Raw genomic sequence first — 107,657 nt, forward strand, 5'->3', positions numbered from 1 at the left:
GCCAGAGCGTGGAATTGTTTTCAGCCCAAGGTCATTCTGCAGCACAGAGTGATTACCCCGGCACAGCCAGAGCCTGGGGCCATGCCGGGCTCCCAGCTCAGCCCTGCCCTGGGCATCTCTGGAGTCCACTTCTTCCCCAGAAACAGGACAGGTGTAAGCTAAATCCTGTGCTGGAGCTTCCCTGCAGAGACAGAGAATGGTGGAGCAGCCCTCCCCTCCAGCCAGGCTTGGCATCAGTTTCAGGGGATATTTCCTCCAGCTAAAAACAGAAGGGGAAGAGAAAAAGCTGATTCTCCCTGGGTTTTTTTCTGCCTGTCTCAGCTCTCTGGCCTCACTCACGCCACCCCCATGCTACTGAGTGACCCCTTGGCTCTGATGCACCTCCAAGGGGGTCTTTCCCCCAAGGATGCTCCCTGGGGTTCAGTTACCTGTCCTGGCAAAAGCCTCCTGCAGGTGTTACATGGCACTGTGCCGAGCCATACGGTGCATTTTCAACTGCTTCTTAATTACTTTGAGAATTGATTTTTCTTGGTCTCTGATGACAAAGGCAGGGGAGCAGCTGGATGGAGTTTTCTGCTCGTACAGTACCTAGGAAATGAAACAGATCCTGGGCTACCCAAGCATGCCGGGAAATTCGCTTTGATCTTTGCCAGGCTAATGGCACTTTCCATCTAGGGGCTTTGAGCCTTTGACAGAGGTGACCTCTCCTACCTTGCAGAGTGGCAATAATGCTGCCTTTGTTTTCTGTCAGAGAAACAGAGGCAGGGAGAGCAGGGATGGCCATTGCCCTCAGCCAGGGTGACTCTCCTGCCCGTGCCAGGTGATGTAAAGCACTTGTGACTCTGCAGATAATTCTGGCTTGGGTTTGGGGCATGAACCCCCTTTTACTCCAGCAGCAAGTCATGGGGGTCTGGCCCTGTGCTGGTGCTGCTGTGGGTACTCCCAAATGTGGGGATCCCCCCATCCTCCAGTGACCCAGAGCTGCAGCAGCTCCCGTCCCTGCAGGCACAGGGATGCTCAGGCAATGAATGGGCGAGGCAGGGTTTGCCCATTCCTAGAAGGAGGGATGCAGAGGAACCCAGGAACTGCTCTGGGCCCTGTCCCAGCCCCATCCCTGCCCGGGCTGGCCCCCGGCTCTGCTTGCACAGCCGGTGCCGAGCCGTGACGCAAGCTGGAGGAGTGGGACCTGCTCTAGTCAATGCCCCATCCACTCCTCCGGGTTTAAATAAACCCTCAGGGGTGATTCAGCACTTACACAGCACTCAGCCCTTCCACAGAGCCACCAGAACCAAAGTTCAGTGACGTCCCTCTGCCCCCACCTTGGAGAGCAGGTGCATGGGAGGAGGGCCAGGTGGGTTTTGTCTGGTGCCAGGCTTGTTTGTGGCCCACAGTGGGGTGATGCCACTCACAAGGGCTGGCAGTGGGGAAGGAGGGAGCACAGGCTTTCTGCAGGGTGGTGCTCCTCCTAGCCAGCCCCTCTGGTCCAGCTCACACTGAAATCTGCAGCAAACCTGGGAACAAGCCAGCAAGTTTGCAAATATATCATCCCTCTGATATCATCCTGAATCCACTTGCACACAGACTGGGCGTGGGAGGAAAGCACCACCACAAAGCCCAGATGCAGAGGCACCAAGCCCCCCTGTATTTCATTTCCCTCCCAACCTATTGCCCCCAAAGTTTCCATTCCTCACTCGAGACACTATTTCCACATGTGCTTTGTTTGGCACATTTCACACATTCCTGCTGGCAGGTGATAAGATCTCAGGAGAAAGGCAAACCAGAGCCCTGGGTGCCAGGCACTGGCTGTCACTCCCCTGGCTCATTAAGGTACCCTGCTCTGATCTGGGAGCTCACATCCATCCTCATTCCACCACAGGTGAGATTTGGGGTGAAGGTCCAGAAAGAGAAATTGTGGTGGTACTCAGTTGGCTGAGTGAGTGTCAGGTTCCCTGCTGCTCCTGATGAGGCGTGCAGAGCTCTGCTCTCTCTGGTGCCTGTGCCACCCAGGGATGCCCACTCTGCTGTCCCATGTGGGTGATGTGTGCCTGGGTAGGCACTGAGCCCCTCTGGAGCGGCAGAGGTGTTATCAGCTCTGAGAATATTTGAAAAATGCACTTGAATGCCATTAGAACCTCGAGTACCTGCAGGTGGCACTTACTGGAGCAGTGGCACACCCCTGGGGACTGCCTGGCCCAGGTGTCCCCAAGGCACCGTTTGCTGGAATGAGCAGGGTGGGGTATGAACACACCTCTCCCTCCTCCAGCCTTCAACAATAAATGGGGTTAAATCCTCCCCATTCCTGCCCCCTTCCCTTCCCCATGCCAGAGCCAGAGCAGTGTGGGGCTGCAGAGGTGGCTTCCAGAGCTCCTCCTCTGCTGGAGCACAGGGTAGCAGAGGAAGCCAAGTGGCTACAGAGGCCACCAGGGCCTGGTGGATCTCAGATGGACACAAAGAATGGCCAATCTTTATGGTTTCTCAGCCCAAAGAAGAGGCAAGGCAGCATGCAGAAAAAGCAAGGAGTGATTTTCCTATGGGGCTTTGCAAGAACCCTTTTAGTTCCCAGATCACTGCCCAAGGCTGTGAGAGAGCTGCACAGCACATCTCATCCTCTGGGAACCCTTGCTCGTGTTTTGCAAGAGCTTGGAGCAGATGGGGACAAGCAAGAGGAAGAAAACAAGCAGCCAGCTGTGGTGACAGGAATGAGGAAGCCCAGAGTGTGGGGCAGCTCCAGCCCCAGCACAGCCTGGGCTCAGTCCTGGCAGGGCAAAGGGTGTCCCAGCTCCACCCTGGCACTGCTCAGCTCAGGCCCTCACTCAGGGCTGGGTCTGTGGGACCAGCACCTTCTGCTTGGGCCCTGTCACCTCAGGGACCAGGAGAGGTTTTGTCCTGCCCATCCAAGAGCGGGCACATCGCTCCACAGATGAACCCACGCACCTTCCCTTGGCTCTTGCCTCTGCCATGGAGACCAGGGAAAGGAGACATGGCACAAAGGGATGGGGAGATGGTGAGAGTTCTCCCTGCCCCCCAGAGGAGCCACATCTCCCTGGGCACACATTTACACATTTTAATGAGCAGAGAGTGGCCCAGGGACCATCCCAGGCAGCTCTCGGCACAGCCCAGCCTGGGGAAATCAGCCTTAAATGGCAAAACCTGGCCCTGTCTGTGGTAACCAGCTGGAGCAAGAGGCAGAGAAACCGGAAACCAGAGAGCAGCTGAGGCCCTCCCCCCCTCCACGGCTTTGTAAACCTAAATTCACCAGGAATATACCTTAGAAATTATCTCCCTCCTCTGCCCTGCCCAAGTGCTGGGGGTGCCCTCCTATGGGATGGGTGCCCCGGATCATCCTGCACCCTGCTCATCCTGCACCCTGCTCCTGAGGCAGCACAGGGAGAGAAAAGCTCTCTGTATTCCCTCTCCCTTGTGCATCAGCTCAAGGAACAATGAGGGACAGGAGCCCCCTCCCCAAGCTCCATTGTTACTTTTGTGGGTTAACTCCCAGCAGATTCCAGGGCACAAATTCCTTCCAAGAGAACTCTCTGTGCTCAGCATGTAAACATTGCTGAGCTCCCCCAGTCTCCATGTGCTGGGATAGAGTGAACTTGGATGCTCACTCCTCAGAGGGATTTTGAGGTCCCTCTAAGGCCCAGCTGCTGTGAAGGAGAGCCTCAGATCTGCCTGATGTTCTTTTCTGGGCTGTGGGCAAGGAGGGTCTCACAGTGCAGGATGAGCCCACCAGTAGCATAAATTTCTTCCCATAAATCACCAGTCCCACTTAATGAACCCTGCACTGGTGCCCGGTGCATTGGGAGCTCCCAATATTTGCTTTGGCTGGGTTGTTGGCCACCCCACTTTTTTGGGATGAATTTATTCCTTTCCCTTGGCCCAATCACACCCTGATAACGAGCAGGCAGTGGGCTGTCAGCAAGCTGCTCCTGGCTAATGCTGGGCTGGGGCACAAGGCCCTTCACCCAGCTGCTGCTGCCATGGATTCCCATCTCTGGGATGGGACAGAGCCTGGAAAGCTGAGACTTGCTGCGTTACCATTTCCCAGCACGTTTCTCCAGGAGGGCTCTGCCAGCAGCCTCATTAGCTGGGACATCTCATTACAGCAACCATCCTTGGGGGAATTGGCTCACACACAGGACTGGCATGGCCCTTTTCCTCCCCACCTTCAGTCAGGAGAGAGGATGGAGCACTGGGAGAAGCCACATCCATTGGGATACTCACAGCAGCTGCCCTGGCTGCCAGGGGAAACTGCAAAGGGAAAGTCAGAGGGAGAAGTCTGCACACATCAAAAAGGAACCAGCAAAGTCACAGTTATTTAAGAACCCCACAGACAGCCAGAGCTCCCATGGAGCCTGGGGAGGAGGAGGAGGAGGCTTTCTCCTGTGCCAGGACCGGTTTCCCAGCTCTCCAGCCCAGTGGGAATGAGGCTGTGCCTGCCAGCCCCGCTCTGTCACAAGGTCCCCACCCTGGCTGGCCAGGGGACAGGGAGTAGCAGCACCCACAGCCCCTGGACAGGGAGAAGCAGGAAAATGGCCTGGAAACACTCTGGGTGGATTTAATCCCATCTGATTTCCTCTTCTGTGAGCTTTTTCCAAGTCTTCTGACATTGTTTCCACTCCTAAATAAATATGTTTGCAGCCTGGGATATGCTCTTCATAAAACAGGGGAGGACCAACCTCTTCATCTCCCTCTGCTCCAAAAGTCCCAAGCTTAAGGCAAAAAGGGCACAACCATTCTTGGGTGGAGATGTAAATCCCACAATTCAAAGACCAATTTTAAACAACAAAATGGGGCTGTGGGACACCAACAGCGCTGTCACTCCCTGCAACCATCCAGGGTGGCTGATTGTCACCATTAAAGTGCTACCACCACCACCTGGCATCACTGCATCACTTCCAAGCTGCCTCCCACTGCTCAATCTTCCATAAAAATCACAAAAAATCAGGGTCCGGGGACTGAGACACCACAGTCTGCATGGAAAGAGTTTCCTCACCTCTATATCACTTTGCCACTGTCAGTGCAGCCCAGGATTTCTGCCATTGCCCACAAAGGACAAAGTGGTCCCTTCCTCCACACCTTGCCCAATTGTGTCTCCTGTAACTTCCTTTCTCCAGCCAGATAAAGGGAAGTAGAGATTTCCTACAGCCCAAGCAGTGCAGATGCTCAGCGTGTCCTGGGGCAGGGGAGGCTCTCCCCAGCCCATCCCAGCTGGCTCTGCAGCTCAGGCCTCCCAGCCCACCTTCACCCACCTTATTTGTAATACCTCACACCTGGAGGGGCTGAGCATGAGCAGCTCAGTGAGGAGAAGAAAAACAAAGATGAAAAGGGGTTTTAAACCACTCCAGCCTTTTTCAAGCCTCAAAGAAGCTCAGCCTCCCTCAGCATGAGCCCTTGGTCCTAGGGGGATGTCATTGTCCCTCCAATGCAGGCAGCAGAACCAAGCCACAAGGAAAAAAAGAAAAAAAAAAAAAGAAAAAAAAAAAGAAAATAAAGGACTCCAAGCCCCTTCTCCATGGTTTTATTTTTCTGCCGGCAGCTGCCAGGAGGAGTCACGCTGCTCTAGGAGGTCAGAGGGTATTTTTTCCCCATGGATTGCCTTGACCCAGGGTTGCATGAGCCCTGCCCTGCAGCCAAGCCCAGCTGCCAGCAGCCGCAGCCGAGTGCCCGGGGGCTGCGGGGACCGGCCCCATCCCCGTCCCGTCCATCCCTGCCGTTCCCACAGCCCTGCCTTCGAAGGAGGTTTCACCTTCTCCAGGCACAGCAGCGCTAATGACAAGTGAAGGATGCTGCCACACCTGCACAAAACCATTTTTGGAAGGACACCTGGGGAAGAAATGTTTCCCATGTCGCTGCTCTGTAATTAGCATTAATTACCAGGGCTTGTGAAACCTCTTCCCCATTTACTCCAGGCAGCATCTGACGGAAACTGTGGGAATCCCGCACGGCTGAGTCAGCCAGGAGCAGGGGAGGGGTCGATGAGCCCCCAAAGGGTGCAGGGATGAGGCCCCAGCGTCTCTCCCTCAGCCCATGGGGACAGAGTTTTGGCCAGGGGGCTGCAGGCCTGGTTAAAACACCAAAAACCAGCTGATCTTCATTCATCTCAGCCTTCCCCACAAGGTGCCACTGTCCCTCCCCAGCCAGGGGACAGCCTGGGACATGCCAGGCTCAGGGGGGCTTGCATGTTCTGCCCTGTGAGGCATGGCAGAGTGGGAGGATCCCCAGCAGCATTTCCTCGGGTGTTTGCCTCTCCCTCAGCTCACTGCTGTCAGCAACACCCCAAGGTGTTATTACAGACTGGGGGAAAATCCACCCCAAAAACCTAACCCCAAGCAGCCACTTTGTCACCACCCAATGGCAGAGTACTGATGTCTGAGCAATTCCTTCTTCTTTTTTTTTTTTTAATAATATTAATGATTAGAATGAGTCAGGATGTTTCATCATCTGGAGTGGCTTCGGAGTCATCTCACCCTGCCCCAGTGACTCCTCAGAGCCTGGGGCTAGGGACACATCCTCCAGCCACCCCAGGGTGGGGTGCAGCTGCTGCAGCCTCACCCCCAAACTGGCACTTTTTGGCTTCAAAATAAAATGATAGAACGAGAGGAAAAAAACACCAAAAACCCTCCTCAGCTGCAGGGCCTGTTTTCTGCTTGTAGCGGCTCAGGGTGCTCCAGCATCTTGGGGTGACCCCAACCACCATCCTGGCTGGGGGTCCCAGTGGCACTGGGCATCACCATGGGGATGCCAGGGCAGTGCCCAGGTGACCCTGGACGTTCCACACATCATTGTTCTGTGACCTCCAGGGGTGCTCCCAGCACCACATGGGACCCCGTCCCTCCCCAGGGACCCGCTGTCCCCTCACCCTCCCACTTGACCTACCCTCCTGTCCATAAATGGAGAGGTTTGAGAGCTGTCCCCGGGGTGGAAGAGGAGGAGAAAAAAGGAGAATAATGCCAAGAATGCAGGACACAGCTGAGGAGCCCAGTCCCAGCCCCTCGACACGGGCTGGGGGCTGTGGGACAGCCGGCCTGGCCACAGCCAGTCCTGTCCCTGCACACACCCCACTGCAGTCACTGCAAAGGTGCTATTTTTGTTTCTCTCTGCTTTTCTCACCAGCTGGGACTTTCCAAGGCTGGGCTGCCCCGTTTCCATCCCAGCACCATGGAGCAGCCCTGGGGGGCAGAGCTGTGCCCCCACACCCCAGGAGTGTCCCTTTGCAGCAGCAATGTCCCCAGCAGATGATGTCCCCACCCCTGCAGCAGTGTCCCCTTCCAGCGCGGTGTCCCCCTGCAGGGACACATCCCCTTTCACCTCTCTCCTCACCCCATCACCTGTGGGAAAGCCACACTGGGAAGGATGTGAGGCGCAGGGTGGCCCCAGAGCGGGTGGCACGGAGGGTGGCACGGAGGGTGGCAGCAGCCACGCGCCCCGGCTGGCACCGCTCGGAGCCAGAGCCCAGCGCCTTAAAATAGAAAGTGAAAACATTCGGGTGCCCCGTCCGGATGGGCGAGGGGGGCCCATCTCCGCCTCTACCAGCCGAGCGCCGCCCCAAACGCCCCACGACCCACCCTGCTCGCCAGCCGCCCTTGCCCAGCCCGGCAGTGCCCATCCCCAAGGTCAGGGTGGATCCCTTCGGCTCCTCTCGCAGAATTGCTCCAGCGGCTCGCTCGAATCCTCCATAAAAGGAAAAACAGCCAGCAGGTAGCACTGCCAAACTTAGTCATCCCCAGTCCGGCAGCCTCGCAGCTCCGTCAGCAGCAATTTCCTCTGTGCGCGGGGGGGACGGGGAGGAGCGGCCCTGCCTCGGCCCGGACCGTGCCCAGAGCTCCGCGGCTGCTCCGGACACGGCAGATGCTGCCTGATCCCGGCCAGGAGCCGGGGGGAAGATGCACGCTCTGGGAAAAAGAAAATTTGGCACCCGGTGCAAGTGGTGCCGCTGTTGACCAGGCAGCAAAATCTCATTTTCTGCAAAGAATTTGTTGCTGAGCACAGATGTGTGGATGTACCTGGGAGTGCCTTGAAGCACCTGGAATTGGCAAAGCCTGTTTGCTGTCCATGGGACAGGGATCACGGAGCTCATGGAATAGGGATCACAGACCCACGGGACAGGGACCACGGAGGGATCTCAGAGCCCATGGGACAGGGATCACAGACCCATGGGACAGGGATCACAGAGCTCATGGAATAGGGATCACAGACCCATGGGACAGGGATCACAGAGCTCATGGAATAGGGATCACAGACCCATGGGACAGGGATCACAGAGCTCATGGAATAGGGATCACAGACCCATGGGACAGGTACCACAGAGGGATCTCAGAGCCCATGGGACAGGGATCACAGAGGGATATCAGAGCCCATGGGACAGGGATCACAGACCCATGGGACAGGTACCACACCTCCCATCACTGATCTAAGGGACCTCCAGCCCCTCCAGAACACAGGCTCTGGGTGCTGGTCCCATCCTTGACGGCTCCAAAGGTGACCTGCGAGCAGGACAGGGGACATCCCTGAGTTCCTTCCATGCCACCTCCTCCAGCCCTGGCTCTGCCCCTGTTTCCCCACAGAGGAAGCAGGGCTGACTGCCTGCTCTGCCCCGGGGTGCTTCATTGAGCCTGAGAGGAGTGACCAGGGCTCCTCACCCCTGCAGGAGTGCCCACAGCATGGCACACTCACCCGGGATTGTGTCACAGGCAGAAACGCCCCGGGGCGTGAGGAAGTGACATCTTCTGCTATTGCCCAGGAGACAGCCCGGCTGTTGCTCCAGGTGGCTGTGTCACCCTGTCACCTCACCATGGGGACACAGCGGCACTGCGATGTTTGGAGCCTTCTCTGGAGCAAGGAGGGGAATCAGACTGGTGGCACCCCCAGTGTAAACTCCTCAAAACACTCTTGGGAGGCTGTGCTCAGCTGGCACCAGCTGGCACCGGGGCTTTGCAGACAGGCTGGCTGCCCCAGTAAATTATTCACCCCAGCAGTAGAAGACTGGAAATGTTCTGGTGACATCTCACAGCACCAAAGGTGTGTGCAGGGCCTGGGGAGTGCAGTGTCCCTGGGGCTGAAGGGAGTGACAGGTCTGTGTGGGGCCAGGTACCCTCCAAGTCACAAAGGAAGGCTGAGGGGGGTGATGCTGAGAGGGTCGTGTGGGGTCTCTTGTCCCTGTGGTGGGCACCACAGTGTGGGTCAGGCTGTGATGGAGGGACTGGTTACAGCAGCACTTTGCCCGCTCAGTGCAAGGTGAACCAGCCTGAGGGGACAAGCTGGAGTCTGCTGTGAGCAGCACCGAGCCCTTGGCTTCCCCAGCAGGGATCCGGTGGCACCGGGGCACCCCTTTCCCCGTGCTGTGATGCCCACTCCCACCCTAAGCTCAAACCCCGCAGCACCCACTGCCAGGCAGAGTTCCGGCTCGTGTTCCAAACAATGCCCAAAAAGAAGCGACAGACAGAACACCCAGGAGGGGCTCAGCCGCACTGGGGGGCTGCCGGAGCAGCTCAGGCCCTCACCCCGCTCCCTGAGCGCTTTGTTCCTCTCCATTCTGCCCGTCCCTGCTCGCATGGCCGGCGCCGCCCGTCCCGCCGCAGCTGGGTGGTGCTGTTGGGATGCGCACTGCCGGCCGGGAGCGCGCACCGGGAGCGCGCACAGGGAACGGAGCGCGCAAGGGATCGTGCACACCGAGATGCATGTAGCACGTGGAGTCATGCATACCAGGATGCATAGAATGAACGGGATCACAAATGCCAGGATGCACAGAGTGCATGCACACCAAGATGCATCCTGCGCTTGGGATTGTGCACACCAGCGCATATGATGCACACAGGTCATGCACACCAATATGCATGTTGAACATGGAGTCATGCGTGCCAGGATGCACAGGGTTCACGGGATCATGCACACCACACACAGGAGCGTGCACACCAAGATACACCCTGCATGTGGGATTGTGCACATGGAGATGCATCCTGCACTTGGGATTGTGCACACCAAAGCATGTGCTGAACGCAGGATCACGCACACCGAAATGCACCCTGCGCTTGGGATCTCACACACCAATGCATGTGAGAACATGCACATGGAGGTGCACGTTGATGCATGTGGGGTTACCGTGCCAAGATCCCCACGCTGCACACAGGATCGTGCTCGTAGCACACAAGGCCACACATGGTGAGGTGCACAGGCTGCACGTGGGGCCACGGATGAGCCACACACTGGGATCACACACGCTGCTGCATACAGGTTCATGCACACCAGGATCCTTGCTGGGTGTGGGATCATGCACACTGCAATCCCATGCAGAGTGTGTGTGTGTGTGATCACATGTGAAGCACATGTGATCACACACACACACACTGAGGGTGCAGACTGCACACAGGCACTCCAGGGTGATCGCAACACACCTGGAATCACAGCCCAACACACACACGCTGCTTGGGATTGCACACAGCAGCACGCCTGCTGCGCAAGGAATTGCATGAACAACACGTGGGGTTGCACATGCCAACACACACATGGCCTGTGGGATTGCACACACATGCACACCACACATGGGACTGGCCTGTGGGACTGCACACACGTGCACACCCTACATGGGATGGGGCACACCAGGGTGACGCTGCCCATGGCATTGAGTATGGCAAAATGCAGCTGTGCATGGCCTGGTACAGCAATGTGTGTCACACAGGGAATTGCAGACACGTGGGACTGCACACACCATGCACACGGATTGCTCCTGCCAACACACACAGCACAAGCAGTCACGGGCTGCAGTGGAGCGTCCACTGGCCAAAGCTCCCCACCAAGGGCCTTCCCTCACTCTGCAGAGCCACAGCCAGCCCTGTCCCTCCCAGGGACCCTCAGGTGGCTCTGCACAGTGCCTGCCCAGTGTCCAGCCCGTTTTGTGCGCACACCCAGGCCCAGGGGCTGCTCTGCTCCCGAGGACCCCAGCCTCACATCAGCGGGGTGTTCTCCTTCCCCTCCATTTCCAGCTGGGAATGGCTGTATGTAACTCCATCTGGGGGGTGTCAGGAGGGGCTGGGAGGGGGCTGCCAGCACCTTCACTGCAGGGAGGGCTGCAGAGCCCCCAGCCCAGCTGCCCACAGCCTGGGGCCCCTGCAGGATGCCCGGGGCAGGGCCCTGTGCTGAGGTTTTGGGTTTCAGGCCACCCCCCTGCCTGCATTCCTGCCTTCCTGGGGCCTCTCACAGCCAGCCTGGCCAGAGCCCCCAGCCTGAGCCCTCCTTGTGGCATTTGCCCAGGACAAAGCCAGCCTGTCAGCACTGGGGAGCCAAGGGAGCTGTGGGACAGTGGGGATGAGGGGGATAAAAGCCCCCTAAACTCTCACTGGTGCTGCTTTCACACCCACCAGGTTTCCTGAGCTGGGGTCAGATCCATCCCCTCCTTGCAGAGGACACAGGGAATAATGGAATTCATGCCCAATGGAATTACCCTCAACTCATCAAGGGGTTCCTGATTTCGGGACTTCCCCCCCCTCCTCGCAGATGCCACAGGAAGAACGTGTTCAGCTTTCAGCCCAGGTGTGGTTTCCCACAAACCAGATGGGAAGCACAGCTGGACTCCCACTGCCTCAGTTTCCCCATGTGCACAACTCCCTCCAGCCCCCTACAAGGATGCACAGGAAGCCAAACACTGAGGAGAGATGGGGTTCTGTTAACCCCTTCTATCCAAGGGGCTCTGCTCCTGGGAGAGTTTGCAATTCCACGAGAAAATGCAGTGGGGACCAGGATATCCCATCACCTGGGGACTGCTCAATTCCTTTCACCGATTTCCACATTTCTCAGCCCAGTGGTTCGGTCAGAGTCCCATCCCCTTCTGCAGCCAAAAAACCCAGAGGGACTCCAGTGCCACAGGAATCAAGGAGGGCCAGGTGGGAGGTGCAGGGCTAATCCCCAAAGGCCCCGTTCCTAATCCTGACTAATGGACTCTTTTCACCATTGACAAAGGAGTTATCCATCTGGAAGGGGATCCCTGGGCCCAGGAAGGCACAGCTGGTGGGGCCAGGGAGCTCTGAGCCCTCCCCCAGCCCCAAACCTCTGTTTCCAGCCCTTCCCTGGCCAAAATCCCTCCTTCCCCTGCAGGTAAGGGCACAGCTCTGCTGCTGCCCCCTGCATCCCACCCCATACAGCCCCAACACCATCCCCAAGGAGTCAAAGAGCCCCCTCACCTCCCCTCCAAGGCACAGGCTGTAAAAGGCCCCTGCCCCTCTCAGCCCTTTATAGGGCTCCCCTGGGGCATCCCAGCTGGCTCCCATTACTGCTCCTATTACCAATACCTCATCCTTGAAGAGATGCCCCCCCTGACCTGGGGGTGTTGGGGGGATTCCCTGGTCCCTCTCTTTCTCTCCAGGCTGAGCTTCAGCCCCCTGACCCCCCCAGGGGGGATTTGTGCACCTGTGGGTGCTGCACCAGCACCTGCCATGTCCCTGTCCCCCTGCATTGCTGAGGAGATGGCAAACACAAAACCAGGAGCTGTCACCTCCTCCTCACCCCCTCCCACAGTGGCTTGATCAGTCTGCTCATCCCCGTTCCTGACATCCCCTGCTGCTCTCTGACTCCTTTCCAAGCCCTCCCATCCCTCTTTGGGATGCACCCCGCTCCATCTCAGCGAGAGGATGGGACAGCTGTGTGCTCTTGGGTCCTGCGGAGGAGGGGATCTCCATCCCAGCCTTGCCCTGAGCAGCTTTTGGGATGCTGCAGGTCCAGAGAGCAGCTGTGCCCTGGGAATGCGGGCAGTGAATGCCTGAACCTGCCCCGATGTCCCTTCCTTGCCCTGATGTCCCTTCCTGTGCCCACCAAACCCTTCAGCATCCCTGGGCACAGAGCTCCTGAGCAGAGGCAGCATCGGACACAGAGCCTGGGCTGCAGTGGGAGACGGGGATGAGGCAGGGCCGGGTGAGGAGCTCCGGGAGAGAGGAGGAAAACAGAGCAGAGAGGAGCTGCTGTCGCCGCTGTCGCCGCTGTCGCCGCTGTCGCTGTGTCGCTGTGTCGCTGCTGTCGCTGCTGAGTCACCCGCTCCGCCCAGCGCTGCCAGAGCCCGGGCTGGGCTATTTTGGAGCTGCGTGGGAGCCTCTGTAACACACTTTGCTCTTCCCTGCAAACTCCTCTCTGCTGACTCTGCGCTGCAGCAGGGAATTAAAAGTGGGGACAGGCAACAGGGCTGGCACTGGGATCTTCCTCTGGGCCTCCTGCTTGGGGTCTCATGGCTACAAAACCCCCTTGCTCTGCTTGCAAACTGGGCAAATTTTCCTTTTTCCTATCCTTTCTTTCTTTCTTTTTTTTAAAGGCTGGAAAGCTTCCCCTGGCAATGGCTTATTTTGTCCCACAGAACGCCCTGTGTCTCTCGTGTCCTGCTCCTGGGCACTTGCACAGGATTACAAGAGCCCTGGTGTCCCTCAGAGCCCCAGGGACCAGGCAGGGCACTGGCTGCAGGACAAAGAGCATCGTCTTCACCACAGAGGTTAATCACTGCTGCACAAAAGGTCCTTTAAGCTTTCCTGGTAAAATTCCTTCTCCTGCTGGATGAACCAGCTCCAGCCTCCGCCCCACCTCCGCAGGGTCCTTGGGGGAGGTGGAGGAAGGAGCAGGTTTTCACTTTAGTTCCTGGTAATGGAAAAACCACACCAGAAAACACCAGAAAATGAGCTGGGGCGGGAAGAGAGGGACGAATTCCCAGCGCAGAGTGTCCATGTGCACTCATCCACTTCCTTCCTCCATTTGCCAGTTTCCAACATCCAAACTGCTTGAAACAAGGCACTTCAAGCACTTCCATCCCTTTTTGCTCTCTGGATGCAATTAAATTAAGCTAAAGGGATAAATCCAGCCAATAGAGCCGAGCAAGCCACATGACCAGTGCTGTGCCTGATCCTGATGTCCAGGAAACACAGGAGCATGGCTGAGCCCCCATTACACCCCACCACTGTCCCTTGCTGCCTGAGCAAACCCCCTTGGGGCAGCACCCCATGGGAAAACATCCCTGGAGCTCGATCTGCCTCCCTGAGCCCCTCTCTGAGGGCTGCTCTTTGTTCCCCCTGGTGCTGCTGCTTTTTTTTTTTTTTTTAAATACAGCCTAATACAATTTTAATGAGGCTGGGGCGCCTGCCAACTGTTGAGAGGGCCACCAGAGAACCTCTGCTGGGCTGGCTGGTGGCATATGGCACTGAGGCTGGGCACCCTGGGGTGGCCCTGTGGCCCCCAGCAGCAGCAGCAGCAGGGGACAATCGGGGACCTGGGGAAATGCAGCCTCCAGCCAGGATTTGTCTGCACCTGAGACTTGTTCTTTATCCCACTGGGGGACAGCTTGGTGGCTGCACAAGGTCACCTCATCCTGCCTGGGATGGATGGTGGAGAGTGGTGACCCCAGCACTGCATGCCCGATCTCTGCTGAGCCCCTCCAGGGGTGAGGGGGGATCTGCATTGTGGGGGGACTGCCCAGGACAGCCTTGGCCGTGTCACAGCCACTGCCACCCCCATTGGGACAGCAGCACCCCCAGATGGGTTTGTGTGTGCCACAGACCCTGAACAGTGCGTGGGTGTGCCAGGGAAAGCTCCTGGCTGGTGTCCCCTGTGCTGGGGTGAAAACCAACCAGCAGCGCCCTCAGAGTGAGAGTGAGCCCCCAGATTTGCTCCCTCAGAGAGGAGCAGGGAGGGCTCAGGCCAGGCTGGAATCCTTGAATCCAGAGGAGAGATGTGCTGCAAGGGAGGGACATGGTGACAGCAGCTTTGGACACTGTGACACAGCTGTGCCCGAGGCTCTGTGTGCTCTGCAGGGCAGGAGGGGGCTGGACACAGCTCAGACCATCCCTGGCTGCCCAAACCATCCCTGGGGCCGGAGCTGCTGCTTCCCCACTGTCTCTTTGCCTGAGGACATCCCTCTGTGCCTCTGTCCCCACTGCCCTCCTGGGGACACAGGGCTGGAACAACCCCTGCTCCTCATCAGCCACGGCTGAGCTCTGCATTTGCTGTCTCTGTCCCCTCTGTGCCCCTGGCTCCGTGCATCCCACCCTCCTGCAGAGCCCAGCTCTGCCCTCCCAAACTCCAATGGAAATCCCGGGATTGCTCCAAACCAAGCCGGGCTGCCACAAGAACCGTCCGGGCAAGCAAGAAATGGAAATCCGGGGGCGTTCCTGTGCCCGAGGCGGGCGGGACAGGGGTCGCTCCACGGCCGGGGCTCCTTTTCTCCTGGCTTTTCTCTTTTGGGATCTCTTTGAGGTCCCACAGCCCCTCGGGGGGACTCGCCCCGGAGAGCCCTTGCCAAAGTGTGCAGGGTTGGGGTCCTGCAGGGACAGGGAGCGCTGGGGGATGAGCTCAGGAGTGTTTGGTCACGGTGCCTTGAAAAGATGACGGGAAATGCAAAGCACAGAGGGAAACCCAGCGCCTTTCCTGCCGCTCCTGGATGCCCTCGGGACGGGGCTGTGGCTGCTGCACCCCAAGTCAGGGGCACTGGGCACCCTTTGGCACCACAGCCGCATGTGGGGGGGTTCCAGACGTTGTTTAGGGCTGTGCCAGCCCCAGGAGCAGAGGGTGCAGGCAGGGTGGGACAGGCAGGGTGGGACAGGCAGGGTGGGTGCCCACTCTGGAGGGACAGGATCTGCTGAGCCAGGCAGTGCCATCCATCCACGCAGTGCCACCACCCACCAGTGCCACCCATCCATGCCACAGTGCTGGGCGGTGGGGAGAAAACAGAGAAAACAGGGTGGGTTTTTCTTTCTCTGCATAATTGCCTTTTTTTTTTTTTTTTTTTTTTTTTTTTTTTTTTAAGAGAAAAGCTGTTTCTTCCCTGGCCCCATCACCATCTGCCCGTGGCGGCCGGGGAAGGCAGAGCCCAGCAGCTGTGGGTCTGGGCAGCTGCTCAGCCTCACGGCCAGCTCTTAATGCAGGGGGCTGGGAGCCAGAGCAGCAAAAGGGATTTGCTGGGCAAACATGGATCTGCAGCTTGGGGGGACCTGTTTCCAGCCCAGACAAGAGGCTCTGGGCTTGGCTCTGCCTGGCAATGGTCTGTCTGGGCTTGCAGGGCTGGGCAGCAGGGATGAGCACAGAGCAGGTCTGGCCAAGGCTTCCAGGAAAACAAAACAACCCCCATCCCATCCCAGCCCATCCCATCCCATCCCAGCCCAGCCCAGCCCAGCCCAGCCCAGCCTGGCAGGTTTGCCCTGGAGGGGTTGTGCCAGTGAGCCCCGGGCGAGGCTGGAGCAGTGGCTCTAACCAGTACAGCCAGTGCAGAACCAGTGCAGCCTGCAGGGCCCTGGCAGGTGGGGTGGGATGGATGCCATCCTGCCTGGGATGGATGAGCCTGGGGCAATTCTTTGTGCCAGCTATGAGCTGGCAATGTTGTGCCCTCTCACTCATGGCCACACTCAGCCCTTCACTTGTCCTTCTTCATCTGGGACAAGCAGTTCAGCTTCCTGATCCCGCTGAAATCCACCCCATCTGTCCTTCCCCTCTTCCCTCTTTCTCCAATTTTCTGGTTCTGCACATCCCTCCAGCCATCTCCCCCCTGTAAGGGCAGGGCTGTGCCTGAGCCAGCTTCAAATCAACCCCTGCAGCTCTGCTCCCACTTACTGTTTTGTGTGCCTGTTACAGACACAAGAAATGTCCCCCAGGTGCAGTGGACAGCACCCTTGGGCAGCACAGAAAACCCTCCCCAGGCTGGATTCTTCCCATCTCCAGGGCAGCCCTGCTGGAAGCGTCACCAGACCATGACATGCACAGCAACACTGCCCACCCACCCCCTGAGAAACGGCCTCCAAATGCTCCCCTGTGCAGGAGTGCCCCTGGTTTTATTCTGGATTTGCTGTGGCAGTTCAGCTCCCCAGGGCCAGGGTGCTCCAGCCTGGGTGGTGCCTGGCACAGGGTGCTGGGATGGCTCAGAGATGGCAGGAGGCCACAGCATCCGTCACCCTGCTCCCCATCCCAGCCTGGTGACACGGCCAGCAGCCCAGGAGGGACTGAGGGGAGCAGGGGAAGTCTCACAATGCCTTGGAGTGGGATGGGGATGTGCAATCAGAGGGATTCTTGCAGTGCAGGACAGAGACTTGCAGTTTGAGTAGGTGTTGTGCAGTGCAAGGACTGTGTTCTCATTATGGGAGGGTCCTGCAATGTTTAGGGGGCCCTGCAGTGTGTGGGACCCTGCAGTGTGTGGGACCCTGCAGTGTGTGGGACCCTGCAATGCTTAGGGGGTCTTGCAATGTGTGGGACCCTGCAGTTCAAGGAGGGGTCTCTTGTTTTACAGTGGGGGTCTTGCTATGTGTGTTTGGGGGTCCTTCAATTCAAGGGGCTCCTTCCTGGAGGGGCCTTTCCACGCTGAACTTGTGCTGGAGGAGGAGATCCTGCAATTCATGGATGCTCCTGAAATGCAGAGAAAGATCTTGGGGTTTTCCACTTTATGGGGAGGTTTTACACTTCAAGGGGGCTCCTGCCGTGCTTGGGGCAGTCCTGCCATGAGGTGCGGACTGGCATTGTGAGGGGCTCCGGGAATGCAGGGAGGGCTCCTGCCATGCCCTGGGGGCTGTCCCCCAGCTCGGGGAGGCTCCCGAACCGCATGGAGCAAACCCTGGGGGTCCTGCAGCGTGGGGGGACCCCGCGATCCGTGGCGGCTTTGTCACTCGGGGCAGGGGCTCTGCACGCCGGGGGAGCGGGGGCGGTGTCCGGGGCTCCGGGGGCTCCTGGCGGGCTCGGGCCGTGCCGGGGGCTCCGGGCGGTGCGGGGGCGGGCGGGGGTCGCGGCGGGGCGGCCCCGGCGGCGGGCGGGGGGTGCGGGAGGCGGCGCCGAGCCCGCGCTATAAAGGCGGCGGCGGCGGGGCGGGCGCGGCGGCGGCTCTCGGTGTCGTTCGCTCGGTGTCGGTCGCTCGGTGTCGGTCGGCGGCGGGAGCAGGATGACGGCGAACGGGACGGCGGAGCCGGTGCAGATCCAGTTCGGGCTGATCAACTGCAGCAACCGGTACCTGACGGCGGAGGCGTTCGGCTTCAAGGTGAACGCCTCGGCCGCCAGCATGAAGAAGAAGCAGATCTGGACGCTGGAGCAGGACGGGGAGGACTCCAGCGCCGTGCTGCTCAAGAGCCACCTGGGCCGGTACCTGGCGGCCGACAAGGACGGGCGGGTGAGCTGCGACAGCGAGGAGCCGGGCCCCGACTGCCGGTTCCTGGTGCTGGCCCACGGCGACGGGCGGTGGTCGCTGCAGTCCGAGCCCCACCGCCGCTTCTTCGGCGGCACCGAGGACCGCCTCTCCTGCTTCGCCCCCGCCGTGTCCGCCGCCGAGAAGTGGAGCGTCCACCTGGCCATGCACCCCCAGGCCAACCTGTACAGCCTGGCCCGCAAGCGCTACGCGCACCTGGGGCCCCGGCGCGACGAGCTGGCCGTGGACCGCGACGTGCCCTGGGGCGTGGACGCGCTCATCACCCTCCTGTTCGTGGATCAGCGCTACAGCCTGCAGAGCTGCGACCACCGCCTGCTCCGCAGCGACGGCCGCCTGGTGCCCGCCGCCGAGCCCGGCACCGCCTTCACGCTGGAGTTCCGCTGCGGAAAGGTGGCCTTCCGAGACGGGGAGGGCCGCTACCTGGCCCCCTCGGGGCCCAGCGGCACCCTCAAGGCGGGCAAGAGCGCCAAGGTGGGCAAGGACGAGCTCTTCGCCCTGGAGCAGAGCTGCCCGCAGGTCGTGCTGAGGGCCGGCAACGATAGGAATGTCTCCACCCGGCAAGGTACGAGGGGCTGGGGGCTGCGGGTGGGGGCAACGGGACACCTCGGCTGTGCCAGGGGAGCGCTCCTGCATCCCTCGGGAATTGCCTGGCCCGAGCAGGCCCTGGATCCCTCCGGCATCGGCATCCATCGGGCATCGCCCGCCCCGGGCAGCCCCTTGCATCCCTCCGGTATCGCTTCCCCTGCATCCCCTCAGAATCGGCACCTCGGAGCGCTCCCCCCGCAGCACGGCCCCCCCGACCCCCAACATCCGCTGCCTTCCTCGGCTCCCACCCCACAGGCCGCCCCCCGCATCCCCCTGACATCGCCTCCTCCCTGGTGGCGCCTTCCCCCTGCTCAAGCCCCTTCTCACTCCCCTCCCCTGCAGCCGCCATCTCCCCCTGCACCCCCTGCGCCCCTCAGCATGGCTGCCGCGGTCCCTCCCCCAAACCCCATCGCGATCCCCCCGCATCCCTCCCACATCCCTTCCCCTTCCCCCTCCCGCATCGCCTGCCCGGGGCCCCCATCCCTGCGGGAACCCCCATCCCTCCGCACCCCCATCCCCGCAGCATCGCCCCCGCAGGGCCCGGGGCGGGCAGGGGCCTGCATGGGGTGCAGGGATGGACGGGGAGGGGGCTGGCAGGGTGTGGATGGAGCCTTCCCTCGCCGTGAAGGAGGCAGGGCTGCATCCCTCGCCTTCCTTCCTTCGGAGCTCATTGTTCGCCCAACAAAGCCTCCGCCATCCCCCTCCCCGAGCACGGCTGAGCCCTGTGCTCAGCGGAGCAGGGAGGCTGCGGCTCCCCTCGGGGGGCTCTGGTTGTCCCAAGGGGGGCTGGAGATCCCATGGCTGGGGGGCTGGGAAGCAGCGTTACATAAAGGGCTTTGCCAAAACTCCCGCATCCCGCATCCCCCCGCACAAAGGCCGCCATCCCTCCGCACCCGCAAACCCCATCCCATCGGAGGGGCCACGGTGCCACCGGCCCGCCTCGGGTGCCCGGTCACAACCGGAGCTGCCCGGGCCGCCCGTGAGTGCCCACCGGGCATCACAGCCCCGAGCCTGGAAAATGGGGGATCCCTGCTCTGCTCTGCCTGGCTGCCCCGGTGTGTGCCCCGGGTGCCCCGCTGTGTGCCCCGGGGGTCCCGCTGTGTGCCCCGGGGGTCCCGCTGTGTGCCCCGGGGGTCCCGCTGTGTGCCCTGGGTGCCCCGGTGTGTGCCCCGGGGGTCCCGGTGTGTGCCCCGGGGGTCCCGGTGTGTGCCCTGGAGGTCTCGGTGTGTGCCGGGGGTGCCCCGGGGCTCATCGGGCCGCGCCAGGTCAGGCCGGCGCACGCCGGGCGTGGGATGGGTGCGAGCATGCAGCAAAGCCTGGAGGAACAGCGGGGAATTTTTTTTTTTTGTGTGTGTATATGTTGTATTTCAAGGCTGCTGCTTAACCCCGATCCGTGCCTGGGCGGCTCCGTGCGGGGAGCAAATCCCGCAAAGTAACCCATTAAAAATGAACAATAAATTCTGCCACGATGGGCAGCGGGGGTTGTTTGGCCGGGCACGGGGATTTGGGGAAGGGCAGGAGAGGATGGCGGCGGCGGGAGGATGAGGATGGCGGCGGGAGGATGAGGATGGCGGGAGCTGCCGCAGCGCGGGGGGGAAGGGCTGCTGCAGCCCTTTGTCACCAGAGATGGGGAAAGCAGATGTGGGGGGAGATGAGGGACGGAGCGGTGGCGGCGGAGACCCCATGGAGCGGCGGGAATGGTGGGAATGCTGCTGGCCGAGCCTCCGGCTTTGTCTGCCTCGGAAGGGATGGGGAGCGGGAAGGGGGGGAACAAATCTCCCCAGCAACAGAGGGCCCTGGGCTGTGCCCGGCCCCTTTCCAAGCAAAATACAGCGGGAAGGGCCGCGCTGGGGCTGCACATCCTCGCTCCAGTCCGCTTTGGCCGGAGCAGCCCTTCCCACCCCGTTGATCCTTCCCGGTGGCGGTGAAAGGCTGGGAGCCGCCGCTTTGTGGGGCTCACCCTCCTCCCATTGTGACCCAAGGGGTGCCGAGGAGGCGGCAGAAACAGCGGTCGGAGGAAGCCCTTTCCAGACAGGCTTTCCCTTTTCTGATAAGCGCCGTGCTGCTGGCACAGGCTCCCATGGCCACGGGGATGCGGGATGCGGGATGCGGGATGCGGGCCGGCAGTGACCGCAGCTCGGCACGGCCTGGCGGGAACAGGAGCTTATTCCTGTGTGGAGCCAAGGAGGGAACGGGGATGGCTGTGGCCGTCCCCCCCGTGCCCCACGGGAGGAGCAGGGATGGGTCCATGGGGTTCCTCTGCGGTTCCCTTGGCCGGGATCCAGCTTTGGAACGGCGCTGTCCCACCCGTGCCAAGTCAGCTCCTGGCCTGGCGTCTCCTCCCTGTCCCGGGATTGCCAGCATCCCCTGCACACCGGGACCACCCCACCGACACCCCGGGGCATCAGGGGATGGGTGCCAGCCCTGCCTCTGCCCCAGGGCAGCTCTGGGGGTGTCCCTGGTCCCCCTGTCCTGCCTCCAGCCCCAGCAGGATCCTGGGGCTCCCCGAGCGCTCCCATCTCCCGTTCGCACCCCAAAGCGAGCAGGGCGAGCGGCTCCTCCCGCTCAATGGCTCCTTTCTCGCCCGGCTGCGGCAACAAAGGCGCTTTGTGGGCGCGGGGTCCCGGGGGCAGAGCGGGCTCTGCTCCTCCCCGAGGTGCCCCTGCCCGGCCCTCGGGGAGGGGTGCCCCTGCCCCTGGCCCCCACACCCATGGGGGAGAGGGTGGGAGTGAGGAATTGCAGGAAATGGGATCTGGGGAGGAGGGCGAGCGAGCCTGGACGTGCAGAGCTCTGTCCTGGGGCCCGGAGCTCTCCCGGCATGGGCTGAGCCGGATTTTCCCCCTCCAGTTCATGTGGGTGCCACGGCAAGGCGGGAAGATGCGGCTCCAGGGCAGGGGGCACGCAGGCTTGGATGGGGATTTTCATCCGGAGATGATGCCAAGTGGCCTGTTGACACTTGGGGGATACCACAAAGCCACAGGAAATCCACGGGGAAGGAGGGGTGGGTTTTCAGGAAATTCATGTTTCACCCCTGCCCGTGACCCCTCAGCAGAGCTGCACCCTCAGCAGAGGAGCTGCAGGCTGCTGGATTTAGACAAAAACCTGTTGGATTTCTGTAGTGTGAGCCCGGCTGAAGGGCAGGGAGGGGCAGGAGCAGGCTCTGGGCACGGTGTGGGTGCAGCCCTGGGTGGAGGTGCCAGAGCCCACAGGGAGCCCAGCCCGACCTGTGCTGGGCACAGCATCCCAGCCCCATCCTGAAATCCTGAAATCCTGCCCTGGGGGCTCTGCAGGGCGCTGAGCCCTGGATTGTGGAGCAATCCAGGCAACCTGGGCTCGGTGTTTTTACATATAACCGGTGTTTGCAGCTTTAACTCTGGGGTTTTTGAAAGGAGAGTTGGAGATGGGAAAGGTGCTCCTCCCCATGGAGCTGATCCCGCTGGCTCTCAGCAGCATCCCAGCACTGCTCAGAGCAGACATTCTGTGTGAGTTGAGTGCACAGGGAAACTTTTCTCCATTCCCTGAATGCCCCACACTGGTTCTGCAGTTCCCCATGGTGTAGAGGTGGAGCTACAACAAACTCTGCTCCTTCAGAGAGAGAATCCTGTCTGTGCAGGAGGGACAGGGAGGTTTGTGCCTGCCCTGGGATGGCCACGGGGTTCCCGCCCCATCCACACTCCTGGCTCAGAGCAGCGAGGGCTCCACACCAGCCCTGCAAACCCCCCAGCCTGGAGGGCTTGGGGAGCCCTTTGCTGCTCCCTGAGCACCCCAAGCCCGGGGACTCAGTGTTAGGAAGCTCTGGGCTGAGAACATGCCTCATTCTCCCCAACATTCCCCCCAAGATCCCTGCTGCACAGAGAGCCCGAGGCCGTCCCACCCCGGGGATTTTGGGGTGTGCAGGCGTAGCTGCCCCCCCTCCCACAGAGCCCCCGTGTGCTCACCCCCCCTCCTGCCTCCAGCTGTAATTAGCAGCTTCCTCAAGGTCAGGGAGAGCAGCGCCGGCTCCAGACTGTGAATTTACCAGGAGCGTTAATTAATCCGTGATTGGAGAGGGAGCGGCCGCAGCAGGGGGGTGGATGGCTGTGGGGACAGCCTGTCCTCCCCACGGGGACACGGGGACATCACCCCATGGTCCTACAGCCTCACACACACACAGCCCGTGCTCCTGCAGCCCCCCCAGCTCAGCTCCAGCCCTCTGAGCCTCCTCCTGCCCCAGCCCAGCGCATTCCTTTGTGCTGAGTCGCTGTAACCCAACCCCAGCTGCTGCTTTTGGGGAGGGGGCTGTGCGAGACCCTCCTGCTCCTCCTGCTGCTTCCAGGCAGTGGGGAAAGCCAGAGCTCCCAAAGCTCCGTGCACAGAGTGTGGAAAATGGGCAGGCAGAGGGGTGGTTATGGGGGCTGGTGTGTGCCCTGTGCTCCATGCTGGGGGGCTCAGGGACAGGGAGCAGCGTTTGGGGGCTCCTGGCACTCCCTGTCCTGTCTGTGGCACTCGGCATCCCCTGGCCCTGCCCAGCCTGCTCCCTGCAGGTCAGTGAGTCCTTCCCAGAGAAGTCATGGAGGGGAAGCACCGCTGCCCCTGCTCCCCACAAACCACAGGCACCCACAGCTCTCACAGGCTGGGGGCCCAGGGGTGCTGCCAGCCTCGAGGGATGGGCTGTGTCCCCCAGGGTCACCTCCCCGCAGCCCAGGCTCTCTGTGAGCCCCTGCAGAGCCCCTCTCTCTCCGTTTTACAGCTCTGCGTTGGGGCTGGAGCCGGGGATGCAAAATCAAAACCAAATGTTCCTTCCCAGAGCCGCCGGCTCAGCCCCCGGCAGTGCTGGGAGGAGGCGGCTCTGGGACGGCTCTGGGAGCTGAGGACGTGGCCATGGGGCTGGGCTGGTGGCCCTCAGCAACCCCTACCTTGCCCGAACACCCTGGGGAGCCAAGCACACAAAGGGTGGTTGTGTGTCCATCAGGAGAGCCCTGGAATCACAGAATGGCTGGGTTGGCATCATGGGCAGGGACACCCCCACTAAACTGGGCTGTTCCACACCCTGACACTGAGCACCTCCTGGGATGGGAGCTGCAAAAGGGGCTGGAGGGTGCCTGGGGAGAGGGGAGTGCTGTGAGCAGGTGGGAGCTGTGGGCCAGTTGGGGTGTGGGAGATAAAATTATGGCCAACAAAGTGGAGCCTTCAAAGCCTGATCCCTTTGGGAACAAAGCCTGATCCCTCTGGGAACAAAGCCTGATCCATTTGAGAACAAAGCCTAATCCCTTTGGGAACAAAGCCTGATCCCTTTGGGAACAAAGCCTGATCCTTTTGGCAAAGGGGGTGATGGATATGCAAGGCAGAGGCGGCTCCTGGTGTTGGGATGGGAGATCGGAGACACAGACAGGGACAGGTGATGTGGAGCCGCAGGGAGCTGAGCCTGCAGCACAGCTGGGTGCAGCTGTGGGACCTCCTGGTGGCTTCCCAGAGCAGAGGGGCCACCAGGACTGCAGCCCTGGCGCCCTTGCAGTGACTGCACAGCACCAGAAATCCCAGCAGCCCAGAGGCTGGGGCGCATCGTGGAGGTGTGAGGGGCTGAACAGGAGCCCCCAGCTCCCTCAGCTGCTCCTCATCAGACTTGTGCTCCTTCCCCAGCTCCATTTCCCTTCTCTGGACCTGCTCCAGCACCTCCAAGTCTACTTTAGTGATAGGACCAGAACTAGACAGAATGTGCACGCCAGCCCTGCGCACCCCTTTGCTGCAGGGAGGGATGCAGGTGTGTTTGGCCCTGGAAAATTCATCCAGCTCCACTGAACTCCCATTTCACTGAGCTCAGTAGTGGGGCTGAGCTCTGCACCCCAGCACAGAGCTCGGCCATTGGCTTTGGCCACAGCTTGTGGCTCTCATCCCCAAAGTGTTTTTAGGCTGAAATCCACCAAGCTGGAGAGCTCTGGAGCAGTTTTGGCCCTGCTGGCCCTGACTAAGCAGGTTTGCTCGGGCTCAGAGGATGCACACGTGGCTGGCGGTGGCCCAGGGCTGTGGCTGGTGGCCCCAGGAGCAGCTGCATCCTCCTCTGTGTGGTAATGCTGCCTCTGGTCCCTTGGGCACAGGGAAGGGCCACCCTGGCTGCAGAGCTGGCTGGTGCTGATGATTCTGGGGAGTCAGGGAAAGGCTTGGCTGCCCTGGGGCTTTCCTGAGCCTCCTGTCCCTGCACACCTCAGTGCCCAGTGGGATGCGACAATTGAGGATGAAAAACGTTGTCATGGTCCTTAAACATGCCAGGAGCTGGGATTCATGGGTGCTGCAGCGGCCTCTGCTAATGGGCTGAGAAACCTGGCTGTCACCTTTGGGAAAAACTGCAGCCCTTTCCTTATAAAACATCCACATTGGTCTTCGCTTCGTGTTGATGGAGCTGCTGGGTCAGGAGGGGAAGCTCACAGTTACCCATCAAATAACCAAATGAAAACTTGGATTTGAACCCCAAATGCCAGAGGGGAGGTCATGGGAGGGATTTGGGAGCCACCAAAGCTCACCCAGGGAGCAGGAGCCCCTCTCATTTGGGTTTCCTGGGCTGCCCCACCCTGGACCTGCTGCAGGGGGGTTCTGGTGCCACCCCCCAACTCCGTCTGTCTCTGGTCTGTAGGGATGGACCTTTCAGCCAACCAGGACGAGGAGGGTGACCAGGAGACCTACCAGCTGGAGATCAACAAGGACACCAAGAAATGCGCCTTCCGCACCTACACCGGGAAGTACTGGACCCTCACCTCCAACGGGGGCATCCAGTCCACAGCCTCCACCAAGTGAGTCCTCAGGGCCCTGCCTGGCCTTCAGAGCACCCTCTGCACCTCCCAGGGGAATTCAAGGGATTTTCCAGCTTGGGTGCTCATCCCAAATGCTTCCCAGCAGAGGCAGAGCATTTTGGGAAAGCCAGGGATGGGTCGGGGCTTGCCGCCCACGATGCACTGGAGGTCCCTGGGGCCACATAATCCTTCCTGGCCGGCTGGGGCTGTCGAAATGTTTGCCCTGCAGTTCAACCCTGAGAGCCAGGCGGAAAGCCCAGAAGTGCCTTTGGCTGCCTGCCTGCCTCCTGCCCCCGGGGCGAGGGCTCCCAGCGGGATGGCCACCACAACACGGCTCATCCTGCACAAACAGATCGAAGCAGGCTCTCCTGATCCAGCCTGGCCCTTCCCGAGCCAGCAGGGGGGCGGTGGCAGGGTCCCCCTCCATGCCACCCCCCTGAGTGTCCTCTCTGCCCCACAGGAACGCGAGCTGCTACTTCGACATCGAGTGGTGCGACAAGCGCATCACCCTGAAAGCTGCCAATGGCAAATACGTGACAGCAAAGAAGAACGGGCAGCTGGCAGCCTCCATGGAGACAGCGGGTAAGGGACCCTCAGGGACCCCACACCGGGGCAGCAGGGGATGAAAAAAGCTCCCCCAGAGCCGGGCTCTTCTTCCAAGTGATGCTCAGGCAATAAGTTCTCTTAGTGATGTGCTGTGAGACAGGGGGACAGATGGTGTGGGTGAGAAATGGATGAGGGCACAGCAGGCTCCTCCCCGCTGCCTGCCAGCTTTGGGGTGTGTCTCTGTGCCCCCCTGGCTGCTCTCACAGCCCCTCGGTGTCCCCTCGGTGTCCCCTTGGTGCAGGAGAGACGGAGCATTTCGTGATGAAGCTGATCAACAGGCCCATCATCGTGCTGCGCGGCGAGCACGGCTTCATCGGCTGCCGCAAGGTCACCGGCACGCTGGACTCCAACCGCTCCTCCTACGACGTCTTCCAGCTGGAGTTCAACGATGGTGCCTACAACATCAAGGGTGAGTGCCCAGGGTGCCCCAGGGCTGGGCCTGGTGGCCCTTGGGGTCCCCGTGGTGGCTCCTCAAGGGTGAGTGCCCAGGGTAGTTGTGGCCTTTGGGGTGGCTCATGAGGCCACCGTGTCCCCTCTCCTGCAGATACCACTGGCAAGTACTGGATGGTGGGGAACGAGTCGTCCGTCACCAGCAGCAGCGACACCCCCGTGGACTTCTTTTTTGAGTTCTGCGACTATAACAAAGTGGCCATCAAAATCAATGGCAAATACCTGAAGGGCGACCACGCCGGGGTGCTCAAGGCATCGGCCGACACCATCGACGCCTCCACCCTCTGGGAGTATTAATGCACTTTAGGGTACCTCCCGTTGCCAACTTCTCTTTCCCTTCCTGTCCTCTTTTCCTTTGGGTTCTGTTTCTCCTCTCTGTAACAGGATTTTCAGACTGGCTTGCCCTTCCCTCCTGCCATAGAGTTGGTGCGTTATGTGGGAGGTGGGTCTCCCTAAATCCATGTAAGAACTGGAAAAGTGGTGGGGTTGCCTGCCTATAGCTTTGTAGAGGGGTCTGTCTCTATCCCCCCTTCCCTGCCTCCCTCCAGGTTTGCTGGGCTTGGAAATGGCCGTATCCCCCTCCTGGCCCTGAGCATCACCTTAGGTAGTTGATTTTCCTCTCCTCAATTAAAAAAAGGGAATAAGATCACCTCTGTGCTCGCTTCTGCCATATCAGCACTGGCACAGCCTCAGACTGAGCTGCCAGTGTCCCCTGGAGCATCCATCCTGTCCTGCCCTGCTCCAGTCGAGGTGGACAGATGGTGCTGGGCTCAGCTGGCTCAGCTGGCTGGTCCCAGCAGCTTCTCTCCCCTCCTGCACTGTGGGGCAGGTTCATCCCCAGCTGAGCTGTAAGAGGTGACCTTACATATCACAGAATCCCTGGGATGGGGCTGGCACGTGCCAGCACATCCCTGTGGAAGGGCCAGCAAGCTGCCCCTCCCCACACACCTGGAAATGATTCTTTAGGGCGATCCTGTCTGGAAAGCCTCAGCCTTTCATCTCATGGAGCCCCGTGCTCCTGTCCCTCCACCCCTCCTTGTGCTCCTGGAGCTGGAGGAGCATCCCAGACCCTGATGGTGGGTCCAGCCTGCCCCGAGGCTGGTCCTGCTGCTGTGCCTGGAGGGGAGGGCGTGGGGGACACAGAGCCAGCCCGTGCCAGGGCGGGGGCTTCATCCAGCCCATCCCCAGTGGGCTTTGGTCCTGGGAGAAACCGGGCTGGCCAACGTCATCTCCCCGGGGCAGTGGCTGGAAGCATAAACTGCAGATTTTGGTTTACAGAATAGAAAAGTTCCTTAGCAAACTTTGCACAGTGATATTTGCTCAGTACCTTCGATGTTGTTTTTTTCTCTCTCATAAAATACTGGAACAGTGAAGCGAATCACTGAACACCTAATGCTGAATTAGGAAGCGCCCGCTCCCGCGGGCACCCCGAGGGGGCAGCTCCTGGTCCCACCACCCCCAGGGCACCTGGGCTGGGCTCTCATGAATTGCAACCCTACTGGAAAAGGAAAAAAGAAAAAAAAAAGACCAAAACAGTATTTTTGTTAGTCTCTATTTATATATGCTCTCCATGGCACTGTGTGACCAGCTGTTGTCTGTACTAGGTCTGCATTAGAGTTTAACGCTGTCTGTAAGGGTGATGCTGCGTGTTCCTTAGGGTGGTGAAAGGCACTTTATCCTTTGGGGCCTTCCCAGGGCCGGTTTCTGCTCCCTGCAAACACACCAAGGAGCCTTTTCCCGCGTGGGCCCCCTCTGCAGAGGGGGAGTGCTGGTCCCACCCCACACCAAGGGTGCTCTCGGCATCGCTGCCGTGCCAAACCAGGGCCGGTCCCTACTCCCAGGCAGGGGCTCGTCAGTCAGCCTTAAAGCCACGAGGAGGGATCCCCTCCCCTGGGGCTTGGTGCTAAATTCAGCTGGGAGAGCGAGTGGCTGTGCCCAGGCAGGGCACAGCTCCGGGCTGGGGTCCCTGGTGGGCGCAGGGGATCCTGGCTGGGACTCTACCTCGGCTCTGCGCTCACACCGGGGGCTGCCCGCGCCCCCCGGCCCCAGGGACGCGCTGCCCCGCCAAGGACCGAGTGTCTTGAAGCCCTGTGTGACCCTGTGACGTGACACACACCCTCGCTGGCCTTCACCCCTCCCTGTGTCACCTCCTCCCCACCCCGTCACACTCCCACCCGTGTCATCCCTGCTCCGGCCTCCCCCGTGTGACGTTAGGTCAAACATCTCTCCTGTCTCCTCTTATCGGGTGTCGTGACTCTCTGAAAACATCTCACTCTGAAAATTTAAGTTTTGGGTTTTTTTTTTTTTTTTTTATTATTATTATTTTTTTTGTAAGTGCCATTTGTATAACTTAAAAAAAAATAGCTTCAAATGGAGAAAGATGAATTAAAAAATAAAACCTGCATTCGGATTCAACCTGGTGTGTGGTCTGTTGGGTCTAGCAAGAGCCTGAATGGGGAGATTTGGGGTGGTGGAGCCTTTATCTGATGGGCTGAGCTGGTTCTAGAGAGTTCTAGAGGAGATGGTGGGAAGGGAACGGTGACTAAGAGGCCCCAAAGAGGTGCAAAGCCAAAGCCAGAGGCTGAAGCCACTGAGCCCAGGGGCAGCCGGGGATGGGTGACCCATGGATGGGTCAGGACCAGGAGCAAAGCTGTGCCCCCTCTTGATTCAGGTGTTTCACCTCCTGGGATGGAGGATTTGGGTGTGTGGTTGGGTAGGGATCAGCAATCAGCCTCCTTTGCTCAGGGATGTGGAAAAGGACAAGCTAAAGGACTAAAGAGAGAAGGGGAGCCCAGCCCAACTCACATCCTGGAGCCAAGACGTGCCCCCAGCCCTCCCAACTGAAAGCAGCCCCGAAACTCAACCAACACCTCCAGACCTGCACTGAGAACAGCCAGAGCTTCCCTGCCCATCAACACAGCCTGGCTGGGCACCCACGGGCTCCTGTCTGCCTTGGGAAATGTAAAACTGATTGGAAAAAGCAAAGTTTGGGATGGGGGGGCTGTTCAGCACCCCCCAGGCACACACCCCAGGGGGACAAGGGGATGGCATTGCCCAGAGGGACCTTCACCATCAGACTGGGGGGGTGAGCCCTGCAAGGGCCAAAGGAAGGAAGGAAGGAAGGGCGGAAGGAAGGATGGATGGATGGATGGATGGATGTGCAGTGCTGGCCATAAACAGGGAGAAACCAGGGCAGTGCAGGAAATGCTGAGCAGCTCTGATGGCCTCACTGTGACATCTGTGGCACCAGGCTGTGACCCCCAGCCAGGGCAGCAGCTCTGCCAGGGGCTGCCCACCCAGGGCAGGGCTCTGGAGCTGCAGGAGGACTCTCCCCCTTCCCTCTCCCCAGCTGCCAGCACACATTTCCTTTTTTTCCCCTCCAGGCTGGATTCTGCATTTACCATCATTCACCAGACTCCAGCAAGAGGGGAAATCCCCTCAGCCTTCCCCCCATCCTGGCTTCCATTTAAAGGAGTGACTGGAAACCATTTTCTCTCCCATCCAGTTTTTCCTTGGGAGCACAGGGAACAGGTCCAGCTGTTCCAGGAGGATCAGTTGGGGTTTTGCCTTAGACCTGGGCAGTTTCCACAGCACAGGCAGGATGGGAGAACAAGGTCATGGCTGTAAGGAAAGCACACAGGTGAAAAGCCAGAGTGCACAAATTTATTTACAAAAATTCAAATTACAATATAATACAGGAACTTTTTACACACAGAATATTAGAACTGTTTACTACCAGAATGTAAAGAAAAATATTTTTTGGTTTTTTTCTCTTTTTTTTTTTTTTAATAAACCACCTATTTATTTTCAGCTATTGTTATACAAAGTTGCAGAACATGCACATCTTTACAGGTCTTTTTTTCTTTTAATACATCGTTTTGCTAAGTGCAAATACTAAGTTTCTCTCTCCACCTTTAAGGCAAGTAAATGGGACACTGCAATTAGCTGTAAGAAGTACCTGTTATGGGATCAGCCTGGGCACAGCAACCTCCTCATTGCCTTCAAAACCTTTAAACAATTCCAAAGACTGGGACAAGAGGGAAAGTAGGATGCAGGAGTTAGAAACCAGCTCAAGGCTGGATTGGGTGGCTCAGTAAGTTTTGGGCTTTTTATATATATATTTTTTTTAATAAATCAACACAGATTCAGAAACAACTTGAGATCTCCTGGCTTAGAGGGGAGAAGCAGCCACGTGTTTGGGCTGCAAGGTTTTGGGTGTTTCTCTGGGGAGAGGGGCAGTGCTGGGTGTGCTGGGCATGGTGTACCTGCACACCACAGCCCAGGCACTGATTGATCCCCCCTTGGACACAAATAACCCCTTGGCTCTGGCAGGGAACCCTCCCTTCCCTTCCCTCTGTATCCTCCAGGCTCCTCCAGGACCAGGGCAGCAGTGACCCTGATGGACCACAGCCACCAACCTCCCTGTGCCACCTCTGTGCCACCTCTGCAGCCCCTCTGCTCCACACCCACCCTTCCCTCTGCCAAGGCTCAGCTCTCCATGCCCACACATCCCTGCACCTCCATTTTTTGCTGGATGACCACCCTATGTCCTTCTTAGTTTGGGCCACTGCCTCCTGCACCCACCAGGAAGGGAAAAATGCCTTGGAGAGCCTGGAGGGCTCATCCAAACCAGCCCCTGAGCCCACAAACCTCAGCTAATGAGCAAACAGGATTCCCTTTGCACGAGGGAAGGCACCACTCTGCCCTGGGTGTGTTTTCTCAGCAGCTGCTGTGACAAAGCTCTCCCTCCCCAAGCCCTACAGGATTCCTGCCCCTGCCGGAATCAGGGGTGCAAGGCAGGATTTAAACCTGGTCAGAGCCCAGCTGGGCAGCAAGTGACAGAGCTCCTGCAGCCCCCACACCCCTGCCAGGAATAAACCAATTCAAAATAGAAAATTCCAGCAGCAAGGGAACAGCAGTTGATTGTTAATGCTGGAGAGGCCACGGCACAGAGGAGCCAGAGAGCTCCACAGGGAATGTCTGACCCACAGGCAATGGGAAAAGCACTCAGCTCCAAAAGGCAGGGAAATCCTCCAGCCTGGGAGAGCAGTCCCCAAATGCTGTGCCAGGCCCTGTCAGGAGCATCCCACTGACACCCTGTGCCCCCTGCACACCCCAGGGCTCCCTGTGCTGCACTGGGGCTTTGGCAGAAGCTGTGAGGTGGAGACAGGGAATTTCACCCGAAAAACACAAAGAAACCCACAAAACACCTGGATGCTGCAATACAGGGGGGAATGACAGGAGGGGAGATGCACCCAGAGAGTTCCCAGCAGGACAGAACAGGATGAAGGCCAGAACAAAACATTTGGAGAACAACAGCACAAATGGGCTGCTAGAAGCCAGCCCAACATTCCTGGGAAGAGGGGTTTTTTCCACTTCAACCGTTTTCTTTTCTATATGGGGCCTGTACCAGGCAGCACAGCCAAGGGATGTGGAGAAAGGGCTTCGTGCCACCCTCCTCCCACAGCCCAGCACTGCTCACAAGGAAGTTTTGCTTTTCCCTCACTTTCCAAGCCCAGCAATACTCAGGTTTAACTTTTAACACACTTTTCCAAAGCCAATTAAGCTGACACACACATTTTCAGGAGTTATTTGGGGCTGTGGAAGCAGCCAGCTTCCTGCAGCATGAGGCCCCAGCTGCCCATTGGGTGTGAGGGTTTGGGTACAGGGGCTCCCAGCTTGTGGCAGCTCCAGGGAACATTCCCAATTTTCCTTCCACAGGACACATCACTGCCTGCACGTCTGTCTGGGTGTCTCCCAGGCAGTCTTTGCAGTAAGGGCACAGCTTTGGCTCCAGGTGGTTGCACAGCTGCCTGAGCACTGCTGCCAGAAGCTGGGCTCCCCCAGCATCCCAGTTTGGGATGCCAGACGAGAACAGCAAAGCAAAGGCCACGTTTGAGGGGCACACACCTTTAGGGGGGAAAACTGAGCCCTTCAAAGGGGGCAAGTTTAGTCCAGCCAAAGATTTGGTGCCCAAATCTCCTGCCACTTCCTAACACCCCCAAACAGAACATGGCTGTGGGCTCCCTACCAAGCCCTGAGCAGTGGGACAGCTGCTGCAGCCCCTGGCTCTGCTTGGAGAGCGAGGCACACTAAAAATGCTACATTGACTTGCTTTTGAACAATTTATTTCTGCTGGGAGGTGCCAGCAGGATACAGGGATGCTGGAGAACACAGGAACCCCAGCCCTGAGCCTCAGCACAGGCAGCAGGCTGGGGCAGCTGCCTCCTGTTACCTCACTCCTGAAGGTTTTATGCTCACTCAGATGCCAAGCGTCTCCTCCCTTCCTCCAAGGCTCACTTTGCTGCTCTGGCCAGCAGAAAGGCAGGATTTCTGGAAATTCCCCAAGGAACAGCTGTATTCCTGTGTCCTACAAAGCCTCACTTTTCCTCCCAACAGCTGCCTGAACAGGCTTTGTCAAAACAAAACATCTGGGGGGGAACTCCACCCCTGGGAAATGTAGCACCAAACCCTGTCGCAGCACAGGTTGAAATGTTGGATTGCAAAGGTTTGGAGAAGCCCTAGAGAGGGGGCAGCACAGGGACACTGAGTCCCCTGGCTGCTGCTAGACCCCAGAGGGGCTGGAGTGGGGAGGGGGTGACATGAAGGGGTGGCTTTGCCCTGTGCTGTGGGGCAGGTCAGAAGCGGTGCCGGGGCTGAGGCCCAAAGTGCATAGGCAGGTTGTGCTCCAGCTGCACGTTGATCTGGGGGAAATCAAAGTTCACCCTCATGTTGGGCAGGGGGGGCACGTAGGGGGCGGGGATGGGGCCGATGTTGAGGGGGATGTTGTTGTACAGGGGCCGCACGGGGGGCAGGGGGAACGGGGGGTGCACGAAGGGGTACGGGGGCATCCGGGGCTGGTGGAAGTTCTGGGGCACCGGCCTGGGGATGGCCTCCATCCTCTGGATCTTCTCCACGGGCTTCTCCACCGGAGGGCCGATGCGCTTGAAGCTGTTCTCTGCACGTGGGGGGGAGAGCAAAGAGCAGTGACCCCACAGACACAGAGCGGCCCGGCGCCCCACCCATGAGCTCACTGCCCCACAGAGTGGCTCAGCACCCCACAGAGCGGCTCATTGTCCCACCCATGAGCTCACTGCCCCACAGAGTGGCTCAGCACCCCATCCATGAGCTCAGCACCCCACAGAGCGGCCCGGCGCCCCACCCACGAGCTCAACACCCCACAGAGCGGCTCATTGCCCCACAGAGCACTCAGCACCCCACAGAGCGGCCCATCCATGAGCTCATCGCCGCACAGAGCTGCTCAGCGCCCCACAGAGCTGCTCCTCACCCCACCACCATCAGCAGCCCCATTCCAAGCACAACATCACTGCTGCCCCTTGAGCTCTCCAGCCCAGCTCCTTTCACCACCAACACCCCACAAAAAGGAGCATTTCCTGCTGTGGGATGTGGGGCAGCCCCTGTGCCCCCCAACACCACAGCTCAAAGGTTCTGATGCCCCTCAGCTACTTTGCCAAGCAGAGACAGCCACAACGCTGGTGCCATGTGAGAGATGGGCACAAATCTTGTGTTTGCTCACAATCCCAGCAAAAATCTGTGCAACAGCACTTTAAAAACAGAGCAGCTCCCAGGAGAACAGAGCCCAGTGCAGGTCCAGAGACCCATCAGCAGCTGGGAGCCCTGTGCTGTCCCATCATCCATCCTCAGCCTGATCCCAACAGTGACTTACCCCCATTCTTCTTCCTTTGCTCCTCTTCGGCCTCCTTCTGAATCTCATGAATTATCTTCTCATCATCTTCCTGGAAATCAAGGAATACCAACAATCAGTGGGATAATTCCTGCAGCAGCAGCTCTCTGTTCTCTCAGTGCTGCTTTTCTTTTCAGCGCATTTTCACCAAAATAGATTAATTTGGCTGAATTGTCCTCATTGGCACTGGCCTAGATTTACCCAAAAGCAAAGCTGTGATGGGAACTGCAGCAGCACAAATAACCTGCACTCTATGGAGTATGACCAAGATGCTTGGGATCAGCTTTCCAGGGAGATCAGCACTAAAATTCATTGACTTGATGGAAACCAGAGAACAGCGACCCAGCTCCACCCCTCTGAAGAGCTGTTAATCTTTTTAATGGCAATAGTCTATTAAATATTTACATTATCCTAGCACTTGTAGAGTTTTTGGCCCAACAGCTGGAATTAACACAACTTAAATCCTGGCTCTAGTAGCTAAATGGTGCCATTTAGATCTTATCTGTAACTCTAAGAAGGGCATAAATCGAAATATGTTTCTTTAATGTCTGTCTAGAGGTTATAGCAAGAATATTCAGGGCTGCTGCTCACTGAGAAGGCAAGAACAAGCCAGAAATTCAATTTGTCCTGCTGCCTCTCATCACCTTAAGCTCTCTTAACTTAAAGGAGCACCAGTGAGATCCAATGATGCAATGAAGCCTCAGGTGAGTTTCTGCATGTCTGTGGGGATGAAACCAAACCTGGAGATTTCAGGGAGAGCAGCCAAACCTCCAGGACAGTGTTTGGAACCCTGATCCCAAGGACTCCACAAAGCACAAGACTCTGCTTGTTTTAGTCACGCTAATTTCAGTACTGCCAAAACACATAAATTTCTGCCTGAACACTCTTAACGTGAAAAATCTCTTATTTTGAAGAGTGCTCTGGAACTAAATCCAAAATGTGCTTCGTGCATGCAGCTACACTGAGATGATTTTAAGCTCCCCAGTCCCCAGCTGACAGTGCTGCACATGCACAGCCTGGGAAGCTTGTGGAGAAATCCCCTCCTCCACCAGCAGATAAGGTTTCCCTGGGAGACTGAAGTTATCTTAATGTGCAGAAAGCCAAAAACTCAATACTTCCCTCCCTTTTATTATTCTCTGAGCTGATGGTTAAAAATTAAGACTTTCCAGGACATGCTTTTTCTGTTTTTTTCTTTCCCTAGCAGGCTGCTTGCATGGGCTGTTAATTACAGCCCATCTATCTCTTCTGAGCCTACATGGAATGCCTAACTACCCCCCAAATATCAGTATTCCTGGCTGGAAAACCACCTGGGCATGCTCCACAGGCAGCCAAACACCCCCTGCTATTCAGCAGCTTGGTTTTAAGCTTTAAGACTTGATTTTTTTTCACTTCTCAGACTATATTTTGCAATGCTGTTGAAAATGGACACAGCCACCACTCCCATTTTATTTTATTACTAGGGAAGATGCACCTGAAGGTTTATGTGACAAGAAATATATTTTAGCTCAGCTGAGCAAGATCCACCCAGTATCTCCTTTCCTCACACAAAGGATAAACCTTACCTTAAAAGCCTAGAAATGTGTCCTTCAACTTAACAAAATGCTTTTACTTTAGTCTAAATCTGTGATTACAGAGTAAACTCTTCCCTGGGAGGCCCCGGCACAGCTGCCCAGAGAAGCTGTGGCTGCCCCTGGATCCCTGGCAGTGCCCAAGGCCAGGCTGGACAGGGGTTGGAGCAATTTGGGGTAGTGGAAGGAGTTCTTGCCCATGGCAGGGGATGGAACAAGATGAGCTGTGAAGTCCTTTCCAATAAAATCTATGGTTAATCCTGTGAAGTGGTGCTTCCCCTTCCTGTCACCACCCCTGATGCTGCAGCTCTGGTCAGTCCTGCACAAAACTGGACACACAAAAGCTTTCCCAGACCCCTCTGCAGGCAGGGCTGCTCCAGCCTCCCAGATTAAACTGCAGCTGACCTCCCTGTGCTGGGCTGGACACATCCATCTGCCCCGGGGCTGCCGGCAGCTGCACTGGCCCAAGGTGCTGCTGGATTCGATTAGTGCAGCTCCCAGAGCTCCTGGGAGCAGCAAACCCATCTGCCAGAGCTCCAAACCGACCCCAGAGCCCCAGCACAGCATAAAACACATCCCCAAAGTGCAGCAGCCACAGACCCCACTCAGCTCCAGCCTATGGGGGGTTTCAAGAGCTCACAGCACACCCTGGGTGCAAAAACCTGCCAGGAGCAGAGCTGGGTCAGGATGAGGAGTTCCTGACGAGCTCTGAAACCACAAATCACAGCAGAGCCACAACAAACCCCTCTCCAAGAACAGAACTTATCAGCCCTGTTGCTTCTCTGCTGATAAAAGTGTATTTTCCCACTGCAAGGTTAAGAAGTGCTTACACTTAATCTCACATACCAAGACTTAGCTTGGATTTTTTTTTTTTACCAGTATTTCTGCAAGACTGGTATCCATTAATATCACAAGAACAAAAAAAACCCCACTGCACATTAAGAGGCTGACATTAAATTTGGCAAGTGATGAATACACAGCACTGTTCAATACCTGCAGTAATTAGGAAAGATCCACATCCCAGATGGAACAAAAGAATTGATGATATGTAAACAGCAAGATAATTTTAGGATGTTCTTAAAGAAAGCTGATGCCACAAGTTCTGCCTAATACATATTGTGTAGGTCAGAATTAAAAAAGAAAAAAAAACGACCAACAAACAAGTCCTGGTGCTATTTTAGTGAATCTTACAAAACACTTCTAATTCTTTGGAAGCAAAGGCTGTTTTTTAATACCACAGTAATTAGAAAGATGACAGATTCATCGAGGGGTAAAGCACCCACACCGAAAATTAAGATTTCGTTAGCACACTTATGGCTGGTTTTGTGGTGAGAAACCTTTTAAAATCACATGGGGTGGAGGCTGCAAAAGGATTTCAAAAGCTTCTTGTGTCCATTTCCCTGAGCGGGTTCAAGTCCCCTAATAAAGGATTAGATTATAATTTTAATGGCCTGTTCACAGGCTGTGTGGATTGAAGGCATTTATCTTGTCAAGTTAACAGTCATCTTCCTGTCAGCTGCCTTGCCTACAGCAAGACAAAAAAAAAAAAAAAAGAAATAAAGAAGAAAAAAGGAAAAAAGCAACCTCCCAACCCTGGGGGGGCGGTTCTCAGCACTGGGCAGCTTTTGTGAGCAAAGATGTAATTTGGCTTTTCTGCCAGAGAGGAAATGCAGGGCAAGGCTACAACGTGGCCCTTCCCCACACTCTGCTGCATCACGGGAGAAGGGAGGTGGCCAAGAGGAAAATGCAAAGGATTTCTGAGATGCATTCACCCTTTTTATCTGCAGAAAGCAGACGTGGTCATTAGCAGGAGCTGTGCTTTCAAGGCACAGAACAGCACCAAGCTTTGCCCCACACCCAGCAGTGGGATGCTGTGTGCATCCCATGCTGTAGCCAAGGAAAACAAATCTGATCCCTGGCCAGTGTGGGAGCCTGCCCTTGCCATCCCCCACCTGGGAAAGGCTCTCAGCATGGCATGGAGGAAGCTTTTCCTTTCAGCCCTCTGCCATTGAATCCAGGGAATGCAGCGAGCACAGAGCCAATCACAGCACCACAGAGGGCTTGGTCTGGGGAAGGATTAGCGAGGAGCAGGGCTGGGTTGCTAAGAGAGGCACCTTTTCATGGCAGGGAGGCCTGATCCAACAATGCTGCTGCACAGACACCTCACCCACATGCACACAGGGCCCTGCCACAGGCAGAAAGAGCTGCTGGAGAAACAAACTGCCCTTGGGAATGAAAAAATACAGCAGCAAAGGAGATAAAAGCTCAGCGAGTCACACAGAGACAACCTCCCCCCAAATAAAACCTCCTCTGCCCAGAACAAAAGTGCCAGCCAGGGAGCTTTTGAAAGCTCTGTTTTTATCTCCTGCGCTTCTCGTTATCTTTAATTATTAAGTGTCACCGGGAAGCGGCTGCCGCCTCCTGAAAAGAGGGAAAACAAGAGTCCTGGTGCCTATTTCTGGGCTCTGCAACTCCTCCCCTACTTTACAAAGTGCTTCAGCACCACTGCCTCCCCCTTTCTGCCTCTTTACTGCTTTCTTTTTTCCACGTACGTGTGGCCGCAGCCGTTCCTAATAAACTCGAAATGATTTTTCACGACGGAGGCTTCCAAAGGACTGAGGGGTTTTGTTTCAAATCATTCCCAGATCAGCTGCAGAGAGGCTGAGCAAGAACAGGCCTGGGCTGTCTCTGGGTGCTGCTCCATGCAGCAGGAAGCAGGGATAAAAGCAGCCTGTGCTCTAACTGGAACAGGGCATCCGCAGTGCTGCAGGAAAAGGGGGGCCAGCATGGGGACCAAGCACACGCTGGAGTTCAAGAAATGCAGAGTTATTTTAGCAACAGGCATTCCATATCTTTGTGTGAATTCCCCTGGATGAACCATATGCTTATGATTGAGGCATTTCATAGCAGTTAAAAAAACCCCAAGCCCACCACAAACTCCACATCCTAAATTTAGGGGAGCTTCTCCCCCCTTCTCACTTCCAAATCCTAAAGGCAGCACTGTGCACTTCATGCATTTCCTTGATGCATTTGAAGTTTTACAGAGTCTTCTCTCAACATCATCTTTTTATAACACCAGAAGGGGGGATAATTGCAAACACCTCATGATGATTAGTCTTCTGCTTTGAACTTTAACTATGGGCCTTTGGGAGGGTTTTAAGAGTTTACTGAAAACATCTTAAAACTTTAAAGCCAAAAAAAGCCTCTGTGCAATATTACTGAGAGCCCAAAGATGAGTATTAAATTCAAAATAATACATTTGAGAGCAGAACCTGGTTTACCAGAATGCATTAATCCCATTGCATCCCAGGATTTGTAAAACTGGATGAAATGCACACAAGCAGCCTTAGGTTTGCTACAGATGTTTAGAAATCAGGGCAAACACAGACCCTGCATCCCAGAGCCAATCTGTAGAACCTGAGTGTCCTAAGCTGGGAAGGATCCACAAAGATCATCAAGTCCAACTTGAGGCTCTGCACAGGACACCCAAAAATCCCTCCCTGTGCCTGGTGATGTCCAAATAAATGCTCCTGGAGCTGTGGCAGCCCTGGGGCTGTGACCATTCCCTGGGGAGCCTCTCCAGTGCCCCAGCACCCTCTGGGAGAAGAACCTTCTCTTGATATCCTACCTAAACCTCCCTGGCACAGCTCCACATGTTACCTTGGGTCCTGTCCCTGCTCACAGGGAGCAGAGATTGGAGCTGCAGCCCCCAGTCAATCTCCCCTCAGCTGAACAAACCAAATAGCCTCAACCACTCCTCAGACAGCTTCCCCTCAAGGCCCTGCACCATCTCTCTGGATGCTTTCTAACAGCTTTATTCCCACTGCTCCCTCCGGAGCTTTGTCTCTGGCAATGTTGCATCAGCCTCTCCTGCAGAGCAGAGCCCGCATGGACGGGGGGACACGAGGGTTTTTGGCCAAGCAGCTCCCTGGGAAGGGCTCCTGGCATCTCCTGCAGGGGTGCAGGGCACCAGTTAGCTCCAGAAGAAATGCAGGGATTAAACAATTCCTGCCTGGCCCCCGTGGAAGCTGCTCACCACAGCAGGACTGCAGCTTGTCTCAGAGCCAGCAAATATTGCACCGATACTTTTAAATCAGACTCCAGCCTGATTACAGCTTAGGGACAAAATCTTAACTAACCTTTAATTATGGGAAATTTTGAAGCCTCTGCTTTACTCTCTCAAGATCATTTGAGACAAAGACTAACAGATGCTGCCATTCCTAGAGGACTGCCTTTAATTTGTTTTTAACCCAAGCTAATGAATAGGTTTGCTTATACTTTCACAAGAATTGTTTCAGACTGGGAAAACATTAAACATTTGGAAAAGAACAAAGGTTCCCTATTTTAAAGAAACCTGAATTTTGCTGTAAATAATAGGGATTTAGACTCAAACCAGATCTTTCAAAGCCATGCCTTGGATGGACCTTATCCCTGGCAAAGGACAGAACACTACTGATGCAATGGTCTTTTGCTCTTTCAAATCTCCATGTCAAGACTCAAATGCCACTTTCCTCTTTACATCTACCAGGCTAATTCTTGTCTCCACATCCCATATGAGGGCAGAGATCACCCTGGAGGGGTTGGGTTGGTGTCCCTAAGCCCCTTGTGAGGCAGGACCATGCACACAGGTACCATCATTGCAGCTTCAAGCCAGCAGCTGAGTTCTGTGTTACTCTTTGCACTGCAGCAAGGACAGTCACCCAGCTTCACCTCCCCAGCCCACCAGCACTCCATCATCCCAAAAAGAATTAAATAATAAAAGAGCAGGCAGTGCCAGCTCTGTGCTGACAGTGGGAAATTTTTCTTTGCCACAACATTGGTTAATTAGAGAGGTGGAAAGGGCCTGGTGACAGTGGCCTCTTTGTGCTGCTTATTTATTTATTTATTTGGAAGTACAGTACGAGCTTTTTTGAGAGGCCTCATGTTTTCTCTGGTTCTGAACAAATGCCATCCCCCAGCACAATCAGCAGCCTGGCAGGAACAACGGATGCCAGCACTGCTGAGCCCCAAATCACATCCTGCTGGAAAAGGAGTGGGACAGCAATCCCAGAAACTCAGAACCAGGTGTCAGAAACGCTCCAGGGGTGCCTGCAAGGAGGAGGCTGTGTGTAGTTTAACAGCTCACACTGACAGGATAATTCAGGGAATAAAAGCAGGCAAGCAAAAGACTTGGAAGCTTATGCTGGTTGTGACATTGCTGGGAGATCCCCAAGAGCCTGGAGGTAGAAAGGAGAGATTTAGAGTGGATTTTCCCTGACTCTGTGCAGATGCAGGATTGTGCACATTCCCTGCAGACAGGGGGGCTGGGAACAGCCTGGAAAGCTGCAGAAACCCAAGACAAAGAACCATTAGGAAAAAGGAAGTTCAGGCCAGCCCTGGGAAGGCAGATCCACGTTCATGTTTCTCTACAGCTTTGCTAAAATCAGGAAATTCAACTCCTGCTCCTTCCAGCACTCCTGGATTTACAGTACTGAAGACCTCTATTTACAGAGACTTACTTGCTGCAGCAAGTTTTCCCAAGCCTGTCACAGATAGGAGCTGTATTAAATTACTACAGCTCACTCACAGTTCAGCTCTCCCTCTGCAGCTGTTGACAACAGCCCTGACAATGGACCCAACTACAACTCTGGGCTTGCAGGCACTTTTCTGATGGGTCCATCTCTGTGACAGGATTCACAGCCAGCAGTCAGATCATCTGGGCACCAAAACCACAATTCTCCTTGCCTCCAAATGCCAAGCCATGCCAACACCATCTCAACTGCAAAAGTAGGAGTGAGTCCCAATAATCCCAGTGCTGGCTGCTGTGCCTGGAGCCAGCATTACTCCCCACCAGCCTCACTCTCCAGAACAGCACTCAGAGCATTTCCAGCCAAAGCCCTCATGTGAAAGGAGCTGATTTTCCCTAAAGCAACACCAGCTCCTCCCAAGCTGTGGTCAGATGTGACTCTGTGCTGTTGCAGGATCCCAGTGTGGTATTTTAGCTGCCTTGGGAAAGATAAAAGTTGAGCTGACTAAAACCATTTCCCCCCACTGGAACGTGCGTATTGCAAAGCGCGGTGCGGGTGCTGATTGAAACTGGGGTGAGAATCATTGACAAAACTCCTTTGTTACTTACTGTGGGGTCTGTCCAGAGGGAGCACTTGGCACAGTCCTGGCAGGGTGCCCCAGGGGAGCGGGGGTGCTGGCAGAAGTGGTCGTAGCCGTTGATGGCAGCCCGGCAGAGGTAGCACATCTGGGCGCCGCAGCGGCACGACATGCGGTTACAGCCCTCCGACTTGATCAGGCCTGTCCCACACTTGTGGCACTTCCTAATCCGGGCAGCTGTCATCTTCTCCTCTCTGCAAGACCAGGGACAATTAGCAAAGGGGTGTTTGCTCTCACCAGCCTGTGATAAAATGGCTTTTACACCTCCCCAGCAAGGCTTTAACCCCCTCCTCTCTGCTCCGATTCCATCCCCAGGCCTGCTGCTGTTCCAAGGAGGTCTGGGCTCAGCTCCACTTGGAGCCAGCCCACGACAACTCAAGAACAAAATCAGTGAAAAGAAGTCAATCACTGGCTGCATGCTGCAGCCCTTATCCTGGTTTCCATGAGAGCCAAAGCACCAGCCTCTGGCTTGGGAGGAATTTGAGATGCAAGTTCAAGAGCCAAAGGGCACATGGATGCTTGAGCTGGCTGAAGGAAAATACAGCCAAGGAGATAAAGTTCAGGAAAAGCAAACATTTGGCTGTCACCTCTAGCTTTTATGTTTGCCTGTTGCTCTGGCTACAAAGTTGCCAGGACCATGTATTTCTCTTCCAAGTCTGGCTGCTACGCTCCGGATTCACTTAATGTTTGTTAAATTTAAATCAGTAACTGAAAAATAATCACATTTCCCCACAGAGGTGTTATCTTTTCTCTAAGATTCCCTACATACATTTTGCAGAGGTTATTGCTTTAGGTTTAAGAAAAGGGTTTTCATCTACCAGAGCACAAGTGGGACTCCAGGACAAAGCTCAATCCCTGTTCCCAAGGGACACCCTGGCAGTGACACACACTCCAGCAAGGCTCAGCTCACAGCAAGACTATTTTGGCACAGAAATGAAGAAAGGCTCGGTCATTTAATTAAAAGACTTCAGAATATAAATTATCATCCTGAGGGCCCATTTTCTGACCGCTGGAGATCATGTTACATTTTAATTCACAACCTAGAAGTGAAATTTGATGACAGCAGAGCAAAGCCAGCGTGTTTGCATGGAGGGAAGCACAATTCCTCTGACACTGGGGAAGAATCATCCTTAGCCAGGCATCTCCACCCAGCTGCTTCAGTGCATCTGCAAAGCTAACAAAATGTCTGGGAGATGGCAGGGAGGTGTTTTTGAGGACTACAGCAGAGCCCCACAAACTGCTCCATCAGCACCACCAGATGAGCAGGGAATGGTGAGGTGGGAACTTCCCAGCCTTGCAGACACCCAAGGTTCCCACAGAGTTGCAGCCAGCAGGACCTGCACCCAGGCATGTGGAGATGTGCTAAGAATAGGCACAAAAACCCAACTTGAGAGTGACTCTCCTTGGAGCTGCAGCTGCTCTTCCCTCTGCCACTCAACAGGATGCTGTCAATGCAGATTTTTTTTTGGAAACTTTGAGCAAGGCAGGAAGTTTAGCCTGAACTCCAGCTGGGCTTCCCTTTCCTTATGCAGGGCTTCAAAAGGAAGTTTTTATTGTATCAGGCAGTTAGACTCATCTATCCACAGACACAATCTGCTGAAGGTTTTGAAACTGGTATTTTTTCCTTGTTAGGGACATGACAACTCATTCCTCCTCTCTCTTATCCCTTTTTCCTACAGGGAAAGGATCAGCAGAGAAAAAAAAGTAATATAAAATCTGTAAAGATTTTTTTTTCTGAATTAGGGACTGTGGGATGAGCAAGCAAGAGTCATTCAAATCCCAGTGGTGGAGCTTTCCAACCTCTACTCAAGCCAGACAGACTAAATCAGAGAGGAAGGGATGGGGCAATGTGGGCAAGTCCCACTTGGCTGCAGCAGACATTTAGCTCCATGCATGAAAATTCCCTCATTTCCTGAAGGCAGAAGATTTTGTCATTTACTGTAGATAAGAGGGAAATCAAGCTGCAAAAGATTTTAGGGTAACAGTCAGGATTCACATCTGCATATTTCAAAATGTGACTGCACTTTGTAACAATTCCTACAAACTGGTTAGAAACAGGCAAAAGCTTCTGGAGGAAAACACATCCTCTCCCACAAAGCAGCAGCTGAGCAAACAGTGCAGTCTCCACTGCAGATTTTCAAAGGCCAGTAATGACCTACTGTGACTCAATCCACTCCTCTGCCCCCAGGGATGCTAACGGGGGTTTCTCACCTCGGAGAAGGACCAGGTGCCAGCCTGCAGACACTGGGCCAGCCAGAGGAGCAGGCTGGGCTGGTGACAGCTTTCCCACGTTCTCAAATTACCAGCTGGAGCTGCTGCCAAGTGTCTTTCACAGACAGAAATCCCATCCTGGGAGCTGCCTGACCCCTCAGCACTGAGGGACAGTGTGCTGTGAGTGCCAGCTCATCCACCTCCCTGTTTTCCCCTCTCGCTTACATGGATGTCCTGTATTTGATGTCATCCTTCTCAGCCAGCTGCTCACAGGTGAGATTCATGTGCTCCTTCCACAGCCCCTGGCACTTCCGACACGTCTCCTGAGGAGGATAACAAACATTAAAGGAAGGAAAAAAACACCCAGCACATCACTAACAGCTTTAAGAACTGTAAAAAATCCCCCATCGAGCTGCAGGTGAGGGTGGGGCTGGCAGAATGGTACAGTGGTCTGCACGTTTGTCCTCCATAAGAGACCAAAGGCCACAGATAATGGGAGCCAAAGGTCTTTCCAAGGCACAAGAAAAAAAAATAAAATAAACCCATAAATCATAATCACCTAAAACTCATGGGACAGCTACCAGGCTCACCAGTCACAACCCAGAGGAGGCTGCAAAGGTAAAAATGTGGTGGCAAAGGACATCAAGGTCATCTGTTTCCTAACCAAAATCCTTCATTTTCACATAAAGGGCTTCTAATTCCACCATTGATGGAAACTTCGCAGTTACATCAAAACCTCAGCTTCACCAGGCACACAAGCAAATATATATATTGTTTTGGAAAATGTCACAAAATAAATGATTAAACAGCTGAAAAATAGAATCTGGACAAACATCCATAAAACCGAGGTAGGATATGAGCAAATATTTACAAACTTAACCAGAAGAGTTGGACTAAACTTAGAGCAAGTAGCTGAACTCTCTTGTTCCTGCCAATTCTTTAGCAACAAGGCTCTAATCCAGGACTGGTAAAGTTGCATGGAGCAGGATTGCTGTGGAGGCACAATCAGGAAAGGAGCTTGGACCAACACCGGGGACAGAGCTGATTTTTTCGGTTGGCTGGCCAAAGAAAACAATTTTGTTTTGGGTCAAACAAAAGATTTTCCTTTAATTTGAGGAAGATTAAAAAACATCCAGATCAGACTTGAAAAAAAATACATGTTTTATGATCCAACTGTTTCATCTTCAGGATGGCTGGGACTTGGACTCTTAGATCCAACCTTCCCCCTGGCAGGAAAACCCATCTGGCTATGCAGCATCCTTTTCTCCTGCACACCAGAAAAGGTCCCAAAAGAGCTTTGCCCAGCCCTGGTCTCACTATCAGTAATATACAACCACTGCACAGACAGATCTTACTTGATTTCATTTACCTCCATTTCATTTTAATGAAGAAATTGGCCGTTTATGTGAGCTATGAAAGAAGAAAATGCTTCAAGACACACGTAGGCAGCAACACTCTTTTGATCGTGAATCAGACAAACAGGATGAAGGCCAAAGCTTCCAAGGAAGCCACCCTAGGAGGGGGGGATGCAAAATGGGGCCTTGTTTGTATCTGTGCTCGCTGGGAGATGCCCAACTGCTCCTGCTTTCATCTGGGGAATGAAAGGCTCCTGGGCCTGGCTGCAGACAGGGGGTGAGGGCTGCAGCGAGCTGTGACTGCATCTCAAAACCCAGCAGAGCATTCTGTGATCACTCACCTTGCAAATGCACCCCTTGGCAGGCAGGCACCGGTTTTAGGGGCAATAAATGCCTCGGGTTCTATTGATTCTCATGAATCATTCATCACAGCCTGTGTTTTCCTGCTAAAGCTGTTAAAACAGGCACCATTTTGTGTGCATTTTTGGCAGGCCACATCTGGCTGTTGGCAGCACAGGAGGATCAGACTGGGAGCTGTTCACATACCTCCATGAGGACCCACCTTCTCCTTTATTCCCAACACCTGGCCACATGCCATTCCAAGATCAAAAGTGCCTCAGGTTGCCTTTTTAATGTACACCAAGGGTTAAAAAGAGCCTTTGGAGCCCTGTTACACAGAACTGCTTCCATGCCAGCAACAGAGATTTAACAGCTTTTTGCCAGGAGGGCTGGCACATTTTCCAGCCAGGAGCCTGCTATTCCCAATTACTTAACTCCAGGAGCCTCCTCTGCTGCCCAAACAATGCCCTTCAGAAGCAGATGGTGCCACTTAGACCCTCATCCCAAGTCATTCCCTTCTGCTCCTGCCTCCAGCCCGTGGCTATTGCAAACAATGCTCTCCCTGGAGCCCAGGCTGCTCTTATTTGCCAAACAGTTGTCTCCTGCACTCAGGAAAAGGGATTTCTGTGCAGGCAAGGAGAAAGGGAAGAAGCATGGCCTGTGCATTCCTGGGATGGCACCACAGGAGGTATCTGGTTCCCTGTGTGGCTCAGCAGGTCCCACCACAGCTGTGCACGTTTCTGGGATCCCTCCCAAGCTGTGCTGTCCTCAAGGAGCTGCAAACCCACAGGCAGCTGGGCCTGTGCCAATGTACCCCATGAAGGGACAGTGCTGTGGCTTCCCAGCTCCCGAGTGTCACCTGGTGCTGCCTCTGGCTGAGCAACGTCCTCTCCACGGGAGGTTGGGGAATGTGCACCACACGCGTGTCATTGGCAGAACCTGTTGGGATTTTCCCCCTTATTCTATCCAAAAACAATGGCACATTGCTTGATCCCTTCACACAGCCCATGGTTCAGACAGCAGCTACTGCCCCAGCAGCACAACTGAGCTCACAGCCCTTGCCCAGGAAAAGTGACCTTTTTAAACTTCTGCTGAGTCAAACCCAACCCCCTTGGCTGATGAGGGTTTTGCACATCTCACACAATGACAATTCTGAACCCTACAATTTCCACAAAGTGTTCTTTTCCTTCAGAACCATCCCTTTGTTTGTTAATGGAAGATACTGTCCCATTACCACATTAATTAACCTAAACATGCAGTGGAACAGCTGATTTTTGCAACCAACCTGGATTATTTCCATGGGAAGAGCAGCACAAGGCACCAAGACTGGCCACAGCAATATAAGGCACCACCTAAACCCAGAAAGAGGGAACAAGTCCTTCGCTGCCCTGAAATCATCTACTCTAAAAGTATAGTAGCCAAAAAGCAGTTCAGTCCACCAAAATAAAGATCCTTCCCAACTTCTTCAGCACTTGGTCCCTTAGCAAACCCTGCTGTACTCAGGTAGGGGCACTTGTGTTTTAGCTATAACAGCACTTCAGCTGAATGCATCATTTCTGGGTGCTGTGAATTCCATGTTTTCTCCTGCCTTCTCCCACCCAGCCCACTCCTCCTCACAGGCAGGTACAGCTAAGGCAGCTTCAGGAGCTGAACAAGTCCTGGCATTAGGGAACGGCTCCAAACCAGGCATGGAGACAGGAGATGCAGAATCTGCTGCTTGTTACATCTGCCCCAGCTTGGCAGGCAGCCTGGGACAGTCCATTACTGCTGTGCTGGCCGAGGGAGGATGTGATGGAGAGGGTGTTTAATCTCACCCTGTAATCTCCTCACTGTACATCTGTCGGAGGCACTGGCTCCACTTCCTCCCGCTGCCCGCCAGGAAGCAGCCGGGATTAACACAAACATGTTTGGGTTCAGGAGGATCCTTTGTTCCCAGGGTCAGTGCTGCATGTGCAGCTTTCAGTGCTCAGGGCCAGCCTGGCCAAGGGTGGACACTTTGCACAACCCTTCAACACCCTTGTTAATTGTCCCAGCACCTAATGAAGGTGGCAGAGAATGTTTTATATGAATTTACCACCTTCCTCAGCACTTCTGCTGGTACTTACAATGGATGCTACAGTTTTAAACACAGCCTAGACTTTTTTCCCCTCACCCTATCATCAACTAAAAATAACTCTCCAAAGTCCATCCCACTCATCACGGGGGGCAAAAATCCCAAGTAATCAACTTTTCCTTGCCAGTCTCCACATTCTCTTGGCCACAGTCAGTAACAGAAGTCACTTTTCCCGATTGCAACCTAAACAAATGCCACATGGACAAAAACATCAGATGATCCACCCAGATCCCAGCCCGGCTGCCCACGGCATTCCCGCCTGCCCGCTTGTGCCGGAGGAGTTTACACGGGGCCATTTACTGACTGAGCAAAACGCAGAGAGGGTGGGGGAAACTCCACTTAAACAACAACAGGCAACAGCCCCGGCTGTCAGCGCCGCCCCCTGAGCTCCCCTCAGCCCTCCATATGCTGGGTAATTAAATCCTTGTGTGGTTCCCTGCATCCCCCAGGAAGGGCGAGGTGCACGCTCCAGCCCTGGCACACGGGGGATGCTGGCAGCAGGGAGGGGAGGCAGCCTGGGACAGAGCCCCAGTGATTGATTTGCTGCTTCCTCCTGCTCTTGGACATGCAACAGCACAGGCTGACCCCAAACAGGCTGAGCTTTACCCAAAGCAGATGTGAATGCAAGTGCCTCAGAACAGCACCTCGAGGCCAGTCCCTACTGTGCTGCTTTAATTAAAGAGCTGCAATTCCCAACCAGATGAGTTAATGGGAAAACAAAGAACCACACAATCTTCCTCCCCACAAAGTCTCACTGTCCACAAAACTGCACTGAACTTGACTAAAAAGTGGTGCAGAAGTGGCTAAATGAATGAATACCACCTTTAAGCATGGATAAGCTCTCATGAACACACTCCTTCAGGGCTGTTCCTGGGATTTCCCATATGTTAAGCTGGGATAAAGAGGCTATAATCCAGCCCAAGACAATCCATTTGGGTAAGAGACCCCTCTTTAGAGATGTACAAACACCCAGCACAGGGAGGACGGGTGATAACTCCACAGATCAGTGCAGGGAAAGCTCCTTCCAGCGTGAATTGCAGTGGCAATATTCTGTCCTGGAGCTGCACACAATGGGCACGATGGGCAGCAGGTACCAAACACAAAATCCAGGCATGGTGCAAAAAGGAATGCCGTGCCTGGATGGGTGATGGAGCAAGGCTCCAGGAGCAGGGAGGACAGGACACGGTGGGTTTGAAGCTCCCCCGGGAGCACGGCTGTTCCCCAGGCAGCGCTGCCCCTCAGTGGCGGCTGCTCACACAGCAGGGACAGAGAGCAGGAAGGGAAACTGGGAAAACAAACCGAGTTCTCCTCTGCTGAGCACGGCCAGGAGCCCTTCTGCGAGGGGAGAGGTCACAGGGACCTCTAAAAGCAAAGGGACGAGCTTGGAATAGGCTGTAAGAATGTGCTGTGGAATAAAAATAGAGACCTAACAAAAGAGTGACTGGGAATTAAAAGCTGGATAGGGAAAACATGCATTTATATCCAAAACCCACCAAGAATCATAGAACAGATTCATAGAATTATTAAGACTGGAAAAGATCTTCATCCAGTCCAATCTTTAAGAAGGGTGGTTAAAGCTTTTATACAGCCATATATCAAACCCCATTACAAAAAATAATGACCCTAACCAATGTCTTCTGTTTTGCCTGTTCTTGTTAAATTGAGCACATTTTTAGTCCCACCCCATCTCTAAGACACTGGAGATACTCAATGCCCTTTTCCTTCCAGGCTGGTTCCCATGAAAGTTTGGGTTGTCTGTGTCAGAATCCCAGAACCAGAAATGTGTGCTAACTCCCACCTCTTGCCTAAGTCAGTAGGACAACCTCATATCTGTAATTCAGAACTTTCTGAAACACACAGACCAAACCAAAATAAGCTTTTCCCTCCTCAGAGTTTGACTTTAAAAGGCCAGAACAGCTGCTGGTGTGGGTGAAGTGGTTTAGAGAGCTATGAAGCAAAAATATCTGCAGCTTCACACAAGAAGTGCTGCTCAGCATCACTGACCCTGTGGCTGGCCAGAGGTGGAAACAGCACCAGCACAAGAAATTGCTCCTTGATCTCACACTCAGGGTAACCTGAGTATGAGAAACAGCTGTTTCATGGAGAAAGGCCATATTTAATTTCAACTTGAACAAAACTATTTTTTTTTTCATTCTCTGGAATGTTTATAAAGAAGTAGGACTGTTTCAAAGTTACTTTCTCTCAAGCTCCAGGGCTCTGAGAAACACATCAAAAGGTGCAGGCAGCAGGTTGGCTGCAGAAAAGAGCACTGAAGTATTTGCATCACACATCCATCACACCAGGATGCCTTCCCCTGAGCTGAGGAACAAGTGTTTCTCACAAGGATAAGCTCTCCTCACCAAAATTATGTGGGTTTTTTTTTTTTAAAGCTAATTCCCAGCCCTGAGCAAGTTGGTATCAGACACAGCACCTCTCCAGATATCAGCACATGGAGAATTCTGGATACAGGGTGCTGTGACATACCCAGAGGTGGTCACCCACCAACCTGAGTGCACCTGCAGTGCAGGCAGAGGAGAAAACTGCTTGGCCACTTTAGAAAGGCAGGTCAAATACATCCAGGGACCTCACACCAACTGTGCTGGCTAAATCACTGTACCTGAGGTCTTATCACTCCTTCCCAGGGAAAAAGTTGAGAGAAACTCAGCACAAGCTACTGGAAACACATCTGTAGCTGTCAAGCACAGCTTTGAGATCTGTTGGACTGATTGCAGATAACAGCTCCTGCCTTCCCAGCCAAGGTAAATAATTAAATACCAGCAGAGGAGTTCAAAGGCTCGGCAGCTGCCCCTCCTGCCCTCCCCCAGTGAATTCCTGCACTCAATCCAGCAGGTTATCCATGTAATCCTCTGCACAAGCTCACAGAAAAAGGGATGTTGCTTCCAATAGCTGCAACACCAAGTGATGAAATCTGACTGTGGAGCTGGTGGAAACAATGGAGACCTTGGGAGAGGCACAGATTTACAGCTCAAGACAAGCAACTTGATTTTTAGAGGATAATTCCGGAAGGTCACGCCAGGGGCTGCACCCAAGGATGCCAAGAAGGCAAAGGCTGACAAAAGGAAGATATCTTATTTACAGAGATACCTGCTGACAATGCGTTGTGAGACTGAGAGGAGGAACAATTACTGAAGTTAATTTTGAAACTTCCCTCTTACACCACCACATGATAAACAAATTATTCCCCCCATCACAGGCCCCAGACACAAACCCCTACCCTTTGGGCGGCAGAACCTGGAGACAGCCTCCTCCAGACCCTTTGTTCCTTGGTTTTATCTCCCCAGATATATTTTATATATATCCATATATATATATATATTTTTTTTTATTATAACACAAAAAGATCAGCAAGAGGAACTCTGTTAGAGATGTCCTCTCCTCCATCAAAAATTGCATGGAGACCCAGGTTTATGTAACACACCTACACCCCTTTTTAAGGAGTCTCTGCAATATAGCAATTTTGATGGTAATTTAGCAGCATTAACACACCTTGTTTTCAATTTAGAACATTTTTAACTGCAATCTCTACCTACAATAGAAGTTCACACTCCAGATCATCACAACACCAGCAAGGGATGGGGGAAGGTGAACTGATGCTGGTAAACAGCTTTGCTCTGGGTACAAATCCACCCTCAGAAAATGGGCAACCACAGGCTTGTGTTGTCTGGGAAATGAAACCCAAATGAGAGGAAACCCCCAAAGTAAGATGTTCCTAGCTTTAAACAGGCCAGACTAAACAAAAAATAAACAAAAAAATGTTGGAGAATGAGCAAGGATTGACAAAATAGAAAGCAAAGGGATAACTGGCCTTATTGAAAAATTCAGAGGATATACTGCTTTAATGCCTGTATGCTTCAGTTACTTCTTGCCTGCTGCTCCCCACGCGAGCACTGTGCAGACAGGGCACATTTGCACCCCTGAACTGAACCACAGGGCAGCCAGCTCTCTAACTGCAATATTTATAGCGACAATATTTACCACAGAGGTATGAAAATGGCCCTGTGAACCGCTAACCTCACCTTGCACCTTCACCACTGTGACACTGAGTCACCTGCAGCTCGTTCTCTGGGTTTAAAAAAGGCAGTGGAGAAACCAGGACCCATGGCCCTGCTGGAACTGCTAAAAAACCCAAAATAACTGAGAAGTGCCATGTGGTGAAAGAATTCACACCTGAGCTGCAGTGCAGAAATGCACTGGATTTCCTCCTGCAGCATAAATTCTATTATTTTGTATAGGTATATGGACAACAATAACAAAATATATCAAGTAGACAAGTATACAACAAAATTAAGCAGAAAACTAATCAGGGAAATAGATGTGCTGGCAACTTACTGATTCCTCTTCCAGAGCCCCTGAGTGATGTTCCCATTCCCTCCTGTACTTAAAGCACCCACCAGCTGAGCCTGGGTTTCTGTTTGCTGCAGAAGTGGTGAAAAAACCCTCAAACCCACAATTTGTGGGTGTTTTTTTAAAGTTCTGCTAAGGTTATTTGGCCCTGCACGATGCAATGTGCCTTCCCAAGGCTGCAGGGAGCACAGGGACACTGGGAAGGACCCAGCAGCCCCACAAGGAGCAGGGCAGAGAGGACAGAGCCACCTGAGGCCATGGAGCCCAGTGGCTGCTGACCCCCAGACCAGCCTAATCTCGGCCAAAGCCAATCAAGCCTCCTTAACTGCCATGGCAGGACGGGCAGGTTAACGGAGCAGGGCTGCAATGTCCTGCCAAACGAGGGTAATTCAGGACACATTCTGTCTTCTAAGAAGAAAAATTGTTTAACCTGTAATTTAATTTTCAGCTAAGTCATATAATCCCTTTCAATTCACCTTTTTATTAGTCGTGGAAAAAACGCAGGGCTTGGAAATGCTTTGGAGTAAGAGGAAAAGCACCTCAGATGTGCAGACATTGAAGGTAAGCTGAGTTAGCACCTCCAAAGGGAGCCTCTGCACCTGCAGCAGCTCTCCACAGCAGCTGCTAATGCAGCAAGACAAGCTGAGTTCCGCACAGCCACGTGAGAGCGGGGAAAAAGGGGCCAGGAACAACAGCTGGAACCCCTGCAAGGTTTGTGGGGTCCCAGAGCTGTGTGGGACACAGCCCTACACAATGGAACAGCACCCTGCAACACTGGGGTTGTGAAATCCCAAGTGAAGAGTTCCCTTTCTGCCACGCTCACAAACACCCATCGGAAAGACCGGTTCCCCTCTTGCCCTGCATGAGCACACGAGTTTAATTAAGCACGCTGTTCAGTCATTTGCATGGCATGGCTTGTCTACAAACCAGAGATGTTGCAAGCCTGTTATCTGTAAAAGTAGAAAACCCTCAAAACCCCCCCAAAAAGCACAATTCACCCCATCTCCAGGGATCTGTTTGAGACCCACCTCATTCCAAAGCAGCAGCAGCAATTTCTGCCATGACCCAACTACAACAGCAAAACAAACTGGAATATTTCATGTTGTACTGCTGATGATAATTTGGTTTCGAGGGGAGAATCCTGACTGGTTCAGGAGAAGGAAAGCCATCCTAACACCCACAGAGGAATGATGCTCCTGGTGCAGGATGGGGGTCCACTGGTCACCTTTACCACACACAAACCATCTCCCTCCTCCTACACCCATAGAGAAGGAAAAACAAGAACTACAAGTGCAGAGAGCTTTGGCATGGCTGGATGTAAGTAAGGATCAAAACTGGTGTTGTGGGGTTACATTATCCAGAGGGTGGATTATTAAACTATGCTGTACATGCAGTTCCTCTGAAAGGATTAAGTCCAACACCCTCACAGGGGTACGAGCCACACACAAGGACGCAGAGGGTGGGATACCCACAGATTAAATCAACCATTTTGGCAGCACAAGTGAGGTATTTACACACAGACAGGTTTCAGCCATTTCCCCAGCCCCAGAGCAACTTCCAGATCCTGTTCTCATTTTCCCAGGATGTCTATTGTGAAGACAAGGAGAGGAAGGAAAAAAGGAAAAAGCACAATCACAAACACACCGCCATTAAAACAGAGCTGAAGAATATGCGGATGCTACTGCAAACCACTTCCAAAGAGGTTCCCCAGCACGTGGGGAAGTGTTTAGCTCCTGCTGACCAGTCAGTGACCCTGGGGAAGAGGTTTTCCATGGCAGCAAACCCCACTGTCACCCACCAAGGAATGGAAACACCTTTCTCCAAGAGAGAAGTCCCAACAGTACCCCTGCAATCGGACACGGTGATCTAGTGAGGGGGGGCTGGAATGAAACAATCCCAGGAGCATCATGAGAGACTCTCCTAACTAGCTACTGTCTTTTTTTCATCCTCATTTCAGAGCTCAAGTGCCACATAAGAACCAAAAATAAAGTGTCAGCCAATAGGTTTTGCACAGAAGAAACATGAGCTGTACCACTTAAAAAAGCAGCAGTTTAACCGAGTGCCAAATGAGCCATTTGCATTAACCTCATGAAACAGGATATGAAGCACTTCTAGCAAGAAACAGGAGATTGACTTTATTAGAAAAATACTTTTAAGGTTCAAATTCATCAAACCATTTGTAGCCAAGGATGATTTGTAAAAGATATTATTGGCTGACAAAGCTGGCTTTTGGCTGTCCAAGCCATCAGTAATTACCACCCAGAGGGACATTACCTGTTCTCAGCTAATGAGTGACACCAGGGCCAAACATCAGGCACAGACATTAAGTGGGCTAGAAAATGGCTCTTTAGGGTTCAGGAAGAAAACTATTCTGAGACATCCATAAGAAGCCCAAGACATTTCACTTGGTGTAAAGATGATTGCAGAGAAGAAGTGTGTATTGTTCTCCTATGCTTATCTAGACTCAATCAAAGTTATCTAAACTCAATCAGACATGAAAACCATCGTGGGTTTGGACCAGATCAACCTCTCCCCATGAAATTAAGGAGAGTCATAACTCCTAATTGCTGTCTTAAGCAACAAGACTGAAAATCTATGGCATCCTTCAAACAAACAAACCCATCACCTCAGGGTCGATGTTGTAACTTGGTTTATTTTAGTCTAGAAATTTACTATGTTGCAAATTCCATCCCCACCCATCGGGCTCTGGAAAGACCAGCCCCTTCCTCCTGGCCCACTTCTCGCTTCCACTTCTGACCCAGGATTTTATTGCAAAGGGAAACCAGGGTTATTGGCCATAAAAGGAAAAGACCCATCTATCACATTTCTGCAGAGGGGAGTCAACCAAGAGGAACTTGAGTGACTTCCTAAAAACTGCGGAAGCAGCAGAGGCCGCCGCGTGGCCCCTTATAAGGATTAAAGGGCTTTTCTCCCATTTCCGCCAGGGATGCACGTGGGCACCAGCACCAGACAGAGCAGCAGCACAGATGTCTCATTCTGAAGGAAGACAAAGGGGAAGGGAAAGAAAAAACGCAGCAGCAAGCAGGCTAGAATAGGGAGTTCTGCCCCAGGCTCCCCAGGGCACTGCAGATGCAGCCTTTCCCTTGGTGACCCCACGTGCTCCCTTCCATGCAATCCCACTGATGGATCTGCTGGAATTAACAAGCTGAAAATTCCATTTACATCAAGAATGCTTTTGGACTTTTAGTTGTGGCATGTTTATGTTTGCATAACAAACCTCTATGTTTCTTTCACCAGATATTATTCTGAATTCCTAGCCTCAACTATAGGCATGCTCAATCCAAAAATAAGGGGAGTCAGAAGTTATTTCATTTACAAACATTAACTTTGCTTTTTTTTTTTTTTTAATGAAAAAGCATTCTTTTACATTTATATCACTAACCACAGCCACACTTAAACTCCCTCAACACACAGATGAAGGTGAGATGCCCCTGCACTGAAAATCATTTGCCAGCAGCCCACTGAACATTGTATTTCAGATATATTAACAAGAAAAGCTGACAGGACAATTTCATTTTTGTTTCACTTTCAGAATCACATGAAACAATGCAGCAGTATTGGGTGGAAACCACAAAACTGATTATGAGCCCAGAAGTAAAAGTTAACCTGAGCTTGTTTGTCGGGTCTTAACAGCACAATGGTGCTTGGGGAGAAAAGTCAGCGTGATGCTCACAGGGCATCTTAAAATCCCAAAACATCACTTATTGCAGGGTTTTTTTGGGGAGAGGTTTTTTATTTCAGAGTTAGAGCTTCATAATTTTAGGGTAAGCCAAGGAATCTCTGCTTTGTAGCTGCAGTGGCTCCAAGCCTCTTGCTTACAGTGGTTCCCACATGTATGAATTGTGCCTCCCCCACTCCCAGCACCAATCTCTCAAACAAAAAGAGTTCCAGTAAGAAAGGAAGCAAGCAACACAAGAGGTCCTCTTCCCCTTTACACAGAATAAATACTGCTCTGTCCCACACCAGACCTTAGAACAAACAGCTTCACTCTGGGCAAAGTCTCTCACTGATGTCCAGGAAGTCCCATTAATAGAGCATATTCCAGTATTTATTTTCAATCTCATTTATCCATATTCAGGTACATAAACTGAACCTTTTTCTACAAGCCAGTACCTTTGTGAAAGGGTTTGGTGTGCCAGGTTAATGTTGCCCAGCAGCCAGAGAAAGACCCCCAAGCCTCTCCCCTTTTTTAATACAAAAATACTATTGCTTGACTTCCCAGGAGCACAAAGAGGATATATTATAACACAAAGCACAAAAACTTCACTTCTTGGTTTCTGACCACTAACCTAGAACCTCTCCCTTGGAAGAGCAGCTTTTCAGGAGTAGTTTGAAAAACACCCTGGCCTACAGCAGTCTCATTACAGGACAGGAGAATGTTCCCCCTCCCCAAGTCACAATAAACCACCAAAATAAATTCAGGTCAGCAAGGCCTCAGCCATTTCCAGGCTGCAAGCTTTCTTTGGGTGAATTGTTTAAAACAGTCTTATTAAATCTGATCTTCACTACCTACTGTTGGGCCACTGTAAACCTGAGGCTGATGTTCCTTTGCTAGAAAATCAGTGGCCTGTGTTACTTATCCCAACAACTTCCAGTGCCAATTTATTTTATAAAGCAAGACCCTCAGCAGAGATCTTACTCAGAGGAAAAAAAAAAAAGAAATAATAAAAAAAAAAGCCCTAAGCAGGTATAACATCTGACTGGTAACATCTGACTTTACTGTTCTTGAAGGCAAAACCCCACAAGCCCTTTTTGACACGAGGCTCCTAAAAATAACTCATCCTTAAAAAAGTCCAGTTATTTTTATACAGTCACAAGAACCACTGGATTGCTTCTAATTATCCCATCCTTCCTTGGAATTTGTGCTCTGTCTATTTGTGCTCAACACAACTGGCTGTGACACCAGTGGAATCATAATATATCCTGAATTACAGGCAGCTGGCTAAGTTTAGTTTCACCTTGTGAACACTTTGAGAGAGTGACAGCTTAAAAAAGCCCATTTTACTGTGATCTTTGGAGCCTGTGTTAAAAAGGTGCCAGTTCAAAGTAGAAACAGATCTTACACTGGCCATGACTAAAAACAAAACCTGTCTGTAACAAGGATTCACAGCAGGATTAGAAATGTTCCACCTAAACAGGATCAGCAGGCAGATTCCTAAAAAGCCCCTAGAGCAGGACTTGTCACTGGACTTCTCTGTCATTCCTGTAAACACATCCTCACTGCCTCTGGCCTCCAGGGCACACTGACTTTGCTCCAGAGAGTGGTAACACAGAGGAATCTGCTTGAGGCACACAGAAATATGGACAGCTGTCCATCTGCAGCATGCCCAGCCATTCCAGCTGGACCCTCATGGCAACCAGGCCATCACTGACAGCCCCAGAGCCTCCCATGGTGCAGGCAGCACTCAGCTCTCACTGCAACTCATTACTGCACATCCAAACATTTGCAAGGAAAACTTGCTAGATGCTTATTCATAGGAGGCCTGGCTCCTGCCTGATTTTCTTAATGCTCCTGCACACCCTGAGGGGAAGAACATTTCCAGAATTAGTATCCACAGCCCCATCTTATTCTGCCAAGCTGCATCTCAAAGCTACAACTCACACCATATCTTTCTGCTATTATTTAACACGATTTTTTCCCTTCCTGCTATTGTTTCACACTATTTTTTTTTCTCCTTTAAAAACGTGATGCTTTTATCTGAAGAGTCATCCATAGCAATTTGTATTGTCATGGCAACAGGACTCCCTCCCCTGCCCAGAGCCCATCCCCAGGCTCATTGTGCTCATTACCAGCCTGGCAGGCAGCACCCTGCATACAGATGAACCTCTCACCGTGGGCTGCTCTCCCTGCAGCTGGACTGACACAGCTCCTGCTATGGGGCTATGGTTGCACCACAAGAAGGGAAAGAGCATTCCTAAGTCAAATTTCCTCTATTCAAAGAAATAAGCTTTGCTAAAGGCATTTCTGTAGTAGGCACATTTTTGTTTTGCTGGTTAAAATGAAGAGACCCAGGTTCATAATCTGTCTGAGCAGTGCAATAGAAAAGAATATTTAGAGCAGGTGTAAGAGAGCTTTGCTAAGGCAGCTTGGACATACTGATAAAGAAAAAGGGGAAGATCACTCCACAAAGGAACACAGCCAAGAACAGGGCTCTGGAGCCCTCTTATGGCAGCTCACTCTCAGCTCCTCAGAGCACAATTCCACACACAGCTCGCAGTGTCTGTAAGGACAAGGATGCAATGCCATCAAGACAGGGTGGGAAAGAACAACTTCTGGCTTTGAGTACACAAATGTTTTTTAAAATCCCCCATTTCCAGCTCCTTAAGTGGTGCTGCTAAGTGTGCAAAGACTGGACAAGCCCCACATTCAAAGTGGGATAGAAGAAACTGAGACCAATCTCCTACACAGCTAAAATGCTGCTTCAGCAACAGAAACATGTAAGGAAAAAACCAAATTCACTGCTCCAGTGCTAACATCTGCTCCATGGGGATGTCAGGCTGACTAATGCCATGCAGGAAGGCCAGACTGGTTTCATACCAACACTTTCCTCACTTCTCCAAGCCAGTAAGTTCTGACAGAGCCACAGAGCTCAGCTCCAAAATCCCAGCCCAGCAGCCACTCAGGGAGCTCATGGTGAGGAGGGGGCTCACCTCAAGCTGGGAAGAGCACAGCTGCTGGGCTCTGAAGGGGTTACTGAGATTCAACAGCAGGGAAATATTTATGGAGAAAAGATGCTGAGCTGTGCATGTTTTCCAGGCTGGAGATGGTTTTAATTTACCTCTTGCAAAGGCTGTGATTATTTGCTGCTGGTTTTTGTTGAAAGCAGCTATTCGAGGCTCACCTACTCCCTCTGGTGTCACAGCTCTGCAGCTGAGCCAGAACAAAACACCCCCTAAACTCACACAAACTACAAGGAATCCTGCTTTTTTTCTTTCCCCTCTGGAAAAGAGGAAGCCATATTTATAAGCATTAGTGACCACCCTTCCCAGGCACAAAGCAGTCTTTGACTATAGCACACTAAGGACAGTACAGACATCTCACAGAGCTTAGAGATACAGCCAGGAATAGATCTCTTTTCCCAGTTCTTCCTTCAGAGACTGATCTCTGCCTGACTTTAGCTTAAGTGCAGCTCCTCACCAGATTTTCCTATAGTTCTGGTCAGCACTGACATGCCTGTGTTAAAGCATCAGCTTAGATATTTTTATGAAATGTTTTAAAACCGGGGAAGTACCTCACCCTTACAAGACTGGAGTCAGGCACCCAATCCTCCTGGAATTGGCTGTACACTGCAGGAGGCAGCTGCATCTCACCAGCCCTCTGATATCACTCCATGAACTCCAGGAACCTGCACAGCCCCATAGACAAAAGGGATCCAGGTTTCACCATGGTTAAAATCTGCCACCTCCCAACCAGTGCTGCTTCCCCAGGCTTTTCCCAGATGCCCCCCTGCTGCGTGGTTCTTGTGCTTCTTTCTTCTCAACCTGCTCCTCCTCTTCTTTGTCTTTATGTTGTGCTTTCTTTCACTGCTGAGCTGCCACACAATGCTGCAACAGCACAGAGGAGAACAAACACAGCTCCTTATCCTCCCTTTTTCATTTGTAGCTGCTTCTCTCCCCATTCCACCTGGGAATCTTGCATCCTTTCCTGCACTGTCTGCCCCATGCCTCTTCCCCAAGCTGGCAGCAGCTTACCCAGCCTGGCAGAATCCCTCCTCAGCCCACATGAACAAGGTTTTCCAAGCTTTCCTCATAAAGCATCTGCTCCACATTCTCTGATTAATACATACCTTGAAGGGAACCATAAATATTTGCCTGGATTTTCTGTTAATCTTGCTCTGACATAGCTATTAGGATTACTGGAGTGTGGGTTGATAAGCAACGGGGTGAGTGCTGGAGTGTTGCGGGAGATGACAGCAACATCTTGCTGTATTTCACTGATGTGGATGCCTTGGTGACCTGCACTAATCCACTTGGAAAATTACTATGAGAGAACAAAGAGTCTTAAAATATGAAGCTGAGGGAGGTGGAGTGCTGCAAAGAGAAGTTTATTTCCAGACCAGCCTTTTCTAAATATATGCATAAACATCTGTATTCAGTGCTAAGTGGAGAATCACAAACAGAAATGAGCAGAGAAAAGCCCAGAGCAGGACCTCCCCACACACCCACATCCATTGGTCCAGCAGGAAAAATCCAGGAGCCCTCCTTTACAGCAGAACCTTTCTCTCAGCGCACACACACAAGAACAGCCATTTAACAAAGCACCACACAAAAACAAAAGCTGTTTTGCAGAGTTCAGAAGCAGAATTTTGGATGCAATGATGACCGACAGCCCTTTTCACACAGACCTCTTAATCCTGAATATTAAAATGCTGCTTAGTTCCTTCACCAGCATAATTAGCATGACCCAGTGTGGGGTCAGTAGAAGCCCATCTAGACCTGTGCTGTTTGGAGGGCAAGGAGGAAGCTCCTTATGGACAGGGCAGGAATGCTGCTCCTCACACTGCTCCCCATGGGGCAGGGACAGTCTGCACTTTATCTAACAGCTCTCTCTAAATTCTTCTTTGAATTTCCCTTTGAATCACACATGTTCTGAGGCTGTCTCTCTCCTGGCAGCACTAATTAACACACCCCAGGATTCCCAGAGGTGTTACCTACTGAATCCAGGCTCCCATTGCCTGCAGCCCCTCAGCTCCATGGCCCTCAGTCAGCCACGTGTTCACACCTAGGCTGGCTCAGCCTGGCCAATCTTGCTGGATCACAGCTGGAAATGGTGGAGCTGCAGACTAATGATGTTACAGCAATAGATTTCAACTCACAATGAGCCAAAAGTGACCTTTAAATTGGGTGTCCTGTAAAAGCATCTATTCCTTTTATTCCAGTTACAACTAAGTCTAAAGTCTTCCCCTTCCCCCTTCTCAGTCAGGATCTCCATCTTGATCCAAAAGCTCCAAGATGACTCAAAGCACAGGTTTTCAGCCAGCTCTGCCTTTTAGACATTTAATACTAACTTTTAATACTATCTTCTCATTATCTGTTACATTTGAAATGTTACACACATCTCTGGAGGTGTACCCTGACAGACTCATCAAGTGATCTCAACATTTCTCCTCAGAGACTTAGCTTTAACATCTTACTGTCTGTAAGGCAGATTTCTAGACTGCAGAGAATAATTTTAAACTTCTTCTAAGGGTCTTCTACCTTCCTGTCATTCTTGACTAAGAACCAGAACAAAACCCTTGGTGTCACTGATGTCATAATATAAAGAAAATTTGATCTGATTCCATATGCCCAACATGTAAGCCCAAGGACTGCAACAGCTTTCCTGGCAATTGGCACTGCTTGCTTTCACTTTTCCATAGTGATGAGGTACTTCAAAAAAACGATCCAGTCCAAATTTTTGGGCTAGCATGTCATCAAACCCACAGGGAGCAGCAAGAAGGTTCACTGATACTGCAAAGAAAGGCACTCTGAGCAGCAAGCAATCTGGAGTAACACATGCCAGCAGATCACGGGGATTTTGCATATTCCTGACAAGCAGCTGTAATGATTCCATGTGGGAGACAAGTCAGAGGACTGTCAGAGGAGCTCAGGCTGCTCTGGTATGGCTGTACAGTTGCACAACTCATTACACACAAGAACAGTCCACCCAATGCACTGAGTAAAGGCCTTTCAGCTTTACATAACCAAATCAGCCAGGCCAGCCTTTCCCCCACAGCCTGGAGCTCCCCAGGGCCTCTGGGCTGTTTATCCAGTCTCACAGGCAAGGGAAAAATGAGAGAATGGGTGTCCAGGAACAGCAGCAGAGTGTGTATGTGCAGGCACACACACAGCACCCACACTAATACCAACACTCACTTCTGCAGATACTTCCTGGGCACTGAAGATGGCAGAGATCCCACTTCTCTAGGAAAGAAAGCTGAAGAATAACCCCAGATTTCAGAGCAACAATTGATCAGTGTCTCAGCCATGGCAACTTGCCACCTATAAACGGATGCAGGCGAGGGATAACATGTCTCTTATTCAGCAGCTCCTTCATTCCCATTTAACTTTCAGAGCTCACAGGAGGGAACAGAAAAACCAACAGCTACAGCTAATGCACAGCAGCTCTTGCCTCATCAGGGCATCTCATTCCTGCTCACAGTTGGACCTTGAGGCTGCCCCTGCAGCAACAGAGATTGGAGCCAAGTGCAGTGGGAGAGCACTGCTGCACACACAGCCCTTCCCCAGCATCTCCCCTGGATGAGCCATCCTTGATGGGATGGAGATATCTCATTTATACCACGGGTTTTAATTTATCTCCTTATGGAGGTAAGGCACAGGGAAAGTCATTGCAAATGTCACAGCAATACCTGAGAGTTCAAGTGTCAAAAAGGGAGCTGATCCACGTGTTTGGTGAGGACCCAGGAATTCTACCTGGTCCCTCAGGGGATTCTCTGCATTTTTCCATTGTTTTTACTCATTTGCACTCCTTGAGTTCACCATAGTGCTTGGATCAGGAAAAGGAAAGGAGATACATCAGAGAATGGTTTGGGTTGGAAAGGACCTTCAAGCTCCTCTTGTTCCACCCCTGCATGGGCAGGGACACCTGGGCAGGGACACCTTCCACTGTCCCAGGCTGCTCCAAGCCCTGTCCAGCCTGGCCTTGTAGGGGTGGGGAATCCACAACTTCTCTGGGCAAACATAATTATGCCCAGGACACTGCAGAGCTTGGTTTGTTACATCAGGGGTGAGCCTGGACTGGGTAAAGGATGCTTTGCTTTCAGACCAGCTCAAACCAGCTGTGTTAAGTCTCCTGTGCAGAACACAGTTTAGTCTGGCAGATGGAGATGCTAAGTGAGGCTCATTAATCTGTTAGCACTTTCACCCACCCACCGAAATCCCAGTGGTCTGAAGTCATGGTTTTCTGACAAATCCAGAAACCTATAGCTTGTACAACAGCTGCAACCAGAATAAAGTTCCAAGAAGAAAAAAAAATGTTTTATTAAACTACATGGGTAGGTAGGTTAAGATTATTCAAAGGATCTCATAAGAGTATAAAAAATTTGTGTCTGAAAGTATCTGCATGCTAGTTTGTGGTACAAAGGTTGTGGGAAAGGCAACTAATTACTCCTGCAAAGCACCTGTTCTTCACTCTGCACACCTGAAACACCACAAAGGGTTAAAGCTTCAGGACAACAAAACTCTTCAAAAGAGAAGCTTTTCTTAAAGAACACCCCAGTTGTTAGCTGCAGACAGAACAGCCACAAAACCAACTCTCGCTCACATAACCTCATCTCATTGTCCTCTACCCCAGACACAGAACAGTGAAGACCAAGGCTCTAAACAACAAAGCTCAGAAGTTGGCAAGCCATGCTCAGGGCTGCCTGGTGCTGTGCCTATCTCCATATCTAGAAAGGTTCAATGCCCTCATTCCAGGAGGCCAAGAAAAACTAAATATAGTAGCAGGCTACCAGCAAACACCCAACCTGGCACAGCTTCCAGCTACCTGAACAATCCATCCCTCTCTCCACAGGCCACTCCAATAGCTGCAATCCTTTCCCTTCTTTGGGGACAATGTGCTGCAAGGAGGCACTTTCAGGTTTTAGTTACATGGATAATTGCACAAACAAACGAAGGGATGGAGGTAATGCATTAACAGCACCGATACCTCTCACTCAGGGGGATCACCCGGCCCTTTCAGATTGGGGATTTTTATTAAGCCTGACATCCGCTCACAAATGTGAGGGAGCACCCTCCCCTCACGTGTCAGGAGCCAAATCCTCGTACAGCAACTGCCTCTAAGAGCAGAGACACCATCCAAGAGCATCTGTTTTGTTTCAACCTCTGCCCTTAAAGGAGGACCCAGAAAGGAAAAAAACCCAAACCCTTTAAGCTGCAGACTGGCTTTGTTGGTGTGCACGAGGTTTTCAATCAGAAAAAGCCTGAGGGAGAGCTGCTCACCTCTTGGCTTCTGAATGGCATCACGGATGTTGTGTTTCAAGCTGCAACCCTAAAGACAGACCCCAATTTTGACCAGGCTTTGAGATTTAGCTTAAAGGCATGCATGCTCCCTACACAAAAAAAAAATGAGGTCAAAGAAGCTTCTTTTGAAAAAATAAATAGAGCAATAAAGCATTCTTTCAGATTGGCTTCACAGGGGATAAATCACTGAACAAATACAGCCATCTTATCTTGTTGGCAAATGGCACATTACAGCATCCAGCTTCACGGGAAATGCGCTGCTTGGTCGCAGAGCAAACTGATTTCTCATTGTCTTGGAAAATGCTGCTCTTTACTTTTTACAAGACTCGTTTGTTTTTAAAAAAAACACATGATCCCTAAGCAGTGCCAAGCCTGCTTTACCTCCTGATGCCTCAGGACTTCCTAGCAACCTCACAGCAGAAACACGATCCATCTCCTCTGACCACGAGGACAACTTGTTTAAAATGGTATCCCAACAATATCCTGGCTGCCCTCCTGGCATTCCCCACATGGATGGGATGCAGCAGCCACAGGATTCCATGAACAGAGTGAAGCAGGTGAGGCATGGAGGTAAAGCTTTCCCCAAACCTTCCATTTTTAGCCTCTTTGTTCCTTCTAAAATCAAACACAGACACTAAGTACACCCAGTGAGGAACAAGAGCTCATGGGTGGTTACAGAACCACCCCTGGCTGTGGCACCCAGCAACAGCAATGCCCGTTCAGCATTTTGGCACTGATTTATGACAAGTGTACTTGCCTTTCCATTAGCCACAGCTCTCTCAGTTGACCCCTGGGCTCGCAGAGGCAGCCTCGACATTAAACTCCCATCGGCTTTCAGCGCCGCTGACCTCATCCCCAAAACTCGCTGCCATGTTTTACATCAGCCAGGGCCCAGGCATTCCATTAATGCTCCCCTGGCTCAGGAAACATCTGCTCTGTTTACCCTGCTAGCAGCACTGAGACCACTTAAAGCATCACCTTTGCTGCCCCTGCCCCAGCCCACGGCGGGAGGAGCGGCCGCGCACGGGGCTGGCCCTGGAGCTCCCGACCCCAGCACTCCAACCTGGCCATTCCTCATTCAGCAGGGCAGAGGGCACTCACACCATCAGGGCACAGGCACAACCTGGCCATTCCTCATTCAGCAGGGCAGAGGGCACTCACACCATCAGGGCACAGCCATGGGAGAGGTGCTGGGTAGCAGCAAAGGTGGTGGATTCCTCCAGGGCAGAGGGGAATTCGTGCTGACCCTAGCTGAAGATGAGCAGGCTGACTGGAAATAAGGATGGGTGAAAGAATGTCAGGAAATGATTAAATTTTTAAAATCCAAATGGTTTTACAGACTGAGGTAGAGACTCCATGGATATGGATGGTTAATGGTTCATCTCAATCAAATGTGCACCTCCAGGGCCACCCTCACATCCCTCCAGCTCCATGACCAGGCCAGGGTGTTTTGTCCCACAGCATCAGGGAGGGACAGGATATCTTCCTGAGAGCAAAGCACATTTCATCCAAAACAATGCCCCCCAAAAGCACTGCAGGAACCACCACAAACCCACTGGGTTAGCTGCAGCCACCTGGGAGAGCCCAACAGCTCTGAAATACCTGTTCAGGCAGGGGGTGCTTACCTATCACTGCTACGTGCTGCAGGCTCAGGGCAAGTCTCCACCAGACCAAGGGGGATGTTACTACATATTTTCTCAAGGATTTCTGACAGCTAAGACCTCCAAAAGGCAAACCCCAAACGCTTGCTGCTGCTGTTGTTCCAGTATTAGGTGTGCATTAAATTAACCCCTGATGTCCTCTGCTGTTGCTAGAAGCTTCCTTTACTATTAACCACCCAGTCAAGGCCATAGCTGCTAACAAGCCCATTAGGACACAAAAATGTACAGCAGCCTTGGAACATCCAACAGCAACTGCCACAATAGAGGCCTAGCACACAACATGCAGGGCATTCAGCAAGGGACATCAGCCTTTGTTATAATGAAGTCAGGAACAGATTTTTCCCATCACTGATTATCTCAACAGTCCATGAATCTGCTGCATTTTAGATTTTTGCCTTGCCCTTGGACTATGAACTCACACAAAGAGACCTGACACTCACAGAAGGCTTAGACCACTATTCCAACATCCCTATAAACAAGCAACAAACCCTCAAACCACCCTTGTAAAATTTTTAAATTTTGACACTGCCCACTAATGAAGGCTGGTTTGACTGGGGCTGTGCCATCCAATTCTGTTGCCTTAACCCCACTAATCCTGAATGAGATGACAGGCATTGGGGAGGGAAAAGAATAAAAACTGTATTTGCTCGTGATCTGCAATACATAATGTAGGAGTAACACAATCTGCACAAACACTCCCTGTTTTTCAGCTCAGCCTCAGTGTCCAAAGTATCAGCAGGTCATAGCTTTGCCAATTCTACCACAAAGCTGAAACACTGACTTGAGGATTTTTACTAGTCCCCTTTCAACCAAAAAGATGAAAATTCAGTCAAAGGGGAAGAAGTTGGCACTGAATGAGACAAATCAAATTGTCCCTTTCTGGTTCTTTAATTCACATGTTAGGGGACAACCACAGCTGGGAATTTCAATCTCTGGAGCAATTAAAGAAAATTAAATTCAGGGATTGAGGCCTTATGCACTCAAAGCTTCATTAACCCTCTTGCCTTTTAATTAAATACATGCACATGAAATTTTGGACAGAGTACTTGCCTCACTGACAATGCTCAATTTTAGTGGCAAATCAGTACCTGCCTTTTTTTAAAAAAGGAGTACACTGGGATTGTAAACTCTAGACCGCCCCAGCTTCACAATGGCTTTATTAAATACAGTAGAAATTACTGCCTATCACCAGCTCCCACTTCATGGGAATGTCTGCTCTCCCTCAAATGCACCAGCAAAGCTCTGCTCTGGGCTTGCTTCAAGATAACAGAGAGCCCAACCAACACCAGGGATAAAACATGAGCCAGGATTTAAGAGCCCTACACTTATTACCATCAGTAAGAGAAATAAAGTTGGCGAGCTACAGCAGGATGGGTTTTACAGCCCACGGAGCAGAGATTAGAGCAGGCAGCCTCTCTTTTAAATACTGCTCATCCTCACAAAAGGCTCAGGCAGGCGCCAAAGGCGGTGTGTGACGAGGACAGTTTAAGGGATAATCTTTGAAAGGGGATATTGTCAAGTCTGCCCAGCCTAAATATCGAGCTGGCTTTGTGTGAGTTAGCATCTGACTTGTGAGGGAGTCACGCTGCTCCTGCGCTGGCCTCCTGCCTCCCTGGGAATGTCAGCGAAGCAGATTGGAGCTCATGGAGACGCCTGGCAGGGATCAAGCCCTGACTGCTTTGATGCTTCCCCACATCGATCCAGAGCAGGGCCCCACCTGATGCACGGGCAGGCAGTCACATTCTGGGACCTGCAGCACACAGAGGGAAGACACACACGGTCCCTTTGCTGTCTCCAAGAGACTTCTGGGGAATCTGCCACCTCGAGCCAGACATGTCACCCAGAGATGTGCTCTCATCACCAGCAACCAAAGTTATGCCTCTGGGAGGGAGCAGCCTTTAGTTGGTCCATTTTCTTTGTAAGCATGTTTTTGGGAGAGGGACATTTGCCAGCACACTCTGATCACTGCTGGGTTTGTAGTTTACTGCTGACCAATGCATTTTAGCTGTTGTGACTGTACAAAGACAATGCTGTGTGTTTAGAGATGACCTTCTCTGACTGTCACTTACCATGAGAGTCGACACATTTTACACTCAATGACACTGCCATCTTCACACGTGCCCCCCTCTCAAGGGGAAAGCTAACACAACAGTCAACTGTTCACACCAGGCCTCCAAGGGATGCCAGATTCCCAAGAGGATGCTTTGCCCAATTGAGTGAAGAGACACAGCTCCATTAACCAGAAGCAAGCAATTCCTCATGCCCAATATTCATAGGTTAATTGCTGCATCCCTAAAACAATGTTCTGGTTTAATAGAAGCTGTATTCTCTCACATGGAGCAGAGTGAGCTGTTTGCTGCTGTGGGATGCCCTTGGTGCTACCAAGGACAATCTGAATGCACTGAGCATGACAGGCTCTCACTGAATGCAAAAATAAATGCAGCCACTTTGCCTCCTCAGCCTTTGACACCAGCAGGGGAAGGGGCTTCCTGCTACAGCAACAAGGCACACGTGAATTTTGTGATGCCTGAAGTGCTGCCAGGCAGAACACAACCCATCACTCCAATTCTCTGCTGCTGGAAATTACAGGTCCATTAACCCTTCTCTGTGCCTGAGATGCTTCTCCCAACTGCCCACAGCAAATAAGCAAGGAGGATGTGCATGGTAAGTGTGCCCAGGTGTGCTCCAGGGTGAAGGAGGCATTTCCAATGCAAACCTGCCCATACACACAGTTCTGCTCTCCAGTTCTGATGTTGTCATTTTATGATGACAACATTTCCTGACCCAGTTTCTATCTTGCTCCCCATTCCTCTGGTACAAGTAGTAATTAGTAATGTCAGTGTTCTGGCTGAGTTGCTACAGTCCATTAATAATGCAAGAGTAGTAACAGAGAGAGAGCAGAAGAAAAGAGGCTTGAAGGTTAAAAGCAATAAGAGAATGCATTTTGGGGGACATTGGAAGGGGAGAGGAGAAGAGGAAGAGAATCGCTGGCCTACTGAGATTATAAACCATACACTTCAAAACACATCATTCCTTTCAGGTGGAAGTGGTGGGTGAGTCAGTCATGGCTAATTAGAGGATAATATGCAAATAGGAATGACACACAGAGGTGATTTTTACTAAATTAGAAGTAAACCTGTGTTTCACCTTCCCTTTGCCCCTCCAGACCTGCTGCCTCACCACTCAGTGTTCCCATTTCCCCGTTACTCATGTTTCAGAGGTCAGCGCTAACCTGGGACTCACACATGACACACACTGAAATTTCCTCCCTGCAGAGAATTTCTGTTGAGACCAGCCTGTACCTGCCCATCTACAGCCAAACCTTTAATGCCACTAATCCATCTGCTCTGGCCACACCTTAACCCCAGGCTCTGCTGGAGCTGTTGATGACATGTCCTGTGAACCCAAAATAGAGCTGGGTTTGAACAGGTAACCCAGCATCTCCCCAGGCTTCCAAGGCTTGGGAATCTCCTCTGACTGACAGCAGCTCCCTCGAGAGCAACAGCTTCACCCCCCCAAGGCACACAATCCTCCCCATGACACTGAATAAAGCTGCTGGAGCTGCATCCTCAACTGCATCACCTGGGAACTTGGTTTTTTACCTTTTATGTTCTCCTTTTACTGCTAAGCCCAGCACAGAACCAAAGCAATAAAGGAGCCTACAGGTTTGGTGATGATTCCTTGGCTGTTCCTATGGCAGAATGAGAACTCACATGAAGAGTGAAGGGCTGAAGTGTCTCTGCATGCCAGGAAGGTGGTTTGGGGCTGACTCTGCTCCAACACTGAACAGCAGGGATCTGCTACAGGAATATTTGTAAGACAACTGAACTCATTCTGAAAGGTCTTCTCTCCTGTTTGGCATTTACAGCTTCCTACAGGGTACCAGGCCTCTTGTGAGTGATGATGTACAAAGCAACACATGTGCTCTTCTTTCCATTACCTGAAATCACACATGTCACTCCCTCTTGAAATATAGATTTCAATAAATCAAGCTAATCAATGTTATAATTTAACTGCAGCACAGCTCATTCTGACACTTAAACTACTCCAAAGTTCTCCAGCACAAAGGGCTTGGATGACTACCCAGAAAGCACAAACACCCAGCATTGAGATTAACACACAGAAGAATGGCAAAGGAAGGAAAAAAAAAAGGAAAGATCAGCTTCAGAACTGCATGGTGGTGTGGGCCTTTCAAGTATCACTTCCTCTGTGGAGAGGAAGTGAGAGAAGCTGGAGGTTCTCAGATACAAACAGCTTCCCCTCCACAACAATGAGAGAAAAGGATGGGTGTTTTTAAAAAGAAAAAAAAAAAAAAAAGAGAAAAAAGGAAAAAGGAGAGCAGGCCAGCCCTGAGCACACTGTGACCAAATTAGGAAACAAACTCCACTGACAGCCTCCAGAATGGCCATTATCTGCAGCAGCCTTGTGTTAGCTCAGGACGTCTGATGACTGTGTCATCTGCTGAAATCTGTTTATGTGCAAACAGAAAGGAGAAGCAAAACACCTCCCCACACTCCCTGCACCAGGTTAGGCCATCCCAGGGAGTCCTCAGTGCCCTGCCTCAGTTCTATTCCAAACCTCTGCTGCTGACTCACGCCCCTTCAAAGATAACTCTGTCCTGGAAGCACTAAGGTACAGCAAAATGAGGTGTATGGGGTTTTTTAAGTGCATTTTTTAAGTGGTTAGCTGTGGCAGATGAAGCTGAGGTTAGAGATCAGTGATTACTACGACAGGAATGTGAGGGGGAGGAAAGAGAAGGAAGATAGAACTTCTTGAGTTAGGTCAGAACAATGTTTTTAATTTGCCTTGGGAACAGCCTTTTTCCATCGCTCCAACATCCATTTCCACTGCAGCAGCAAAATGATAACCCTGCTCCAGCATTCTGAAATACACCAGGCAGGGTTTTAACCTTAAACTGCTGTGAAAGGACCTGCACAGAGCTCACAGCAGTCCCAGAACACTCGATGGCACTGCTACCCTGCTGTGGGGACACACAAGTGACTGAGCAGAGTTGCTTCACTGTTTAAAAAAATCAAACAAGTGAAGGAATCTGAGCACTTTGGTCCATACAGAGATTTAGGGTTTCTCCCTGTTGTTAGGGTGACTATGTTACATTACTCCCACTCTTGTCTGCATGAGACAGAAGAAAACCCTCTTGTCCCTTTCATTTTCAAAGGGATTGAGGAGGAAATGGCAAAGCTGCCAGCTCATCTCAGCCTCAGCACAACTACAGCTTTCAGGGTCCTTCCAGCCCCAGGAGTTTGGCTACGAGGCCACTCCACCAACTCTCCACATTCAAGGGAGCCAACAGTCCTTCACAGCCCACTCAGGGTGTTCTTATCCAATTCTTCATGGAATCCATCACCTATCTCCAAAGACAGTCATCATAAATCAGAACTGACCACCACAAGTGCTGCCTCTCTCAGTGTTCCCTTTGCCAAAACAGTTGCAGGCTCCCTGTGCCCAAGGACAAAAGGCTAAACAAGATGCTGAAGCTTAAATTTCCATCTCCACAGGAAGCTGTGCTCAGTTTATTACTTCTGAACCTTTCCCCAGCAAAGGACAAAGCTATGAATGGAAGGCAGCACTGCTACTTCATACGGGCCTGACACAGAGGCACTCACTGGTCAGTGAACAGCCTTTTCAATTGGCTTTTCACTTGCTGGATATTGCTGTACAAGGCAGAAAGCAAGCCATTTTTACAAGGAGTAAGCTTTGTTGCTCAAAATTGCACTGACTTACACAGTCCATTTTTAAAGGGACTAGTCTGAGTTCCTGCTTTCAGCAAGTTTTTTTTTCCCTGCAAGAGACAGATACCCCATTTAATCTGACCTCTTTCCTCAGGTCCATTTCCAGGCTGGGCCTCACCCTCTCCTCCTGTCAGACTCATTTATCAAGTGAAGCATTTCCACATACCACTGCATAAACAGACTTGACCTTGTTAAAGCAGCAGCAGCACCTGAGCTCCCACTGATGGAGCCCCCACACCCCACCACAGCAATTAACCCAGCCCACTCCTACCCTCTTTCCAGGTGGGGTAGTCTCAAAGCTTCTACAGCCCTTTCCTACGTGTCCAAAAGGGTGACAATTTGGCAAGCAGTGATTTGGGGCTCCTTCTCTGGAAAGGGGCATTTAGGATCAACTTACTGCTGGCACCACTCAATTCTTGCAACTGCTCCTGCCCATTACGAGCACACTGCAAAAATTAAGGCGTAAGACAATACCCCCAGCATGTTGCCTTCCCTCATTCCCCTTGCAGTTTCCTCCCAGGATAAGCAGCTTGCCCAGCATAAATCTGGGGATGAGAAGATCTCCCAACCCTCAGCACTCCCCAGGCAATTCTGACTCTCCCCACCTCGATGGCTCAGCGCACGTGCCCGCCCTCCACAGGACTGTACTTTTAAGGTTTGCTCTACCACAAACTCTCTCCTGTTATCTACCTCCCTTTAGAACCTGGCAATAAAACCTACTGGGGTGTTATCTGCTGCCTACAATCACCTCAACCCCACCTCGGACCTTGGTCCCTCCCTCCCTCGGGCTCATCCCTGTGTGGAAATAGGGAAGGAGGCTCCGATAGCATCGTGCTCGCCCTGCCCGCGCTCGGCCCCGGCCCCGCGGCTGCAGCCGAGCCTCAATGTCCTTTTATGGAAGAAAAATGAAAATCGCCTGCCCAGCCGTGGAGAGCCTGAGCCGGGCTGAGCCGAGCTGACAGACGGAAACTCGCCATTTGTTGTGGTTTTGGCACTGAGAGCACCCAGAGAGTTCCCATGCGCGCTGCGAGTTTAAAAAGGGCGCAGCGGAGAGATCCAGAGCAGGAGGTGTCAGGGATGCAGAGCCATGAAGAGATAGCTTAGAGAATTCTGCTGACATGGACACGTGGGAGACAGGTCTCCAGATCCAAGCAGACACAGGCATGAGTGCTCCATTCCCAAGCCCTATCCCTGGAAGTGTTCACGGCCAAGACAGAGCCCTAAGCAATCTGGTCTAGTGGAAAATGTCCCTGCCCATGGTGGAGGTGTGAAAATGAATGGTGTTTAAGGATTCTTTCAACTCAAACCATTCTATAACAAGGTGATCCTCACCACACTTCCTTCTCTTCCTTGTCCCAGCAAATTTTCTAAAAGACACAGGAGGATGGGAATTTAAACAGAAGCTGGAACTTAAGACCATTGCCACCAAGAAGAAATTAGCAAGGGGTCTGCCACAGCAAATGCCACCTTTGGCTCTGCTCTGTACTAATGCTGTGAGGCTAAGCTCCAAGCAACAATCAAATCCAAAGAAACAGGCTCAAGGAAAAACATATGGATAATAGCAATAAGAATGTCTGAACAGAGAATGAGATGGGGCCACGGGACTTTCAAAATGTTTGTGCTGCTGTCAGGAAGCTGAATGAGACAGCAGACTTCAACAGCTGGGAAAACATGTTGCAAAACAAGGAGAATTAAGTAATTCTCCATATGTATATCCTACTCTGAGGCATTCTGGACAAGCTCAATTTCTCCAACCAGGACAATCTTTTTTTCCATGTTGCACACGCACCCTGCCAGCTACAAATCCTGATACAGTTTAAGCCTAAATCCACAGCACATCTGGAGTCGGGCAGGGCAGCTCTGGGCAGCATGGCCCAGCCTTTAGCACAGAAGTAATGGGCCCTGTGGTATGTGTTGGATGACATCCTTGGACAGCTGTGTCATCCTGAACACATCCCCTGCTGCTGGGTGCTGGATTACACAAACAGTTCCCCCTGCACTCCATAAAACACTCCTAAGCAGTGTTACCCACCTCTGAACCACAAGCAGCTGCATGTGCCTTGCTGTACCAGGTACAGAGATCACAGAATCACAGGATCCCCCTCACCTCCCTCTGCAAATTTAGGTCTTGTTGATCAAGCAGTAATTTATTTCAGCAAGCCCCCTCCTCTCAGAGCCATGCAAACCACACAGCGTGACTCACGCTCATCACGGGTGCTGGTGGTGCCCTGCTAAGAGTGGCTGTGTTCAGGCACAGCTCAGTGCAAGTTTAAACCTGCCCCACTTCCAGCAGAAAATGAAGGCTAAAAGCAGCTGGGTGCATCTGTTCCTAGGCAGCACCTCCAAATCAATCCCGAGACATGGAACGGCTTAATAAGGCGTGCCCTAAAACACAAAGTCTCAGTGCTGCTAATTAAAACAACATGAGGATTGCTGGTGGCCAGAGAGCCTAAGCTGAAGATGAAAGAGCAGAAATTTTATCCATCTGAGATAGGCACATCGATGCTCAAGGCAGTCCCCAAACCCACTGTGGATGCACAGGAACAGCAGCTGCCCAAGCCAAGGACAATGCCATCCCACACCATGCAGCCACATGCCATCATCTCAGCACAGACCCAGACAACTGGGTACCATAAAGCAATAAAAATTCCATGCTGTGAAAAGGAGTTTTAAGGCAAACTCTTGGAAAAGCAAGTCCCTGCAATGTGGCCTGGCTCTGAAAGGAGTGCTGGGGGTTTCAAGCTCTCTGCTGCTCCGTGCATGCATTATTTCCATGGCAACGGCAGCTTTCAGCTCCCCATCTCTTGCTGGCTGAAAGCCCTGCAGTGCTTTGTGCTGAGACTGCAAAGAAGGGAAACCATCTCCCTCTCCCACAACACGGCGCCAGGGCCGGCAGCAGCAGCTGGGAACAAAAGCCTTGTCTTCAGCAGTGTGGGGTCTTGGGAGGAGGGAGGCTGAGCACAGAGGATGGACTTCCTTTTCTGGGGGAAAACAGCACTTCCCCCACCATGCAGAAGTGCATCCTCACCTCCCAGTGCTGCACAACTCAGCCAGCAACATGTGCCTTTCCTTGTTCTACCACAGTTGCCAGTTTTGGGTTGCTCTGTAGTGCTGGGAGGAGGAACGTGCATCCTTAGAGATGAGAAATTTGAGAGCTGCTTCCATGCAGGGATCCCTCCAAGATGGAGGCCTGGAAAACCCTGCTGTCACCAGGAAGCCTGGCTCCATGTGCAGTCAGCAAAACCTCAATACTCAGCCAAATCTGAGTGAAAGCTGCCTCTGTCCCAGCACCAGCTCAGACTGCACACACACAGAATGCACTGTAGGGTCGCTCAGAGAGAACTGATCTTTTTCCTTGGCTAACTAAGTTTTTCCTCCACCCTGCTGTTTGTCATATTATGATCCAAGCCCTGGTCACTAACCAGGAGCCAAACTTGGTGCCACACAGCTGGAGCCACAGTGGCCCTGGCAGATGGTGCCAGCTCATCTGCATGCTCCCCGTGCAGCTGGGCACTCACAGGGGCAGGGCAGCTCTGCCCATTGCTCAAGTTACCATTAGCCACATTTGGGCCCCTGCAAGGTGCACCTGGAACTACAGGTGAGATGCACAGGCAGTGACCTGCGTATGTGTAGAGCTCTTACTGTTGAGCCCAGCACACAGACACAAAGGGCTTGCAGCTGGTTCACATCACTTGCTTTACAGCATACCCATAGCTGGCCCAAATATGAATGAACCTCCCTGCAAGATTTAATGGAGACCCCGAGGGTATCAACACAAACTCCCAAAGCCAGACAAAGGATCCAGGTGATGGGGCACAGGGATACAACAGGTCCCCCATCTGGTCCTCCTCTCCCCACCCTCAAAGCACTCTGAGATTTTAGGAGAGACACATTTTGACTTTCCCCTTGCTTTAGGTTCAGCTATGTGAGTGCAGTCCTTCCAACCAGAGAGGGACTCCTTCCAGGATCAGTCATCACCAGAGGCACTGTTAGCAAAGCCAGTGCATCCTCTCCAAGCTCTGTGGAGTTCACTAGATTAGCCCTTTCCTCCCTTAGGGCAACCATTTCCTGCAAGCAAGAGCATTAACTGAAATTCTTCATTCTGGAGACAGAGGAGATAACAGGAATATGAAGAACCACTGCAGCTGATGCTGAGACACCACATCCTGCTATCCAAATTCCTCACCCTCGACTTCAAATCCTGAAGTCGTTAAAGACTTCTAAGAAGAGCACAAAGCTACTCAGCAGATTTTCAGCTAATGAATCAACACAAGCTGTCCAGGAAACCAGAAATCCAGCCCACTGGAATGCTGTAACCCCAGGGAGGGGGGGAACAGACAGTACACTAGGAAGGAAATGAAAGAGTGAAGCAGTAGGAAAGGAACATTTCAGCACTGATCCCTCTTACATGATCACTCTGCTGCATTACACATTTTAGGGAAAAAGCAACTTCAATTCATTTTGCCCATTGAAGGGTTCATGTTTTTCAAACCTAAATTCTGTTTTTTAGTGCTGACATTTGTACATTTTGAAAACAGCTCAGCTTTTGCAAAAACAGTTAGAAAAAACCTGAGATTTAAACATGAATCAACATTGCCACCTAGTGCCTAGCAAACCTCCCTGCCCCAACACCAGGACATTCCTTTCCCCATTGTGAAGGGCAAATGATAACAAAACCTATCTGGAGATCAGGATCTAAAATGGAATTGAGTATATTTCATAAACAGATTTCTCCCCCAAAGTAAGTATTAGGCTTTTTTAGCCAATACCTTCAAAGAAAAGACAGGACTCCTCCTCTATCAACAGTGCCCTGAAATTCACCTGTCCAGGCACCCAGTTTTATAGAAGATCAGTAGGGTCCAGCAAACACTTTGCTGCCCTATGCAGTCACATGAGATACTGCTAGTAGGAAGGGTGAGTTGTCCTCCCAGCACTCCTGTCCAACACTTCAGAAGAAACCAAATGTGAAGCAAGCCCCAATTACCTTTCTGCAGCGGGGATTGGGGCAGCTGAACCGCTTCACATCGCTGTCCAGTAGAGCTGGGAAGTTACAGAAGGGACACCTGTAACCCAAAACAAGATGCCATTAATGCAGAGTGTCAAACATAGCTTTGCTGAAAGCTGATTTAGTCAAATAGCTGCATGGAAGTTGCTAAGGCTGCCAACCCATTGCCTGTTGCCAGGATGTGCTGACTATTGCCTTTTTGCTCATATTTCTTCAATCGCTTCCCCGTTTGCAATCAAAATATTATATGCTCAGCACTGCTTTTGACCATGTAATTTAGTGGATCAGCACAGAGCTGGCAAGCAAGTCTTGGGGGAGACAAGTCTATTGAATTTTAATCTGCTCCTAGTCAAAGGCAGAATAAAAACAGAACTGGGAAGGCAGAAGACTGAATTTATAATCCAGCTCTTTAAAATCTACCTATCTCAGAGTCAGCACAAAAGTAGAGTTCCAGGGAACAATTTTGCACAGCAGTAAGTGCAGCACTCTCTGTGGGACACTCACCTGACGAGCTCATCTGCACAGGCAGCAGCCACCTCCTCCTCGGCCTTGCGCTCGTAGTATTTGCAGAGGATGTTCTCTGGGAGCACCTTCTCCAGCTCACTGGTGGGGAAGGAACACGTGCAGCTGCCTTCCATGCAGCTCAGCTCTGACTGGGGTTGGAAAGAGGGCTCAGGTTCAGCATGACATTAGCAAAGAGCAACTCAGGATCCAGAACATTTCCAAGCAAAGAGCATTTCCAGTGCAGAGCCTTGCTCAGACAGAGCAAGGGCTGAAGTCAGCAGATCTCAGAATGACTTGGGTTTTGGGACTTTAAAAATCATCCAGTTCTAAATCCCTGTCATGGACAGGGACAGCTCCCAGCTTGCTCCAAGCCCTGTCCAGCTTGGCCTTGAACACTTCCAGGGATGGAGCATCTGCAACTTCTCTGGGTAACCTGTGCCAGTGCCCCATAACAAAAATTTTTTCTCAATATCTCATCTAAATCCACCTGACTGCCAGAGAATGGCCTCACCACGGAAAGAACAAGCCTAATTAGACAAATCAGGCCTCAAACAAGCACTGGGCAGGAAGATGCTGTTGCCAGCTAGGACCACAATTCATTCCAAGTTCACTGTGACCATTTATCAGCCTGTTATTATTGTTCAGTCTCTGCTGAGAACCAGCACTCACACACTACATTCTTTTCAATAAAGTCATATGAAATATAGCTGCCAGTTTATACATTTACATGAAATGGATCCCAGAGTACAACAGCATCCCACAGTTGGAGCATCATATCCTGAGGCAAAGGAGCAGACACACTTCAGAGTAGGTTAATGACTTGTTTATAACTCAGCTAAGTACCAGGATAATTGCTAGCTAAATGAGAGACCAAGGAGGTTAGTAGTACCATAGAGGAACTAACCCCCCAATTAAGTTGGGATCACAGTGATATTATGAAGGAGAAACACTCTTAGGTAGAAGGAGAGAGGCCAAGTCAGAGATAATTGTTCTCTGTACAGATACCACTGGTTTATTTAGTAGAAAATAAAAGCCAAACAAGTTATTGTTTTACTATGAGCGTTGTATAAAGTTTTTCTAACAATCAAATTGCTAAGCATAGAGGGAAAAAAAAAAAAAGAGGTTAGTAACCCTGAAATCCTGTGCAAAGATCACATTGTGAAGTTGTTGGCTTCACTTGATGGCAAGACTGACTTGGATCTCAGGACACCATTCCATTCAAGTATTTCCTTGGAAGTGCAGTTACATCTGTTTTAAGTAACAACACTACACAAACAACAATGTCATCTCCCAAGAGCAATTACCCATTTCCCCCTTGTGCAGTTGTGAAATCCTTACCTTCCCAGAGCCAAAAACTGCCTCCTGAGCATATTTAATTAGGCACTCCTTGCAGAACAAGTGACCATCTGCACACTGAGTCAGCTCCTCGAAGGCAAACTCCCCGTAGCAGCAGCGGCACTCGATCATCTGCCCGTCCTGCAGCCACCAGAGGAACCAGCACCAAAACATCAACAGCTATAGCAACACACACACAACTGCAAGGCAGAAAAAACTGCCAGCATTAATGCTAAAAAAAGCTGCAGATATACACCACTCCATTAGATATCTTATTTGGTGGTCCAGATTCCCTAAGTGCAACCAGAAACTCAGTTTTAAGTCATTTTGTGGTTACATGTCCTACTTGACAGGTTCCAAAAAGCTAAAGAACATGCAGTGATTAATAATTCTTAGCTCACAGGCAGAGCAGCATTTTGGGTTTGGGAAGCTGCAGTCACAGGGAAGCAGCCTGAGTGTGCACACCACTCTCATGGGGAAAACCAAGATTCAGATCTGTTACCCTCTAAAGGAACATTTACCATCTGCCTGGGCAGACCCTGCCTTGGCCTCTTAGCTGTTTGGTGGAGGTGGAGAAGTTTGCCACTGCTAGAAAGTAAAAGTATAGCCCACTTTTCCAAAGTTTGAAAGGAAAATGAACATTGAAACCAAAATGCAATGCACAGCTGCTGAACTGTTCTCTACATTTTCTCTGAACTAGAAGAGCTGATTTTCAGGTTTTTAAATAATTCCTTCTGCAAACAAGGAAGGTATTCTCACTGGCCAAGCTCCAACAACAATGGATCTGTTTGAAACAGCTATAATGGCAAGAATGAGAGCAAACCTGATGCTATTCTGTTGCAATGTTTGTTCTGAGCAGTGAAGATACAAGCTGAATTACTACAGATCATTACATGCATCAATACTGTCTTGCTGGCCTCAGCTCCTGTCTACCTTTCCTAAAAGCCAGCCAACAAACATTACACACATCTTGCCAGCTCAGCAAAAGCAGCACAGTGAAAATGCAGCTTCAGAAAAGCTCCATTCCAGAGCTAAAAGTATCTGTGAAGGAGGAACTGCACTGTCTGTGCACAAGCTGAATTAATTCAACTTATAACAATATGGATACTGACCTTCTGATACTGCTCCTCGTTCATCTGCAGAGCCAGGAGGAAGTCTGCGTGCTGCAAGAGACATGTGCATCTGTATTTACAGACTAGATAGAGCAATTTTCCAAACTCTCCACTCATTTACATTATCTCAGGACTCACAAACCACCATAAAAGGCTCGCTGTCTGCTTGTAACATCACTCAGCCCATCCCTCCAATCCATTAAGCTATTTATGATTCAGCTAAAACAGATGGGAGAAGCAAAGACAGCAAGAACAAAGAACCAAATTCTGTCTTGTGGGGTTCAGGTTTCCATGGGCAGAGATGATCTCACCCAATGGGCCCCTCCAGAGAACGTGAGCTTTTTGTTTCAAAGGAGACCTCATCCATCTGCCTAAGAGACAAGGATCTTTAAGGAGCTACTTTAGAAAGGACTGTGGGTGCAGAGCTGTGAATTCACTCCTTCCTCAGCCTAGGAGAGGAAGACAACACAGCAGTGGGTATTGCAGGTTCTGCTTCAAAACACCCAGTTCTCAGCACAGGACAAACCCTTCTGGAGCCACAGGACTGCCAGCCTGGGGAGGGCACAGTGACTGGACACACTGCCTTGGGCTGGGCATTCCTCACCACCAACACTGAGCTGCAATTACAAGCCCTAAAGCAGCAGAGAAGCCTGCTAACAATTAGAGGAAAGAGTTAATTAGTAGAGTTTTCACCACTTCATAGCAAAAGCCCCCACTCCAGGATGGTGTTTGCACAAGCAGCAGCTGCATATTTAAGTAAATACGAAATTCTGTGCTTGGCTTCTTTCCTTTATAATGGAGTTTCTTGCAAAGAGACACGTGTGTAACAGGTAGGGAAGGGAAGGGGAAAACAGTTATTCGATACTCGGTTCAGTGTTTGAGTTTCTATAAGAGACAGATTTTTCATGTTTAGGGCCAAAACTTCAGCAGTTGTTGAAGATTTGCACACAATCAAAGCAGCTCCTGTCACTCACCTCTGCCATCTCTTTGACTTTCTGCTCATAGAACTCCTGCTCCAGCAGCACTGGGGGGAGAAGGGACAGCCTGTCATAGCTCCTCCAGTGCCTTCTCTTGTTCTCCAGGAAGAACATGCGCTTCTCAATCTTCACATCCCCTGAAGCAGAGTTAAAGGCTCAATAAGAAGGGATAAAGCAGCCAGAACAAAGCTTAAATCCTTCTTCCTGCATACACCACCAGCTGCAGACTTTCAGCAGCTCACAGCACTTTACCAAGCAGAGGTGCTAATGAGGAGCATCTCCAAAACAGATACCACTGACAGAAACTCAGCTCTTTTGGGACCACATCCCCTTTCAAGAGCTGCTTTCAGCTGCAAGCCAGTTCTGCTTACAATAATGATGCAGAGGGCACAATCCACACAGCTTGGCATTTACCTTGCTCAAATTTGAAGTCTATATAGGAATATTGATTCATTTCTTTCCTCCTTTTTCGTTTCCCGCTGGTTTCGGGAGACAGCTCCTGCCACTTTTTGATAGCATCTGAAAAGGCCTAGAAAACAACACACAGCCTTAAATCCTGGGCCTGGAAGAAAGCAGGAGCACTTAATTCAAGCTGAAGCACAGTACAAACATGGGCATAGGATTGATCCAAAACTAGGAAGCCAAACACTCCAAAGAGAGGCAAATATACATCTTTCATCTGCTCACCTTGCTTTATATACTCAAAGTAATTATTCCCCAAAAACAAAGCAGGTGAATGATATTTCATTACAGCTCAGCTGTTAATACCAAAGTGGGCACCAGCTGCATTAAACAGAGCTGGTTTGGCTTCTTTTTGTTGCTGGGTTTGGCTTTTTGTTTAAAAAGGTGAGGTTCAAATCAATCAAGTGCTCAATGCTCAATCAATCAAGAGAACATACAACAAGTTTTGTTTTAGTTAAGTCCTGGAACAGTAGGGAAACAAGCTCAAGCAAGGGCATATCAGAGGAGCAGATCTAAGTAAAAACTTGAACCCACACTGACATTCAGTTCGCTGATACTTCAAACAAATGTCTTTGCATCTCCAAGACAGTGAAATTCTTTTATAAGGAATACAGGACTCATGCCACAAGTCACAAGACAAAACAGGACAGTGATACTCAGGCTGCTTCTTAATTCCATGCAGCCAGTTAACCAGCAGCAGCAGCTAAATGTTTTAGATTTAACTAAATGCCAGGGTTTTATTGGCAATTATACTGCACTTCAGTGGCGACACACAGGAACACTTCCCAGTTTAATGCATCACCCACCATGAGCCAGCTCATGTTCCCCCAGTCCTATTAGGGAAAGTAAAAACTTCCTGCAGCATTCTGTCTGGCCAATAAATTTTGAAAATCTCTACTAAATGGATTAAAACTTCTTAAAAGGAAAGGAAGATTATTATAAAACCCATAACCACACAGCAGCAGATGGTACAGCAAGGCCAAAGCCATCTCAGTGCTCTCTGCAGACATGGGAGATAAGTCCAGGGAAGAAAAGAGACTTGAACTGGAGCACCTTTCGTGTGATTGCATAGTGCCCCTTGAGCTCATGCAGGGCCCACTTGATGTCCTGGCTGCTCAGCATTTTGAAGTCTGCCATGAGGAGATCAGCTGCCTGGATAAAGCACCGCTGGTCAAGGGGGGCGAGTTTGGAAAAGTCAAAGTAGTCCACTTTAGGCACCTAGGGAGAAAATGAAAAAGATGGAAAGGTTGCTGTAAATACACACAGGAATGTCACAAATGGCTGTCTCAGTGATCAGGGCATTCTGCAAGACCAGCCAAAATTCAGGCACCCAACTCTGAGCACCTTAGCACAGGGTGAGTGAAAAGCCTACTGGCCCAGGCACCTCTGCAGGTGACCTGCACAAGGTAAAATGTTGTTTAAAACCATGGTGAGTGGCTGCCTGAGACAGCAAGGAGAAGTATTTAGAAAATTGTTCCTGATGAAGAGTGAGCAACTTTACCAGCTCAAGGTAGAGAGACACTTCCAAGAGTAGAAAGAGGTATTCAACATCTCTCCCAGGCCACACAACACCCTCAGAGTGGAGCTCAGAGAGAATTTTTTGTTAAATGGATGTTTTAAAGCACAAAATCAAGCATCTGTAGGGAGATTTGCAGTTAGGAGGCTGCAAGGCAATGCCTAAAGGCCTCACAAGAGAGACCCAAGGGCCAAGGCTACTTCATGATGAATGACAGAATGATTGTGGAATTCTTGTCTCAGTTATCAAAATGAACACTTGAGATGGGGCAGTGACAGGCAGGCAGGGCAGAGGGGCTTGCTGGAGGCAAAGGAGCAGACACTGTGCAGCTCTGGCACAGCCAAACAGGAAAGGCTTGGAAGTCATCTTGCAAGCAACTAATTATTGCTATTTAACGCTGCCTTACACATACCCAGAGGCCTCCTGTGAAAGCCAGGCTCAGTCAAGCACTCTGCAAACACACACTAATCAAAGCAGACATCCCAAGGTCCACTCAGGCTGAACAGACTGCCCAGAGGCAGCAGGAGATGTGGATACTCTCACTTGCCTTTGTCTCATCTTGGCTGGCAAGCAGGCTGCTGCTGGGGTTTAAAACCACTCTGCCTTCCTTCTTTGGGTAATCTGGGTTTTCCAGAAGAAAGTTACAAAGCCTGAAAAGATAAAGATAGTTATTTCAGGGCTGGGGAGCTCAGGTTCATTTCTCATTTGTCCAGTTTTTAGTATTGGATAATTATGAGGTCACAGTCAAAGCCTGCCCTGCAAGGACAAAGGGTGGTGCTGGACTAGAGCAAACTGCAAGAAAATGACTGAGAATTAAATGACAAATAATCAGCTGTGTGGCTGCAGAAGGAAAAGCAAATGGGTTTGTCTTTCAATAATTAAGTTTACATACACAAAACTTGTATGGATGAGCTACTAATCATGTATGGAAAAAAACAGCACAAAAATCCCTACAAAACCCATAAAAGGTTCATATCTTCCTCAACAAAATATTACAGATTCAAACTTGAATCAAAGCCTCCATTCTCAGGCTACCTTCACATTAAAGCAGCCAGAATACCTGGTTCAATAGAAAGTGTCCCTGACCACAGCAGAGGATGGAACTAGGTGATCTTAATGGCCTTTCCAATCCAAACTATTCTGTGATTCCATGATTAAAGCAGAGACGAAATCAAGTTTGAGATGTGTATCTCCATGGAATACAAACTCTGAATGCAGGTTTCATTGTAACAAAGCCTGCAATCACACCAGCATTGCCCAAATTCCACTAGAAACTGGTCTGGTGAGAACAGCACTTAGAAAATAACCACTAAAATTGCTGAACATTTGCCTAATAGCCTGTAAATGCAGCATATCTGAGGTCCTACCACAAACAGTCATAACTGCCAGGTAAGTGTAGTTTAACTGAATATTTTAGCTCAGAAAAGACTCAGCAAGGGGTTTTCAAATGCCCCATTGGTGGAGAACCACAAATACTCCAGAAACCCTTCTGAAAGGGCAGCCTGATTCAGGCTCCCACAGCTTTTTCTCAGCCCTCACCAAGCAGCTGTGCTGGCTGGGGCCAGTAACACAAGATGTTCCTCAGTTTCCCCAGCTGCAGAATAAGATCCTTCTGAAAAGAGCCAGGACAAGCAATTAACATTTGTAGAACTATTGGAACGAGAAGGTGCTAGGCTGCAGCAAAGACATAATTGCAGCTAATTTATATTCCTGATGTCAGAAATCAGTCCCTAATTAAGAAATCTGAACTGGCTTGAAGCATGAACCCACTATCAAGGCCCGATTACTTTAGCTCTGCTTTCACATTCAAAGCAGGGGCATTTCTTTTGGTTTAATCAGGTATTGACATATTGAGCCAGAAGCTTTTGACTGAGTGTGAATGCTCCTGCACACAAAAGCTGAATAGGTGATACACTGCTAAGAGGGGCTCCCACATCTTATCTTTCACATCAGCTGAAAGTTTCAAGAAGATCATTTCAGGGAAAACAACAAATATCTTAGCATTGAGCATTTAATAGCTTCCAGCTCCCACCTCCTGCCATCCCTTTGGTAAAAGACAACTGTTTTAATCCAACAAAACAGACACTTCAAGGAGCTGAGATCGTGGCTCTAAGGAAAGGGTTTCAGCTGGGGCACAGCCAGGGTAACATTTGAATCTCCTGCATGTTGCCACTTCAACGCTGAGGATTTTGGGGGATGTTGGCCTCCAGTGTGTGACAATTAGTTAAGTGGGTCCTGCTGCACAGCACACCCACACTCATGGCACTGTTCATTAATATCTGCACCACAGGACACAGAGCTGGTTAAAAGCCTCACCCCTGCCCAAAACCACTCACCCTTAGTTATTATATTTCAAGCCTGATTCAGCTTGACACACCATGGAGATCAAAAAGACCCTGTCAGCGAGGTTGACCAGTGCTTTGACCCATTTGTTCTCACACAAAAGCTGCAGTGACAACTCAAAAGATGGTTTGGTTAAAGGAATAAAAATATGGAGAAGAAATCTTTATCATCCAGTAAGTGGGTAATGCACCACTGAGCAGGCACTGTAGCTGGCCTACAGGAAAGCCTGGAAGCACCTTTTCATCTCCCTGGCTCTGTGGCACACAAAGGGAGAGAAGAGATTTCGGGAGCAAAAAGGGAAGGAAAACATTAAGACTGACAGAAGCCAATAGTGGGATTTAATTCTATCAGGCTTCGCTAAATCCCCCCAGGACACAAACCCGAGGTTTTTTCCACACAATCTGGGAGGGTCCTGCAGCCAGATGTACACCTTCAACAGCCCAACTGCCCCAAGGAATGGCTCTGCTTGTCTTCTACATTCCCACCACAACCATCCAGCCTGAGGTGCACCCAGTCCATGGTGTGGGCACCCCAAAGCTGCTCCACCACTGCAGGGAAAGCACTTCTGAAGGACCAGAAAGAAGTTCTAGTCTGCTGACTTTCTAACCAAGAAGCTTTACATGGGAAACACAACTTCACGGCACAGCAGAATAGGAAATCTGTGCCCAATGGGTGGGATCATCCTCAGTTCCTCACCAGTTAACTCACTTATGGCCCAGTGACTCATTCTAAGCCTCACACACTCAAATGCTGCTTAATTGGTGCCCCAGTTAGCTGGAAAGGGCATTGGGTTTACACAAATGAACACTCTGGCAACCAACACCTATTCCTCATTCTTGGATCACACAGTAACCAGTCTGGACATGCTGGAGATAGCAGAGACAGTTGCAGAGGGAGAAAGAGAGGCCACCAAGCATCAGACAGCAGTCACAAGTGATTTACTTCAAAGCATCTCCCCTCGGTGCTGCTGGTGCCAGCACACGCAATCCTTCACTCCCCAGCTCTGCCCAGCAGGGCAGGGAGATGATGCAACTCAGCAGGAAGGGTAATCACTTTTTTTCTAAACTTTTGACTCTTAACTTGACTCCTAGAAACCTCCAGCATGATTAACATTAAGGTATTCCCGAGCTGTTAATGCCATTTGGAAAGCAAGTCCTCACATTAGCTTTCCTCTCCTTTTATTTAATTCTCTTGCCCATGTTTCTGCTTAGTTTGACCAAAATCAGTCCCTCATCAGATCTCTAGAGCCAATCCTACCAGCCCTTAAATGTGTTTGCTCTGTTCTATCCCCAAAAAGCAATGTGAGAGAATTCAAACAGCACCACTGCTACCTGAGCAAGTAAATAGGATAAAAGCCAAAATCATGACACCAAATAATGGACTCCAAGCCAGTGTCAGCTTTACCTGGAAAAACCCAAAAACCAGTGAAATGAAGGAGGGAATGACTTCCTCCAACTCAAAACTCACCAACCCATCTCCATACTATGTTTTATAGCAGTCATCTGAACACCTTAATCCTGACACTCACTCTTTTTAAGAGCTCTAGTAATAGATAAGACAAAATTATATGCAGTATATTTAAATAAGTAAATTATCTTAAAAGCAGAGAAGCTACAGCACAACAGAACTAGAAAGGACTTAAAACCAGCTCAATTAGAAGAACAAAAAAAAAGAATCTGTGGTACTACCAAAGCAGTGCTGAAGGCCCAGCCTGGACGTGCTCTAAAGCAGCATTCCTGGCAGGATGGAAGTGCTGCAGGTGCATGACACACTCTGGTTCTTGCCTCTATACTTACACATTTAAGTCATAACAGTTCTTGATGAGAATTAATTCTTCAATATATTCCTTCTTCACATCTGGGAATCTTGCTTCCTACAGTAGGAAAAGGTAAAGGTTATGTAGGTTTTAGAGAAGCTGCGTAACAGACATAGCTCCCAGGACAGGGATTATATGTAATTAATCAAAAAAAAATCCTGAGACTCAGGGCAAAATGGTCAAGAGATCATTTACAGCCATCCAGCCTTGCTCCACAGGATGACTGCTAACAGCCCTTTCTCAAAGGAAGAGTGAGGGCAGGGATATGAAAAGCCAAGGGCATCTGGCCTAAGGAGAGATTCAGGCTCCATAGGAATGAACTTCAACCCAAGGAAAGGGAATATTTACCTTCAGCATGAGCAGCAAGGAGCTCCAGATTATGTGCTGAAATACAACATTCCAAAGCAAAAGGAAATAAACCAACAACATGTACACCCACCCAATGAGCCCAGACACACCAGCAATGAGACCAGAACAGAAAACAAACCTTTGGTGGCATTGGCATTTCTGTGAAGGCTCTCCCAGTGTTTGCTGCTCTCTCTGGGGTTTCTGTACAGCTATTGCTACCATGTGGTATTTTGCTTTGCAAGACTGGACTGACACTGCAAGAACAGCCTCTTACCCAGCTCAAAGGCATTGAGCAATGAGGTCTTGGAAAGAACTGAATTTTGTTAGACTGCTACTTAAAAAAATATATTCCTCAACTGCAGTTTTCCCAAGTAGAATTAGCCATGGGACGTGGGGGGAAGACTTGGAGGGGGTGGGGTGGTGGTAGAAGATACAAACACATAAGAATATGCCTATTTGCAAGAAAAAATATTCAACAAGTCCTCCCTAGCAATCAAGAGGAGAGGTGTGCAAACATCACACACATGAATCACCACATTTTTATTTAGCTTTATTTATCATATATTAACCATACTGCCCAAGCTGCTGGATATACTAAAGGATAAGGAGTGTCCTTCTTGGTGGCTGCTGTCACAGCCAGTGTCCCTCATGCTAAGCTTCACACATGGAGCATGTGGAGTTGACGTGCACAAGTCTTATGATGCTTATCCAGTTACTCCTTGGTGCTGCTGCTTGAAAATCCAAACTGCAAGGGCAACCCTTACCCTTGGCCACCATGGTGGCATTAACATGGGCATGGACCACACTCCTGTAGGAGAGGCAGCTGAAAGCAGTCCTGGCTCTCAGCCATGTGTCCCTAAAACTTCTCTACTCCACCCTGTATCCCTCTGCCACTGTTTAGTGTCCCAGGTTTACTCATTTAGTTTTATATCCAATCCTAAACCGGTTCTACAGTATTGGGTTAGGAAAGAACCAGATAAAACCAGACCAGATCCAAGAGGGTCTTTCAGGGAACAGACACAGATTATTTCATGTTAAGCAAAAGTTTTCCAGGACAGCTCATCACATGCTCCTCACCTGGTGCGTGGCTGAATCTCAGCCAAAGCAAAGAGGATTTGCAGCTGGGCATTCCGAGCATGTGAGACTCCACACACCTTGAAAAACCTGTCTGAAAACATCTACACACACAGGAGGCAGAGGAGCCCTGGGAATACTTACTGTCTCTCTGATGAGCAGCGCAGTCAGGTCCTGCTCCTGCCCAGCAGCTCCCTGCTCTGGCACGTCCCCCGAGCCGAGTTCCTGCGAGCCCCGGGCGGGGAAGGCGGGCCCGGGCCGCTCGTTGTTGTCTGTCCCCGCCGGCTGAGCCGATTCCTCGGGGGGATGTGCCGGCTGCGGGGAGGCAGGGCCGGGAATGCCGTCCTGGGGCGGCTCGGGCCGGGGGAAGGCGGGCCCTGGAGCCTTCCCCCCGTACGCCTGCAGGGATGCCGGGTTTGCCTCTGGCTGCCCTCGCTGAGGAGCGCGGCCGTTCGCCACGGCCCGGGGCTCCTCTTCCTGCGGGGGGAAGCGCCGGGGCTCCAGCTGGCCCTGCTCCTGCATCCCCCCCTGCTCCGGGGTAGTTTTAGCAGCTATTCCTTCAAGTTTCTGCTCTGGCTCCAAGTTCTTTCCTTGCTGCTCCCGAGCTTCCATCCTTTCCTCCTGTTGAGGTGGAAGGTCTGCATTCTCCAGACTAATGATTTGTGTGTTATCAGCAGGCTGTGGATGCACCTTGATCAGTGGCAGCAAACTTGGGCCAGGCTCCTGGCTACCTGTAAGTTCAGATCTGGGGCCATTCAGCTCAGATGGTCCTGGCTGCTGCAAGGCAACATCCACACTCTCCCCCCTGCTTGGTCCAGCATTGCTCTCCACCACGAGGTTGTTCCCATCTCCCTCACAGGGCAGAGCTGAATGCTGCAGGTCTGTGCTCAATGGCTCCACAGCACTTTTGGATCCTCCTTCCCCCACAGTGTCTGCACCCTGCCATGGAGCAGCAGGTCTGATGACATTGGGACGCAGAGGCTGCTGATGCTTCGGGGTCTGAAAAGGACATCAACAAGAGAAAGGAGGAATTCTTGTCTGTGTGTCAGAATCCTTGCTCCAGATACTTCTGCATCTAAGAAACTTCTGATGGGAAACTGATAAACAGTCTGTTCAGCAAGATGCTTAATAAAGCACAGAACTGCAACCCACACATCTGTGTCATCTGCCTGTCCCCAGGTGCTACGGGAACCTTCAGCAGAACTGCGGATGCACAGGACTTTCAAACTGGAACAATTTCCTAAGCTCACCTCAGTATTCACTTCCCTTTCAGTAAAATAGTCTGGGAAGGAAGAACTAACTGATGACATATTTGTGTTCTCACCAATTTATTTAAACAGGCAGGAACCAAAGCTCCAAATATTAATCTCTGGCCTTGTTCTTGCCTCTGGCAGGCAGACTGCTGTATGCCAACAGAGCCTGAGTGCTCTGTGCTGCTGTTTTCAACTAAAAAGCAGAAAGGTCAGCTTTGCAATCCATTTTCTCAGTGCTTCTGGTTAATTTAACAGGAAAGTGGAATATATTCTTAATACAAGACAGATATGAAATGCTGTAAAAATATCAGTGCCTGCAACAGCCCAACATGAATGCAAACAGTATAGAGGAATATAAAGCATACAGAGTACATTTATAAATCAAAGCAAGGTTTGAAAACATTTTATGGAAGATCAAGTCCTCTTGCAAAACACTCCACCTTGCTGGATTCAACAGACAACTTCATGGGAGTTACAACCTTCAAAAAGTAGAACTTAGACTACACAATGCAGTTCCACAGTCTGGTTTTCCCCTCCTGTGCTCAAAATATGACTAAATTAAGCCAGCAAAATGCCATCATTTCACTGTTATTTCAGACATCCTAAGCAGATTGCTATAACCAGGCAGGACTCAGAGGAATGCATCAGGCACAAGACTTTGCAATACAGGCCATGAATTCATTGTTGTAGCTGCTGTGCTGTAAAGTTACCTCTGCTAAGATGACTATGTCATCATCATCATCTTCCTCAGTCTGCTGCTTTTCTGGCATCTCCAGCAACAAAGGCAAATCTTCATCTGAGGAATCTGATATTGTGATAAGATTTTCATCTCTGTGGTTTATCCAGTCTGCAGAACAGTAAGTAAAGTTGAAGTCAGCTGTTGGCTCAAGGTAAATAAATGGAATTACAAGGTACATGTAGCACTGAAACATCTGAGAAAGCAATTTTCCCACTTGCACTGCAGGAAGAAGCATTCAGAGGTCACCAATTCCTCTGCAAGGCATTGTAACAGCCACTCCTGCATCCCTCAGCCTCCAGCAAAACACCTGCACAGCTTCAGCTCATCACAGCAGCACTGCAGGGACAGCCACTGACACTCACAAAGAATCTTCTACTACCCTGAACCCCAGCACAAGTCAAACTGCTGCAGAAGTTATTACAAACAAGGCATGTAGGGAATACTTCTGCAGAGAAATCCTGAACTTTCAATATCTCAGGGACATTGCATTTTCTTTGTTAAAATGCAGTGCAATCTAGCAGAGAGATAAGGGTCTTTGTGCAACTCAGCCTCTTCTGAAAGAGACTTTGCAGGAGCACCTTATGCAGGGCCAAGATAAGGCCTGTGGCTGTGGGTGCCAAAGATACCCTGCTAGAAATGACAACCTTGTGCCTCAAGGTTTGTCAAGAATGGAATATAGATGCTACTCAACAGCTGCTGGAACACAGCAGAGAGATTCAAGGCAGAATTAGAGGGTTTCTGTACTGCACAGAGAACATGCAACTATGCTTTCCCTAAAATCTCACATGTTTTGGTTTATTTTTCAGCATGAGTGTTCATTTATGACCCTTCAGGCATACAGAGAAAGCCTCACTTTAAATTCCACCCTTGAGGGAATGGGTGCCAATGCACACAGCCCTGTGAGAGCATAAATTTAGGGTCAGCCTGTCTCCTATGGGGTTCTCAGAAGGATGGATCCTCCTTGGTTCTGATGAAACACCTCCACACAGTGTTCCCAAGAAGTCAGAATATCCCTTGAGGCAGTACAACATGAGAAACACAAGAGCTAAATATTTTGCATGCCTGCATAATATGAAAGAGTTTCTGTAGGTGGCTAAGTCAGTGTAACAGAATAGTGTGTGATGTGACAGAACAGACCTCCAGCAGCTCCCTGCAAGTTCAGTGTCTGTGAATCCTGCTGCTCAGCAGAGTTTCACAAAGTGTTTTGGAAACAGGCACAAATCAGTACTCACCTTTCCCTCTGTGATTGCTGAAGCTGTTCAGGTTAATCACTTCTTCATTCCCACCTCTCTCTGCCATTTTAAACAGCTGCACCCCAGAGTGTCAATGCCCCAGCATGGCAGTCAGGCTCACATGAGGAACTGGAAGATAAAATAAAACCACAAGGGAGTCAGGCAAACTCAGATTCACCCTAAGGGTTTTTTTCCAAGATTTAGCTGCTAGGGGTTCTCCTGGCTCTCCCAGCAGTCTCTCCACATGAGTATTTTTCTGTGCCCCCCTCTCAGGACCTGAAAGGAGATATGTTTGTTATTTTGTGTTCCAACAGTTAAGATAGTGGACTGAAGAGTGCAATTAGGCCAGAGAAGTCTCTCTGGAGGAGCCATGCAACCACAGCAAAGGAGGAGAGATGCAGTTCTACCCAAGCAGGACTCAAACCCTCCCAGTATGTGGACTTTCTCTTGTTTCCAACCAAAATCCAATGCACCAACCCACACAGTGCCGTTCCTGCCACCATCAACAGGTGAGAGGGGCAAAATCCCCTTGCCTGAGCTGTCCCAGGGCAGCCCCACATCCACCTGCATCTCACACCCCCAGATGGTGTCACTACACCCATCCCTGTCACCCTTACTGCCAGGGAAGTCACACACAGCCTGGAGGGGAACAGCCAGCAGGGACAGCACCATCCCAGCCTGAATTCCCCCAGTGCTGCCAAGTGAGGCACAACTTCAGAGCCACCAGAGATGCTCCAAGCTCATTTCCACACCCCCCTCATTCCTGGTGTGTCAGAAGGAAGCTGCACCCTGGGCAGAGCAGTGTCAGTGTGTGGTTTGTGCCTGCACTGTGAAACAGCACAGGAACATTCCAGAGAACACTTCCTTACCACCATCTGCTATTTTATAGAAGAGATTTCCCTGATTTACAGCAAGGGTTTGGTACAAATTCCAGGAAACACCATCTGCTCTCACACCAAAAGGAGAGCATGACAGGAATCAGGTTCCCTCACAGGACTTGGCTTTTTGAAGCTGAGCTTTGCTACCCCCACCTGTTCTCAGAGAGGCACAAGGAATTGGCCAGAGGCTCCCAAACAGGATTAGGGGGCCAGAGGAATCACTGCAAACTAAACAGGAGGTTTCCATTTTATGCTCTGTCAGCTTAGAGCTCTCCGTTCCCACTATCACATACAGGAACTCCAAGCACAATTTGATCACTGAAAGGAAAAAGGAGGTTTTTTTCTTTTATTGGAAAGTATTCATCTCCTCATTGCAGCACAGAGGAATCTGTACTATTAAATATTTACTGATGCATAAGCTGGAAGAAAATGGTGGGTCTGCTATAAAATCCTTTTTGCTAGTACACACAAGCAGAATAAATTCCCCCTCAGTAATTCTACTTAACTTCCTCTGCAGGGAACAGGATTTGCAGCTAGGACAGTAAAATGAAGAAATGAATTCAGATGCACAAGATACAATAATAAAAATTAAAATGTATAATTTAGCACTTATAAAAGCCCAGCAGCACAGGCTTAGTGCCCGAGGGAACCTTCTTCAGAGGAAACCTCCAGCATAAAGATTTCAAGGCTTGCCTACAAACATCCACATGTACCTGATCCTTGATCTGGTGCTGGTCCAATTTTGAGTGGGAAATTGGATGAGGGAACAGCAAGAGGCCTCTTCTAACCAGCATTACCACAAATGTGCAACTGAGTCCTGATACCTCAGTAGAACATCCTAATTCCAGTAGGCAGCTCCAAGGTTATCAAGGGCACATGGTGCTTTGAAAACACCTGAAAAGCAAAATTTTGTGGGTGTTTCCACTAGATTCTTCATTTTCTGCCTTATAAGGAGAAATAAATCTTTATTTGCCAGAGTGGCATGAAAGTGCTGTTCCACCATCCCAGGTAGGTGCTGGGGCACTGAAAGTGCAAACCCTGGCCTTTGTAAAAGGTCACATCCACATTATCACAGCTGTATTTTCCCTGGTATTTGTGCACAGCAATCACCCAGCCCTGCATAGCACTTTTCCATCCTTAGCTGCCTGACTCCTTTAGCAAAGAAAATCAATTCATTTCTTGTCATTTAAAAGGTGGAGAAATGGAAGCAGGGCAGGCCCAGTGTGGCCAAGGTCACCAAGCAAACACAGCAAAGGATCACTGTGAGACTGCCTGGGAGGAACAAGGACATTTGTGAGAGCCACAAACCAGCCCCTGCAGCATCAGGTGCTGCAGACAGGGGCTGGACAGCTGTGTGCTCAGATCTGCTCCAAGCAAAGCTGAGGGGTTGGATATTTCTCCCCTCCAGGGACTCGTGGTGCATTAGCAGGGCTGGCTGCTTCACAGGGGGGTGACACTGCAAATGCTCAGAACAGCTACAAAAAAAATTTAAAAAAATAATCTTCTCCCAAATAGCTCAAATGGTGCTTTGTCCAATGCTGGCTAAGCCCCAGCTGCTCAGATCCATGAATGATGGATAAGACACAAAACTAAGGTCATATTTGCTATGGCCACTCTGGCTCCTGTAGAGAGGAACTTGCACACTTCCACCTTCAGCAGCGAGAAAGAGGTACAGGGAATATTCTGAAATTAAATTTGGGATAAAAAACTATCTGCACTTCCATAGAAGAAAGTATGCACACCACCAACATGGTTTAAAAGCAGGAATATAATAAATAGCATTAACTGTAATACACAGTCAAGGCACCAACAAAAAAAAAAAAAAAAAGCCAAGGCTGGAAAGAACTGGCAATTCTTCCTACTTCAAAATAGACTGAATAAAACCCCAAGCATCTTAATAAAGCCCTGCTTTGAGAGGGAAAGCCAAGCTTCCACCAAGAGCTAGCAATTCATTTTGTCAATACTCAATACAGAGCTGAAGTTTAAACAAATATCCATAAGCATGGGCCAGTTCCATCTAGTGGCATGAATAAGAAGTTTATTCATGTTTATAGCACCAGCCCGCCAAGAATGTAAAGTAACAAGATCAAAGCCACCCTGGGGTCTTGCCCTACATAAACAATAATAAAAAAGCAAGGAAGACAGATGGAAAGAAGCTATTCCACACTACCTCAGTGATTTCAGAGCCTATTTATAGGCAAAGAATAAGGCTACCTGTAAGCAGGCTCTAACATGCCCATCAGCTTTCCTGCAATGCAGTCAAAGACAGGAAACTCGAGTTGTTTTAACAGCAAAGCAGTCAGGTAAACACTTTCCAAACTTTTTCATTTTTCTTCTTTTAATAAAAGGCTCCCATCTGCACCACAGCACATCAAGCTGGATTTGAGACTTGAATCCCTATAGCAGTATGCAGGTGACACAAAATTCTCATCATGACTTGTAAGACACCCACTGACTGTGCAGGGAGGAACCACCACACTGAAAACATGGTCCCACCCAATTTCACCTCTGTATTACTCCACAATCAGAGCCCAGCTCCTGGCCCTGCACAGACACCCCAACAATCCCACCTGTGCCTGAGAGCATTGTCCAAACCCTCCTGGAGCTGTGGCAGCCTTGGGGCTGGGACCACTCCCCCAGCACCCTCTGACCCAGCACAGCCCAGCTGTCTCACTGTGCAGACAATAAAATCCTCCCCATTATGGTTCTTCCTACAGCGAGTTCAGAGAAGAACACATTACCAGAACAGCTACTGGGAAAAGCAGAGCCCACCAGGGACTTGGGTTGAGCAGTTCTCTGAAGTGACAAGACCTCAGACTGACAGATGAGGTCACAGGGACTTCCTGGACAAGCTCCTCAAACATGCAAAAATATCATCCACAAAACCACTGCTTCCAACCACCACTATGAGGTAAGGGATCAGCTGCTACGAGGTGAAGCAGGTCTCAGGAGCACACAGAATGCTTACACAAGGATTTCCAAAACCCATTCAAAATCCTTTTAAACACCACATGACATATTTTTAGCTTAACCTAAAAATAGGCACCATTGGTGCTGTGCATATATTTAATCTCCTGATAGATGAAGGCGTTTCTGGACTGCAGTAACTGGAGCAGAACTCAAATCTGCTCCCTCCACCCCACATTTGTGCTGTGATGAGCATCTTCAGATGGTGCTGGAATTCAAGCTGACAGTCAAGGGGAGAGCCCCCCTTCTCAACACAGTGTAATGTATTTTTCCCCCCTCATTTACAGCATTTGAAATCTTGAACTCCCACATACCCAAGATGGGACTGGGCTCAAAGTGCTCTTGTCTGGCTGCAGCTCAAGGCAACGGGACTAGACAGAAAGCAGGGGAGGTAGGAACTGAGATCCCAAATGAACAGGGGGAGGGAAAAAAAAAAAGAGCAACTTGAAAGAGATGTCAGCAACATCAAATCACTGTGTTTTAGCCTCTCCCCCTCACAGAACACCACTGTGGCTCACCTCCACTGACAGAAGAGCATCAACTCCTACTTTGTGCCTGCGGGCAGCAAACGTGTCTGCTGGTAGCCTGCGAGCAAGGTGAATTTCTGGCTTATTTCAAGCTGCTAAAACAAGCTACTTAAATAATGCAGGGCTTGTGACAACCACCAAAATGAAAAGCTAAAAATTCAGTCTTTAAAAATAAAAAAAAAATAAAAGAAAGCACAACAGAAGGGAAATAAACCAGCCTGACTTACTGTCAAGCATTTCACCAAAACATTTCAAAGGGTTCACCATTTGCTGGGGGCTGTAACAGGCACTGAGCAAAAGCAGGGAGAGTTTAACAGTGGTTGATCGTGTTAAGCAGCATCATCCCATCTGAAAATGAGAAATCCCCTGATCATAAGCCCAACAAGAACTGCTGGGCACAAACAAATCCTATTTGCTATGCACAGGGCAGCTACTGCCACTGCCTCACACCCTGCAAAGGGACAGAGCCAGAGGGCAACACGTGGGGCTGCAGCAGGGCCTCTGCCAGCAGGTTTGCTCAGTTCCAAGCCTGGGAAAAGTGGAAAAAGCATTGATTCCAGCCCAAAAGCCTTACCCTGGCCTCTGAAGGCAGGGGTGTGTGGGCAGAGGCTCACAGGAAAGACCCCCTGGTTTCCAGCAGCACAATCTGCTACAGGTGTTGGCCAAAAGCTCCTCTCAGGAGCCACACCAGGGGTAAACACAGGACAAGAGCATCCACACAGCTCTGCCACCAATTTCTGGACCCATAGCATGTGCTGAAGAGAAACAACAAACCTGAAATCATTTAATAACAGAACTGGCTGGTGAATTATAAAGTATTCTCCAAGTGTTTCCCACACTAGCAGCTGGCTTGGTTTGCCACAGGATTTTAAACACATACACTCTGAGAAGGGGAAGACAGGATTCCTGAGGTGTGAGAAAAATCAAGGAACAGAAACTGAAATGAACAATAAAAGGAGCCAGGCAAAATTTCTAGAGCAGAAAGCCACATAACTGGTTTAACCACACCAAAATATATTTTATATAACACAAGAAGTATTTTGTGGCAAGTAAATGAAACCTGAATGCTTACCTCCTCCTGACAGACAAGACACCCAACACCCACAGTTCAGTATCCCAGCAGAGCAGCCAAAACCACACCAGCCTAGACCTGGCTCCAGCAGCTCCAGGACAGGTCATGAATGAAGATGGGAATGAGGAATGACTCTGGCAGCAATCACAGCTTCCAGTTACTCCCCAAAAGTTCCCTGCTCCTCACCCTGTCCTACCCAAGGAGAAAAGCACTGAAGGGAGTGATGCTCTCTCCTCCCAGGCTCACCACTGGGAACTGCAGGGTCAGGAGTGGGACAAAGAGCACATCAGGAGAGGCTGCAGATGAACCCAGGACAGGCTACACCTGGGCCACTGCTCCAGGCCAATGGAAATTGCTTACTCAGGGGCAATCAAGAGAGCAGATATTTAGGGATTACTTGGCTTCAAATCCCCAACTAGATTTTTTCCCCATTTTCTAAGCCCACTCAGGACTTACACGAAATATCTTGGCTGTTTGTACATCACAAGACTTCTCATCAACCTTACTTGCAGTTCACTTCATCAAGGTCACAGTATCATAATTATTAATCATAATTGTTTGAAGTACCAATCACCATTTTTATCTGAAACACAAAGTACAAGAGGAAGGAAATGTACCCAGTTTTACTTAATTCACTAACAGCTGGCCACATACATTGGCACCAGTTTTCCTTCCCAAACCTGCAAAATATTTGCATTTCCCTAGCAAAATATCTGCTCTGTGAACTACTCTCTTAAATCTAAGACTGTTTTGAAACAGCTGCATTCATTTTCCAAAACCGGGCAACACAAATGAAAGTTTCCCATTCCTTTGAGCTACTCCCTGGTGATTGGCATCAAGGTCAACTTGTGGACACTTCAGTGCCTTCCCAGGACTCCCATCAGTCCCTCTGGCAAATAACAGAGCTCCATCATCCCATCTCCCTGAGCAGCACAAGGCTCCTCATTCTGATGCATGTTGTGCCACTCTCTGCACAACAGGTAGAAACCTTTCTGTCATTCTCCCTCCCCGCAAAAAAGTCCTGAAAAAAAATTAAATCTACAAATTCTGATTGTAAAGGAGAGTTAATACCTTTACCTTGAGCAGCTCATTTTGAGAGTGAAGTGAAAAATCAAGGTTCTGAGGGAGAAGGAGGTGTTCCTGGAGTTAGTTCCTGTAAAGGGCTGTACTCTGCCTGCCTCAGACTTCTGGCATGTGCAAGATCATCCAGGGTAATCCCTAAATCCAAAACCTCCCTCCCACATCACAAACACAGGTGCCAGCCTGGCATTTCACATTGATGCAACAATTCAGACACAGCAGCCCAGCACTTGGCTACAGACCTGCACACAAACCCAGCCTTGCTCTGCTCACAGCCTGGCTCCCAAACCAGCATTTAGAAGAACTCACTTGTTCTGATTTTGTGCTCTAAGGGTGGGGATGAATGGAAGAGCTTGTGCAACCACGTGATTTGCAGTTCTGCTGTTTCCAGAGTGAGTTTTACTTCCAGTTTCCTTTCCCTGAACTCCCAGCCAGGGGCTGCTTTGATCAGCACCAAGATTCAGTCACCTGTGGGTTTAAAGAGCTGGAGCCACAAAGCCCCAGGTGCTGCACACACCTGCCACAGCTCCACACAGCATTAATTGCAGCTGCCTTCTCTTCTCCATAAACCCAGCAGCCACGTGGAAAAGAGCAGCAGAAATGCCCTGTGAGCCCCAGGATATACAGCAGAGTGCTCCTCTCTTACTTGTACTTCACAGATCCCTCCAGGAGAAAGGACAGAGCATTTCCTCTCCAAATCCTCAGTAGTTTCCCCCCTTTTTTCTTTTCTTTTTTAAGGCATCCTGAATGCCACTTTAAAGAGCTTAACAGAACAAAGAAATCCAAGTGCAACCTTTTAAGTAGTTATTTAACAAGCTGGATGAATGTCTTCAGGAGCATTCAGGTTCCCATCCTAGCTCTGTTTTCACTGGAGAGGAAACAGAAATAAAGGATTTAAGATTGCTGGGACAGGCAGTGGCACTGACATTCTCACTGATGAGCAACCAGGAGCCTGCTCAGCTCACAGCTCTGTGTGCAGGGGCACTGAGAGCAGGGAGAATACAACCAGCAAACTGCTGTGAAAAGCAGCAGAGAGGGACAAGACCAAAACCAAAAGGGCTGGAAAGCACAGAGTCAGGTTCAGTTCCAGAGGCAGCCAGAGGACTTGAAAACCACAAGCAACTGACAGGCTCTGATGGCATCCTGGATGCCACTCAGGAAACCACCCAAGCTGCACTTGGGAAGCCGTGCTCCAGAAAAAATTACAAGCATAATGCACCACCAATAAAAAAATGTGGAAAGGGGTATTTTTGTATTTTATTTTATTTTAAATGTGACCTGAACTTATCACAAAAAACTTTGCTTTCAAGCACAGCACACCTCACCTCGTTCTCAAAGCTGCTGACAACACAAAAGGCGAGACTTGACCTTGAGGTGGCACACAGGGAAAAAAAAAAATCTGAGTTCCTCCAGCAGCCCACTTTGGCAAAAAGAAGTTCCCTGTCAATCTGCAGAACACTTTCAGAACTACTGACCCAAAAGCCTGCCACCAATCCTTGCAGGTGTCAAACATCCAGAGTGAGGGACTTCCAAAAAGAATGACTCACAGGTCACATATTCTGGTTACAACAGCCATGCCCTTTTTTAGGGCCACATTAAGCACCTGCACTTGCCACAGCTCCAAAGGTCAGCAGCCAGAAGCTGTGGCTTCATGCTCAGAAGGGTTTCACTTCAATACCTGTTAAGGATACTCATGTTCCCACACCACAGCTTGTTTCCTCCCCTCACACTGAGCTCCTCCAGCACTTCTTACAGCTTTGAGAGGAAATGCCCTGAACAACACTTTTGTAGGATTCAGATCAGACACCCTCCACACATGGTGGAATTGGGAGAACAGAATTAAGGTGGTAAAATAAAATGCAAGAAGGAGGAAGATCTCAAACTACAGCTTAAGCTGATACAGCCACAGCCTATCCCTACCACTCAAATTACATGTGCTCCTCCTGCAAGGTCAGGCACTTTCAAAGATGCTTTTACACAATCAATTAAGGGTTTAAATATACACAAAAGCCAGTTTAGAGCCAGACTGGGCCAACAGGCCAAGCTCACAGTGATAAGTCCTAAATGGCCTTACCTACTCAGAGTAAAATACCAACAGAACCCTGTAAGACAGGTGCCAACACCTGACCTACAAATCCATGCTCTGCACCAATTTCTGCTGGAAAGAGTGAAAAATAAGCTCCTCTTGCACCCAGCAAGTGCTGCTGGAGGAGCACTGTCACTGAAGAACTGCAACTACCTCCTTACTGCTCCAGCACCACAGATGACCACTTGTCAAAAGATTTTCCAGACAGGCAGCACAGCCTTTGTAAAAGTGGGTTTAGTTTTGTTTACAGCCACGTGGAGCCTTGCAGCCAATTCCAGCCCAGCAAGCTCCCAGCAGTGAAAAGCCAGGGCAGCCTTCCAGGCTCATGACAGTTGTCCAGCCTGACCTCACCCACGTCACATGGCAGTGGCCACCGTGGAGTTTGAGTATGTTAAAATAGCAGAAAAGCAAAGAGGCTGCATTTGAGGTAAATACCACTGTATCAGAACAGAAAACAGTGAAATTAGATGGTGGCTGGATTTACAGATGCTCCACATCCAGCATGAATCTCTTCTGAGACTACTAAAGTTCACAAATGAATGAATGATGAGCTAAAAAGGGAGAAAAGAGGAGCTGCATGTTAACTCTCCAGGTTCACAGTCCTGTAGATTAATGAGACTGTACCACCCATTAATGCCAAGGCAAAAACCAACATTTCACAGACACAGGACTACAAAACCAGGGGGTTACAGGCTGCACTCAGAGCACTTAAGGACAGACTGTTACAGGCAGTGAATCTGTGCCCACCCTTGGTCAACACACCCGTGTCCAACACTGGGTGAGTCCTCACAGCAGAAGAGACATTCCCTTCCTGCGTTTGCACTATCAGACAGATTATTTAACTAGCTGGGCTGGAGTGACAGTAAAAAAGCCACAAATTACTAAATAAACACAACACATTGAGCTGAGAGCACTCCCCAGGCACTGTGTCCAAGGCAGAGGTGCTTCCAGCCTGTGAGCTGCTCTGTGCTAGCCCTGGCAGATCCAAGGGCACCTCCCAGTTGATACACAATGAAGCTCCAGTACAAAAGGATTCAGCTTTAACAATCCACAAGGAACTATTTACATTAGCCAAGTTACTGCTCCCAGCTCTTGCTCATCCGTAGCTGGAAATCCCAGCAGCACAGGAGGCATTAAATGCCCTACCCTGCTGCTTTCCTGAAAGGAAAGAAAGAGCTGCTTTTCCTGCCTCCCCATTATGCTGCTGCTGTCATCTCCCTCAAATTGCATTGCAGCACATGACAGCAGAGCAGGGAGAGGAGGAAAGTCCTCAGCAGCATCGTGGCTGTGCTGCAGGCAGCTTGTCAGCACTGCTGTCCCTTCCCTCTGCCAACCCCCTGAAATGTGTTTGTCCAACAGAGTTTGTACTTGCCAGGGGTACAGGGGCCAGTGCTCCTTCCAAGACTGGCCTTCAAGCAGAAGTGATCTGCAAGAAGCATCAGGGAGAGGTTTTCCTTCCCCATCCACCACACAAAAACACATCATGTCTCTGGGATGGGATTTGGAAGTGGAAGTGTAAATCTGTTCCTCACTCTGGTTTTGCAAGGGCTGCAAAAAGCCAGACCCTGCCTGCTTTCCTCCAAGGAATAACAGGAGCAGTGCCCACAGCTTGGTAAGAGCAAGTCAGTCTGGATAAAGCAGTACAGAAGCCTTGTGCAAGGAGTGCTTTGGACAAAACATATCACTTGAGGCCATTTTTCATTCTTATATTCACCCACAAAGAGATCCCAGCCAGTGCAGATCCCAACCACCTTGTGCTGCAGAGCAGCATCACGTGGTGCCTCTACAGATCCCATCCAAATGTTCCTCTGAATAATGCAAACAGCAGCTTGGCCTCCTTGCAGGGGAGAGCAGGCTGAGGGAGCAACACCACTGAAAACATTTCAGGCCACCCTGCCACCCACAAACACTCCCACTTTTATTTCAGCTCATCAACTTCGCTTCTCATTACAAGGGGCAACCACAGCCTCCAAAACTCACCCTGGGAGCAGCTGGGCACCACCAGCACAGGAGTGGGGCACCCCAAAGCCAGAGAGGAATCCACATGTTTAATTTAAATTCCTCTGACCTGGGTCAGGAACACTGTGAGGTGACAGTGTGGCTCGGGGTAGCAGCTGCCTCACAGTGAAATCCTCCCCTAAAGCCCAATGGTTTTTCCACTTAATCAGGCACTGACAGTTCCCCCCATGAACACAGGCAGGGAACCACAGCAGGGCTGGTAATTAGGAGAGAGGTGTCATTCAGAAGGAATATCACTTCCCATCCTCAGGAATTAAGCTTTCTCAAGGATTGTTATGAATTTAAAACCATTGCAAGGCCTTAAGCACTGACCCAGAGGAAAAATATCACTCCTGAGATAGTCCAAAATAAACTTGAAATTCTATAAAAGTGACACAAAGGCTGGTGAGAATGAGATTATCCCAGCTCAGTGAGACACTCCTTATTATCTCTCATCTTAGTGCTTTGACAAACATAACTTACTCCAGCCACCAGGACACTGCTAAGTGGCTTTTTTTCTCCCCTCTTTTCCTGCTTCCTCTGCCTACCCCTCCCCAATTTCCCACATCTCCCACTTCCAGTAACCTCCTTAAAAACAAAACTACTCTGGAATAATGTTGGCCAGCCCATTATTCAGCTCCATTTCAAACACAGGAACTCCCAGGCTGTACACAAATGACCTTATCTCCTGGGAGACAGCTGCTGTCCCAGGCAGCTGAGTGTTTCACACCTTCTGCTGTGTTTAAAAAGGCACCTGTCCCACTGGGATTGGTGCTACTGGGAGTAATCCCAGTTACATGAAGCAGCTCTAAACCCCACCATCACTTCAGTGCACACACAGGCTTTGGAGACCATTAATGCCTCATCTTTAAGCAGTTACAATGATGTCTAAATTCAATAATTTAAAGGGAGTCTAAAAATATCTCCAGATCAAATCCATCTGCAAAAAACAAAAACAAAAAAAAATCAACTTCAAACTTTCAATGACTGGTGCAGTTCTGACTGTCCCAGAAAGAATGCAGCCAGTGGCAAGGCCCAACACCCAGCACTGCTGGCACTCACACACAGCAAACCACTCACAATGGCTTTAGAGAGATATAAATAAAAATAAGACACCCATTCCAAATTAATGAATGGGAGCTTCTTCCAGCAGGCACTAAACAACACCCGAAGGGCTCCACGTCCCCTGCACTTGGGTTTGTGCTACTCCAGGTTGCTAATCAGCTCCTGGCCCCTGGGAAATGCTTCCTGCATCTCTCCAGCTGCGCAGGAATTGTGTGTTTGCCCCACCTATCCTTGCCACAGGACTTCGCAGTGATTTGTGTCCAATTTCAAAGCACAAGCCTCAGCAGCAGCAGGAACGCCCACTGCATTCTCAGGCAGACAAAGCACTGGTCTGCCCCGGAATTTGGATTTCCGAGGCAGCTCCTGAACTCCAGGCCAGGAACAGGCTGCCAGCACCCTGCTGGAATCCACAATCCTGGAATCCTGCACCTTATCACCAGGAACACCTGCCCCAAGTGCCCTTCTAGGAACTGCTGCTCCTGCCCTGACTGCCTGCAGCCAGCGCAACCAGAAGGAAAACGTCCTAGGAAGCAAGAAAAAGAGATGGAAGCAAGCCTGTCACCACAGTGCAGCACCTCCAAGCAGGCTGAATGTCTACAGAGCTTCAGGAAATCTGTCTGAGTCCCTTCCCAAGTCTTGGTGTTCCAGGCACAAACTCCTGTCAAGATGATTGTTTATTAGCATGCAGTCACACCACCAAGACACCCAGCACATGAAATCCATTAACGTGTTTACAATTGCAGAAAGCCTGATGTAAGGCAGTGGAATTTTTGCACAGTATTCATCCTAAAAATTAAAAGCACATATTAAAGCTGTAAATCCCAGAGTTCTGGAATTAAAAGCTGTGCCTGGAATCCTCCCAGTCCTAAACAAAGTGGGTGCTACCCCATGGTTTGAGCAGCACAGGCCCTGTACCTGTTCAGGGATGTACCAGAGGCTGCTCAAGATTTGGATCTGCAGAATGATGGGTCTCAGATTTCCTGCCTCACCTTTCAAACAGGTTGCTGCAGGAAAAACTCTCATGCCATCCTCTCTGAAAGCAGGAGAGGCCACGTTAGCTGAGCCTGCAAAGGCCAGTCTGAATGCCTGACGGGGGACACCTGCCTTTCCCTCCACTGCTACACTGGAAACCTGCACGAGCAGAAATTGTTAAAAAAGAGGAATCAACCTCCACAGAGACAGAACGGAGAAGCAGAGATCTGCCCACAGGTCTTTGGCTGTGCCTCTCAGTCACTAAGGCACCTTCCAGAACTGCTGCCTGTTCCACAGGGAAAGAAACACAAGAGGGAATACTCTGAAAAGCACATGGACATCAAGCTTTAGTCCCTCAACATCATGCCTGGATTATGGAAATAAAAGTGCACAGCAGCAATATCAGCTCTTCTCTTTCAAAGCATCAGAGGTCTCAGGACAGTGACCAAACCGTAAGAAACTGAACAGAAACATCAACAGCTAAACTTATTTGTATGAAAACTGTTATAAGCATCTGTCAGTAAGATTCTAAAGTAAGGTACTGGAGGACAGTCAAAGACAACACTCCAGGTCATAAAGCACAGGTGAGATGAAAGGAAAAACTCCCCAGGCTGGGCTGGCAGGTGCAAGCAGCCGTTACCCACCCGGGGTACCAGCCAGCACAGCTGCAAAGCCGGGGATCCATGGGATGACTCTTTAAGCCAATTTACATTTTGCCCACCCCAAAGCACTGCCCCGGGCCAGCTCACACTCCTCTCTTCACACACACATGCCTGAGTTCCCCACAGCTCAGACTTGGGTGGGATTCCAACCTGCCTGCAGCCATCTGGGGGAACAAGGTCAGCTCCAGGGGCAGAAAAGCTCATTCCATAAACGCAGTGTACATTAACACTCCCAGGCTGTGCTCCACCACGGCTGGCTGGCACTTGGATCAATAGAGAAGAAGAGGAGGAAGAGGAGTATCTCTTACACTGATCCCTCAGCTCCGAGGACAGCTGTGTTTGGGGTTTCTTTCCTGCAGCAGCTCCCACAGCAGATACCTGAAATGTCGAGACGTCCCAACAGCACCGAGTGCTCCCACACTGAACAGGGGTCAGAAGAGAAAAATCTTTTACCCTTCTCTGCCCACCAGCTCCGGCTCATCCCCGACTCCAACCCCCGGCCCGGGGTACCGGCACAGCCGTGAGGAGCCTCGGGAGCAGCGCCTGTCCCGGGTGTCCCTCGGGGCTGCGGGGGACACGGGGGTGGTGAAGGGACCCCCTAGCCCCGGGAAGGGGGAGAAGGGAGCGGCCCTGAGGGGATGGAGGGCGGAGGGAAAGGAGCCAGCCCTGAGGGGAGCCGGAGCGGGAGGGGGTGTCCCCGATCCCGAGGGACAGCGAGGAAGGACTCGGCCCTAAATGAACGTGGAGGGGGACGGGAGGACGGACACGGGGACGGCGACGCGGGGGACCCGTCCCTGAAGGGAAGCGCTACGGCGGAACGACCCGTCCCTGACGGGAAGAGAGGGGAAGGACCGGCCCTGAAGGGACGCGGGGGAAGAGGAACGGACGGAACGGACACCGGGCCCTGAGGGGACGCGGGGAGAGGGGAGAGAACGATCCGTCCCTAAGGACAGGCCCAGCCGGGAGCAGCGCCCGACCCCGCGGCGAGGGGTCCGGCGAGGGGTCCGGCGAGGCCCAGGGACGCCCCGTGGGGCAGCAGGGCCGTCCCGGCACTCACCGGCTCCGCGGGACGGAGGGGTCACACCGGCACTCAGCGGCCCCGCCACCTCTCCGGCCCCGCTTCATTTAACCGCCGCTCCCGCCGCTTCCGCCCGGCCCGCGCCACGTGACCGCGCCGCCCCGCACCATAGAGACACGGCCAGGGAGGGACAGAGCGGCGCGCGGGGACGGGCGGCGCGAGCGGGCCCGGCCCGGCCAACCTACCATAGAGACACAGGGGGCGGGCGGGCAGCGGCGCGGGACGCCCCCTGCCGGGCGGGCGGTGCTCCCGGGGGAGGGGGCGGGGCCTGGGGGCGTGGCCAGAGTCGCACGTGCGTGAGGGGCGGGGCCGGGGGGGCAGAACGGAACTTTTTGGGGGGCTCAGGGTCGGGGGGGGGAGAACTGAACTTTTTTGGGGGGGTCAGCAATGGGGAGGGGGGCAGAACTGAACTTTTAAGGGGCTCAGCAATAGGTAGGGGGTCGGGGGGGTCAGAACTGAACTTTTTGGGGGTCAGCAATGGGGAGGGGGGTCCAGAATCTCTGCATGGGATCCCCCTGGAGCAGGCTACAAGGATCCTTCTCTCTCTTAGCACCAAAAGCAAATCAGAAATCAGGAAAATTTCACAAAAAGTCGTTATTAAAGAGAAACAGCGGTGTCAGTGTGTGACAGAGCACTGAAGAAGTGACACGATTTCCTGCTCCAGGGAATGAAATCGTTCAGTCCCTGCTGCTGGCTGACACGAGGGGTGGGCTGCAGCAGCTCCCCCGTCATTTGTTCATACTGTGAAATTACTCAAAGAATAAAAATCATTTTATTTGTACTCCCTTCTTTTTTATTTATTTATTGAACAAAATTCTGGCCAGAAGAAACCCCAGCTTTCAGCATCAGGGAGGGAAGGCACTGCTGCAGCACACACCAACACTGAGCACCCTCCTCGGACCTGCTCCTGTCCTTCTCCACTTGCAAAGCAGCAGTAATTAGGGAAAAAACCAAATAAACAGGAAAGCAAGGATTCATCAACATTAGTGAATCTTTCTCCAGCTTTCATTAAGGGGGAGATTATAATTTCTTTCTGCAAACTGAGGTTTTGGAAAAGTATTCTCCCTGCAGAGGACTTTCATCTGGGCAGTCCTTATAGAGCTCTTAAAATCAGCTGTGTTTTGATACTTTGTCCACTCTTTTCCTCTGATTCCCACAAATATTTTAACAAACAAAACAGTAGCTACCAAGAGTTTAAAGTTGTGAGTTTATTGCATATGTAACAAAAATGAACATGACCTCCTGGGTCCAGCCTACTATACAATCACTGTTTATTCCAGCTGGTTCCATAACCACATTAAATAGAACTAGTATTTCCTTAAATACTTTGATTTAGACATAAAATGAAACATTAGTGTACAACTTCCACAAAATAAATCTGCAATAAAAACAGTGGGAAGAATAACAAGGATAGCAGCAATACTTAAACATGACATTACAAAATAATAAATTAAAAAAATACATTATAAAGTGGTTGAGGAACAACAACAACGATAACAACAACAAAAAAAAACTTAACAGATTAAAACCAGATCCATACTGTGTTTCTGGGAATTTGCTGTGCCACACAGCCCTGAACCTGGCCTGGTGGCTGGATCAGTAATTTACAAAACCTGTTGGATTTTACAACCACCTCCACTTGAACTGAGGACACGCTGCTGAGCTGATGGCACCGCCTGGAGCTTGGAGCAGCCTTTCTGGAGCAGGGTCTCGTTTAACATAATGCCCAAGAGAACACTCACACCCATCCACCCAACAGTCTGCTTTGTTCCTGCTGGAGCACACGAGCACAGTGGTGGTTTCCTACATCCCT

At 51.0% G+C, this 107,657-nt stretch overlaps 2 protein-coding genes across 3 annotated transcripts; one reads left to right on the forward strand and one right to left on the reverse strand.

Moving 5' to 3' along the window:
* Positions 1 to 17,816: 17,816 nt before the first annotated feature.
* FSCN1 (fascin actin-bundling protein 1) lies at positions 17,817 to 28,965 on the forward strand. Its single transcript, XM_054270983.1, has 5 exons — positions 17,817 to 18,707; positions 25,338 to 25,494; positions 25,955 to 26,076; positions 26,342 to 26,509; positions 26,645 to 28,965. The coding sequence occupies exons 1-5, from the start codon at positions 17,885 to 17,887 to the stop codon at positions 26,845 to 26,847; spliced, it is 1,473 nt and encodes a 490-aa protein (XP_054126958.1). The 5' UTR covers positions 17,817 to 17,884; the 3' UTR covers positions 26,848 to 28,965.
* A 3,445-nt stretch (positions 28,966 to 32,410) lies between these two features.
* RNF216 (ring finger protein 216) lies at positions 32,411 to 105,913 on the reverse strand. 2 transcript variants are annotated; one of them, XM_054270713.1, is made up of 19 exons: positions 105,824 to 105,913; positions 105,075 to 105,186; positions 103,688 to 103,790; positions 91,460 to 91,588; positions 90,199 to 90,335; positions 88,380 to 89,234; positions 86,794 to 86,870; positions 83,202 to 83,304; positions 82,192 to 82,356; positions 81,091 to 81,205; positions 80,674 to 80,813; positions 79,700 to 79,750; positions 78,591 to 78,728; positions 77,253 to 77,401; positions 76,728 to 76,806; positions 44,404 to 44,501; positions 41,939 to 42,161; positions 34,238 to 34,307; positions 32,411 to 33,508 (listed from the first exon to the last, which is right to left on the reverse strand). In XM_054270713.1, exons 4-19 carry the CDS (start codon positions 91,524 to 91,526, stop codon positions 33,189 to 33,191), a joined length of 2,787 nt encoding a protein of 928 aa, XP_054126688.1. In that variant the 5' UTR covers positions 91,527 to 91,588; positions 103,688 to 103,790; positions 105,075 to 105,186; positions 105,824 to 105,913; the 3' UTR covers positions 32,411 to 33,188. The 2 variants fall into 2 exon arrangements, with proteins under 2 accessions (XP_054126688.1, XP_054126689.1); XM_054270714.1 differs by lacking the exon at positions 103,688 to 103,790.
* Between the last annotated feature and the right edge of the window lie 1,744 nt (positions 105,914 to 107,657).

This window comes from Melozone crissalis, unplaced genomic scaffold (genome assembly GCF_028551555.1).
Source record: "Melozone crissalis strain CALT ecotype California unplaced genomic scaffold, PUWL_Pcris_2 ptg000012l_1, whole genome shotgun sequence".
Lineage (NCBI taxonomy): Eukaryota > Metazoa > Chordata > Aves > Passeriformes > Passerellidae > Melozone > Melozone crissalis.

Bases quoted from the DNA above. Each gene is read 5' to 3' on its own strand.
- FSCN1 (XM_054270983.1), top strand. From the start codon at position 17,885: ATGACGGCGAACGGGACGGCGGAGCCGGTGCAGATCCAGTTCGGGCTG. The intron at 25,495-25,954 runs GTGAGTCCTCAG...TCTGCCCCACAG, and splicing joins CAGTCCACAGCCTCCACCAA to GAACGCGAGCTGCTACTTCG. The intron at 26,077-26,341 runs GTAAGGGACCCT...CCCTTGGTGCAG, and splicing joins AGCCTCCATGGAGACAGCGG to GAGAGACGGAGCATTTCGTG.
- RNF216 (XM_054270714.1), bottom strand. From the start codon at position 91,526: ATGGCAGAGAGAGGTGGGAATGAAGAAGTGATTAACCTGAACAGCTTC. The intron at 81,206-82,191 runs GTGCTCCAGTTC...GTTGTTTTCTAG, and splicing joins ACTATGCAATCACACGAAAG to GCCTTTTCAGATGCTATCAA. The intron at 77,402-78,590 runs GTAAGGATTTCA...TTCCAACCCCAG, and splicing joins CAGTTTTTGGCTCTGGGAAG to TCAGAGCTGAGCTGCATGGA.